The 144,179-nt window shown below is 45.4% G+C and overlaps 3 protein-coding genes across 4 annotated transcripts; 1 reads left to right on the plus strand and 2 right to left on the minus strand.

Moving 5' to 3' along the window:
• Window positions 1-20,154: 20,154 nt before the first annotated feature.
• LOC119176259 (uncharacterized) lies at window positions 20,155-99,869 on the minus strand. The gene is made up of 4 exons (XM_037427455.2): window positions 98,751-99,869; window positions 27,671-27,759; window positions 24,669-24,909; window positions 20,155-22,357 (listed from the first exon to the last, which is right to left on the minus strand). The coding sequence occupies exons 1-4, from the start codon at window positions 99,652-99,654 to the stop codon at window positions 22,074-22,076; spliced, it is 1,518 nt and encodes a 505-aa protein (XP_037283352.1). The 5' UTR covers window positions 99,655-99,869; the 3' UTR covers window positions 20,155-22,073.
• LOC142775690 (uncharacterized) lies at window positions 85,259-91,163 on the minus strand. Of its 2 annotated transcripts, none has more exons than XM_075877398.1 (3): window positions 87,994-91,163; window positions 86,803-86,886; window positions 85,259-86,026 (listed from the first exon to the last, which is right to left on the minus strand). In XM_075877398.1, exons 1-3 carry the CDS (start codon window positions 89,332-89,334, stop codon window positions 85,991-85,993), a joined length of 1,461 nt encoding a protein of 486 aa, XP_075733513.1. In that variant the 5' UTR covers window positions 89,335-91,163; the 3' UTR covers window positions 85,259-85,990. The 2 variants fall into 2 exon arrangements, with proteins under 2 accessions (XP_075733513.1, XP_075733514.1); XM_075877399.1 differs by having other exon boundaries at window positions 85,981-86,026; window positions 86,803-86,894; window positions 87,994-91,162.
• An 18,336-nt stretch (window positions 99,870-118,205) lies between the features above and the next one.
• Window positions 118,206-118,736, plus strand: LOC119176761 (uncharacterized). The gene has a single exon (XM_037428118.1). The coding sequence runs from the start codon at window positions 118,206-118,208 to the stop codon at window positions 118,734-118,736; it is 531 nt and encodes a 176-aa protein (XP_037284015.1).
• Window positions 118,737-144,179: the final 25,443 nt, after the last annotated feature.

The following is a 144,179-nucleotide window of genomic DNA, read 5'->3' on the forward strand; positions in this document are numbered from 1 at the left end:
CAGTATTTCGATGATGGCATCCTTTCGCAAATCATGAGTGACACTACTAGGCCATGAGACAGTAAACTTTGTTATGCTAATTTGAGGTAGTAGTTGGGAATTTTTTCGTCAATCAAAACATGCCTTACAGAAGTGAAACGTTCTATAGGGAAATTAAATGAAAAAAATATTTATACAAAAAACTGTTTAAAATAAAACGGTTAAAAGCTTAATGCGTCCCACTCTCTTTGCAATGCATCATGATGCACCAATTGAGTCCCAATATACTTTACTTTCTTATGTACGTTTATGCATCAAGAAAATACTGCACTAGGTATTGTAGCCAACTAAACAGTTTCTATACTTACAGTTTGCCAAACATTTTTCTCGTGGATTTGCGTATTTCGCAATCATTTTGAGAAAGTCGGAATATACGTAGAAGTGAATGTTTTTGGGTGTTAGCCTCGTCGCTGTGGCACAACCCTTCAAGAAACAAAATTTTTCCTCGACAAAGCGGTTCACTTGGAAGGCATACTAGATGTCGTCGCTCAGTTATCCATATGGAATGTATTTCAGCTGCACGCGCTCTATTTCTTTTTCTGCGCAACAAAACTGCAGTGTGAATATTTGTCGCAAATCATTTTTTTCGATGATGATTGTTTGCAGAGTTAAAATAGATTGCACACACATGTATATGTGCGTGTTTAAGAATATTGACTGCGTGTCGGGACTGGGGTCATTGTATTTGTACAGGGAAACAAGCTATAGCTTGTATATAGTATATATATAAAAAAAGGAGTGCTTCAGACAAGCAGGCAGGTCGGAGAGAGTAAACCGAGTGAATGGTACAATTACATCTGGCGTTCGTCAAGAAAAGAGCAAAGACCAAGCCTTGCATCGTCACTTTTACTATATAGCATGTCTGTGCGTACACAGGTTATTGACCTGCATGGCTCGTTGTATAAAACGAAAGTAAGACAGAAAAGTAGAGCATTATTTTTTGTCTAAAAACATCATCCCGAATGCAACCCAGACCATGCGCTGATTTTGTGTTGTCTGTTTTGCATTTGCTTTTGCAACAACAACTGCATATATGTTATGCCTATAACGAAGAATTAGTGTGCGTCTCATCGTGCAAACAATGAAAAAAAAGGAACGTAAAAATTTGCTTTGAGAAGCCACAACTGCTTGCTACTCGAGTTACGAAATGCTCGTTAAAACTGTTTTTGTTATAAACGGTTATGGTGTCTGCAAAACATTGTTCTAATTGCTCCTTCTCGTATGTCCTCTTTCAAGCGAAAAGTGCACAAACACCTGATATGCATATCGGAAGTATTTCTTTTTCCTTCTTCTCTTCTGTATTTTTTATTTACTTCTCCCAGATGCTGGAGAAGATGATTTATATATAATGTCAAAAGCAACGTTGTGCGATGGACTACACAAGAAGTAGCACAGCAACAGCGCCAGAAAGTTATGCCTGCTACACTGAGCGAAATAAATTGTGCTTTTAATTGCACATTGTGAATAGCTGTTTCGTGCAGCTCTTTCATCGCAGTTTCCTCTAAAACTACGCTACCTTACACAATCGCGATGACCCTTGTGCAAGCGCGCAAAACAAATAAAAACTAAAAACAGCGATGGTCCCTTGTCTTTCATGCAAGCCGAAAGGGGAAAAAAAGGCTCCTGTTTGCTGCTGTGTATGTGTGTGTGTCGTTCGTCAACCCTGCTAGTCAACAAAAACAGAAACTGCGCACTTAGGATAGCAAGAAGTTTAACTAAGTTTGCTTTTGTTTGCATTTGTTGAAACAAAAGGAAAGAATGAGATGAAAATATTTAATTGCTCTTCCTTTTTGTATTCATGAGCGTTGTGCAGGATCTCCATCTAACTCAAATGAGGTCTACGGGTTCTGTTTCTCTATTCTTTGCTGAATAAAACAATTGAAATGAGCATCACAAGGTTCACACCTTCAATATATTTAGACGCAGTAATGATAGATTAACGGACAATTTAACGACTATCTCTTAGATTATACGCTGAAGTGTTTCATAGTTTAAACTGGGGTAAGACTGTTCGTCGTGAGCTGACAGCACTTTACGTAAAGCATCAGGCGAAAGCATAAAGTGATATGCAATATCAATCACGTGCTTGCGTTGTAGTTGCCAAACCATTGGATTCACGTTCTATTTTCACCCAGACAATGACTTATTCGGTACATTGACACGAGAAAAACTCTGCTATGTAAAATGTTCCCATTGGAATGACAGATTATGGAGCGCTTAAAAGCTGAACTTTCTGGGATACTATGTTCAGAAGTCAATTATCGGTTTGTAAACAATTGATTTCCAACGTGTTGTATAAAAATCACTCATGGTGGAATCATTCATGATGGTGGAAGCACGCGCCTTCCACCATAAAGAGGCAGGGCAAGTGACGCTGCGTCCATGTGCTTCTGTTGAATGAGCTGATTACGCTGCTCTCCACCGAGCCTCGGGGCACCACTGTACACACTGTTACAAAACGAGAGGCACTCAATCTAACGTAAGCTCTTTAGTTGCAAACATCACCGAAGAAGATACAAGGCAATCCTCTCCATTTGGGCAGTCTTGTTTAGCTTTCCTCCACGTTCAAGATGCCAAAAGAAAAACTTCAACCAGCGAAACTATAGAAACCACAATGTTAGATGCCTCAGTGTCACACTTTCTCATTACGTGCCTTATTGGTTTCATTCGTCCATATGTTTCCTTTCTCCTGTCGTCCGGAGACATCGGGCAGCGTGGCATTTGCGATTTCATTGCTACCGACTGGAGCTGAACTGCGGCACTGCTTCTATATTTATCCGGTGAGCAAGAGTGTAGTGCCGTGCAGCTCACCCTTTAGCCCTCGCTCATCGCTGATGATGGAGCGCAGTTTATCAACGCGACGGGTACCACATGTCCTGCGATTCAAACACGTCACGGTTCGCGCACTGTGGACGTGATTGGAACGTTCAACCAAGTGAGGCGACCACGCGGCTTGCTGACTTTCTTTCACCTCCGAAGACAACGGCATCGAAAGAGAAACAAGTGAAAATAATGTATTCGGAAATGTAGAGAGCACACGGCAAGAAAAGAAAGATTCCCGCCGAGTAGTCCACCGCGGGTGCTGCGAGTGGATACGGACCTACCGCGCGCCGTCTCCAGACGGGTTCCTGGTGCACCTGCGTCGCTGAAGGGGCGGGATCGATAAGGCAGCGCGGCCGTTAGCTTACACCCGAGCATCGCACACCGATGGTCGATGGGGGAAGGAGGAGGGTCCCAAGAAGAAGAAACGTGTTTGACAGTTCGTTTGCTTACCGCATTACACGGAAATCCAATCCGGACTAAGTCACGTTCAACGCCCAGTTCTCTCGTTCATTTTTTTTTTACCACAAAGCCTTACCGGTCAGGCTTTTGCAGCACCAGTTTGTTTTTTTCTTTAATTGTTTTCAGTCGAAGTGCAGCGTACTGTGAGGCGATAGAAGGGTTTATCAGCAATGCCATGGTCCATATCTGAACTGCTTTTAAATTTTGATATTGCGACACTTTATGCAAGTGTAATTCAATGGTACGGAAATAATAGACACAGAGAGCTAGGACGTCCTTCTTTTTAAAAATTACGCGCCCCCTTCTTCTTGGTGTGGGAGGCTCAGCCTGAAGTGAGCGTAATTAAGGTTGAGGACTTGGTGTTCCGGTTTTTTCTTTTAACCAGGAAATGGAAGATAGCTCCTTTCGCGCCTCAGTTTATGCTTGAAATATTGTAGTCAGCTTAGTTTTTAAGGGGTGGACAGGAGCCCTTTGTACACCAAACCCAGGGTATACTGCCCCGTCGTCATCGCAATACTCAGGGTGGTTTGTAACGCGCGGCATTCCTGCTCAACGTCATAGACCCGCCCACAGACCCTTGACAACGTTAACAGGTAAACATCTCCGTCAGCGAAGTCCAGAACATCTACGTAACAGCCTATCACCCGAGCAGGACAAGTATGCTGTGGTGGTTTCTGCTCCGTTTTATCTTTATGGCAAGTGTTCATCTTTTGCGTCCCGTCAAGTAGATTTATGGACATATTCGAAAGCTTCAAAACCAACTGATTACATTCAACGTACCACTTCCTGTCAGGATTTCCCCGAATATCTAACTTACAAATGAACTGATATGCGTCGTATCAAAATAGTAGTTCACAGCAGCTGTCTTCCACTACTGTTGTGCTTCGACAAACAGCCTTGCGGCCTAAATGAATCAGCGGTATTTGGCGAGCTTCACTTTGCACGCACTATAGAGAATACTCGGTGCCATACATTGGAACGGCGTAGTTTGTTTCACAGTATTTTTGCGATTGTTAATTCTGTCGAGCACTGCAGTGCCACCGTTATTACTTTAGGATCGACCTGTCTGTGCGACGGATGAACAGATGCTCACAAACAGACGGGCTTGTAAAATAAACCAAACAGTTGCGAGTACAGCTTATCGATTTACAGGTGGTCTTTGTGAGAAATGGTCGCTCGTATTCGAGCTCGTATATACCTAAATACATGCGATGTCAAGGCAACTTCTCTCGTGTAACAGATCACATACCGGCACCTGAATAGCTTGGTAAAACCGTCAGCAAGAAAATGCCACACAGAAAAACAGTGTACTACGGCATGCACAATACATGTCATAAAAAGTGCAGGATATGGAGAACTGCAGAGAAGTTAACGAAACACCGGTCACAATATGCCACATACGACACACCACTTCCACCACACCACCACTATACAATAGACATCATAATATACAATAGTGAAACCTCCACACCACAGCATCAAACAATAGAAGACACTTTTTATATTTTATCTTTCACCTGTTGCTTGCGCCTTAACGAAATCGTGCGCAACAGTGGGCACTACTTCATAGTAGCCGTCTTTGACCAATGTATCCTACAACCCGGGAGTGGAAAAAATAAAAATACAGGCACGTTGATCTTATACGACATGGCGCATGTCGCAATGAAACGAAGATGCTGATAGTTGAAGATGAGTATCATACGAGCGTTCGTATTTCACGTTTCGTAACTGGGCATTGGCTACGTATACGTTTCTCTTCGCTTCCTAGGGCTCTCACCTTTCAAGCGTAGGAAGCTTAATGCGACTCTGTCCAACTGAACGGCACCAGGTTTTCGAACCAAAACAGAAACTATACGCCCGAACATTATTACCGCAGCAAGTGAGAATAGCCAGCTTTGTATATCACCTACCCGATGTTACCTGAGAGAGCATCACCCGCTTACGTACAAAAAGCGCCAAACGGTATGAAAGAAATCGGTGAATGGAGTACAAAGAATTGCAATCTTGGTGCGGGGATTACGGTGAGCAAATGCACGTAGATGTGGCTGTTTTTAATACTGCCTAATATGAACGGCTTTAGTAGAGTGTCCATTTTATAGTCACTAAATTTATCATTATTAAAAAAGAGCTGCAGACGATCAAGAAACTAGTGAATAAAAAAGAAAAGTCAATGTAAAGTCATTATGGGAGTTTGTGCACATGCCGAATAACGCGCATATATACGTCCGAGCCCAAATCCTTCCTACTAGCTTTCCAATCTACACAGGACAAGAGGAAAAAAAAGGATTCAGAGAAGGGTGGAAAATTTCAAGATAATAATTTTTAAGGCTTGTTTCGAGTTTTCGCAAAATGTTCTCGCGTAATCATCTACCATGGCCGGGCAATGAGTAATGAGCCGGGAAATTGACCTTCATGGTGGCGGCAATGGCACCAGGCGCAATATGTGCTTAGAGATGGTGCACTCCCTCGCTCGACTTTTCCGATGGCTCTGCCACTGTATCTTTTATTTCTCACCTTTCTACTTTTTTTAACATTTATAGTTTATTTTAGGCTTTTATAGTTTATAAACGACACGAGAGTTAGAGAACTCACTTCGAACGTTCGAGATAATGAAATAGAATGAAAAAAAATCACATAAGTGAGATGGCAAATGTACTCTTTTTTTTTGGGGGGGGGGGGGGGCAGTTAAGGACACAAGTTAGTCCGACACTGCGTCGTTGCCATCTTCGAAATTCGTTATATTTCGTTCTCACGAAGTTTTGGTCTTTCCCTGCTGCTTCGCGCAGTTTTCCTTTAGAGCGCTATAACCAACTCAGATACCAAAGACGCCTTTGCAACAATGTGCAGTTCCTTTAAAAAAAAAGAGAAGAAATAAAAGAAACTAATTTAAGACAGAGAAGTGAAAGTGTTGTGTGAGCACGCAGGCAAGTGTGTTAAATATCGTTGCCGAACAGGAATTGAACCTCACATTCGGAGGTGCACTGCGCGGTCGAGTTACAAATATGCGCTCAAAAGTTTCCCCATTCAAGTCAAATATGAGTTTTAAAAAAATGTCGGGCTCCCATTTTGCTGCCACCCCCCCTTTGGTATTCTGAGTTCCACTTCTCCAATGTTAAGTTGGTAAAATTCCACGAAATTTGAGAGTTGGTAACCACAACTTCCCCTAAACAATAATTCGTTCTATTTGTTAGTTCTACCGGTTTCCCCATCGTGCAACAAATAACGCACTGTGAAAAAAAAACAGCCCTGAGAAAGACGCTTGAAACTTTCGGCAATATATTATGGTCATTGACATCATTCATCAAGATGGACAGCCCCACGTTTTCGAGCTGCATTCAAAAGGGCTTAGCCACTGTGTTTGGTTGAAACCGACTCAAATGTAGAGATAGAATGAAAAGTACTTGCTGACTAAAAACAATATATCTAATGAGCGTAGTATGAAGCAATGGAGACAGCTCTTGTTATCACACAAACGAAGCCTGTATTTTCTAAACATCGCAAGGTTCCTATAACGTAATGGCTGGCAAATGGAGGTCGCTTTCTTCTCTGCCTTTCCTCTCGTATCTATGCCGGGAAGACTGGCTTTTTGCACATGAAAAGCAAGCACAATTTCGACCAGCACATGCCAATCACCCTTGACTGATGATGGAACAATCGCTCCTATCGTGGAGTGCGACTGTTGCTGGCCCAGAAAATTTACATTTGGTTAAACCGTCATCAACAGATAGGCATTAAAGCTAGCGTTGTATTGGTTCGTCCTTTCGTCATTCAAATCAAGATATAATTAGCTCCTTTACAGGTATTTTCGTTCAACCTGTTTAAGCCGGCCATGTTACATCAAAACTGCAGTGATTGAAACAAAACTTTGACGTGCCGCACTTGCCGGGCTAAAGAACACTGCCATTGTCTTATACACACCTTTGCGCCAGGGACAAATTGTTTCTGCGCTCATCTCACGTGCCACCTAACACAGATCGTAAACTCAAAACTGGTGTTCCAACATATCAGACTGAAGCTTTCAATCATTCATCCTCAAGACAGCTGACGAGCGATACCACCTTTCTGACTCTGTCGTTGTCATATCTGACACAACAAGCCGCAGTGTCTAACTATTGGTGCTCCTCTAAAATGCTTCTGGCACCTGACAGCATGAAAATAAACTAATGCATAAATAAATCAACAAACTGCGACACAGACCGATTTTTCTGAAGTAACGAGTTAGGCGCCCGTAGAGACGATCGTTTTTCATTTCTACTTTCATTTGGGCGTTACAAATGTATCTCTTTCTCAACGGTGTAGACTTACTGACAAAAAATTGTAGATTTTACTGGACGTCAAAGTCCGCGACTGCAAGATGCGGCGCTGCTTCTTGGAAATTCTCTCATGCATCAGAATCCTCGCCATCCAGGTTGGCTGAAACAACTGCTGTTATGCATTTCAGCGCAATGCGAGCTGGGAGGACGTTCCGCCCACGTACATAGAAAGCAAACAAACTATCCGACCGTAAATGCCGTACAAGCGATCTGTTTCTTTCGTTGGTGAAAAAAAGGAACAGTGTAATGGTAGCGACGATGCATTACAGAGCCTATTCTCAACACCCGCGGCCCGACAGTCCATAATTTGTTCCTTGCGCCGGCCCATTCCGAAGGTAAGACAAAAAGGCTAAAAGGGGAGATTGGGATAGCCCGCCTACGCTTCCATTTCCTTTTTTCGCCTTCTCTGTCATGCATAGGCAAAGCACGTCGGCGCTCTGAGCTGCGAAATTACCCCACTTTTTCTGTGACGAAGAAACAGTGATATGCAAATTACGATGGGCACTTTTTTGTATTTTTGCATTTGTTGACTTATTTACAGAATTCCCCCGATGTGACGGTGCCGGTCCCATAACTTGTTTTCTCGGCTAGTCGCGAAAACAAGGGACGCTTTTGGCTCTTTGAGGAATGACAGAAGCACCTTCATAGCACCGTAAAATTTGTGATCGGACTGTGTCTCTGTTATTGAGCGCTTTTTGTTCCTTTGTTAGCACACTATAAACGCATTACAAAGGCGGACTTTTTCCTTATTTTTTATATCCAGTGTTATGTGTCAACACGATTATTGCGAAAAAAAAAAGTTGCATAGAAGCGTGGGCCCACATTGGCGCTTTTTTTTTATGAAAGCCTTATCCCATTTAGTCGGGGACATCTATACTCCCAGTCGTGATACCCGGCGTAAAAAGAGAGTCTTTTTTTTTATGATGGCTGTAACATTTACAGAAAACCTTACAGTAAACGTAGACGTACTCGTACTTTAAGAAGCTTCACCATATCAACGCAGATTCACTAAATAAGCTGCGCAGAACATGTTATATTATGAGACGCTAATGTTTTTTTTTAAGCGTTGCCAGTTCAGTTCTCGCTCATGATCACCCGTGAAGTGATATAGCCAAGATTTTCCTACGCCACATATGTAGATACATACATACATACATCTTCTCAAGGCGATTAGATATTCCCATGCTCATAACTGTTCTAAAAAGTTTACACCTGCAGTGGTACTCTTCATCAAACTTTTGTATTCACCACTTAGTCTTCTCATTTCCTTCACAGACGTACTCGACAAGATGCTGCACGATACGCGCAGTTTTCAAAGCAATCAGTCAGTTCCTATCTAGGTCTTTTCACCCTGAATATATCATCCATCGCGCTAACTCCTTCATTCCAGCTGTGAAACTGTTATCCTGAAAATGCCTAAACTTGTGCCTAAACCAGAAAAAAGATGTGTGTAAATAAAAAAAGTGTAGACAGAAGATTTCGGTTAGGATTAAAGATACTAAATATACCATCTCTTTATAAAATTACAGGCTTACGCCTAGAAATCTTTTAGGAAAAGGTGAAGAAATGGCGGGATCAACATTCATCAGTTGTCGCTTGTTTCTTTGTCGTGTGCAAGAATTGAATGCATACGCGTGGACACCATGCAGTGGTTAAAGAACCGTGGGGACTCGAGTGAGAGGTGTGACTCCTCAATGCAACGCGTCGCACCCACGCGATGGACGCGCGCTTAAGAAAAGTCCATAGCCGACGTACATTGTCGGATGTCATTTGTGCATTGAAGTGACGGCACTTGAGAGACATCGTGGCAGTGTCGGGCTGTTGCTGAGTATCAACTTCACCGATTCATCATTTCCTCACTCCTCCGTTTGGGCAGGTTCAGACGTGTCTGCGAAGTACATTCATCCCAAGTGCGAAACTCCTGCAGCGCACCCGTCGGACGATTAGCCAAGCCCCCTCCGAACCACTTTATAATCCCGTCAATCGAATGCAGGGATTGCTTCCAGTCGAACAATAAATACATGCGTTGGTACCTCTGTTTCTTGAAGGCGCGTCTACACTAAAGCGACACGACACTGACATGACTCCGAAGAAAACACGAGGCAGACGTAAACCATCGGCTCACAAGTCGCCCGCCCACAATGTCGCCAGACCCCATTGTCACACTAGGCCGACGACGACAACGACGACGCCTCAAAAGACAGCATTCCATTGTAGTGTAACATAATGAGAAACGGAAAACTCCAGCGAAACACATCCGCAGACCTGTCGTCAGCGTGTTGTCGGGAAATCGGCGGCTGAGCTGAAATTCGCCCCATGTCTTTGCTTCAAACCACCACGAAGCGGGCAATCTTGGGGGAGTTAACAACACCTTCTCTGAGGCTTCCACGGCGTCTAAATAGGCAGATCGAACCCCCAACGAAAGTCTTATATTCGCTACCCTATTGTGTATTCCCAACGCCGTCCCTCGTTACCATCGATTATGGCGGGGGCTGCGCCGAGTAGACGGAGAGGGACAATTTAGAACAGAAAGCATGGCTGAAAATGAGATGCAGGTGTGCAAGTTTAGCCGGTGTCGCTGTGTGTCGCTGCGTGTGCCCCCAAGGTTAATGCAGAATTGACCAACGAAAGACTGTGAGCACGACAAGACACGGGCGGGGCCTTCGAGAGACTACCGGCCGACAGCTTGTGTCTTTGCAGTGTACATTGGCCGACGACAAGAGAAAAGACTCCTAAAGACAGCCCGCAGACCGAAATTGGTGTCGTGTCTCTCTAGTGTAAACGCGCCTTTACAGATCGTTAGTTTGGACAACAGTGGTATAATAAGTGCTCCATGTGGCACGCTGATGCAGTTGTTGAAGATAACTAGCCCTTTTAGGCGGCGTTTAACTTCATATAAATTGCTCAAAACAAAGGCTCGCGTTATGCTCTTGATGAGAGCCTTGAACTGCCTCATATTGTAGCATTAGTCAAAAACCTCGTGCTAAAAACTTCCTGTATTTGTTTTGCTTTTTTGTTGCATTGACTGATATGTAGGGTTTAACGTCCCAAAATCACTATATGATTAAGAGAGACGCTGTAGCGGAGGACTCCAAAAATTTTGACTACCGGTGGTTCTTTAATGTGCACCCAAATCTAAGCACACGGGCCTACAACATTTTCGCCTCCATTGAAAATGCAGCCACCGCAGTCGGCATTTGATCCCGCAGCCTGCAGATCCGCAGCCGAGTGCCTTAGTTACTCGACCACCATGGCGGGGAACTATGTGGTTGCAGAAGAATGCCAAGAAAAGCTTGGACGCAACATGGCCCGAGAAGATTCCAAAACGTGTTGGTGGCTGAACAGTTTTAAAGAGCGCTCGTGTTCTGACAGCAGCATACTTTGTGCACAAAATCACTGCGGTCTCCGGTACTTTGCAAAAAGTTTGCATCCCACTAACCTTAATATGTCAGGCACAAGCTGACGGCAGTACTGTCCAATAATCTCATTCACTCCAGTTCTTCCATTCTTTCTTGTTAAACAAAATGCCTGAATTAACAAAGTCAACGTCAAGAATGTCTCCACGAAATATAATCCATGCATATGTGTGTAGTTCAGCGAAAAACTATACTCAGTTAATAGACACTAACCTCTTTGCCGACGAAAAAGAATGGCTTCAATTTACTTTGTGTGCTTGTTTCTGCAACTCTTACGCTTGTCAAGCGTTCTACCTTCGCCTTGGCTGCCGCTTCTGCTGTTGTTGTTTATATACACTACGGTGTTCATTTGTGGTTCTTTTTTCTTTTGAAATCTTTGCCGATTGAAATTATAATCAACTACTTTGCTCAATGGTCCTCATTAGCGGGAACTGCGCCCGTCTTTACGTCTTAGCTTCAGTTTTCCATGAAACCCAAAGTCGTCGCGTCTCATTGGAAATGGATGGAAACAAAAATACTTCTAAACATTTCTGAATTCAATTTTGCTCGCGCGCAGACTTGTCGTCTTATCAAGTTTTGAGCATCCGCGACTCAACGGACATCAATTACAAGAAGGTGGGGGGGGGCGTAGGGGGCGCAGTACACAAAGCTTAGGAACAGCCAGGCAGAAGGAATTTTTTTTTATCGTACATATGATATGTATATATACATATAACTTTTTTTAGTGCTTCGAACGTGGCATCGAGATTTCCCAGCAGACCAGTCTGCGATCAAATGAGCCTGAGCTGCAGGTCACTTAGTTTCTCTTCCTGTTATTATATTTTCTTGTGGCACAGAAGAATCGATCAAGAGGCGAGTGCTCGTAGAGACCAGAGAGCAATTTTGTGTAGAAAATAAGTAGAAAAATAAATTATTGGGGATTGTGGACCCTCTCCCGCAAGAGAGCAGCGGCTGCAGATGCATACGTTTCCTATAACCGGGGGCTGGAACCAACACATGTAAACACTTCGCTCATCTCGGCTAAACAATTTTTTCCCCTTTCTATTTGTCGACGTTAGAGGGAGGCCGGCAAGGCCAGTCCACACTCCGTGAGTTTCTTGCAGTGCGCGGCGTCACCTGTCGGGATTTGTGTCCCTTTGTGACTATACCCACGCGAGTATAGATGATGCTCTTCGATGACTAATGGACGCACCGGCTGCGTGCTCTAAACAAGGGACACGAATAAGGACGAGTATAAATTCACGAACCTACTGTGAAGTTGTGCGCAAAGACACCCACGCGAAAAACCCTTCGCAAGTGCTATTCATGATATGTGTAAGAGCTCCGCCAAAGTATTGGGAGCAATTTCGCTTTCGCGCCTGTAGCGTCGAATTCCCGTCCGGTTCAGATTCACGCATCACTGACTGCCTTATTTATTTAAAAGCCGGAGCCGTCGCAACACATGCATTAAACTTGCAGAGGCAATCTGCCACGGCTTCCTTCTTCTGCATGCCATCATAATTCTCGTTCAGCGTTTGATTCACGTATACACAACCTACCACCCCTTTTCTGGTCATCAATCATGCTATTCATATATTGAATGGGTTGAAATATGTATACTGTATATTCGCGCGTCTATACTCCAATACGGCCACCCGCATTTCGGCAAGCAGCTGATTATACGCTGTTACTATCGACGGAGTGGCGTCGTCGTAGTTATGTCCGCCATTTTCTTCCCTCAATACATTGATGCAAGCAACAAAACGCGTTTGAGAATAACTTGCGAAAGACGGGCGCTCAATGGCAGTTTCGGAGATCTTGAAAATTCGCAGCCACCGTTCTTAAAAAGCAGGTCTTTCATAACAGCTGTCAATTCACTCTCAAGGCTGACAAAATATTGAAAGGCTAAACCCCTTGTTGTTTTTGTGTCCACTCCTGTCTCTCTCCTTTTTCTACTCCATTTTCTCATTTGGGCTTGTGCCTGCTTAACCTCTCTGCCTTCATTCTTGTTTTTCTTCCTTCCTTTATAATTGTGGTTGCCTGTGAACGTCGAGTTGTTTCCTAGTTTTATCAACAAGACAAATAATTTATTTTTTATGACACTATAGGCTGCGTGCTCTCGTAGCTGCATTTTTTGGTTAAATGACGATCATTATAGGCTTTAAGTTGCAACATTTACGATGTTGTAGGCTGCTCGGATCAGTAGGCGAATCATACACAGATGGACGTAGCTGGCTTCTGTTAATGAACCTTTGTCGAACTTTGGTGGTCGTGGCGACAGTAATATACCATCTCAATATCACAAAAAACACGAAGCACTGGTCATTAAAATGGAAAAAAGGGCGCATTCAGCTACATGTAGACAACAAAAAAAAGTACACTAAAGTTGATAAGACAAGTCCCCTTTGTGATCCACTCTCTCTCTTTTATCCTCTGACGCCCATATCGACCAATTAGAATGAATCTGGTTTATAAGTAACGAAATGGCATTCAGCTCCTGGATCGAATCAACAGCGACTGGTAGAAGGAAGCATGACAAGCCAAAGCGCTCACTCCACGATTCGTCGACCGGTGTGCGCTGCTGGCAAATCCAATTGACAGTAGAAAGAGCGGCTCGAGGCTTTCAAGAAAATCCTGTTTCTCAAAAATCTGTTCTTGTTTCGTCAGACTTACCCGCCTAACCATATGAAACATTAAGAAAAGTGTACGGCTGGCACAGAGGGAAAGATAAAGTAGATTATATACATAAACAAAATAGCCAGGGCCTGTGGACAGTTCCCGACAAGCTTAAATTTGCAACCGGAAGCGTGGCGGGGACTAACCAAATATTGCTTGCCGCGAACTTTCGATCTCAGTCGCGTTGCATTTGGACATTAGATAAATACGAGTGAGCACCGAATTAACGATACACATACAGGCCCGGTCTTCTATAACAATAACATTGCAGCACCGAAAAGATACATGGAAGGTGTAGCATGCAGTACTAAGATGCACTTGACAGGATTTGAATGATTGATATGTGGGGTTTAACGTCCCAAAACCACCAAATAATTATGAGAAACGCCGTAGTGAAGGGCTCCGAAACTATCGACCACCTGGTGTTTTTTAACGTGCACCCAAATCTGAGCACACGGGCCTACATCTCCGGCACTTGGCAGGATAGAGCTGGCAATGTTTCGAATCTAAGAACTCCCAATACCATCTTGAGACAAAAATGACTTTTTTGTAAGTGGATTTTCGGTGTCGGGCTTTTTCACAGCACGATAAGCCCACCTGATTCCGTACAGCCATGTACGGCTGCTTCGCTTTCGATCGAATATGCTGGCTCTCAGACGCTATGTCAAGTGCTCTCTTGGTGCATTGAGATAGTGCTATATAGAGTGCGCAGTTCAGCTGTTGCCACTCTCGACCTGAGCGTATGGACTGCGGCGCGGCGTTACTAAAGTAAAACGTGATACGTCCTCCGCATCTGTGCGCCAAGCCAGGTATATTGAGCGGCCCGTATTTCGCCTGTCTAGGCGTATACCTTTCATAGCAGCCGGCGGCGCATTTGTCTTTTGCAGGGCAGCAGCCTCGACCAACAAAGAAGGACTTGTGTCGACGGAGTGGTCTTACTCAATGGATGCTTCGAGGAGAAGACGGCAATACTACACCTCCGAAAGAAACTTCCTGTTTATTTTGCCTTTTTTAGCCCCCTTTACTGGGTTTTCGTTCTTCTGTTCAGCTAAGCGGGGAACTCCAGAGCTGTGGCTGACGAACGCTTGGAGGTCGACGTGAAAAGGAAGAAAACTCTATCCCGATTGCAGAATCGGAAAACGGGTATTAGTTAGACCTGGAAACAATCCATTTTTTTTTTCGAAAAGAAAAGTACAAGTCTTTTCTCCGAGTTAGCTTGAGTGCTTGACCAAATAAAAAATAAAGAATCTACAACATTTTGTACAGTCCCAATAGTAGCTATAAAACGGCCCTTGTGCACTCTGTATAAAGAAACACAAGTGCACCTAAGATAACACATTTTATTTATTTATTTATTTATTTCATTATTTATTCAGTTTTCTATTTATTTCTTCATTTATTGTTCCTGCGAGCATCTAGGAAAAAGTGTATATTGAAGCACTGGGCTTTGGCACGGTGGCACGCAAAGGTTGCTTAATTTTACTTCTTGAAGCGCGCACATAGTGCGTCCAGTAAATAGGCACTACTTGTGGTAAAAAAGAGGGTAAAAGAGCAAGCAAAAAAAGATTCATCCGCACGAGCTGCTCCCCCCCCCAAAAAAAAAATTAAACATTTAGGGTTGAAATTGAGCGTGATGTCTGAGCCCTTGGACCCACTGACGTGCGGGCCAACGTGACGGCTGCGAAAGCCGACAATGATGCTACTTTTTTGTTTTACCTATTTAGGCGTGTGGTTGACTAGATTGATTGATATGTAGGGTTTAACGTCCCGAAACCACCATATGATTATCAGAGATGCCGTAGTGGAGAGCTCTGAAAATTTCGACCTCCTGGGGTTCTTCAACGTGCACCCAAATCTGAGTACACGGGCCTACAACATTTCCGCGTCCATCGGAAATGCGGCCTTCCTGTCGGGATTTGATCCCGCGACTTGCGGGTCAGCAGCCGAGTACCGTAGCCACTAGACCACCGCGACGGGGCGCGTGTGGTTGACTAAGACGGCTCTGCAGGGCTTATCTAGGAGACGCATACTTGAACGTATTATCGACGATGAAACACAACTGGTCATTTTCGTTAAAGTATAATGCATTTTTTTTCAGAGCAATGATTTAGGAAGAAAAAGAAAGTGCCGTAGTGAAGATATACCAGTCTGCCAGGCAATATATATATATATATATATATATATATATATATATATATATATATATATATATATATATATATATATATATATATATATATATATTGTTATATAGCAAGATGTTGCACCAGATTTGGCCCTCTTTAAAGGCTTCAATTGGAATAATAAAGCGCCAGAGCGCACGAGGTGCACGCGTATACTCACAACTCTTGTCATCGAAACGACGTGCTCACACTAACGTCTTTCCCTTGTAACACACATCAGTGTGAAATAAAGTAACAGTATATATGCCTCAAAACTAAAGAAAAATCTTCAAAAGCACCCCGCCATTTTGGCGAGTTAATACACATCACGGTTGCGAAAGCTAAGAGAAGCGTTAGAAGAGAAAAGGAAAACCACAAACAGAGATAGTTTGTTGCCTCTGTTTCCTGCAACGCAATCTCTGCGTTTTTTTTTTCTTTCGTTTTTTTTTTTCTGCTTCAGTTGTAATTTCCCAGCCAAGAGCAGTGTTGTTATCTTGTTGCGTGAGCCACGCCGCGTTTTTTCGGGTATTTTTGCTTGTACCTATCTGCTGCGCTGCTTGAAGAAACACTTCGCAATGTGTGCCCACAAATATGGCCTACCCAGACTACCTAATTTGATTGGACTGTCATGAGCATACAGCCACTGTTGCACACGTGTTAACATGCGCGCGTGAGGTTTAAAGTTCCTCGAAGCGTCAAGGTGGGTGTCTATACGTGAGAAACGGAAAGAGGTGGTTCGCCAGGCCGCTCAAGCTGTGCTTACCGTGAATCAAACGGCAAGCGTTAAGTACGACAAGGCACCAGTGAGTAAAAATGCCGTGGAAGCGGAATGTTGCGGGCACCGCATCGTGATGAGGTGCATGCTAACGCACATTTAGAGGCACGTAAATAATTACACTAATATAGTAAGATGGGTACCAGCTTATCAACTAAATTGCCGGTGCGCACCACCTTATCAGAAATTGGCAGAAAATCTAAAAATGAAGGAAACGAAGCCGCGAAGGAACTTATACTTGCAAAATACAATATAATATAGATGTTAGTCGATGAATCTGTTTGACTCTCTGCTCCAAACAGGGCAATAAAGCGCAGTGGATGAGTACTTGAAATACTAAATATGAAAAATGTGGCTGAAAGTAAATAAACAATGAACAAAATAAATATCAGCATTACTGGCCACTAATTAGGTCGATACGCTGATCCACGTCTCGCTGAAAGAGGCTTTATGTTATTGCAAAAACGCGGAAGCAAAATAAAATCCCCGACTAATCAAACTGCGCTGCATAGCAGCACCCCTTTCAACAGCAACTATAATCTGGCTAAGAGAACCATTATCCCAGCAGGCAATCGATTAGAAAAAGATGAAAAAAAAAACACGTTCTACACTGAAGAAGTGATTCTGCCACTTCGGTTGCTTTTTTTCACTTGTCCCGGAAAAATGCGCCTTTTGGTGTAACAGGTGTCATGTCAACGAACGGGTCCTGAAAATTTTCGGATTCAACTTGCATTGTTTTGGTGGAGGCACTGTAGCACGTGATAATATGTGATGAGTTTTGTGGAAACTTTTTCTCAGCAAACTTCAACACATCATTTGTCTGCGCGACGAGCACAAATTTAATTTGCGCCCTTGTATAGCAAGCAGATATACTCTCGTTCGTCGTTATTGTCCCTACACAATGAGTGGTTAGTGTAACACGGTATGATGCAGTCGCTTACATTGGGGATCTGCCACATCAAAGACTTGACCTCTATATAGTGAACAAGCTGAATTGCAGATTTGTAGGACTAGTTGGGCCGAGCGAAGGAAGGGTTTGTTCCGAAAGACGAAAAAAATGCTATATACTCTGTGACATGAGCGCCCCCAAAAAGACTGCGTAAAGCTTGGTCGTATTTGTTCCCATGAGCTTTGCGATTCAGACCCTTTGTCCGCCAAGACCGCAGAGATGTCTCATTCTTTCTCGTTCCGTGAACATTTCACCCTGTGCAAGAGACACGCTCGCGGTGTCGTTGCCGTGCAAACAGGGGTGCCACGACTTCCGGCGTATTTGTCGCGGCCGCATAAACGTGGACCGCCGTTTCGGAAACGGCTTTCACCCCGCTTTTCGCACCAGGCCTGTCTCATGAACGGCGGGCCGAGCAAACATCGCCCACCAAGGAGCCACGCGAGTTTTGTCCGTTCGCGGCACAGTAGCCGTTTATCGCTTGAGCGTGACGGCGGCTCGACAATGCCGCTTTGCCATGGCTTTGCCCTCTTCGCAGCGTCGCACTCGAAGAAAAACGTCACTGGCGAGCCCGCCTGGGCTCCTTCCGGTTCGGTCGTCGTGCTCTTCTTCTTCCCGAATAAAAATACAAAGAGTAGTGGTGCAAGCGAACACAAATTCGTGGCATCCGCGCTGCAGCCGATAGTGCTTGCATTCAGTTTCACACGAATGTTACTACATCTATATAGTTGTACGAATCAGCATTGGAAATCAGGGTCCTTCTCGCGCAATGTTCTTTGCGGTTCGCTACTTTTGTTACCCACTGCCTTAGCTTTGGGGGTATCTGCGTTGCACCTATACCCGTTCTAAGAGGGAGTCACGAGTGCATTCTTTCTTCTCTAAACCTAACCAAGGGTTGCTGCACTGCAGATTCAAACACGAAATCAACTAATCCTAATGTTTCATTTTAGAGCATTTATTACTAGCTGATATGTATGAACATCTGAACGTAGCGTCAATTGAATATGAAAGTGTATTTCTTTAGCGGCCAGGTCAAATACACATAAATAAAAGGAAGCTGTTTGGGGCATACCTTTATATTGATCTATAAGGTTGTTTGATGCCGACCATGTCTCTTCATCTGCTAAATTAGTTGTAGCTGTTTGCTGAACGTTATACACCTCGGACGCCGTAAACCAGTCTATTCATGGTCACCTGATGAACCTTTGAAGAAAGGGTATCACTATATTTTGCAACAAACGCTGCAACGACATAATAAAAAGAGAAGCTTGACAATTCCATGCTTTGTTCCCCGTTTGCGAGCTCACACAGCCATGAAGCCGAATGCTGAAGACACTAGCGCCACAATCTCCGCTGGTATTTCAAGCAAGAGACAACCTACTGCCATCACGACCTCCAAGACCCGTCCGCCTCCGCCATTCTCACACTCCGGCGCAGCCACGTCTGTCGAGGCCATGCATTCATTCACATCGTCACGCTTTTGATCGACGCAATCATGGCATGGCTGCAGTGAAATGCGGAGGCACTAAAGGTACGCTTCGAAAATATAGAATATAACTAGAAAGAAGGCAGATTCACGAAGCTTATAGTTCGCGATCTTTGTTGGTCGTTGTTACCGGCGTTTTGTTATGAAACAGGGGAAGCGAAATGGACCCCTCATTCGCTAGTTTACCCTGATATATTTAGTCATTTAGGTAGCCTTAGCAACCGTACTAAAATAAAGTGAAACGCGCTGTTTTACAGCCACGCTTCTAGAAGATACTAATATGCTGGTGCACTCAAAGTTAGAAACTATTTTTCTTGACTACAAAAAAAGAAAGAAGCGATGGAACTCTCCCTTCATATTTGACATCATTCTAGCTAGCAGTGACGGTACACGAGGAGTATCACTGAACCTTCTCAGAACAGTCCTACGGCGCCTTTGTGAAATAGCGCCAAGGTCTACAAAGTCAGGGCTCACCGTCTCTTACAGGGTAAAAAGAAAAAAAAATGCGACTGCTTCGCGCTTGCACCGACAAAAAATCTGCTTAATTATAGGCTTCTTCTTTGAGTACTTTTTGTTATTTTTACGTTTTTTTTCTTCATAAATGCCAGAAATTGCAAACGCTTTGAAGTCTGGAAGCCATGAGAGCCCGAAGGCAATGTCTTGCGGGATTTATCAACACATTGACTAGCACTGCGAAAAGTGTTACAGGGTGATCTAACTGGTCCTGAAATTATTCTGCCACCAACAGCCATCGTCGCGAAAAGCACTGTTCAATGGTAACATAAACGTAAAGACATGTTAGTAGTTACATGTCGTGTTCGAAGTTAAATAAATCAAAGCTTGGGTGGGCTTCATAGAAAGCAACAAGAACGCAAGAGCAAAGGCTGATCTCAGTAATTTCGAGTACAACGCAAATCTGTTGAACTGCCAAGGTACAAGTGAGACACTTAAACGAGTCTATACAGTATATTTGCACTTGTACGGTATATACAGAGATAAAACAAACAAATAAACAACCAAACAAAGTCGCGGCCTATGATCTCACACCATACAATAAAACAAAAAAGAAGGTCCACAAGATTTCTGAGTATATTTTTATTGAAAAACAAAATCCAAAAAAGGCCCAAAGCAAAAAAACTTTGTAGCTTTTATACAGAAAACCAAACAGTTACAGCATGCCTTTTTTTTTAACAAAATGAACTGCCAAACAGCTAACAAAATGTCACGTGTCACGAAGAAAAAGAAATCATGCGCTACATTTTTCTTTTGTCTCACTGCACATTTTGAGCTAGTTTAAAGTTACGCCAACCATTATTCGAGTTTTATGAGCAACAGGACAACAGAGGCACTGACATCAACTTCAAGAAACACCACCAATATTGAAAAGCACGTCCGATATCACGTGCACTGTAACAGACTACTTGTGACGGCATTCTCACACAACGCCGAAGAGAATGTGGAAGGAATACGGTTGACACGCGTATGGAGCACGAACATAAGTAAACAAGAAAGAACATCAAAACAAAACTGATAGTTGGACTTGTGCATACGAACCACTGACCAGCAGTCGCTTTCACATTGGCGTTTGGAGACACATCAACCGATGCGCGTGAAACGATGTATAAATACATTGTGCGCACACACTGAAACACGGCGAATCATAGAACTGCGAGAACAACGGAAGCGAAATGTACAATGAAGAGTGGCCCTTTGAGAGAAAACAAAAATCAAAGACAAGAAAGCACGGCTTCCCGTACGACGCCGAGACAGTGAGCGTCAGGATGATTATCTCCGTCGGTTGCCCTGCAATTCGGTGCACCTTGTTCCCTCAAGAAGGAACTCAGAAAGAGCAATTGTACGTACAACAGCAAAAAGAAAAAGGCAGCATGTTTATCCCCTCTCTCTGTATAATCAACGAGGTGAAATGCACTGTCAAAGGCAGAACCACCCCGTGAAAGGCTCCGCTGAGAGGAATGATCGAATCAAATGGTTACGCAAAGGGCTCTCAATAAGTTCCCAGGAATAAACAGTCCCCGCGTATATGGAAGGAGCTCGCAGGGGGACTTTCTACGGCGGTGTGTTTACAGCAAAGCAGTGGTCGTTACAACTTCAATTTTGCACCTCCAGTGAATCATGAGGTCGTAGCTCCAGAAAGAAAAGAAAAATGCTCCCTGAGAAAAGTTGTTCGGCTCTTTTCACGTCACTTGGGCTGAGTGTTTTCAACTTGTCACAGCATTTCTCGGTATAAAAGTGGCACGTTTGTGAATACACCGTGACGTCCGCGGGGTTCGTGCGGATTATAGTGTCTAGAGCTAAAGTACGGTGGCGGAATGCCTTCAATCTAGGCTGGATTTTGTTATACGAATCGATACCGTGGTACTTTAAAGCACCGAGGGTGACCTTCAGGACACGTAGGTGGAAATAACATGTCCTGAAGACTCTTAAAATTGTGAAGCAAAAAGAAAAATAGAAACACTCCTCACGCAGTGCTGCTAGACCACGGCGCCATCGATACGTCATCGATACCACAGTAACAGTTGCGTTAGAAGGAAACGCGGCTGCTATGACACCACGCGCGCTGACGCGTGATCAGCGTGAACATTGAAGTGTTCACTCGGTTTTACTGGGAACTTAGTGACCAGCCCCTGCTGTTTCAGGAGAGCGGATTGCTTACTCTTACACCTCGGCCCATCAAACACGTCGACTGGCTCTTACAAGACAGGGACGTCCGAGCTTTGTTTTTTCCCGCGGATTGAATCGCGTTCAAGCTTGCTGTTGTCCCCGGCAATGTAAATAGCCGCGACGAAAGAAATGAAACTCCCCCACCAGTTCCGTGCCGAGGGCACCGATCGCGTCTACGACACATGGCCTCCGTGTCTGCGTTGCAGTGCAAGCACGCGTTCCGACAGGCGCCATGGCGAGAAAGCGACGGCCCACTGAACTATGTACGAAAGAGAACAGAACCAGAGCCGAGGGTACCGGAAGGTGTAGCGTCCCGCTCAGAGGACGTGGAGATCGTCGCAGGACCGCGATCGCGAACAGGCCTTTCGCAGGAACCGCTTAAGGAAGACCTTGGCCTTGCACCCAGAGAAGGATGACGTGCAGCTGGAGTTTCGACCCCGCATTCGGACTGACTCGCGCTTACAGCTCTCCTTGTAGCTGATCTGATTCTTCAGACGAATCTGGTGCAGGAGGCCGGCCAGGAGCTCGTCCACGTGGTGGTTGATGCACGCTGACGTCTCGATAAACTTGACCCGCTCGTTGGTGGCCAAGCAGCGCCCGTCTGAGAGAACGAGCAAAACAAAGCGGTATTTTTATGCTGTGTCATTGCCATGAGCGATAGTCAGAATGTTTGATTCTACCAAAGGTCTATCACTCGATTACCCAGAGAAATGAGACATCAAGAAACCGAATTTCTGGGAAACAATATTTGGGCTCTTTTTTTTCCTTTGATATGCTATCTAGCAAGGTGCCTAAATCGTTGGTCATTATGTAATGCGTTTACTTCACTCCGCTATGGGCATTCAAGTTCAGTTTCCAGAGTAAGTTAACACACGCACATAAAAAGAACAAAACTAAAAACAAAAGTGGAACCTCCTAGGAAAAAAAAAGCCGCAAATACAAAAAACTAGCAGAGGTGTGGAAAACAAGAGCAAGAGCAAAGCTTCCTACACAGCCGAGCTGCAGCAGCGTGGATGTCGGCATATATGCATTCAGCTAAGCCTTTCAGCGCGCGGTTCGATGTCTGGGCGAAGGTCGAATAAAAGCTATAGCGCCAGAAAGGCGAATGTATACATGCTATAATGTGGGGACGGCTGCTGAATGCATATGAATTAGCGCATTTGCACCTGCTAGATGCAGCCACGGGTAACACGATCTTCGTTTTTTTTTTGTTCTTGTTGTCACTTTTGACTCTTTTTTAACAAGCTTCGCCCAAGCAATAAAAATACGCTCACATTCAATGTCGACTATCGAGCCATGGGCCGCAAAATGCTTCACTGCAGTAAGCCAAGCCTATATATAGATACGCATGTTGACGGCATGGAATACGCCCATCGACGGATATTTAGCGTTGTTTGGCATTAATGGTTGTTTGCCTGAGTTGTAGGTGCTAAACTCGAACATCGAAACAAAAGCTCCAGCTATCATCTTTTACTGACTACTGCAACAAATGTTGGCTTTACACATTTGTAGAAATATTCGCCAAATAGCGTTTCTGAAACCAAGGGGACGAAAATGGCCTGCACACTCTGCATACGATCATCGACAATCCCCTGTTTGCTTAGCTGCAGCTAAGCCCTGAAATCAGCTAGAGACTGCGCAAGAAACTCAAAGACCGAGATAGAAGTGCGCGGTCGGCCAACCACGATGTAATACGCACTAAATTATGTCCTGAAGAATTAATGAACTCTCCCACCTAAGGAATGAGCATGGGGGAAGAAATATTCCACTGTTGCCCAATATAGCCATATTCCAGTGATTCGGCTACGCACGAAAGCAATGGGAAGGAGGGAACAGTCCGCTTAAAAATTTAATCCGCAGTCGCTGAGTCTAAATCGATGAGCGCCGTACGAGCGTTAACCAGTGAAGGCAGCTACGACTTACTTATTGGCTCATTTCTTTAGCAGACACCAGGAATGCAGCGCGTGCCGCTCACGATGAGCCTCAGTAGAAACAGCCTCACATTGCACGGCGAGAAATACTGAAGCCTAAAGTATATACTTAGCGTAATACGTAGGGCTTTACCCTTTCAATCGAAGACCAGGACGGATCGTATTAACATTATCTGAACAGCATTTTTTTTTTGTTTTCGCTAGCTTCCTTATGCGGGCTTTAGGAGTAATTCACTAACGTACAGCTTCCCAGACATACGACCGGGCAACAAGAGATGAGCGCCTTTCAGATTTCTTGCTTTTCCTTTCTATATTTATTAACGCTTGCAGCTTGTCTATTCCACTCCTGAAGTACTTACAAAAATTATCTGTGTGGCTTTATAAAGTTTTACATGGGGATCTCCTTCTCTTCTCTCCCCTCTCTTTTTAATCCTTCTATTCGCCTTCTCTGGTCCCTCACCTTAGGGTAGCCAAGCGTAAGTCTTTCCGGTTAATTTCTCTGCCTTCTCTCTTTCTGTTTGCTTCTTTCCTCCTCTCTATGAGGCGATCAAGATGCTACTGTGAAAAAAGTGGTGGTCAAGGTAATTACGGGAACACCTCGTGGACGTCCTAAGTGGGTCTTGCTTTCTAAAGTCGTGGTGCCAGCGAACCTTCGCGGCTTAAAAAGCGTACACGACCTACACAAGAAAGAATCGCAAAAAAAAAGAATGCAGGTGGTTAACCAGGCACATGCTTGCTCTGCTGGCTACCCCACTCTGGGGGAATGAGAAAAGAGAGTATAAAGACGAGAGAGAGGAAGAGACAGAAAATCACTTTTGACCCTTCCTGTCTCCCCTAACTCATGCTTATTCTGTATCCCATGCTTTAGCTGAGCTGCACTTGCAATGACGACGCCTGCACGCGCATAGGACTGGGGAAGCAGCCACGAAAACACCGAAACAACAATGGGCCAAAGTATGGAAGTGAAGGTGCTTTACTTACCATCTGTGGTGACAGTGCGGTGACGAACGAGATCCGTCTTGTTGCCCACCATAATGACGGCTTTGTGATCCACGTTGTCCCAGCGGTGTATCAGAGACAGATACTCCTTCGCGACCTTCAAACTGCTTCGACTGCAAACGTTGTAGACGACAAGGTACGCATCTGGACGATACATGGCCGCAGGGTTGAACAGCGTCGGTGGAGATCTCAACGCCTGGCACGGGTTCCTGGTATGCTGCAACTGCACGCAAGAAAGAGAAAAAAATAAGGGGGACGTGCCACGTACATTCGCTTTTTTTTTTCAAACCACAATGCCACAGACCGTTAGCAGCACGTGAACTGCGGTGGTGATAGGGGACAGTAAACCTTTTAAAAAACGAATGCATGGAACAGGAAGGGAGCACTGTCTGGTTCAGTTGCTACACTTGTGTGGCATGGTGATTAGGTTTACTTATTATTACACAGTTTTAGTGGTGCAGCAAGAGTGTGGCCGACCGGCAAATATTGCAAGACCACAGTCTCCATTCTTCATCTTTACAACTTGCCTCAATACTTTTTTAACCATTGTACTAATGGGTCACCCTCATCAATTTTGCTATCACTGTTGTTTAAAGGTACACTAAATAAGAAAAGAATTTTTCTCGTATTAGTAAAATACTCTTACCTCGTACCGAAAACAAAACGCCTGTTGCGAGGTGATGCTTCATGAGCGAGAAAGTGAGCAAAAAGAAAATATGGGTGGCGACACCACCTCAAAATTGCCGCACTATTAGCCTTGACGTCACGTGTTTTGATGGCGCTTGCAATGACTTATGTTCCTAATCGGTAAAAATGAAATTGATTGTCCTCTGATCGATTGATAGACTTAACATACCAAGTTTGAGGAAGGAAGGAAGGAAAATAGAAGGAAAAGAAAGGCAAGGAGGTTAACCAGCCTATAGGCAGCCGGTTTGCTACCCTGCGCATGGGAAAGGGATGGGAGAGATGAAAGAGAGCAGAGAGGGAAGAGAGAAACAGCACATTCGGCAGCACACGCGCGCACACTCAGTCATAGTCCAGTCTTGTCTTTCGCGGTGTGTGACATTGCTGTTACAGTCGCTTGTTCAAGTCGGTGTCGCGTAGGAATTTCAACAGAGCTTTCGTCGCCTTCTGTTGCAATGTCTTCTCACGGGCTACCATTAATTTGGCGCCATTGTCACAACGAAACTTCTTCATACCAAGTTTGAGGAAGTTTCGTTGTGACAATGGCGCCAAAGTAATGGTAAGTACAATTTCAAATTTGGGACATCTCACACGGACATTCAGGCGTGAAAAGAAAAAATAAAACTATGAACTTGAATTTCTTGTGTAAGTATGAACTTATGTTGACCAACTGAAGACATTAGAGTTCTCAGAATACGGTATGCTCATTTAAACCTATTCGTCCTTCTCTTTAGTGTGTAGTTAACAGGCACACACAGCTTTATTCGAAGAATCTCAGGGATTTCCGTAAGCTCTAACTGTTCGGTGTTTATAGGCAGTATTGTTGTTTGTTATTGTCCTTCAAATTTACGTAATAAAAGAGTTGACATTACGTGCGCACTGAACTACTGAAATGTTAACGTAATAAACTGTTAGATTGTATGCATGAATCCGTGAATGGAAGTAATGTACCATCCACCTATGGTAACCCGCATGAAGCTTGTCTCAGTTCGCGAAAAGAGCACTTCCCATCAAGAAGATTTATTTCGCAACATGTATATTTGATTGACGATTGATATGTGCGGTTTAACGTCCCAAAACCACCATATGATTATAAGAGACGCCGTAGTGGAGGGTTCCGGAAATTTTGACCACCTGGGGTTCTTTAACGTGCACCCAAATCTGAGCACACGGGCCTACAACATTTCCGCCTCCATCGGAAATGCAGCCGCCGCAGCCAAACATGTATATTTAGTGATAAAACCCTTAAGACGCTTGACGAACATGCAAATATAACTATGTGAGCATGATACAAAACTCTATGCACATTTTATCTCAAAAGATATATGAAGCGTGTTTAAATTGAAAAAAAAAAGAGCGAGAGCGTCGCAAATTATAGGAAACCACTGACAGTAATATTTTTTAGGGTTCTTATAAATACAGTCATGTGTGGAGTACGCCGACTCAAGGTTAGGTGAGGGGAAAACTAAATAAATCAACAGTACGCCAGTTTCTTCATGAAAGAACTCGACTGATTGAAAAGCACCTGCCATTGCTGCAACTGCTAAAGCAGGCGGTATGTTAACGCAATCTTCTCGAGACTCTTCTCGCATCGTTTATTTACTTGTTTTGCTTCCTTTCTTTTTTTTTTCTTTTGCCTTATGGAGAACGAGGCCCAACATTCTTTAAGACCAGTGGTGTAAGGTCTTATATGGCTGGCGACAGCAAGTATTTGTGTCTTCTGCATTTGTTTTCAGCATTCGCGTACATACTCACTTTACCTGTGTTCATTTTCATATAGCCAGAGTACTTTATGATTTTTTTTTTGTCAAGCCGTGGAGCTCCATCCGGAAGCTTTGAATAACTTTATTCTTTCCGAACAAAGGCTTTTTGCATGAGGACTTGAGCGTTACTGCGAGCCTGAATACAGAATTCTGGTTGAGCGTTTTTTCAGCAATGGTATTTTCTCTTAAAATTACTGTCGGAACGTTTTGCAAGCTTTCACGCTCTACATTTAAGAGCGGGCTGTGTCAACAGTGTTAGGTTTAAGACGAGATAAGTTTAGAATACATCTATTTTTCTTCCACAGTGCGTTATCTGTCGCGATGAAGACTTAGACGTATAAAAAGACGCTGAAAGATTCACATTCCACGTTTACGTTGAAGCTTTTATTTGAAATGCAGTATAATTAGTTTCACTGCAGGAAAAACTGTCTAGTTTAATTGTCACTAATTCGCTCTGCTGCAGTAATATCATTTTGAAATGTACGTAAGCCTTCGGTCAATCACACTATATATAAGTGTCCTCAAGTTTAAACTTACCAGTTCGTCTTGATGTACATGTTCGATGAAGATGAGCTCAGACTCTTCTCCGTTGAGGACCACCATGACGGATTTCTCATTCTCTTCATCTGTAAAAAAAAAAAACACGAAGGCCGGTGGTTAAGAACTGTAAGACTTTCACACTCAACATGCCAATGCGCATCAAAAATAAGGAAAATAAACAGAAAGTCGATGGTACATGGCTGCAGTGCCATGAATAGGATTCACGTCAGCCGTCGTGAACAACCGCGTTAAACTTTTGAAAATAGCTTCGCCTAATAAAAAAAAAATCTGAAGGAAAACAACGTTCACGAGCAAACCGTGCATAGATGGTGTCCTATATGTACCTGTTTCCTACCATGTTAAAATAACGAGGAAATAAATGAAAAGAAAAACCCTCCTGGGTTTTATGATTGCCGGTGGCTTCCCGAGAACAAATGCAGGGAAAAGAGAGTTATTTCGCAAACGGTGCTCGCATCAAATAAATGTTTTCGAGAGAACGCATTCGTAAACAATCTCGCGTTACCAATACGGAAAACGACCAGAACCATGGCTCTACCGCTTCGTAGTGGCGTAGAATTTTCCATCTAGCCTAGTGTGTCAAGCGTCGAAATCTTCCACTTGGACGAATGTCATTCCATTTTTTTTTATGGGAATTAATTTTTCAGCCCAAACGTCGCTAAAATATCGCAAGCCGGCTGTTCATAAGCTGCACGCCATAGACTTACTATTTCTTTCATAACATCAGGGGCCAAACCCTGCAGATATTTGCTAGATCGGTCTCCACGAAAATAATAGAAAAAAAAGAATCCTTTGCCCGATCACAACATGCCACGGCTATACTTTTAAGACGCATTGCCAGCAAAACGGCTGCTAGAGAGCTGCTTCCGCTTGAACAAAAACTTAAACGTGGCTGCAAAGACACGAAACTGCTTTGTACCCCCCCCCCCCCTTTTTTTTTCGTGAGCGCAGCTCGGGAACTTCATTGTCAGTCAGAACGTCGAACTTCATTGTCAGTCAGAACGTTACTCGCTTGTTTGCCTCTCTTTCTCGCACAACTCCTTCAAACAACCGGCACTCTGATCGGCAGGTGCACGGCAGTGTAAAACGAGTGAACCAACTGAATAGAAAAAGCACAGAAAGGAGACAGGGAGCAGCACTGCTATTCCCAGAACGCGAAGTGTAATCGACAGGTCTCTTTGGCACACTCTCATGGATTGGGCATACAAATAGAGCGAAACCACTGTTCCAGCCACAGAAACAAGCACCGGAGATGATGTGCGTGCAGCTTGAGCAAGGACGCGCCTTTGTATATCACGCGATATAGCGTACCGAGAGAAAACAGCCCGGTGGCGGCTGTCAGCGCGGCGGTGGTGGCGCGTCATTGGCTCGCACGGCGCTGTAAAATGCGCAGGCGCACATCGAAGCTCAGGACGATCCGCACCGATACAAGGCATTAAATATAGTCCTGTCTCGCCATTTGCACAGCGCTAATTTTGGACGACGGGGTTGAAGAAAAGAAGGTTCTCCGGGCAGAAATAGTGGAAGCGCTGGGCCAAACAAAAAACATTTCACGCGCCGCTTTATTTTCGTCGCCAATTTTCTTTTTTCCGCCAGTCCTCTGGCCACGATGTGAAACTGAACAGAGACTGCTTTGACTATGAGCACGTGTGAGCTCCTCAAGAGCAAAATACGAGGAGAGATTAGCGAGAAAGGCGAAGTGGAGCTTGGTTCAAGGCTGGGATATCATGCTTGCGTCGCATATTGTCAAGTAAAGCAGTGGGTGAACGAAATACGGGAGCGAAAAAAATGGCGACAGATGAGAGTGCCGTTGCCAAGAGCGGACAAACTTAAAAAAGGGAGTGGCAAAAAGATGACTTATAAGTATGTTGAGAGCGCTCGTGACCTGTGATGGCATGCAGAGACAAAATAAAAAGTCTACTGGTTTATTCTAAACGTAACACCTGATACTGAAACATAATGGGAAAGACTATACAACGGTAACGGATGAGATGAATTTAATCTGCCACAAAAGTTGAAGTGATAAGGTATACCTCCGATCACCCACGAAATCGGTGGAATTAAAGTAAATATGACGTCACTATTTTGAAAAATCGAGTGGAGAATAAATGAAGATAAATTCGCAAGCTTATCACGTAATGATGGTGCGTGAGGTTTACCAATATTGTTTTCTCGCGATGAGACTAGTTGGCAACAATTGACACTGTTACATGTTTTCTGAACAGAGAGAGAGTAATATGTCCACTATGCCATCGTGGTTACGAGCCCTTAATAGACGTTGTGTATGCCTCTCAGAGGCATCAAGCTAGATATGTTGCAATATACCATAGATATATTGCATGTTTGAAAGATATGGGCCAATCGTATACGGAAAATCTCGCATAACCGAAACGACATAGTGGACATATTATTGTCTTTGTTCAAAAAACTGGTGTACATTATCAGTTGTTACTAGCAAATCTAATCGTGAGAAAGAAATATTGTTAACATCACGTGCTGTCATTACTCTGCAAAAAAAAAAGTGGGGGGGGGGGAGAGACTTTACCAACATTGATGCGCGATAAGCTCGTAAAGTATCGAATGTATTTTTATTGGATTTTTAAAGGTACTGAAGGTATATACTTCAATCGCTATAGCCATAGGATTGACACGCTGCCGTTACTTCACGGCGCGGCGTGTCTGAGAGTGTAAGTTTCTTCGCATTGTGCTCTGCGAATAGCAAGCATACGAAGGCAAGCCTTCGTGAGTTGCCAGAACATACGACCTAGGTAGAACGGGTGAAGCGTCACTTCAACAAGCTCCAATTGAGGCCACGGTTCATTGTCCAAGTTTAACTTGTTTCTAAGCTTCCAATAATGAATAAAATTTTGTTCGTGATGGCTCTTACCAATGGGCGTTTTTGGTGAGGTCTCTCCCCGAACCCGACCAAAAAGCCAAGCTGGTTCACTATGCGGGCCAATTAGCGGCGACTGCCACTGCGTGGACGGCGCGGCATCTTGATGGCGACATCTTGCAGCACGAGCTCATCAGCAGTGTATGTCGCAAAAGCAGTAGCGCAAGTCGTAAAACAAATGTGAACCACGGTTTTGGCAATACTCATCGGTATACATACTGTTACTTCGTGCATGTCTGTGACCGAGCACCTTATCCTCGGCACCGGTAGTTTGTACTATTTTGAATCTTTGGGCTAAATTTAGACGCATGTTAATCTTGGAGCAGCAAGATTCCCTGGAGGATGGGGCCAAGCCCTGGGCCACAATTCAGTGCGCGCGGCCCACTACAAACATAGCCGTTGTGTTTGCCTCGGCTTCATGCTGGAGCAGCACGCAGATATACGGCACGAAACTCGGTCAGGGCTGAAAGGGAACTGGAGCCCCCCTCTTCAGGGCCCAGCTCGATTGCGCCAAGCAATCAGAAAGACTTGAAATGACTTCAGAGGGGTACAGGAGAGCCAGGTTCGCTTTCGAGAGCGTCGTCTGCCAGGGACGGCTTCGGCATCGGCTGCGGCACCACTTGGACAGGTGATGCTGCGCTGTTTTTTTTTTTTATTGCGACTGGTTTTATATAGAAGGGTGGCTACCGGGGTGGCTCGGGATCTGGTTACTGCATTAACTATGCCATTATTCAATGACACGGCTACAAGATCCAATGGAAGAGCAAGAGTAGCCTTGTGACTGAATTCTGGACTCGCTTGAGGTGCTAGTGTACTCGGCAAACAATCATACATAACCTGACGCAAGACAGTGGTAGTGAACTAGCCACCACCCGTATGCTCTTAACCATAATTCTATCACTTCACTGTGGACTCATTTAAGTGGAGTTTCTATTAGTAACAAGTATAGCCCTGTTCTCATGTTACAGAACATTTACTGGTGCTAGTTAGCTCGTTTCGTTCTAAAGCGCGACCTATATGCTCAGTTTTGTTGTTTCTGTTAAATGCGAAGCATTTTTTAGCGAACATCGGCGACTTTTACCACATCTATCTATCTATCTATCTATCTATCTATCTATCTATCTATCTATCTATCTATCTATCTATCTATCTATCCATCTATCTATCTATCTATCTATCTATCTATCTATCTATCTATCTATCTATCTATCTATCTACGAAGTTTAGCTCTCCTGGCCGTTTCAATCATGTTATCTTTACCAAGATTGGAATGCCACAACATGACTGTATGACGAGCATAACTGACTAGTCATAACACGAAAATTATCACATGCATGTAGCCAATGTCAAAATTTGCATTTCTTAGTCTAGCTGCTCTTGCGGTGGTTTCATTCACATGAGAGACATGAGATGTTGCAAAACTGGTGAGGTATGACATGACTGCGTGGCCAACTAAAGTGACAGACCCTAACGTAGAAATCATGACATGCATGTCATTTAAATCACCACTACATGCCACGCTCTTGATGCGCTCAAGGCTGTTTCGCTGGCTTCACATATACCAAATTTGGGTATTACTTGACGTGAATAGACGAGGAAGGTAAATTACACGTCTAAACATAACAATCAACTTGCGTGTCATGTAAAACATGACTGCATACCACGCTCATAGCGTGCACACGGCAGTTTCACTAGCTTCAAAAATAGCAAATTTGGTATTAAGTGCCATGAATGGACGATGAACATAAATGCGAAGCGCAAACATGCTAAACATGACATGGAAGTGATGTACAGCATAATTTACGTCCGCCTCGTAACGTTTTGCTGACTTTAAAGCGACTTGAAAGCGATTTATTTGTGCTTCGCGTATCATCAATTCCCACTGAACGTGGCATCTGCCAATTTTTGTTGAAATAAAAAATAAACGAAGGAGTTGTCCCTATTATTTGAAGATGGCTACCCCTTTCAACTTGTTTGTTACGAATTACAAACAATACTTACATAGATATATGTGTGTACAGCCGTCAGCACCTTTAACACGAACACTCCGCCGCGTGTCCTGCAGCAAGTGGATTAACGCTGATACCACGTATACGTTTGGGTTCTGTTGCCAAGATGCTAACCATACACGCCGACAAACTATCCAAGCCTACCGAGGTATTATCTCGGCAAAAGCGCCTAGGACTTCTCGGCTGGCATCAATCAAACTAGCACTGGCCACGCATCGCAGTGTTCGTGTAAAAGACGCTGATGGCTGTACATTGGTGAGTACAAAAGTTCTGGTTTGGGCAGAGCAAGCACATAGTCGCAATTCACACTTTCATCCTATAGTATGCTTAGTATTGATCACTGATATTGGTATGGTATAGAAAAACTTGGGTTTTTCCGAACGTTTTGACCTGAAGTTTGGATTTTAGGGCACCGTCAAAACAGCTGTATAACTTTCCCCAATTTTTTAACAGTGAGCCGGCGGGAGAAAGAGCAGAGCAGCCAAAGGAGCCCTCGAAGCGCTCATTTCGGTTTTTAAACTGACCCTACATTTTTATCTGCAAATTATCAGCCAATAACTATCGGGACCTTACAAGGTCATCCGACTAATACACAAAAAAATAAACACCTGCAGCAGAACTGCCCATTACCATGCAATTATTAATTTGTTTAAGTTTGCTATGTTTTATTTTTACTGGTTCACTTTTGTTTTTGGGTACCCATTTTCTCTTCATTTTTCTTCTTTTTCTGTTGTGCTGCACCACTTAGAAATGAAGTATCCGAGTAATTACAAACCATAACATCTCCATAGCAAGCAAGCTAGAAGAAATTGAAACGAGTTCTGAGCCACATTGGTAAAGTTGGGAATGAAAGAGCAGACAAACCGCCATTTGATGCCAAAAGGTTCCTTAGATCCTTAGATGTGATTAATGTAATAAATTATGACTTGGTTAGACCAGCATTTGAGGTCTTCTTTGCTTTATACCACTCACCATGTACGCGTCTGAGTGAATATCAAGGTTCACTGGAAACTAGAGCCATATATATATATATATATATATATATATATATATATATATATATATATATATATATATATATATATATATATATATATATATATATATATGTGTGTGTGTGTGTGTGTGTGTGTGTATCCATGCCGTTGCGGGTATACGCACTGTCTTCAGTGGCGCCTAGACGTGATGAGTGGAAGTGACCGACATAGCTTAGTGATTATCATTGTTATCTACGCCAAGATATCGTGTGGTGAAAATAATAAGAAAAACTGAGTACTACACAACGTATCAACGTGTGAACATGAAGATGCGGCGCCCCTTCGCACAAAAAATAAGGGCACGGCTTCACCTGTCATCAGCAGAAATGCTGTTTTCTGCTGCTCGTCAACAGTACAGCCGCAGGAAACGTAGTTCCAAACTGCTAATTTGCTGATAACTACGAGCATGATACACGGTATCTACCTTACTTCAAGTGTAACAATCCTACAAACAAAGATCTTTCAGAAACTTCAAGGTAAACCGTAATATATTTACTTCACATGACGATTATGGCAAACGTTTCAGCTAGGCACCAATCCAGTAAACAACGTCAGTCTAACAATAAGCAGATGAAACGCTGTGAGCCGCCGGCAGCGTCAACGTATATCATCCGCGCGTGCTCATGACCGCAAGTGGGTGAGCCCTGTTTTTGGCAACATCAATATATTTCTTTTTTTTTTCAACTTACACTACTTCAAGAACGAGCCCTATAGTCCCGACCTTGCACGTAATCCATCGATGAAAGCTTTCTACTGAACACCTATATAAGATTTTTACTGGTGCAAGAACATGTGCGTACACGTGGTAAACGCAGTGTAGCGCAAAAGACCGTCAGCCACTAAGTTTTCCTGACTAGGCTCGTCGACGGTCCCACCTTTTATGAACAGAATGAGAGAAAAAAAAATTGTATAAGGTGCGAACGGTAGTACTGAACTAATCTCACATATATGCGGGATTTCAACAATCTTTCTTTCTCTTTTTTTTGCAGTATGCAGATAGCGAAAATATAAATAATAAGTTCAGTCACGCTAAAAGCAGTGCGTAGCAAGCAAAACACAAGATAACCACGTACAAACAACACAGGAAAGGCCTGATCTAAGGTGAAAGCGTGAAGAGAGTCCCCCAGAGCGAGCATCATATGTAAGGCAGAATGCGCTTTATTCGTGGGTAATGTAACGTTGCACAGGCGTCATGCACCGATTCAAAAGAGAAGAGCGTAGATATTAACAGTAAACTGGAGTCAACGGATTTCATACGCTGACAATCGGTTCAGACTGCACGCAATGAAGCGCCGCTGCGTGTATTTGTACACGCGCCGCCGACCGCCCATCCACACTTGCGCGGGGATGGTGCTGCCACCTATAGCCCAGATCTCGCCGCGAATAGCGAAATCGTTAGTTACGAGAAGGTGATGCTCATTTCGCGATGTATAGAATGGCTAGTTGTGGCATAGAGGCTGCCCACCCGTAACGATTACTGAGAATGTCGCTGTTCACAAAACAACCGACATATCGCGGAAAAAGAGAACACACTCGTTGCGGCGTTGCAGCGAATGCTTCTTGAATTTTCTCAGAATGGCCGTTGCTACGAGCGGCGGTCGTCGGAAGTGTGGTAAAAGCCAACGAAGAAGCAGAAGATCTTCTCGGCAAAAGATTGCACACGGCCAGTGAAGGAGAAACGTAACGGTCCGTTGCTCACCGCGGCTGCAGGCTAACAACGTAAAAGTCTCGTGAAGGGCGGAACATAATAGAAGACGACATTTCCCAGAAGCTCCGATTCTCAGAGCGTGACGCACACCACTCCTGAAAGAGCGTCAGCACGTTACGGCCAGCGGAAAAGCAGCGAGCGCATTCGACTTAAAAGGGTCCCGGAAAATGTGAGCTGAGCGAGAAGTGCCGGCGATTCGATAGTAACAGACCAAGGAAGGAACTCAGTCTGGATGGTTGCAGATACAAGACGGGCCCCAGAGCAGATACGCTGGTCGATCTCTTCGCTCGTTCTTTGGCACACATTCACACACAACTCTCTTTGAGCAAGGTAGTTGCGCCACACTCGCCGTCACTCGCTGCAGCCGTGGTGGGAAAGGAGCCGGGGAATCCGGGAATACTGGCGACGGCGTCCTCTTTTGGAAGGGTGGAAGCGAGGAAATATAATTTCGCGCGGATTTTCAGCACCAGAGCATATTTCCACAGACGAGTGAATAAGACGCACGCGTAGTTGAATGCATGGCCCGACCATGGGATCCGATCAGGCCTGGAATGTGGGCGCAAGCAGCCGTGCTCGAAGCGGCAGTGGAGGGATACAGAGAACGCAACGGTTCGCGTCAGTGCAGACGCGAAAGCGGGGGTACCTGCGAACGGACGCATCTCGGAAAGCAGCTCAACTCAGTTATATGAATTGCATTATAGATCCAGAACTAGTTTTTGAACGTACGGCTGTGGAACCTGGTTGAGTGGCTCGGATGATCTATCAAAACTTCGTTTAAAAGAAGTTTTGATAGATACTATGCTTTCACGTCTCGACGACGTAAAAGTATAGTGTCTTGAGAAACCACGACGCAAGATTGTGTTACAACCTTGTTACAACTTTTACTTCCTCTAAATGATCAAGTTTGGTCATTTTTCCAACAGACCGGCGCAACCGACAGGCCGCGCCGAACATCTGTCCGAAGACCTCACTAAATCATTCAATCGGTTGTAGCGACGGTTGATGTGCTCGAAGACAAGGACGTAATCAACGCCAGCTTCTTACTCGCGATTACTGAGAATCCCTCATTCAAAAGGAACAACTGCGAGCCCCTATCCCGATCCCGAAAAAAGTTCCATGGGTCACCCAGTCTTTTCAGATAGGGATAAAGACACGCTGTTTCCTTCCGTGTAGTGCGCGTACGACCCCGGACATCTAAGTGCATCACAGACCTTTTATTGCTCTGTTTCCTGCGGTTAGAGGCCACTTGTATCTCTAAGAAGGTTGCAAGCTGCTGGGAACTCCACACCTATTTAATACGCTAGAGTCTCGTTCGTTATTGGAATTAACCAGACAAATTTCTCCACCAAGAATTGTCATGCAACCCCCCACATTGTACTTTGTACTCATCGAAGGAACCTGAATGTGCGTCATCTTTGAAACCTGGCGTCCTTGTGCAATGACATCGTCACCCATACGCTTGAGCAAGAACAGGAGCACATCAGACATGCGTCACGCGTATAGTTTACGCCTTGGTCGTTCAATCGAGCCAAGAAGGTAGCGCGTGGCGTCACCAAAGTTATGTCACAGACTGTGGTAAGTGATTCTCCCACAAGCGTGCGTGATTTTAAGGAAATGTGTGTGGTGTTCTTCGTTTCTAACGCAGTTATGTGGGCACAGATGCATGAATTTGTAACTGATTATTAGTGTAATGATGTTTAAGTTGTGCGGACAAATTTTGTCTCCTGCATAAAAATATTTATGCAGTAGACACAAAAGTTCAATTGAACGAGAGATATTTAACTGCTACCACTCAATTTCTTGTTTAAATTTTGTACCAACAGGTTAGGGCATTGAAGCCAAGCGACGCCGGCTTGAGTTCTTCACATCACTATTATAGACACAGCGAAGAACCTTTATCGCCATTTTGGCGCAAAACGAACAACATATCTTTAAACTGCAATCTCGCTGGAAAGCAAAAGCTGTTGAAAGTGTTCGCCCTTTGTAGTATGTATATATTTGTATATTGGGGCACGTTAACCTGAATGAGGTTGCCCCTAGATTTGCGCCTCATCAAAATATGCTGTTTAAAACAGCATCGCCTTCACTCACGAGAAACTGTGCAAAATATACTTCTGAATCTGCGGAAAAGCAGCAGCACCAACAAGAAAAAAAAGCTGCCTGATTATTTAGTTTCTTCTTGGCAAATGAAGAAGGCTATCGAAGTCCCATATAACGGCTTACCTCAATGACTAAAGCGCGTCAATGCGTATACGGTATACTTTCCTGGTGCCTTTGTCGTTCCATAAAAAAAACGACCTAATCTTATCAGTCCATGGGCAGCGTTAAACCAGAGCAAGGAACTACCATAGTGTCTATGCATGTTTTCAATGTGCCTATACGAGTGATGGGTCCTTCCCGTAGGTGCAGGCATGCGTTGTGCCCCTAGTAGTCAGACTGTTTCCTCCCTATTTCCTCTGTGTCTTGTGTCTTCTGTGTATAGAAACCAAATAAATAAATAAACAATAAACAAACAAATAAATAAATAAATAAATATGTGAGTGATGAAGCAAAATAAAATCATCGCCGAGTGGGAGATAGCGTTGCATAGCTCAAACAAGCAGGACCAGCTACAAGTGATCAGGCAAGCCGAAGATGCCGCTAGGGCCCAAGGAGTTTTAGCTGCCATCTAGGGAAGAAGATATAATTCCTCTGAAACTTGCCATTTTGAATAAAGTTGTCTCTCTCTCTCTCTCTCTCGGAGGCATTTACAGCGTGGTGCGTGTCACTATTTCTTTACAAACAATTATTGCGATAGCAATTATATGGACACTCTCGACTGGATTTTGCCGCCGGCGTTGACGTAACCAGCACTCACTGTATATGTATACGTATATATATATAAGAAAATGCAAGAAAGAAAAATAACATAGAAAAATACTCCGGCGCGTGGAATTGAACTTCGAGCTTCTGCACCACGAGTGTGAGGCGTTAACCACTGATCCACGAGGAGCACGTCCTTGAACGTTCAAACGGCAAACTATTCATATCTACCACTTACCTCTGTGACGAGCATCTCGGGGGGGGGGGGGAGGGGTAATATTGTAGTTTCAGCATTACCAGCAAGATGGCGCAATTAGCGAGCGTAGCCACATCGTTACGACGCGGCGGAGCGTGCTCTTATCTTCAACCTGCAGTTTGCCCCGCGGAGAGCAGGGGGTCCACGCTCACTCGCATGCCCTTATCTCGCGATGGGGGGCATCGTACGTCTTGGCTGGCCTTCGGCTTTCACCGGAATGATTCTGTTGTAGTTACCGGGCACACAACGGTCACTGCAATCGTCGCACAGTAAAGTAACAACTGAAACGCTTATTTAAATTTATCTGTACCTGAGTGTACGTTTCATGCATTATTTGTGCGTGATACATGTGGGGCACGTTTCGACCTGCTAGTCATTTTGCGCATGACCTTCCAATTTTTTGTTATTACGTTCATTGCTTCGTTTTTGCAGCAAAGATGTGACTTTTTCGGTCGTGATGTACTCCATGCCCGTTTTTATTAGAGAGAAAGAGGCCCAAACGAAATACGCAGGGCAGGAAGATTTAAATTAGCCGAAGTGTAAATATTTAGTCTGCTACATGCCGCCACAGGCTTCTCTTCCGCGTTGTATCTGCTCGATCGACTTTTCACTCAAGTGTTCCACTTGCACTTATTATTTGTCAGTGTGTGCGTCTGATGAACGAAATCCCCGGCGGGCTCATTAGCTTGAGTGATCTTTTCCTTGCTCCTAGTTCGTTCCGGCTCGATTACATTTGCTCTTATTGTGAGCTGCGGAAACAATTCTTTCGTCGTAGTATCAGCATTATTTGTACTGCCCTGCCGCTGTACTAAGACGAGCAAGAACCGGCAGCGAGGACAAAGTGGCTCTTTTTTCCTTGCGACTTTCATGCAGCGTCAGCCACAATATAGATAAAACGTGTACAACGTGTTCAATGGCGTATGCACTGACTCGAGCGGCACTCGGTTTTTCTTCTTTGTCTGCAGGTTAGCTTTCCATTCTCTCTCTCTCTTTCACGTTACTTTTTGCTTCGACGAATGATAAGGGGGTGGTTCGAGTGAAACCGAATCTATTCATTGCCAAAAGGTCACCCGTAGTGACAGCGGACCAGATAGGGCACCGTCCAGCAATCAGCAAAAGAGCATTTAGATTTCTTCGGAGTAATTAGCTTTTTTTTCTCCACCCACAGTTGCCTGCCACCTGTCTACCGGAAGACGCAACAAAGAGGCGCTGGTGCCGGGTGTTGGATTGGTAAGGCTTGCCCCTAGAAGACGCGTAATCTCTGGGAGGATTTACAGCGCATTAGGTTGCCGAAGCCAACAGATGCTCCGTTTGTATACACGTGGAGGAAGTGGATTACGATACGTGCAGTTGTTTGTTAAGCCGCCGGGAGGATTACCGAGGAATTTCAGGAACAAGTGCACGAGGCCCGGAGATAACCAGCCAATCTTTCTGAACGCTATGAAGCGCATATTGGGCAGCCGTATGGTAGAGTAGCTCTAATGAGAGGAAGTTTTTTTGTCTCACAAGTAAAGCACTAAAAGTGGCTATAGAAAGCTCAGCGATATGATAAACCTTTTCTTTTTCTTTCGCCCAAGGAGATCTATTTCGAAGAGACTTCCATCATCGACTTGGCTTTTTGCAACTAGCATCATCATGTTTCTTTGTCTTTTGAAAATGAATTAAAAAAAAGAAACCAAAGCTGGTGAAGTCACATTTTTATGAGCCACAACCATTTCCATACTTCTCCTAATATAAAAGAAGTAATATACCGCTCTGATTTTCTCAGACGTATTATCTGTTGGCTTTATTTTCCCTGAATAAAGCTTTGAAATCCACGAATAAATTGACTGAATAGCGAAAGTATATGTGCCTCAATAAAAAAAATAATATCAATAGGAACAAAAAAAACAGACAAAAGTATGTTGCGATAATGGCTTGTGTTTCGTCGTTTTTCTTTTATTTATTCATGTGGGTGAAACGTATTTGCTATGTGTGATAATTATTGGTGCCCGGATGCCCTGAAGTTTAGCCATGTGTAGGGTATGCAACTAAAATTTACTTTTTGTTGTTTCTGCTAACCCACAGTTTTGAAGGCAAAAGTTAAGTATTGAATGAGAAGCATTCTATGCTTCTCACATAGTTGCCGCGCTCTGCACAGCAATGAACGACCAACAGCAGCTTGTTTTAACTCTAGGAACCTTAAAGAGACACGCTGTCTACGTGTGCGAACTGTCTGCGCAACTGGCTGACATGGAACGCCCCAGGGCGTTTGTGGGGGGTGGAAACCGCAGTCCGCGCGCCCTCAATCAGTATTAAGGAAGAATCTGCTCAAAGCGTAGCGACAGCGAAATTTAAAGCTCCCATAACGAAGAGAGCTCACTCACACGGCAGTTACGACGGTAGCACGGGAAGGCACTCGTTTTTATAGGTCGCCCAACTTTTGAAGGTCACACCACGGCTTTTGGAGAGCGTGAGCTGAGCTTGGTGCTGAAAGATCGGCTTCGCGCTGAAGCGTGGCGTACACGCTGGCTGGCTGTTGTCTAGGCCTAATTTTAGAGCTCGATGGGTGCAGAACAGCTGCTGCACACGGCCTTTCTGACCGAGCGCCCTGTTGCCGCGGCGCCTATAGCGAAGGTTTGCGCCGCGTGTTGCGCCGGCGATCGACACGCCATCAGTCCCTGCCACGAAGACGCACTGCGCGTAGTCTGGTGCCACGCGTTGCTTGCGGCGAGATCGGAGGGAGCTTGAAGTCACTGGAATGCACAGCATGCCGTTCGCAATAATAATAATAATAATAATAATAATAATAATAATAATAATAATAATAATAATAAGAAGAAGAAGAAGAAGAAGAAGAAGAAAAAGAAGAAGAAGAAGAAGAAGAAGAAGAAGAAGAAGAAGAAGAAGAAGAAGAAGAAGAAGAAGAAGAAAAAGAAGAAGAAGAAGTTAGGCTAACATGTGGAGGCTCAGCGTTCTAAAACAATCCCAAACAAGTGGTATATACAGTGCCACTGTATGCAGAAACACTGAACCTAAACAGAATTCTCTGTATCAAAGCAAAGCACGCTGATTGATATATGGGGTTTAACGTCCCAAAAACCACTAAATTTAATGAGAGACGCCGTAGTGGAGGGCTCCAGAAGTTTCGAACACCTGGGGTTCTTTAACGTGCACCCAAATTTTAGCACATGGACCTACAACATTTCTGTCTCCATTGCAAATGCAGCCGCTGCTGCCAGGATTCGATCCCGCGACCTGCGGGTCAGCCGCCGAGTACCTTAGCCACTGGACCACCGCAGCGGGGCGAGAGAAGCAAAGCAAGCAGTACGTTGTTTTGGAAAAAAGTCACACCATATTCACGGAGTGAATGATGATGAGTGGGGCGAAACGTTCGTCCGCGCGTCCCTCTGTCCGTTCATTCGTGCTTCCGTCCGTCTGTTCGTTCTTCTTCCGTTCGTTCGTCCGTCCATGCGTCTATTCATGTGCCAGTCCGTGCCTTCGTCTATGTGTCCGTTCATTCATCCATGCGTCCGTCCGTCAGCCCGTCTGTCTGTCATTCACGGTAGTGCCACCTGCTGAGTGAGTCATACAACTAGGTGATTAAGAAGCGGGCACAAACATAAACAAACTCATGGCTTTAAGACCTTCGCCCCTAATATCTATCTGCTTATGTATTTTAGTCATACTAGGTCATTTAAGCAGGACGCAAAATTTCAAAGAAGGTCAAGAAGAAAAACGTCTTGGTATAACTCGGTAGCTGCACACAGATCACTCCTCCTGACGTTCATGCAGCGATATCAAGAAACTTCATAAGGTGGAAGGTGCCAACAAACAGCGGTGACGTTTTTGACTATGCATATTGTCATTAATATTGCGACGGACGATCACAAACCCAACCTAATGCTTCGACAGTGCCGCACGTTTTAAGCATGACAGAAGAAAAGACTCCTGTGTTCGGCCCCTCACGGTGACCTTGGCGTATGAGCAAGTTTTCGTGGGCCCTCCGCGACATGTTCAATACGCGTGTCAAAAATAGGAAGCGCCGTTATCCACGAAGTACATTCAATCTAGTAGTACGGCAAGACCCATTTCGAAAGCACAGTCGCACCCAGATTAGGACGATGCAGCCGACGGATACGTGTGATTTCCGACGCTTACATTAATCAGCGCCATTCCTTGTCAAGACAATTTTTTTCTTGTTATTTTACCATTCGCTTCGAGTCATTCTGCTGGACAGACTGAGGACCAGCATGAATTAACTTCACAAGCAGTCTTTCTGCACCGCGCCACTGCTCTTACCGATTGGCAATTTTTTTTCTCTTCGCAGCGGCGCGTGTGATCAAAAGAAGGGAATCAAAATGAAGAGAAAAAAATAAAGAAACAAATACCAACTTGCTTAACAGTAGACAAGACGAACTTAGTCCCTCCAGTATGACGTTTTTTTTTTTGTTTAAGAATGCAAATTCTTGATTACCCTATTGCAACACTTTGGATGAATATGTAAGAGCGCGCACTGAAATCCCTCACGGCCTTCACATATGTCGGCGTGGCGCATACCATTATTCCCGCATGCAGTTCCGTTATATTTCATCGTGATCCCGCGTGCTTCTCAAATACTGACAAATTCAAAAGGTTACGTGCAAACAACCATTCCAGTGCCCGTAGCACTTAGGCTGGATCATAGGACAGTACAAAAACAGAGCATCTGCGGAAATTCTAGCGTTTCGTAAAACTATCGCATTACCTCGTCCTTGATTCAGTTTTAATACGCGGTCTGATTTGGGAGGAAGTTTCTGACAGGAGGACGTTATTTATAGGAGGTATTTGAGTTTTGTCGCAACATATCTTTTTACCTGCCTCAAGCGCGAGTGCAGATTCATTTCACTTGCCGTTCATTTCATGTGTCCGACGAGTTTGTGATCAGTCTTCTAACAGTTACAGCATTGTTTCGAAAATCTTCCTTCGCGGTTCATTCGGAATGAGCAAACCAGAAAAAAAAGAGAGGTAAAAAAATCCTATAGTGCGTGCGCAACACGCCTCTCACGTTTAATTTCTCACGACCTAATCCTGTTACACAAAGCTCGTTGCACCTCCAGCCTAGCTTAATGGCCTGCCTCGTTCGCCCAGCTGCAGCAAGGGTTAGATCTTGAAACGCGCACACGCTAGATTAATGCCGACAGCGAAAAAGAGCCATCAGGCGTTGTTTAACCTTGTTGGCGGAAAATCGCAAAACAGAAAGAAAGCAGCTCATTCTAGTTATACTTGGTGAGGAGAGCTACGCTTTTTCTTAAAGGCGATACGAACGCAGTGATGGATTTTAAGGGCCACTTCATGACCTTTATTTGGCTCTTCCTTTTTTTTTTTCGTCCATCCGTTGAAAAATGAAGCAGACATTGCATCATGCGTTTCTATGTTTGATCGTCGAAAGACTGCACATGACGCAACGGTAGACTGCCGAAAGGGCGATTTTTCTTAAAGTCATCATAAATTAAATTTTCACGTAAATGAAATTCACACGTATCGTACGTGAGGTGGCTGCAACTTCTTGCGTGAAGTGAGCTGTTAGTATTTTTTTATATTTCACGCCATGATAGACTGAACAATAATTCATGTCCTTTGCCACGTTCCTAACGTATAGCTACAGTTCTTTAATGCAGATGGCCCTTGAGTAAAATATAGTGATGGTGGCAGGCAGCACCGAAACAACAAACATAAAACGGCATCCCAGCACCAGAAAATTTTTCTCGTTATCATGTTATGCGTAAGCACGCGAGCAATTTTAAATTTCGCATATTCAGGAATGACGCCACCGTTTGCTGAGGAAAACGAAGCAGGGGATCTTTCAGTCCAGGTGAGTTCACTATGTCAGTTTTCATGATGGGGCAGGCGGAGCAACTTCATCAGAAATAAGCTCTTCCCTTGCTTATTTCGTGAAAGTGTTTGGCCCTCCTTAGAAATGTGTAGAGAGTTACAAAGCTTCAATTTCGAGAAGAATCGAAGTTTCAATTCAGTTTGTGAGCCGGAAAGTCATCCAGTCATCGAGCATAGTGACATTATTCAAGGTCGTCAAACATGCGTTCCAATTATTCCGTATTCCAGATGCGGACAGCCTACTTTTAGCGTCGAAAATGTCTGGACTGAGATACTGTAACCGACTCTTAGCCCATTCGTTTCTGTTATTGGTCTGCGCCTTGGTGGTCTAGTGCCAAAGGTACTCGGCTGCTGACCTGCAGCTCGTGGGATCGAATATCGGCTGTGGCAGTTGAATTTTCGATGGAGGCGAAAACGCTGTGGGCCCGTGTGCTGAGTTTTGGATGCACGTTAAAGAACCCCAGGTGGTCAAATTTTCGGAGCCCTCCACTACGTGTATCTCATAACGATATGGTGGTTTTGGGACGTTATTAAACCTCACTTATAAATCAAATCAATCAATCTGTCATTGGTGTAAGCGCCTGAACACCTACGTTGTCGTTAGGTTTGGCCTGTCAAGAACGGGGGACGGTTAGAGGTCAATGTAATCCAGTGATAGGAATCCCTGAATTACATACCATTGCGTCAATATGCCTCTTGAAAATTTTCCCACGTGCAGGGCACCCGAATGGACTCGGCTGTTAACATTCTTGAGCTTTCTTACGCATACTCGCTGATGCGCTTATGAAACAAACAATCAACGAAAGGTGCAATTACGCCGTGGAAGCTGCAAACAATCGCGGTTTTTTGCAAACTGTAGCAAATCCGCACAGCAGAAAAAAAGTGCTCGTTAGTACAGTGCCGAAGGAACAACGCTCACTGAACCACGCGGAACCCGGTAGGACTCGCATGCTGCCATACTCGTCGTTTCTCGGCTCGGGTCGTGAACGAGCAAAACGCCGAGCATCGCTCGAAGTGTGAAGCGCAATGGCAGGGCACCTGCAGCCAATGAAGTGCGGCGGGCCGGGCATCCAGTGCAGGGAGTGTGCGCAAACAGGCCGACCGCTCCGAAGTTTGCTCTCAAGGACCAATGCCCTGTTTATAAACAAATGTCAGGCTAGTCTTGGCAGTGGCTCCCCGACCCGAGTCTGCCAACGTCCTCTTTTGATGAGTCACCGGGCCGCCGCTGCTGCGGCAGCAAGGCAGGAAAGTTTTTGCTTGCGTTTTACACTTGAGGCAAGCCCACAACCTGCCAGCAGTGTGGCGTATAATATGGTGTATCACACTCGGAAACCGAAAGAACATGGCTCCCCATGCTATCCCGGCAGGAGCGCTTTCCCTGTGCTGCTACACCCCGACAACAGGTAACACAAGCAACAGCCGTGTCGAAACAAGTGATGCTGCGGCGAATGGAGGGGCTTTGTTTTACTAGCAAACGTGCGTCAAGTGTTCGGAGGGGGGAGATGAAGCGGTCAGGTTGACAGCTGCTGCCTTGATTGAAAGAATATTTTAAAAAAGACAAAAAACAAGAAACGCAGATCCTTGGCTGGGAAGTAGCTTGGAGCTATACCATTGTGCACGGCCACAGCTCCCTCGCTGTTGGAATTTCCGCTAACGACCATGTCTTGCGTTATATTTACGCGCATATTGGAGGCTTTGTTGAAGCGTAAATGCCATCAAAGCAGGTGCGAGGATTTACGCGAAGAGCTTCGCCGAAAATGTCGGAAACGGTACATAGACACGTCTTAACTCGAGGGTCTGCTTATGTTTTCGGGCACGCAGTCCAACTTGCAGTGTTCCAAGTTCTGTCATGTGGTCGCAGTGACGTTGTATATGTGGTTCTTCTGAATTTTAAACTGCGGACACAATTCCGTTGAATCTGCTGTGAAGTTTAGCCAAACAAACGAAAAAAAAAGTGCTGCACATATAGCATATGGGCGCCTTCTTTAAAGCCGTGCTTTTTGTAAGCGTCCGATTCCACACTCGTGAGAAGAAGTGTGTACACTGCTATACTACCGCTTATATACTGCTACGGACGGTAGCTGCGAACTAATCTAACTTCGCAAGATACATGCCACGTAGCCCTAACGAAAAGCATAGGATTTCAGTATGCGCTGCGCTGAGGTAGGAGTTTCTTTTGTTCTGTCTATGTCGTCGCCTTTCATGTCACATTTCTAAATAGAATGCTTTTGAATTAGGTGCTTTGAGCAGGGCTGTCTCCTATATGTGAATTTGTGCGTCAACTGGTGATAGGCTAAATGTGCCAGTCTTGCCTTATCCGAATCAAACGACGCATACGCTACTTTATATCAACGAAGACTGTCGTCTTATTAAAAGGCTGGTTAACGGTTCTAAGTATTTTAATAGTTTAAAATAATTGTCGGTATCTGTTGGCAAACAGACCGATTGAACAAAGATGGCTAAAAAGCGGCATTCTCAGCTAATATTGACCCTGTTCAGCTTATATGTACGGTGTTCCGACTCCGAGACGGCATTTCAGAACTCCCAAAAACCACCACTGAGTTGTCGTTTATTCCAAGTTGACGCGGAAAGTTTCAATACACGAGAGACAAACCGGACGCTCACGTAGGTTGATTGATTTCATTCCTGGCGACGGAAATCACAAGAAAAAAGAGAAACAATATTTACGGACAAATGTCCCGTAATTTTACGTCCATTTGGCTGAAAGCTGTAACCCCCCCCCCCCCTACTTCGCAACCAATTTTCATTTCGTTCGGTACGGTGAAGGAACGAAACAAGTGTTTCGTAAAAGTGCTGAAGGCAAGGCGCTTAAAACTCGTTAGTAAACCACTTAGCAACAACATTCGCTAAGGTATTGAAGGCCACGCTCCGATGCTACTCTCACTTACACAGTGTCCGTTACTTTTGTGTTTGCACAGAATGCACAAAGTGCCAAGTATTTTGTTTTATTGGTGCCCACCTATAACCGGATATATGCATGGTATAGCGCTCCTGTCGTTCCGAAACATTTCTGTGAAAATAAAAGAACTCCGTAACTTGATAACAATCTCCGCACACATAACCGAAGAGTTAAAGAGGAGAATACCGGCGGTCTTCAAAACTGCGTGTCCCGACACTGGCTTTTGCCACTACATATATGCCAAGACTATTACCGTTGCAGCCGCCACACACAGAACCCTATTCTGAGTAAATTTAATCATACATGTACTCGCGCGTGCGTTTTTTTTCTCTCTTTGTAGATTTATGTCTCTCTTTTCTTGCTCACTGAAGTTGACTGCTGAATGCAGGCATGGGCTAGAGAAAGAAATAATGTGAAGGATGCAAGGCATAAAGTGTTTGGTGATGCTCAACTGGCTGTTCGCCCAGAGACGCGGTCGCAATGAAAGAGAAGTGGATGAAATATTTCTTCTGTAGCGACTAAGCGTTCCACTTACAAGACGATTCTTCATTACGACGAAGAACCACGCGGGATGCTACGTTCACTTGTCTTTATCTCAGGATTTCGCAGACAAAGGGGGTGCGACGCCGTTTCTTATGTAAATCACATTAAGAAAGTTTCAAGAAGCTTAAGGATCATTGAAATGGGTGCTTTTTTTTTCATAAATGCATTTATAATTGCTGTTATTTTCATAACAGGTTTTTTATTCTTCTCACGCGACTGCACACGCACCCGGTGTGGATGCCTGCAGCAATTGCAACAGCTGAAATGCTCCACCAGCTATACCACAGTAACAGCGCTACCATTTTAATTTATTTATTTATTTATTTATTTTGTACACTGCTTACAAATTTCGCATTTTTCATTCGCCAGCGTAATAACGCGAACAGGGTAGCCTGTCACTAGTGGATTTCCTGTTTGCTTGTTCTGGAGAAAATAATTTGACTCAACCACTACGGCGACAGATTTCGAGGGATTAAAAATTACGTGCAAAAGAATGATACTTTTAATGAACTGTACACAATTCTGAGAAGAGATAAAGTAAGGCAACAGTAACTGCACAGACATGGAGCTTTATTATTTTTATCATTTCTTTATTATGAGCCGAATAACGGTGGCTGCCATAGTTTATTTCCACGTGCATAATGAAGCACCAGGCACGCCTTTACGTTTACAGAAAATCATGAGCCGAACTAACAAAACTGCCCCGCCGCAGTGGTCTAGTGGCTAAGGTACTCGGCTGTTGACCTGCAGGTCGCGGGATTGAATCGCGGCTGTGGCGGCTGCATTTTCGATGGAGGCGGAAATGGTGTAGGCCCGTGTGCTCACATTTGGGTGGACGTTAAAGAACCTCAGGTGGTCGAAATTTCTGGAGCCCTCCACTGCGGCATCTCTCATAATCATATCATGGCTTTGGGACGTTAAACCCCACATAGCAATCAATCAACTCACAAAATTTTCAATTCGCAAGTGCGCCCTCTCATTTGTCTGCCGGCTTCACTAATTATATGTCCCACATTGATATTGGCTCAGATGCTCTCCTATAACAGTGAGTAAGGTGTTTTTGTGGCAACGGGTTACATATGGTGGTGCAAGAGGCAAATGCACTGAAAGTCCTTATAGTGTAAGGGGGAAAAAATGAGAGTTTGTGACAAACTTTTCGCGAAAACAGTATGTATAACGACATCAAATATGCGAGACTAGTATTCCAGTATCGTCGCACTCGCTACTTCAGCCACACATCTTAGCAAAAGAGGCCAAACAGCTCAGACAGATAGACGTCCGTCTCATGTTTTTGCATCAGTGTGTGTTAGTCCGTTCACTCGAACACAAAACAAGAAAGTCGCCACCAAACGGGTAGTGACGTGAATGGTCTAGCGATTGAGAGTGCATGGCGTTATTGGGAGAGAGGCCGGCTGTGCTCTCGGTGTTACAATGTAGACCAGAGTGCTCGCGAAAAGGTTCATGGACGTCATATTGCTACGTGCTGCCGGCATCATGTGCTGCCGCAAGGAATCTCTTTGGCGTTGCTCTGCACTTTAGATGACAACGTGGTAGATGTTTTCACGACAGCCGCTCCTTCTAACCCCCATGGTGAACGTCAATCTGACACTTGCCCCGATAGCACTATTATATTGATGATCGCTTCCAACTTAACGCTGCAACGGACTGACGAGCTCCACTGGGTTCTGCCGTTCTACATCGACGTTGTCGACCTCAGCGGCCATCCATTGGGGAAAGCTATAGGTATGACCTACCACATAAACGCTGATAATGAGCATCCTATTCATAGGCGTCCCTATCGAGTGTCATCGGCCGAGCACCACATTATTGAAAATAAAGTCGGCCAAATGGTCACCAAGGACACCACTGAGCCATCCTCCCGGTCTTGGGCTTCTTCTCTTTTTGTGCTAGTCCCTAAGAAAGACGGTGCATAGCATTTCTGTGTCGATTATCGACGCCTAAACAAAATTATCAAATAAGGGGTGCCACGAATAGATTATGGCATTGATTGCCTCTATGGGTCCCCCTATTGTTCCTCCATATACCTTTGTTCCGTCTACTGGCAGATTAAGGTAGCTGGAATGGACCTTGAAAAGACGGCATTCATCACCTCCGAATGCCTATATCAGTTCAAGGTCATGCCCTTTGGCCTTTGTAACGCTCCTGCTATCTTCGAGCGAATGATGTACTCCCTGCTAAGAGGTTTCATATGGTTCACCTGTTGGTGCTACTTGGACGGCGTCTTCGTTTTTTAACCAACATCAGAAACTCATATAGAGCGTCTCTCAGCCGTCTTTGGCATTTTTCCACGCACTGGTCTGGAGCTCAACTCGTCCAAATGTCACTTTAGACGCCACCAAATCACTGTACTTGGCCATTTAGTAGACCTAAATGGTGTACAACCAGACCCGGTAAAAATCAGCGCCTTCAAAAATTTTCCTGTCCCATGATCTGCGAAGAATGTACGCAGCTTTATCAGACCATTTTCCTACTTTCGACACCTTGTGAAAGTTTTTTCGCCGATAGCGAGAATACGCAGCTCCTCAAGCAAGACGTCCCGTTTTCAAGGGGCTCCGAAAAAGCTTCTGCGTTCTCGCCTCTCATTGCTCTTCTCACTGATTGATTTGTGGGTTTTAACGTCCCAAAACCACCATTTGATTATGAGAGACGCCGTAGTGGAGGGCTCCGGAAATTTTGACCACCTGGGGTTCTTTAACGTGCACCCATGGGCCTACAACAGTACACGGGCCTAGACATTAGTAGTACACGGGCCTACAACATTTCCGCCTCCATCGTAAATGCAGCCGCCACAGCCGGGATTTGATCCCGCGACCTGCGGGTCAGCAGCCGAGTACCTTAGCCACTAGACCACCGTGGCGGGGCATTTGCTCTTCTCACTACTCCTCCGATCATGGCGCACTTCAACCCTGCTGTCCCTACAAAAGTCCCTACAGATACAAGTGGACATAGCATTGGTACAGTGCTGGCTGAGAAACAACGTGGCTATGACGGCGCTATTGCATACGCCAGCCGCCTCCTATTCGCCCCTTAACTGAATTATTGCATCACAGAGCGTGAGTGCTTAGTTCTCGCTTTGGCGGTGGCGAAATTTCGGCCTTACCTATACGGGCGCCTATTTTCGGTAGTTATCTACGACCACGTGCTCTACTGACTGAACTCTCTGAAAGGTCTATCAGGGTGCCTTGGTCACTGGGCTTTGCGCCTGCAAGAGTTTTCCTAATCGGTGGTCAACAAATCTGGCCGCCTGCACCATGATGCCGATTGTTTCTCCCGGTACCCTGTCGACAATCCTGAGGGCACTAACGCGCCCACGGCGCCCTCCGTCTTTTCAGTGTCCGACTTCCTTAACATTGGGGAAGAACAGAAACGGGATCCACGGCTGCTTGACATCGTTAGCCGTACGGAATGTTTCCCAAAGGACACTTCCGTCCGCTACTTTGTGCTTCAAAAGGAAGTTTTATACCGCCGCAATTTCTGACCTGACGGGCCTGACCTTCTCATTGTTGTGTCTAAGCATTTGCGGCGCTGAGTCCTCAGCGAACTGCACGACGCTCCCACAGCTGGACACCTTGGCGTATCTCACCCGTACGAGCAAGTACGGCACCGTTTCTTCTGGCTAGGCCTTGCTCGCTCGGTACGTCAATACGTTATGCCAACGTCGTAACACACCATCACTGCTATCCGCTGGTCATCGTCAACCGATCGACATACCCGCGGAACCATTTTACCGTGTTGGGTTAGACCTGCTCGGTCCTTTTCCCACATAAACATTGGGAAACAAATGGATAGCCGTGATTACAGATCACGCTACAAGCTATGCTATTACGCGAGCTCTACCGACAAGCTGTGCAACCGACGTCAGCGACTTCTTCTTACAGGACGTTATATTGATTCACGGTGTCCGGAGACAACTCCTCACAGACCGTGGCCATACATTTTTGTCCCTAGTTATCGCCGACATCCTGCATTCTTGTTCCACTCAACACGCACTGACCACCACTTACCACGCTCAAACAAGTAGCCTCACGGAATGTGTTAACCGTACTCTAACAAATGTGCTCGCTATGTACGTGTCGCCCGACCACCGAGACTGGGACCTTGCCTTACCCTGCGCAACTTTCGCGTATAATTGATCCCGTCACGACACAGCGTGCTTTTCGCCGTTCTACTTATCGTACGGAAGAGAGCCGACTTTACCACTGGACACAGCCATCTCAGCTCATGCGCCCTCCACCAGCGAGTATGCCCGCGAAGCAATTGCGCGAAACGATCATGCCAGTCAGCTCAACCGCTTTCACCTGATAGCGTCGCAGACCAACCAACGGTGTCGGTATACGATGCGGAACATCGAGCCGTACATTTCACTCCCGGTACCCTCGCTTTATTGTGGTCCCCTCATCGTCGGATGAGCCTATCGAAAAAAAGTTTTGTCTCATTACACGGGACCTTACCGTGTATTGCGTCAAGTAACACCTGTCACCTATGAGATCAGCCGCATCTATATATCATCATCTGCTGTGCGATCAAGTGATATTGTCCACAGTCTCGCGGATCAAGCCCTTCAAGAGTGTGTCAGATAACAACCTTTAGAGCACCGGTATGGTGCCTTCACCACCGGGGGTCATGCTACGTACCAGTGGCATGGAGATGAAGAGGACAAGAAGATAGACTGGAGCGAGATATATGCTCAAGGGTGGCGCTGCTCGCTTAACCGGCTGTAAATATATCTGTGTCTACTCCTCTGAGACGGTCTTCTTCTCGTATCAATATTTACATTTCTAGGTCGACTGCGCTTAACCTTGTACAGTCTGTTTCACACTTAGGGAATATCTCGTAGCGCGTGGCCTCGTGATGCAGCCATGATGCGACCAGCGTGGCAGTGGCACCCCAGTACTGCCACTTGCACGCGAGACGCCTGAGGGGCATTGTGTTGAACGGTTGGACCGTGTCGTCGGCTATGGCGGCGCGCGCTAGCCACATTGTCAGGCAGCGGGTGAATTTCATCGTTGCTGCGAGAACTGGGCTCATATTTCTCTTCGTGTCACAGTACGCCTCCTCGCTGCCTAAAATTAGCGCTGTCATTGCTGCCCCTGGCGTCATGACGAGGGATCTAGTGAAGTTGGAAGCTTCACGCGTGCATTTCGGCGCCGTCGAGTGGGTGTTGCCACAAGTAATGAAATGCTATCGAGGATAAGCACGTTCAGGTTGTTATCTTAACCTCATTCTTGAACTCGTTGTCGTTTGTTTTTTTTTTTGTGTTGATTCCGCATAGCTGTACAGCAGTCTCTGTACAGTGCTGAAAAATACCACGAGAAGTACGGGCTCAATATGGTATTCCCCGTCGCAGCATACTGCGGTTCACACACACGCACCCACAAAAAAAATATATGCGTCAACGCAATCAGTACGCCGGTGTTTCGAAATATCGAGCAAACAACCTGTGCTGTGAAACTGTGTTTTTAAAACGCCATTGTCACCAATGAAGACTAATAGGTTGGCATTGCACAACATTTAGTACAGAATATCGGCGTAGTTCCCGCCGCAACAATAAAGTCAAGCCGGCTGCCCGACAATGTGGTCAGCGTGCACCACCATCGCAGACGATGCGATGCAATAGCACGCTCCTCAAGCCTCTACGCAAGCGCGAGCTGCTGCCGGTGTGCGGCTGCAGCGCTGGCCGCATCACGATGTCCTGAGCTCCTAGATTTACCCCTAAGTGTGAAACAGACAGTACAATTCTCTTAACCATGACACACTGAGGTGGCAACATAATTATCAAAATAGTTATTATCTTCGAAACTCTGTTGGAGAGACGCACTAATAAAGAAAGGAGTGGTGCCGTTCTACAAGCTCACGGGGCACTCGATTTTTGAGGACCGATTTAGAAGCCCGAAAGGCTCTTCCTTTAATATCAGTCGATTTACATTTCAAAAGCAAAATGCATAATGAGCGCAGTGCTTTAGGCTGCTTTCTAATATAGTCCTGCTTTCGCTAACATGGGTCTGTTTCCTCCTAATATATGTATAATGTATGGCCCTACTAATATTCTTTCCTGTCACTTCCTGTGGGCAGTCGGCTTATAGTTTTCTTTCTCGCACACCTGGTGTACTTTCGCAAGCTCATTACGTATGCGACTTAATGAGGTAACCTATACCATATAAACGCATATAATATCCTGCAAGTGACGCGCAAAGCTTTAAGGCGTGCTCCTCAGGGGACTGATGCCTTGCAGAACTTAATAAATGACTCTGTCCATACCGAATACATCAACTAGCACGTGAAAAGTGCGCGCACATGCCTTATCGCCTGATCTTATGTATTCACTACTGTCATTTTTACTGCCGTGACAACTAAGCTGCGCTACATTAGCCGGAAAAGGACCATGGTAAGTCGACAATGTATCGGCATGCTCCCAAGTCCTCATCCAGGTTCCATTGCAACATCAAATGTCCATATTGCCTACTGCCACTCTACCTGCCCAACATTTCTCCCGTGGGCTTGAACTCCTCTTCCTAACCACGAGAAAGACGAAATAAAAGAAGAGAGCAAAACTTCGGCTATTGGGCTCTTTTCCCTGTAAAGCGTGGCGATTCACAGCAGCAGCGAACACACAGAGGCAGCCAACCTCGCGCATCATTCGCTGCCACGCATGATGAATTATGACTTGTCTACTGAACTCATGGCCAATCTGGAGCAACAGGAAGACGAAACTCGACAGCGCACTTTCTTCTACTCCCATCTTTTTCCCGCGATGGTGGCTCCCAGCGCGTGGCTCAAAATAGCGGCACCCCGAGCGAGCCAGCGCCGCTGAGCGTCATCCGCCCGGTGGCTCTGCCGCCGCCTTTCCCACTCGGAGCTGTACACCACTCCCGGCGCGAGAAGTTTCCAGAAAATACAACGACACTCAGCCCGCCCCGGTCGAATGAAGCTGAGAAAATGGGCGGCAGTCCCGTGCGGGGTTTCCAGTGGAGTGGAAGAAAACGGCTACGTCCTTGCGCACAGCCGAGTTCAACGCTCAGGTGTGAACCGATCGGCGGAGACGTCACCGACACCGGTTGCACCTCCGGGTGGAAACAGCGCGCGCGAGCGCTTACTGGGGAACCTACAGGCACTCCCGCACTGGTTGCTCACACTGGAGCTCGTTGCGCTACCGATTCGCTTGGTCACGACGGTGATGCCCATTTCCTTCGCATCGCTCACTGTCACACAACACGCCGCCGTGCTGAGGGCAGCACAGCGGTTCGCGCTGCGCTAATAAAACTTGGTTTGTACTGGTATTAAAAAGGGTTATATTGAGAAAAGAGTGTTGGCGCACTCTTGGATAGCTAGACATCGTCCAGTCACACCAGCGGGAAGGAAAGGCCTAAGATGCCATTTCTGAGTATCTGAGTGAAGAGAGTGAAGGATAGGCAGCGAGATTAAGCAGACGTCCGGTTAGGAAGACTGCGTCGGGAGAAAGGAAGAAAGGAGTGAAGTTGTGCACGAGTGGCGTATATGTCAAGCCATAGCTTGGTCATTAGTCAACAACAGAAACAAAGTCGAAAAGGAAGGTATGGGTATGGGCATGCAGATACTTCTGTTGTCTTATTCGTCGTCCCCTACATGCTATCATGCATAGGCAAGAGAATCGTGGACAGAGAGATCCCATACGAACAGGAGGGTATGTGTTGAAAAATAAGATTACGTTTTCAGTTGGCATAGAAATACCTAGATCGAACATATATTGTTTCACCTGCCCCTTTACAGAGAATCCAAACGCTTCTTGTGACTGCGCGGCGAGTGTGTCTGCAGGAGCAAGTGGCATCGACGCAGTCATGGGATAGACTTGACACGGCATGTATACGTGATTCGATGGCCGCTGCTACTTGATCCGTTAAACAATTGAGATGAGCTGCTCTTCCGCTCAATACCAGTAGACTAAACGCAGCAGTATGGTGCACATTCTTTTGCTGCACAAGCGGTATTTTGTTTATAAGTATACTCTTAACTCTCTTGAAAATGTATCTTCGTGGAATGTGAATATGAATACCTGTTGACGTGCTCCCGGCTAAATCACTGCCCCAAGCATGGATGCTTTTGCCGATATATTTACATATTCATCATCTGTTGTCAGCATTTAGGGAATATGTATGTATTTTTAACGCACGAAAAGAAATTTAGATCTCCTGAGAGTCATTGCATTTCAGGAATGTTCAGGGGTTGCGGGCTTCACATATCGACACCGAATGAATGAACAACTCTATTTGTCTCGTGCTAAAGGGAAGGAGGCAAGAGGGCAGGGAGTGATGGGGAGGAACTACTTGGAGTAGTTGTTCACTACCCTCTAAGTCCCCTCCAGGATGACTTCCTTAATGTAGGGCCTCGAGCTGCGCAAGGCATCCACCCGCACCTCTTCACCAGAAGATAGGCATATCAGGAAAGGGCATAGGAAAGAGCTTAGGGTAGCTCCATATGATGTGGTTCAAATGTGCTGTGGAAGAGGCGCAGATTTTGCAAAAGGGACAAGGGTACGTATGAATGCGGTTGAGGAGGTAAGGGGAATAAAAAGTGCGAATGTGCAGCTTGTCGCCAACACAGACAATTCACGATCCCTGTGCAACGTTTACGAGTGCAGGGTGTACACTGGAGCTTGAAACAACGAATATCCTTCACAATACATCGCTATCGCGCTTTGAGAGTTACCGGTACTCTGCTTGAGGACTGACTTTGAGCAAAGTATCTGAAATATTTATGAGCCAGGCAGCGTGAACACCGATTGGGCACGAGGTGCAATCAAGGAAGAAAACACATTCATTGCGGGGAAAATTGACCAGTTCGCCGTAATTGCCCATTGTACATCGTTCGGACAGCGCAATAATTCTTTCTTTATGTTGTTGTTGTCTACGTTTTCTATTTTATTGCGTACACACGGTAGAGGAAAACCAATGTTTTTTCGTGGCTGGTAACGACTGAAAGCTCCCGGCTGGCTAAAAGCCTGGCAAGTAGCCAGGAGAAGAGGAGGATGAAAGACTCAAGAGTCGCGCAAAAAGGTCACGTGGTAAGAACGAGTTTGGAGGTGCCGGCTCGAGAGAGGCGACCGTGCTCTTGAAGAAGAGGGAAGAACAAGCGCGAAGCAGTGTAGTGTTACTGATCCAATACATTTATTTATTGGGTTGCTTTATCTTGCGGTTCCGGAAGAAGTAATCGCATACGATGGGCGGCCGCAATGCTATATCGCATTAAAATCACTCAGTGGTAGCTTGAAAGAAAGCCATAAGTTTTTAGTTTTTTTTCAATTCATCGATTTATTTGTCGCAACATTAGAATCACATCAGCCCCTAAAACGCACTAGTATGCTTCTTTTTTCGCGAGAAAATTGGTTGTTTGATCAGTGTAAGAATTAACCGAGCTGTTGACATCAGTGCGAGTTATATAAAAGACCAAAAAAGTTCATTGACGTATCACTGACACTTATACTTTAAAAAAAGGCTTCTGGCTCTCCAGAATTTGTTAGTTTATTAATACTGGCTTTATCCAGTTTCCTCTAACTCCTGGTGAATGAGCAAACATATTCTAATGTTTTTGTATATATTATAGCAGTGGTTCGCCTCATTAACGTTTGAGGTGTGCTGTATATTTGGGAGCAAGACTGCACAAGACTAGTCCGTAAATGAGAATACTTCAGATGAAAATCTATTCATAATTATTCAGTTAACTATACGATAGAAGGAAGGTACATGAAAGTATGCAATACCACACTGGTTCTTTCTTCTTCTGCGGAGAATTTATTGGAGGGTATGAATTCATATATCTAAACTGATTGTGATATCCCCTCCTCTTCCTTCATTTTTTTTTTACTTTTTTACAAACACACTTTATCTGCTTCCTTCAGCAACGAAGCCATCTAAGTGCTCTGCGCTATTTCTTGTGCAGACGGACCATAAAAAAGAATTCTGAAGCAGACTGGTAAAGAGATAAAAATTCACTCTCTCACTCTCCTCGAAGATGCGGAGTGCCAGCGCAAGAACACGCAACGTCAGCCAGAGCACTGTCGCTCCTGTATGTTATTCCTTATCGTAAAACTCTCGCAGAGACGAGTATACCCAGAATAATGAGCACATGCTGCTTATGTAAAGTAGCGGAGACGCGCATTGAAGCATTCAATCAGGCCCGACTGTTCTGGGCCTTGGAGATCGGCTGTCCTCCGACTCAATACCGGTAGACTAAAAACGTTTTTGCTGCGCCTAGCAGTGTTTCATCTGTATACATATATTCCCCAACGCCTTTTTTGAAACGTGATTACGAAAAAAAAATACAGTCGAAAATCGTGACTCCTTAAGGTGATGTCTTTCTTCCCCTTAAGGAAAGCGAAGAAAAAAAATAAGAAGAAAGTTTCACGTGAGAACGGAAGAACGAGAGCTTCGAAAAGGGATCTTGACTTCTGGGCTCCTCTCGTAGCCAGTATCGTTTATCAATGAACAGCTCTTGACAACAGAAAAATCCCTTCGAAGAATCCCTTATAGCTAACACTGCATATGCACGCTATAGGCTCGCTATGACCTTTGCTACGCCTCTTGAATAAATGAGTCTTCTGCACATACGAAGGTTCCGTTGTAGCATAGCCCAATTTGCAAGCATATCTACCTTCCCTTTGATATTTGTTGCCCCTCATGAGAAATGTACCGAATAAAGAAGACGGTGCAGACGTCACAAAACTTTCTTTTTTCCCCCTTTGTTGGTGATGTTGGCCATCAGTTAGAGCTGCCGTCACTATTGCAAAATCCACAACCCGGATTGGCTAGCATTTTTCTTGTGATCTTTACAAGTGTCTTGTTTGTCAACACGGTATTCATTATTTATTGCTACCTACTGGACTGCGACCTATAGAACTTCTGAACGCATGAATGAAAAAAGAAGTCAAATTTCGGGCATGTAACAACAAAATTTATACATTATAGTTGTTTGTAACAGAAAATTCGGATAATCTTGGTTCTGAACATGTCCTTAGTGAACGTGGTTGGCCAAGTTAAAGGTGGACGTACAAGTGACACGTTTTGCGAGTTCAGCTCATGGAGCTTTACGTACTGAAACCTGTTAGTGGGGCATGGCCATGATTGAAAAATTATTACACCGTGGGAGCAGAATAGTGAAGGACTCTGTATCAATTTCGACCACGTGAAGATCGCAAACAGGCGTTGAATTCTAGATGCACGAGCGTTTGTTTGTTTGATTTTTCTTTCACCACCATCGCAGTGCGGCCGCCGTGGCTAATCGAAAACCACGACGCGCTAAGTACGTAGCGCATTGCCATAGCAAATGTTGTATTGTTCTGCGCATATACGTTCCTTAACTGTCGTATACTGCGTACACAATTACTGCTAAAGCAGATGCTCGGGGCACTTGATGCAATATACCACTTGGAATTTTAGAGCGCACAAGAGATGAGAGACCAATAAAAAAAGCACAGAGCAGTCAACATAACATTTCATTTTTCGGCCTACGTATCTGGAGTAGCGTGCAAGGCGTGACGCCATGGAACCTCTCTAGCAATGATTTAGGAACACACACACGCACACACGCACAAACACACACACACACACGCACACACGCACGCACACACACACACACACACAGACACACACACACAGATATATATATATATATATATATATATATATATATCGTGACAAGAGAACAGAGAACAAACAAGTAAGCACATCATGTTTGCTCGTTCAACGTGCTGCACACTGTTACTATCCAGACATTACTTCGAGCACCCTAAAGCGTACAGTTACTTACGCAAAACCTCGATGTTTGCCACCTAAACCTTGGCAAGATATTTCCCCACCTCCATGCAGGGTAGCATACCAAATCCTATAGCATCTGGTTCACCTCTCTGCCTTCTTCCTCTTTTTCTCTCTTTCTCTCTTGTAAGCGCAAAGCGCACCTAGTTGGCTGCCTTAGGGTCACAAACAATGGAAAAGAAAAAAGACCGTCAACTTTCCATTTGCAGATTGGATGAGCGTGTGTAAACAACAACAATTTAAATTTAGTTGAGTAAAGTTCTAAATGTATGATGGCAGTGAAACTTGGTATGCAACACGGCACGATTCTTGTGTAACGCTAGCGGTCAAAACAAAAAGCTAGCGTATAACCAGGGGGATTCAGGTACAACAAGAATATACGGGTGGCTCGCTTTCACGGCCATGCAAGATTGGACGTCCAGCGAAGCTGCGGGAAAGCACTGTTCACAACTGCTCTGGGAGGTATTTTTTATAAATGATGTAATACTAATATATCGCCCATGAAGAGAAAATCTGGTATTAACAGGCTATGGAACATAAACCCATGCGACCAGATGGTGACGGCACGTTTGACATCATGACATAATAACGTGACTGCGTCATCACGCCAAAGTTTGCATGATGACACCATGACATTACGTGATGTATTAACTTCACCATTTTATTACAGCAGCACTTTACTACATCTTACAATGGTGTAGTCACGTTAAAAATTTTATTGTGCGATGACGTCATCCTCACCTGCTCTCTCTTCTACCGTCATGCGCAGGCCTCTTGGAGAATCAGCACATTGCACTTCTCACTACATTGCGTTGTGTTTGGCATTGGCCCGAGTTTGCGTGAGCCACACTCCACAAAAAATACCTATCAAACAAAGGCTAGAATCTTTGCTGTAGGATAATCTCCATAAAAAGCCTAGCGGCGCTCTTCAAAGATCCGCTTTGACTAAGTAAGATGCATATCAGCGATGCATTTGGAAATTTTCAGTGCAAAAACTTGTGAAAAGTATTACACGATTTTAGGGCTAGCATTCCAAAATTTACAGAGTTACTGAACATATTTGAAGACTAAAGCCACTGTTTTACGTCTATGTGTGCTTGAGAAGTTCTACACTGCTGTAGACTGTCAAATAACAAGTTGCATCGACAATAGTACATCATTCACGTTTAAGATATGCTGATAGGCTAGTTGGCTAAGAATGATGGCTTATAGCGGTCAACCTCGGAACAAGGACGAAAAGAAAGAACATAACAAACCAAAGAGCTAAGCTCTTCTAGTGTTTCATATCGTGCTTGTTTTGATGTGCGCTCTCGTACGCATGACGTATCAATCTCACCATAAAGATGGCTCAAATGCAATTACTGTGCGAATATACGCTTATGGTGCAAACACGAAATATAGTATTTATATATTCTAGCATTTGGATGGTATTATCACTCGTACGAAGGAAGTGTACGGACATTGCCGCGGTGGCATGGGGTGGACCGTCACATGGTGAGAGCAAGGTTTTGGCTTTATAGTTAAAATACACAATACAATGATGTTTTGTGGTAGCATAACTTAACTTTTGCGTTGTTAACGCCAGTTGAACCAGGTAAATATTTTCCTACTGCTTTGAGCTGCGTTTTGTTGCATGCAACTCATCATCGCAAGATATTCTTTACAGAAGCACAGAAGCAGAGGGAATCTGAAGGGTGCAGACCAAGTGCATAAATCCGTGGACGTGCTTTTAGAATCACATCCGCGTATCTCGGAATGATTGGTTAGTAGCTGCCACTTTCGCGTTATTTCTCTTTCCTTCCATGAGCTTTCATACCTTCTTCCCAACGTTATCCCCAAGCAAAACGTGCTGAATCCTTCCTGACGGGAGCCACCTGGATGTGCCGTAATCTCGGCGGCTTGCCGAACGCGCTCTTAGGCCCCCGCGGTGAAACGCAGGCCGCCCACACGAAGGTTGCCTTTGACGTGGTGGCAGGTAACCCCTCTCTCCCACCTCTCAATCAGCTGTGCAAAGAGGAGCCAGAACCTCACTCTACCTTGTAGCGGCTATCGATTGCACGTCGCTAAATTTAGGCTTCGGGGTTGTGGCAGCTCGGGACACATCTTCGGGCGTGCAAACCGGAGGCTGCATTACCACCCGCCGCGCACGGGAGACCACTTGCTGCTGCTGTCATCGCGCCCAGATGCTGCACGCGGCTGCCGGTGGCGCGAGCGGAGTCGGACCGCGCACTCGGAGGCTTTCGCGCTAACGACGGTGCGCCTGTCGGACGCAGGGCGGCGAGCCTTTGCGAGCCTCTTTCGCTACCACCCGAGTGAGACAAAATTAGCCGGCTCATCCACACTGCTGGCACGAGTGAGTCCGCAGAGTTTGGCTTTAGAGAACTCACTATCGATTACTTGGCTCCTAATCAGCGCTCACACGCTTTGCGAGAAAGGTTTGGAACGAACCCCGTTGACGAGCTTATGTCCGCTGAAGGCATATGTAGCTTGAAGCGCTCAAATCGTATATATGGTGAAGAAATAACGTGCACGGTATAGGAAACACTTGCTGAGTCTTTCTCTGCTGACAGCTGTGGCTTGAACGAGAAAGCAATGCCATTTATAGCGGCACAGACTGTTGCTTCGAGGGGACATTTGAAAGCACTTGGTCAATAATTTACGCTCTGTGCCAAAGAGATGTTGTGCATTCTTTTCTTAAGGTCTTAAGGCTATATGCTGGAACTTGAATATAATGAACGTGCTTAATATACGAGGTTAAATACATTACTTTCCATCTTAGCGCACACACTAAGGAACGCAACGCATACGACACATCGTCACAACAACACTAAATTATTTCGAAATTCAAGAAGCCGATGTTTTATTCCACACACACACACAAAACAAAAACAAAATGAGAGGGCTGTTCGTGTAACCATTCATATTTGCTTTTTGTAATAATAATAGAGCATACACGTGTTTTTGGAAGTTGTCTTGCTTCGTCGTTCATATATATATATATATATATATATATATATATATATATATATATATATATATATATATATATATATATATATATATATATATATATATATATATATATATATATATATATATATATATATATATATATATATATATTTATATATATATATATATTTGTCTTCTCTGAGATGTAGTGCTTTACCAAGTTTTTTCACCATACATGTTTGTTTTTTGGTGAAGATGAAGTTTATTTATTTGTTTGTTTGTTTATTCATTTCTTTATATATTTAGTTCTTTAAATATTTTATATTTATTTATTGACATACTCAAGAAATGTTCTCGTAGCACTGATGCATCTGTCTCGCCATGCTTTGCAATCGAAATACAAAACTCACGTGCGTGATGATATAGCTCTGTGTGCTCAGGTCGTGTCACCGGTGACATGCGAGCTTTTCAAGGTGAAATAAATACATAAACAAATAAAAGCTACGGGGTTCACTATAGTCTGTCGAAACTGTCACAATAGTGTACAACCGAGAGTTGGATTCTGTGCCATACCGCACCAGTCTCCACATGCCTCAGTGGAAACGCCGACGGGCCAGCTGCGACGCTGCTTGCTGAGCCTTAAGTACGCTACAAGGATAAAAAGCATTAGTATCTTCTGCTGAGCACGAAATCTGCATTCGTAGCAGTTAATGCAATATCTTCAGATTCTCTTCTTTTTTGCCTTTTTGTGTTGGACTAGTGCACGTTTGCTTGAAGGCTGAATGTTGTGATAATTTGTTACGAATTAACTGAACCGAAGTTAGCTGTCCGCAGGGAGAGAAATGTTTTTTTTTTCTGCTTAAAGAGAATCATCGCTTGTTCATGGATCCTGTTGTGTCGAACCAATTCAGAATATGCCTTTTCTTTTATTTGTTATTTTATGTACAAGCTCTTGACTGTGATTTACGAGGCAAGAGTACCAACGCGTTTCTTTACCTGATCATTCCGCGACAACCGACGATGTAAACAGGCAGACAGCCAGTCGCAAACACTTTTTGAGAATCGAAAGCTTTATAAATCTGACTCCAGAAACGTGGCTTACGATGTATTTCCTTTTGGCCACTGGGAAAATAAGATTGTGTCCTCGAACTTTGAAAGACCCCACGCACTGCCTCATCTTTTTTTCCCCTAAACCATAATGTTGCCTTTCTTTGTTTTAGGCTCTTCCGCTAGATTCGCCCGAGTTTCACACCATTTGCAGGTCGCTCTGCGGCAGTAATAAGGACAGGAAGTGGAGCTGCTGCCCTTGAACGAAAAGAAAAGCTCGCCGCTCTCTGTCGGAGGCAATAAACATGACGACAGCCATCCTTTCGGAAGTGGCGAAGTCGAACATTACAGGCTGGGGCAAATCAGTGAAAGAAAGGAAACACACAGCTCGTCAGGCAAGGTGTTCTCGGCTACTGGACCTCACAGAATTAGCGATTGAATAACAAAAAAGTGCGGAGAAATAAAAGCAGTCCCTCTGCGTTGGCCAACCCATAAACACTGCCGCCAAGATGGGCCGTCGACGGCAAACATTGTTATCTCGGAAGTGGGCTTTCCAGCGCAGAGCAAAGAACGAAGTCCGCTGCGTAGCTGTGGGGAGCTAATCAATACACGAAATTGGAAGCGCTGTAGCATAGCGAGCCCTATTTTCTCGGGGCATGCCGGAAAACCGACGGTCAAGACAGGTAGACTCACCTTGAAAATTTTATCTCGGATCGATCTCTGTATATACACGCAGCGTGTTTGTGATCTTGTACGCGACCGTGTAATGACGTTGAATAGTGCACGTGGGCGCCAATAAAACACTCCCAAACTCAGTTTGGGAGTGTTTTATCGAAAAAAAGAGCGGAGTGTTTTAACGAAAAAAAAAACGGAGTGTTTTAACGAAAAAAAGAAAGAATCAGCTGGACAGACGCAAAGACCAGAAGCGTGCGACGCCACGGATGATGTCTCGCGAATTAAGAGAAGCTGAAGAGCAACGCAAAGGGCTCCCTTCGGCACTCATGTGATAACAAAACATTGGCACTGGTTAGCTTATCTTCCACTCTGCTTGCAAGGTCGAACAGGTGTGTCGCAAGCTTTTAGCTCAGCAATGCCTTCCTTCTCTCAGTTCTCTGCACCCCCTCCCCCACTCGACATTCATTGGCGCATCGAACGCTTGCGATGCAAGTCGACAGCTTTCCAGATGAGAACAAAGAGCTCAGCCACTGCTGTTAGCCAGCTCAGTCTCCCATTTGTTCGCGTGAAGGATGTTCTGCAGCACCAGCAGAAAAGAGCACTGCGCAACTCAGCTTGGTTAGCGAGCGCGACTGATCAGCGGCTGCGGCATCACTGGGATGTGTTTATGTTACACGGAGCAGACTAAATGCGAGACGCTTCGCGAATATATTCACATGGTGTACCTTATTGAAGTGGCACAGACAAGGACGAAAGAGATCGCTTTCTTTTAATAGAAAGAAGAATGTTAATATCGCAATGATGAATTGAGTGTGTCAGGCACAAAATTTTGGCAAATTTCGGTCTGTGTAAAAGAAACTAATTGCGCTATGTCACGAATTGGAATTGTCCCAATGTCTCGTTGATTGATGTGTGTTTTACGTCCCGAAACCAATATATGATTATGAGAGAGGCCGTAGTGGAGGGCTCCGGAAATTTTGACCACCTGGGTTTCTTTAACGTGCACCCATATCTGAGCACACGCGCCTACAACATTTCCGCCTCCATGGAAAATGCAGCCGCCACAGCTGCGATTTGATCCCGTGACCCGCGGGTCAGCAGCCGTATACCTTATCCCTTAGACCACCGCGGCGGGGCGTCCCAAGGTTTCAAACGTGTAAAAAGTGATCTTGCGAAGATTTAAAATTATCTCTTGAGGAAACACTTCCAATTTCTATAATAATAATAATAATAATAATAATAATAATAATAATAATAATAATAATAATAATAATAATAATAATAATAATAATAATAATATAAAACCCTGGCCTTCTCATACCTTTAATATACAAATAAAAGAAGCAGTTACAGTGATGTCACATATGTCTGCAGGTTTTTTTCTGCTATTGACTATCCAACAAATACCTAATCACAAATAGTACAACTGGATGCCTATACTATGTGCATTTAGTAAGCTTCCTCGCTATACACACATGTATTTATTTTCGTCCGTGCTGTTACATTATAAACCTTTCACTTCTAACACTCGACGGCACGATATCGGCGCACAAGGGAAGTTTCAACTGAAACGACGATGGGCGCAGCTGCACGTTTCCCGTACACTTCGATGCACACAAGGCACCCCTGCTCTTTCCCTTCCCTTTGATGACCTGTCCAACACAGTCAGGTTCCACATCACCTGTCATTTTTCTTTTTTTTCAGCTCCTAGGCACCTGTTGGACGCTCTCCTTTCACTACACCTGTCACTATCGTTTTCAATACAGCTGGTTTCAATGTGGCGTCACTTACTTTGTGAAACGTTTGTTTTATTCGATACGGTACATACCCATCAAAAATGATAGCTTCTGTTTTTGTAGTAAGTACAATGGTGCTTCAAACGCGTGACAGCATAACAGCAGTGATGAATACGTTCGTAGTCTTGCAGGGCTGCGAAGCACCGAAAGTTTCAACTTGCGCATCTCAGTTTTGATTTCTGGCCGAAATATTTTTTTGTAGGATTCTCTTCGCTTCGGCTTGACGTTCTTACGCAAGCTCGACCTCTTGAAGGACCCTCTTACGCAAGCGCTGCCATCTGGACAAGCGCCTATCATGAGTGGTAGCCATTTTACTGCCAGCTATTGCGGAAGAGTATTCTGCATGAAAGAACTTGCGTCAAAGCAGGCATAGATGAACCATAACCGAGAGGTGTTACCGCTGATGGTTCTGAGAGACTGTTGTATAACTAGAATTTCCGGTACAAATTGTTACAAGACTTTTCCAAGGCTCCGTAGAAGCTTACCTAAAGTCTCACTAGTGCGGCGTCTAAGCGTATCATTCCTAAATCAACAGTGATGTCCTCTACCGCTCCTCGAAGACATGGCAACGTAGAAAGAGCTTTCTTCAAAAACCCCTACCCCCTTTCCTTTCGTTAGCATCCCGGTTCGTATACACAAGTTGGTTGGCTATCACGTCTTTATTATTTGGAGTGATCGAAAGATGAGCTAATTGGTACGCGTTCGTCATGATAGAAAACAAGACATCGAGACGAATGTCTGCACGCCAACATGCTTTCTATGATCTGTCTTATTTCTTTTGAGCAGTCTGCTAATCGCACTCTAAAAGAAGCTGGTGGTTAAGGTTAAAATTTTCTGAAAATTTGTTGGCTTTAAGCCTACATAACTCTTGTCAATATCTAATCTGCCCCGGTCGACTGTATACCCTTTGGCTTAAGCAAGGGCTCTAAATCTGTCTCAAGTTCTCTCACAGGATTTACGACGCATGCGCATACTGGTATGGAATTAAAAAGTGGTACGAGGCGTTTGAACCTTAGCTACGATCACGTCGCGTCGAAATATGTACTACTTACATACACCTAGTGTAGCAATCCTTGGTGAACCGTGAAAACTTTAGTGATATTCGCGGACAAAAGTACTGCATTTGAATGATGCCAATTACACGCATGTGCTAGGCTACGCGTTGTTCGTATCCAAAATTTCAGTCAAGTGCGTTGCGATAGAACACGACTGATCGGAACACGTTATTTATAGGTGACCGCGACCGCTGTCATTTGCAACGACAGGACATTAACAGGCGAGATGGAATAGTACCGCGCGGCAGGCCTGTGCCACAGGTGCCTTCCTTTTGCCCGCGGCGACAGCGTGTGGTGGGGAGAGAGGGGAACGCGTCATTAGCGTCTCGGATAATTAGACGACATTCGGGACGCTAAGAGCGTGCGAGCTCCGGCAACTACAACCTCGAGCTTCATTTCCGTTGAGCAACTTTGCTCGGAGCTCGCGAATGTGACGACAAAAGGTGGCCGGCGCGAAGCTTCGCCGAACCAGGTACGACATAAAAGGCGCCACCTTCACCTGAACAGTGTGTCGGGCCTAACTTGTGTCGCAGACAGCGTCCCCCTTGTAACCGAGTGTACACTTTTGCCGGAGGGACGCTTAACGACCTTTGACCGGAGCCGCGTCCTGTGAGATGGCACTTGCACGCGAAGTGTTGACATGGGAAAGTAGATATTGGAGCGGGATGCCGAAATCTATACCCCTACAGGTAATTTAATTGCGTGCAGTATCGGCCAGCAAGGCAACCCTGTGCTTGCAGAACTCGCGGACTGCGGAGGAAAAACGATTCATAAAGATGATCCGCGAGGAACCTTTCACTAGCCTTCACTTATCTCATTTTCGCCATCACGAGGTGCGCCCCCCCCCCCCCCCACTCATTTCAAAATGCGGACCACTTTCAAGTGCGGGCGACAGTTTGTGAATGCGGGTGAAGACCTTTAGGGCAACTCGCATTCCCTGAGCAGGCATCGTTAAAGCTGAAACGGAGAAGGTCCAGTTCTGGTAATTTTAATATTCTAGTGTAGGTTAAAGGCTAACCAACCAAGGTCAAACTATTCATACGGAAGTTAGGGAATCGTGAAAAAAAAACAATGGGGTAATTGGATGCGTGCTTGTTAAGCAAAGGGAAAGAAAAAAGACAGAAAGCAGGTCTTCATTTTATATCGCCCGATAACTTTCGTGTACAAACTGGAGTTCAGGAAAATTTGAAAGACTCGGTTCGCATAAACAGAAAAAAAAAGGGGGGGGGGGGGGACTGAAAAAAACACGGAGCTATCATTTCAGATGACAAGAAAATACCCCAAGGCAACAGACAATACAAGCAGTTCACGTGATGTTTATGAATGCACACATTGGTCTTCGATCTGCCAGAAATAATAATGCATTGACGTGCCATGAAGAAGATGATTGAAACGAAGAAAGGGGGCGCAATTTGCGGTGCGTGTCTTCGGTCTCTCGTAATGAAATGTTTTTTTTAATTCAACTATTTAAATATGTCAGTATAGTAATAATTTTGATAAACCGTCTCCAATAACAACAGTGTACCCCCTTTCCAACCCATTCCTTTTCCCTCCTCCTAGATAAAAAAGAATGACTACGCCATTGAAGCTTGACAACAAGAAAATACCGGTCCAGTGATTCGGCACCTGTCTGCCACTTTAAAAAAGAGAACTTTGTCACTCAACAAAATTCATGCCTGGTTAACCTTACTACAAATGTTCTTTTAGCGTGCAATGCATTTTCAGAAGACCAGTGTGGGTTTCTTCTAGTTCACTAGTGTAAAAGCTTGCGCTAGTTGGTTTGGCTCCATGAGCTATAGGCGTCATAAAAATAATGATACAGTGACTTATTTATCTTACTTTACTAACCCATAACTTTTGTTTTGTTTTGTTTTGCACGCATGTGCCGAATTATCTTAACTTTTTTCTTAGTCGTCTTTTTCCTGTAGCGCATGTGTTTCTTACTTTTCTCTGTTACTCTTAACATTCGTATCATTACTCTTTGCAATCTAAGTCCTAGAAGTATATTAAAGATTAAATTTAAAAAAAAAACAGCCTAATGTGAGAGCCTCGTGTGGTTGATCTCTCCTTATTCTTCTCGCAGTTGTTATGTTTTAAAACCTTAGGAAAATCTCTGCTTCCATTAGTGCCATCGTAATAGTTTTTGTGATTGGTGGTTAGTCTGAGCAGTGCCTTGGCGTCTACGTTACTATATCAAAATTAGTTAATCAGGAATGGTAGAGTCCAAGATTTTTGTATGGCTAGATGGAAGGTATTATTTCTATTTTATATGTGGGGCCTAAGTAGCTCGTGACGAATTTTTTCGCTAACTAATCGTTTCGTGAACACTATAGGATGTGTTTGGTACAAACCTTTAACGCCATAGCATTAAAGAGCTTGTTTCGCAGAAACTTCGGCGTTGGCGTTGCTGGTTCTGAGCAAAAAATGATCATCCTATGCGTGACTGAAAAAATTGAGAACGATTCAAATAAAATTTATAAATTATAAAAAAAATTCTGCAGCATAGTTGGGACTGCACCATGGCTGTTTGGGTCCGAGTGGAGATCCAACCCAGGTCGTTTGCGTGGCAAGTGGGTGTTCTACCACACGACCAAGCCTCGGCTTGTGAAAACAGTGAAAAGAACTTGCTCTGCTTGGAAATGCAGTGAAAGTAGCTATCATGCTCGACAAACACAAGCGCCTTCTATACATGTTTCACAGCGCAACGTGAAATATTGCAGTAATAATGCGTGGTACAAGCGTCCATTGCCAACGAGCGTCAACTATGTGATTATCATAATGGCTCCATGGTTAAAAGCCGGCACCACACTACAAAAGGCACACACTCCAACGCACAAGACAGCTTTGACTGCTTTATGAGCCTTTTTGAGGACTACAGGCCTATGTGACCACCTTTAACTTTTGTGTAGTGCCACCGCTGCATACGCGCCAGCCGATAGACTGACAATCCTCCTTTCTCTCTCTCTCTCTCTCTCTCTCTCTCTCTCTCTCTCTCTCTCTCTCTCTCTCTCTTTCTCTTCTCTTTCCTCTCTCTCTCATCTTTATGCCCCTTTCCTATTCCCCAAGCGTAGGGTAGCAAACCGGGCATGTGTCTGGTTAACCTCCCTGCCTTCCCTCTTGTTGTTTACCCCCCCCCCCCACGCCAACGCGCCTATTCTATTAAAACCGCGTAGAGGGTACATAGAAAATTCGAAAAGGGTTCATGCACTTAGTGTTTCAAATATGCACTATAGAACAGGATGTCGCTATCGTGTTCAACTTCTAAAGGCGAAGTTTTAGGGTCCCCTAATTTTTTTCGTACTTGTTGCAAAACAAACGAGCGCCGAGACACAGGAACATAAACGAGAAGCACACTGGACAGTCGTCTGTGCTGTGTACCTGGTGTTAATGTCCCTGTGCGCTCGTTTGTCTCGCTAGATTTTTTTTTTTTTTTTGATGCTGCGGCCGCAATCTCGGGGACGATTTCGTAGTGTTACACTGGAGCAGCTAAGCTTCTTTCGTTTGCGCTTTGCGCTGGTGGTAAAAGCACAAATGAGCATAAAATACACGAATGAGGTTGTTTTTCCGCCTGGTGGTCGTTAGATGTACCGCACTTGCGCGTTGGCTAGTGAAGCACGCACGCCTGATCTCGCCGGCGGTAAGTTGAGGCGTAAATGGAGGCGCTGTGGCCGAATATCCGCAAGGGACTTATCACGTCTTCAGCTGGTTGTACACGCTCACTAGTTGTCGATATCGATTGTCGCCCGCGAGCTTATGCAAGATTCATTCGGTGCCAATTGGATGTGCGTGGTCACCGAGCGGTGGTCCCAATGTCCCGACGACCACTGACGACCGCGCTGATTGCTGAGGTTGCGAAGTTAAACAGTTTTTCATTAGACCAGCCGTCACTACACCGTGGTGAATAGACGTAGCGAGCTCACCGTGAATTGAAGCCCAACGAAAGCACTGATAGACTGCGAATTACTAAGGACTCTCTCTCCGCACTCGGGCACCAATGAGCGCGGGCGTCCTGCATAAAAGGGCAGCCATTCCCATGTTTCTCCGCGCCTTTCAACCTTCGCAGCTCTCTTCTTCTTCTAGTTTCCTGTTGCGATGACGTATTGTTTGCCCGTGTTTTCGCTGTTTTCTCTATTTTACGTATCTATGCCACGTTTATTCTACGTATTTCTTCATCTCTATAATCAATTTTAGAAACTCCGCTCCTCCTTCAAAAGCCATAGGCATGTGGTACCGTCTTAAACAAGAATAGAGCTCCTTTAATAGCTAGATGAATCAACACCGGCCCTAGTGATGTAAGCGTACACTCATGCACTTTGGCGTGCTTCGTAGTCTTAAGGTATAGTTTCGGTACGTATAGCCTACACATTTATTTTATTATTTTGCTGCAATATTTGACCTGAGTGCTGCTGCATACTCTAACTCGACTTCTTCACATGCGCCTGCCACTTTATTGGGTATATAACGACTCAGGTGCGCTATAAACCTACGCCAAGTTTTCAAAAAAAAAAACAAGCCAGTAGCTGGCGAGGTTAGAAGTGGTTATACCCAGAATAGTTACAGGTCTAATAAACGTACTCACTGCTATCGCTGTACTTCTAGAAGTTCCTTGTCAGCCACTTCAGACTGATGTATTATATCTAGAGAACTCAGAGCCTTTCCAAAAAAAGAATAGGGCAATACTTGCATTTTATCCACATTAGCGCTAATCTATAGGTATTTTAACTTCTTCAGCCACATCTTTTTTTCTAGAACTATTTTAAATTTACTTCTACGTTTTATATTTCGCAACTCCATGTTTTGTGCTTTCTTTATAGTAAATTCAAAACACATGCGTGCCGCGCAGTGAAATATAAGTATTTGTTCGCTCAAGACGTTACATCTTTGTTTTTTTTGGTTTGTGTATTATTTGGAAGTTCTTGATTTAGACTATGCATCCACTACAGGGCCAACTCGCGATTTTTATGGAACTTTTTTCTTGAAACTTGCCTGCGATTTACAGCTGACTGGCGCCTTAATGCAACTGCTTCAGTTTGATGCTGTGTACTCGGCTACACTCATAACGTAATTTTTACGTCATTCATATCTTCCGCTGTAACTGGATGACTTTTTTTTTTTACCTCGTCTCACTGTTGGCACAACGTATAGCAAGCGACGGAAAAAAATTACAGCAATAATGGCACTGCACCTACAAAGAACCTTTTATAGATTTTCTAAAGCCTATAAACTGTCCTTGGCGATGGCACAACGTCGGCTGTATGGATACAACCTACGAGGTCAGTATGCAACAAGCTGTTCGTCGTTGCCCCAGCCTCCAAAGCGGGAACATTTGGTGGGTCTCATTTTTTAGCCCTATAAATATTCTTTTTTGCCGCTCGTCACCAATGCTTCTGCCTCCAGTTATGTAGCCTTCCTTTTATGTCGAAAATATGAAGGTCATAAAACGTTGCACCCGAGTTTTAAAGTCGCCTTACGAAAAACGTCTCCGATGTCTTTTGGTGATCAGCGTTTTTGTCCCTTTCCAATAGATTGCAGGACAAGGATCAGCAAGCGTAAAGTTGCTCGTGCATTATCTACTCACAAATTTCGCTGAATTCAATAGTATATAGACATCGTTGGGTGATTGCTGTCGAACGTACGTATTTATATATACATGCTGTAACCCGATATATTTATGTAGTGTAGGCAACATTATCGGACACCCAGTGCGTGAGGCTTATGTATAAGAAACTTAGCCACCCACTTAATCAGGCATATCAATCGGGACGCAGGTGCGAATGAAAACTGCATATTGCCGCAAACCTCGATGCATCTACATCAAGGTTGAATGTTTGATGCAAGATGCGTATTAAAGATTATTTTAATATTATTATTATTAGTAGCAGTAGTAGTGAGAGTAGTATTACTACCCATGCGAAGGATATATATATATATATATATATATATATATATATATATATATTGTAATGACGAAAACCGAAACTGGAACTCTCTCTGGCACAGACTCGCATGCTAGGAGGAAGAGGACGAAGACGAAGCAGAATAAGAACAGCCGGCCTGCAGCAAAGGCGTTGTGTCTTATTTCTCTCGTCGTTACAATGGCGCAGTCGATGAAGAAGACGTCATACGTCCCGGCTTCGTCATCCAGGACGCCCGCCGACGTGCAGATGCGGTAAGCGTCGCTCGGGGACGGCGTCAAGGCCTCCTCAGCAGCTGTTCACCTGCCGCCACTGCCACCACCGTTCGGGGATGGCGCCAAGGCCTCCTCGGCGGCTCTAGTATACCCATCACCGGTATTTCTTCATGAAAAGGGACACCGTCTACGCGTCCTTCGCCACGGATTGTGCCGTGAGCACAGGTCGACAAGTGAACCCTGCGGCACAAGCCACCTGTCCGTACCCTCGTGGATCATCGGCAGCGTGGTTCTCTCATCGTAAAAACGCTGTTCACGCTTCCTCGATCATGGAGCCGACAGCCCTCCTGCAGCCGGGAGCACCTGTGCCGCCATTCGGGGACGGCGTCCAGGCCTTCTCGATGGCTCCTGGGCAGGCTTGCCCCGGCCCCACCACGACAGTACATGGCCTGTCGTTGACCGGGAATGCCGTTCACGCTTCCCACTGCGACAACGTCCTGCTCAGTGCTTCATCGGCACCTCAGCCGCTCAGGGGTGCTGTTCAAGCTCCCTCGGCCGAGGGTACCACAGCAGTGAGTACGCTGATCGGGGAACACGTCCCCACTGGCTCCGCATGTGGGCCGCCCGAGAGTGCCACCGAGCTTTCGCGCACCATTGCGCGACTCCGCCTCGAGGTCGGCGCCCTGACAGCGTCGAGTTCTGCGATATTCCCTGCTGCCTTGCCGGGACTTCACATTATCGATGAGGCGTTGGCCGCGGCCGCCTCGCAAGACCATTCAACAACTTCCCCCGAGAGCCGCAGCAAGCTCCAGTATACTCTCGCGGCTCTTTCACACCAACTTGGCTGTGTGGCGTCGCTATTTTCTGGAGCTTCGCCTGCCGTGACACCACCACCGGCTGCCTCCGAGCTACCCGAGTTTCGCGGCTTCCAGGACGATGCCGTCGATTGGGTGGCTACCATCAATGCTCTCGGAGCTCGCAAGGGATGGAGCGACAATCAGAAGTGGTGCGTGGCCTTAGACCGCCTTCAAAATCCTGCTGCTGCGTGGCACAGGTACGAAGGCGTGCGGCAGCAGTCCTGGGCGGACTGGAGCGCCAAGCTCATTGCTGCGTTTGGAAGAAATGAGTCTGACCTCACTGCTACCTCTCATTCTACCCTCGCCACTACCGAGCAAGGGGCTATTGAGAAGCACAACGACGAGGCAGCTGCACCCTCTGCCAACCTGCCCTACCTCGGAGATCAACCTCACGAGGCGCCGCGCCCCCCTACAGCTGTGCCGCGTGCCCCCTCCCCGGACAGCTTCCCAGAGTACCCTGCGGCAATCATCGAGACAAGCTGGACGGTGTACTCCTCCGGGCAAATCTCTGACTCCGCGTCGACACCTGACACACAATTACCCTTGACCCAACTTAGGACCGCCTATAAAGCACAGAAGCCAGTGAGCCAGCCTCCAAGCTGGTCAGCCCCAAATGGCCTGGATCCATTGACCTGCTGCGTGACGACGGCGGCTCTTTCACAACCAGCCGGAGACCAAGCACACGTCACAACGGCCAGTTTGACCCATAGTAAGGAGCCGCACCATCCCCTGCCACCTTTGCCGTCATTGGCCGAGTGCGTGGACGCTCGTAACTTGCCAAATGCCGTCTCCCCTAACGAGCCACAAGTGCCTACTCCACCTGAGGAGGATGCCATCGAAGTCATTCCGGTGCAGTTCACGGTTGCTCCGGATGGCGAGGCAACTGGCCATGTCGACATGAACGCACGTGACGGATTGGCAAAAACCTCCACTTCGACCAGCAGTGCATCAGCGAAGACGCTAGAGCACGACTTGCGTCGCAAGTCTACGCGCAAAGTCTACACAGCGATGTCGCTGATATCTATCGATATAGCCCATCGTACCTTCCCTCGCTCTGAACAACGCAGGCGTCCCCGCTCAGTGTGGGCCGCAGTACTGCATACTGGTGTCCCTGCAATGTCATCCAAGCAGCGAAGGGGTAGTCATCGCGATGGTCCGCCACCAATGCGATCACTCCGCACCAGCCAGTATCACCTGCTGGGTTTACATTCTCCAGGTGACTACATTAACTTGCCGCGCGGACGCGACCTGCAACGACCACCTCGACACAGCCAGGGTCGTCCACCAGAGTACAGGACAGTTCCACAGGACAGCTCGAGGCGTGCACATGACAGACTACCACGGCACTCCCAGTGCCGCCCTCCAGAGAAAATTGCCCTTTGCGCGCTAGCAGTCATGGCCGAGTGTAATGACGAAAACCGAAACTGGAACTCTCTCTGGCACAGACTCGCATGCTAGGAGGAAGAGGACGAAGACGAAGCAGAATAAGAACAGCCGGCCTGCAGCAAAGGCGTTGTGTCTTATTTCTCTCGTCGTTACAATATATATATATATATATATATATATATATATATATATATATATATATATATATATATATATATATATATATCCTGCCCAAGGCAAGTTATCTTTTCACCCACTTTTCTTCATATTTACATTATAATTTGGTCTAATTTCTTCCCCTATACTTTCCTTGGCATTATTGTTTGTTAGATCTCAATAATATTGTGTAAATAATATTGTGTGAAGTCAGTCGTTCGTCCCGTTCCGTTTCAGCTGACTGTACGACTGTACTGACGCCAGGTCACGCTTATCATCGGCTATGTTGGTTTTCGAGCGTGTCGTGCAGCTGTGGCATGTTGTGGAAAACAGCCACGTTTATATTCTAGGAGCACCTTTTTAACCATAAAGGTTATTTTTCTGGATACAAGCATGTTGCATGCATGTATTTGTATATTTTTATCCCCCCCCCCAAATTGACGGCTGAGGAGCACTAAGGTTATGGTCTTAATTTCAAAACTACATTGATTTTCTTTGTGTGACAGCACATAGGTGAAATGACATTACGTCCGCTTATTGTCATTCGTTGTAATTGGCGTTAGCTTTGCCTTGTGACAGGAGTATAACACTCCGTACTGTAAAGACAGATTTAATATTATTCCAAGAGTCTGTGCGGTTTTCTAGTATTTCGTCGCTTCTCGCCCATATCACAAGCGCACCGCCGCTCAGCAGAAGCCCCTATACAAACACAAGTCCAGATTTTCAAATTAAGACTTGGCGGCACCTGCCCGGACATCAGAGGAAATGTATAATAAGAAAGGAAGTGGCCGTCCACTCTGAAAGAAGGCGATATCGAAAAGCACATATGTCTTATGCGAGAAGCCGTTCGAAACGTGCTAGTATCGCTCTTCTTCGCGCTTCTGAACTATAGAGGAAAGAAAACGCAATCTCGAGCTCTTTCTGAATGGTCCGGCCCACGTCACAGGTTTTGGGCGAATGTGACTGTTTTTGGGTCGCCGAACCTTTTCCGTTCTCTGTCGCATCGTTCTTAACTTGAAGAACACGTTTGCGACGCACACCATGCTGTCGCAAAACTATTGCTTTCTTCTTTACTGGCATTCCGCAGTTCTGCCATTTCATGCCACCTCGAAAAGCCAATACTTCTTTTACCTGCGATAGCGGCGGCAGCATATACGTAGTGTCAGAGATTGAAACCATCGCCTGCGAGAAATGCGCATTTCAAGTGCCGTACGCTTTTCCGCCTATCTATAAAGGACAAGGCAGCACCTATACTTGAAAGCCATGAAAAGCCGATACCAATGCGCGCTGCATTAAAGAGCAAACGTAAGTGTATTTTTCATGTTTAGAAGCGAAGGGCAAAGCTCTTGAGACTATCAGCTTGCTATTTAGTTCGCATCCTGCCATTTTATGGTAAACCATTTTCCATCAGCCCGTAAGGTTTGAACTAAGAGTGGTGTACGGTAGCGCTAAAGAGCAAAATACAGAAACAAAGAAAAAAAAAAGATACACGCCAAAGGTTGTATAAGGTTTGCAACCTTTCCAAGTGAGACTCTATAACAGGCGTATTAAACGCGCGGCCTGCTGCTTCCCAAGCAATAAAATTTAGTGGAGTTTGCTAAATGGCAGTCGCAATATTTACTCACTTATTGTGAGTAATAGCGCTTTATTCGGGTACGCTATAGAGACGGTACTGGTGCGTGCGTGTGTGTGCGAGCGTGCGTGTGTGTGTGTGCGTGTATGCGTGTGTGTGTGTGCGTGTGTGCGTGCGTGTGCGTGTGTGTGTGTGCGTGTGTGCGTATGTGTGTGTGTGCGTGTGCGTGGTGTGTGCGTGTGTGTGTGTGTGTGCGTGTGTGCGTGTGTGTTCTGCCATCACCATGAATTGGTACAACACCAGAACCAAATCTATGCACTGCAAATAGCATGCAGATTTTAGTCTTTCTTGGGATTAGTATAGGAATACGGTGCTCAAATCTTGACGCCGGATTCCCTAAAAATATAATAAATCTTATATGATATATTAGAAATGCGTTTTTTTACTGGTAGCGGTAATTGGCGCATTGTTATATCCCCTCCCTCTAATTAATCTTATTAACTGTCCAGGCCCTTGTGGTAAGAAAATGCGCGACCGGCCGGAGTTTGATACTCAGCCCTACTCGACTTCTATGCAACACGACTTTTTTAAAGGTAGTCTCAACGTTGCAGCATTGATGCACTTCCGAAGAGTGGCAAGCTGGCTTTTTAGCAGCGCAGAATTACCTCGAAGTATTATCACCAGAATACGTCTGTTAAAAACGGCAATCACTGTGCAGTTGGTGTCATGCACGAAGACAGCGGCGAAATCATTGTTTTATCACAGTGCCTGATGACCGCAGCTTGGGCAAATCGTGCGTTCTTTTAAAGGCTACCCGATGTTTTTCAGACTAATACAAGTGACTTGTCTGAAAAACGCACATACGCCCTTTCAGCGCAAGCAAAAATTTACATCCGTAAATTATTTTTACACGCTGTGCGATTGACATCTCCTTACCAACGCATGCATATTTGACACTTACCGTAAGAAAATCGAATAAGACGTGTTTTCCCAATGTTAGCCAAATTTTTATTTCTGGTTCCTCCTCCTTTCCTTCATAACTTGCAGAACAAGGATCCCGTTGTGCCTATGAAGTTACTCGTACAAAGCTAGAATGCATTACGCCCTTCAACCTTGTTTATACAATATAGTCTGAAGGCCTCTATGTCACCGGCTTTCAGGGCCAGATCCAGTCACGCAGAGATTTCACAAGCTGTAGACATGTCAAGTTTAATGTAATTTCTTACCCTACCTCCCCAGCACGACTATACCTCATGTCTGAGACATACACCTGACATTTTCGGATGGAACGAAAGACTGGGCACGCACTCTTAAGAGCCCCGCACGGATGCAAATAAAATTTTTGTCGGACCCGTTGAGTGGCGAAGATTCGATAAGTCTTTCCGCGAAGAACTTATGAAAATCCCCAAAATGACATCTCCACGGTCCTTTCCTACTGTTCATAAAACGAACTACATTATTTGCGGCTTTCTTTTTTATCCTGTGGCGGAGCGCTTTGCAAAAGGACTCCGTTATGCCGGTTCTTTTTGTTTGTACGACGTTTCTCTTAGTGCGCACCAATTCGTGTTTATGTGCGCATGCCTGCAAGAAGCCAGCGGCGCTCAACGCAGCGATGTCGGAATTTTCCAGTATCTCAGCTTTCGTTAGGGTATGGCAGCCAAAGTAAGGTTTGCGCTACAGTCTGGCCATCTGGTTTCAATTTTAAAACTGTGCCACTGAAGTTTCCTCGTTGTCTGGTTCAACACCAATTCAACATCACTCTGTGGCGAAACGTCACCTCTCGATCATTCCTCTAAAATAACATCTGAACACTTCTGATGCAAGACAGCTTATGCAAGTCGGATGGACAGAGTAACTTTAATGTTCTTTATTCATGGGACTGAAAAGGCTGAATTTGGCGGCTGGACTTGAAGGACCTCCCGCTTCGGCGTTTTCGGCCAGTGGAGTCCAGCAGAAGCTAAACAATTTTTGCTTGATAACGCATCGTTTGCTACTGTCGATCATCGCTACTACGTGCAGAGACAATCACTCACTGTCGCTCTATCTCACACAGATCACAAGCCAACGGCGGCAGTAACTATGTTGAAATATCGCCATCGCGGCTGTAGGTGATAAAGGCAGTGTTGAATCCTTAAAGACGACAGACCTGCACCGGCGGCTATAAACCAATGGCGATATTGGGACTGTGAGGAGTGTGAAATTGTGCTTGCATACTACCCCTCTTTCTCTCTTTCTATATCATTAAAACTCTCTTATCCCTCTCCCCAGTGTAAAGGAGCGTACTGTTTTTTACAGTGGTTTACTCCCCCGCCTTGCTTCTCTGTCCCGTCCTTTCCTTCCTTTCTTTAAAAAACTAACAAACAAAAAACCTCATTCACCACCCCACTGAAATAGTTACTGCTTTTGCAATTGGAAAACGTATGAGTAACAAAGCGCTCGAAACTGCCTTGCGTGCACGCTCGACATGTCGTGCTTTGTACTGACAACCCAAGCCTGCTTTAGTGTAGATCGCTGTCGCGACGCTTGAACGATTCACTTTTGAGAATTGATTTTTTTTTATTTCTGTCGGTCTTAAGCGACAAGTCGTGTAAGTTGCAAATCTAAAAAAAATAATACAATATTTTGCTTCCGCGTTCTCGGCCCACAATTATTCGCCATCGAGTGGCGAAACCAAATTTCATGTCTTTTTTGGAAACATTGACATTCTCAAAAAGCGTGAGAAAGAGATAAAAAAAGATGTTGTCGTCGCGATTACGCAGCTGGAGAAACGCCCGAAAGCGGGCTATAGATGAAAGACAAAGTTTTTGTTCGTATTGGATGTATGATGCGTGCAAAGCTGTGGCAATGGAAACATAAGGCGGAAGTATAGTACCATGTAGGGATTTAGAAAATAGGAAGCACTGCAAGGGTACTAGGAAAGGAATAGGAAGCACTATAAGCCTTCCTGTCGACACAGCTCTACCAAAAAAATAAAATAAGTAAAACACTTTAACGGGTACGACTAAGTACGTCATTGCTAGGTCTGGGAATTTATTCAAAACAACGAGCGCACGTTTGGGGGAACGTCCAGCCATAGAGTTTCCTGTAAATACACTACAGGGAACTCTGGCACTAGTTTCTATGGGAGCTGCAACGCACGGCGCTGCAGCGAGCATGGGAATAATGGGTAGTACACACATTTGTCTAATATTCGTACTTTTGGCCTGCTTTTGGCTTCGTGTGGCTTGGAGCTGGTTTGTCACGAGACGACAACCAGCAACTTTTAAGCAGTTTCACTTCACCACCTTAATCATTATAGGCCGACCAAGTCAAATGGGGTTAGGAAGTTCACCCCAGTCCGTTATTTCATTGGAAACAAAACCAAAACACAGCAGTAAACGAACGCGGAAATGCCAACTCGCAAGCACGAAGACTGGGCGAATTTTCGGGTTGCCCATTTTTGTAATAGTCTCCCCAAATCAATTTTAGGAATCTTTATGCGTCTAGCCACTCGCGCAACAAAATAGTACAGTGGACACAATGTTGTGGCTAATAACCCACGTTAGAAGATTCTCGGACTAGAAGACAGTTCCACCTTAGGATGATATCGAGCACATCACTCGAAACACTGTTTCGACAAAAACATTAATTTTTTTTTCTCCCTCCTCTACACAGTCTGTTTCTCGTGCATTCACTCACGCGTACTTGTTTTCAAAGCACCACAACAACAAAAATGATCAATTTCTCTCTCGCTACGAGGACAAGACAGGTGAAAATCCCAGGCCCACAAATCTATGCGTTTTCTCTTGAAAAACATTAAATAATCACTACACAGTCTGTTTCTCGTGCATTCACTCACGCGTACTTGTTTTCAAAGCACCACAACAACAAAAATGATCAATTTCTCTCTCGCTACGAGGACAAGACAGGTGAAAATCCCAGGCCCACAAATCTATGCGTTTTCTCTTGAAAAACATTAAATAATACATAAATAATTTAATAAATAAACAAGCTTTACAGTCCATGTTCCACAACTGCTGAGGTGGTACATTGGTGCACGGCTGCCCATCCGAAGAACGCCGGTTCGATGGAGGCGAAAGGCGGCTGAAGGCCCGTGTGCCTAATTTAGGTGCGCGTTAAAGAAAACCAAGTGGTTTCAATTTCCGGAGTCGTCCAATAAAGCATGCCTTTCAATCAAACAGTGTTTTGGCGTGTGAAGCCCCGGTAGTAATAATTACAGCGTGTCCTGCTGACGTCTTTGTCCTTGCTTACGAATCTCAACAACAGCGGAGACCTGTTGTGAGGTGCACTGGCTATAAGAATGTGCGCAATCACAGATTTTTGCCGCTTCGCTTGCTTGAAGGCGGAAATTGACACCCGGGTGCAGAGCGTCGTTATCGCAAATAAATATCGCAGCGCGCAATGCGGAAATAAATAACCGGACGCAAGTGCGTAGTTTTCAAGTGCTTAGTATTGCAGTTTCCTTTCAAGTAAGATGAGTGTTTGTTTTTTATATTGAAGTGCACTAGAATACAGCTTGCTATATATCGATACAACGATTGATTGATCGATTGATTGATTGATATGTGGGGTTTAACGTCCCAAAACCACTATATGATTATGAGAGACGCCGTAGTGGAGGGCTCCAGAAATTTAGACCACCTGGGGTTCTTTAACGTGCACCCAAATCTGAGCACACGGGCCTACAACATTTCCGCCTCCATCGGAAATGCAGCCGCCGCAGCCGGGATTCGAACCCGCGCCCTGCGGGTCAGCAGCCGAGTACCTTAGCCACTAGACCACCGCGGCGGGGCTATAGATACAACGAAGCGCTCTTCATTTTCATTGTGTCTAACAAATGTAAATAAGAACGCGAAGGTAACCAATCAAATAATATCTGGGGTTCTAAATGCCCAAACCACGACGTAGTCATATGAACTATTGATGGTTCCGGAAATTCGGCCTTCAAATGTTATTTAACAAGCCCCGACATTGCAGAGTACACCAGCCTTTAGCATTTCGCCTTCATATGAGCGCTGCGGACGGGATTCGATCCAGCGACTTTCGGGTCAGCAGCCGAGCCTTCTAACCTCTATGGAACAGCGGCGGACGTATGGTAAAAAAGGACACTTAAGAACCCTCAATGATGTCAAGCAGAGGTGTTGATGTAAAGTGAGAGCTTGCATGTCACCATAAAGGTGGCACACGAGAACACTCGATACTCGCTCACAATGACCCGCATTGCCTTATCATTAAAATGTAGGAAGAGAGGCTACATTATATGTTGGTTTCAAGTTGAGAGCCCTTCTCGTATTTATCCGACGTGATCGAGTTCGGAGAAAACTTTGTTGATGCTTTAAAAGTGCTGGTATGCGCTTTTATACTCGGAACTCAACGCAATATTCTGTTTAGCAACTTGGCAATATTAGTTAAATTGAGGTTGAACGGTTTTAGGTCAATTTACCCTCACGTCTTTATCAAAGTGTGCTTGATAGCACGACGAAAAAAAAATTACGGACCATCTCACCGAAAGGAATCATGATGGGATGCGAAGCAGCAGCGGTGAGCACACTATTGATCCGGCTGCAACGGGAGCCAACGCGGGTGCTAGAAGAACGGTATGAAGCGAAACTTGGTGTAGCCTTTACTTTAGTAAACGTTTCTTTGAAACGCAAATACATGGGAGACAGGATGGTTTTCGTGTAAGTTTCATCGCAGATAAACAAGCCGAAAGAGTGTGTCCAGTAGTGGGAGCTAGTCAAGCTGTTTTAATACAGCTTTTACTCCCGCTATCCTTCATATAGTCTCAAACATGAAAATAAAGTTTCAATTCAATTCACTCGACTTGCTGTCGTGCGCTGCGGGTGGTGGAGAAGGTGAAGCGAGAGAGAAGTGCGTTGTGAGCGGATGGAGGAGCAACACCACCTAGGTGTGTTGGGAGGAGCGGGCAGCTGCTGCGGGTGAGGGAGTGATGTCAACGCGCAGCAGCGACTTGACCTACTTGACATCGTTCCAACAACTGGGGCGGGGAGAACGTGGTGCGGCGCGTTGACATAGAGACACGGACGGACAGCGTTACACATGTGAGTCAAAGAGCTGCCTCGCATCTAAAAGCGTCAGGCCTGCGCAGAACAGGCAGCACTGTCACAGTGAAAGCTGAAAAAGCGGCCTTTCAGAGCCTTTTCTGAACACTCATTTGGTAATTGCTACAAGCACACTTGCGGGGTACCCACTGTGCCATGAATAATCATAATTTCTAAGTCGCAGGCCGGCATTCACTATGCCATCCTTATTGCGATAGCAAATACATGGACACTCTAGGGTGGATTTTGCCGCCGGCGTCACCGCCACTCACCGTATATGTATACTTATATATATATATATATATATATATATATATATATATATATATATATATATATATATATATATATATATATATATATATACGTGAAAACGCAAAAAAGAAAATAAAGCAGTAAGAGACTCCACCATGCGCAATTGAACATCAGACCTCTGAATTGTGAGTGCGAGGCGTTAGCCACGGAGACACGAATGAGCACCTCCTTCAACGTTGAAACAGCAAGCTATTTATATCTACCACTTACCGCTGATCATGGGCATCTCTGGGGGAAGTATCATGTTTTTAGCATTACCAGCAAGATGGCGCAATGAGCGCACGCATCACCACATCTTCCCGACGCGACGGCGCACGCTCTCATTTCCCACGCGTACTTTGTCACGCGGAGAGGGCGCTTGGCGGACGCTCACACGTGAGCTTGCTTATCTCGCGGTGGGGATAATCGTACGCCTTAGCTCGCCTTAGGCTTTCACCGGAACGATTCTGTTATAGTTACGAGTGCATAGAGGTCATTGTAATCGTTGCACTGTCTCCGTTTGCGAAAAGGGCGTGCTTCTAAGACACAGCGAAATCATAACTGAGACGCTTATTCACGTTCATCTCTACCTGTGATTACGTTTCGTGCGTCATTTGTGCGCAAGAAATGCGGGGCGTGTTTCGATCTGTTTTTTATTCTGCGCGTGACCTTCCATTTTCTCGCTATTGCGTTCTTTTCTTTGCCTTCGTGGCAAAGCTGTGACACTTTTTTGACGCGGAGTTATGTTTCTTTAATACAGTCAATCACTTCGAGGCAGCGTCATCAACAGCAGGATACTAGAACTAAAAGATAAAACTATGGGCTTTTATGCGTCAAAATTACGAAGTGATGTGTGATATGGCAGTGCGTCTATATAGCCGTAGTTCACCGTAGTACGCTATGAGATTTAGTTTCCTAGCGCCCCACTACGACGCCATTAGGTTACTTCTATACTTACCAACTGCCAAAATAAGATCGCGAGAGTACAGTGTGACTGAAATGAAGGAATTAAATGTGGCTGAGTCGCCATCGCTTTCTCATCTTACACCGCCATCTCATGAAGCTGGTTAGCCATGGTAACATGCGGAAAGTGCACGCTTTTACACCATCGCAATAGTTTATATAAAAGTGGTCCCTCAAGTTCGGGTGCTGTGCACCTAAAATGGCATCCATTGCTTCTTTCGGCACTCCGTTTACTACCGCGCTAATTTATAGAAAAGCACAATTCTCAGGTTCAGTCGAATCTGCTTCGGAACGAGCGAAAGAAGGAACTTCTTTTGACGTGCATTAAAGAGGTGCCGCTACCCATCTCAACTGCGCGTTCTTAGCAAAAGACAAGCACTCGCCTGCGTTGGAATGCCACATCTCCGCACTAGGTTCCCATGCACGACGCTCTTACGCTAATTAACAACGCACCCTTATCAAGAACTACGTGTACGCGCATAGAAAGGAACTCTAAGCGAGAAGCCGGACGCTGAATCGGCTTTCTCCCTGTCCTCAGCACTGCGAAACGACGATTCTTTTTTTTTTTTCGGTTATGCAAACCACACATCCTTGATGACATTCAGTGCGATTTTATTTGGGTCGCATTGTCACCCTTGATGTGACGCCTTTGAGTCTGCCCAGATTAGGGTCGCTTGTTTGTCGTGAACTCAGCTCACAGTGCGACCGATGAATGCTGCAGCTCTATTTAGCTTTCAGTCCTTCGGTGGTAGTGAGTGTATCGACTGGTACAGGAGGCCAAACATGCTGCGCTGGGCACTGGTGGAAAACAACCCAGCTTTATTGCACACGTGTACATATATAGGATTTAGAAGGGGCGTGTCTTCAAGCCGCAAACAGATTAGTGCTTCGAGTAAAGCTCAAACAGATACGATGAGCTTTCGTGGCACACGTGGAGCGCTCGGCTCCCAAGATACGATACATCTTCCTCTGTTTGGAAGAAAAACAAGGACAAGGAAAAGAACACAAATGAAAGTTGCCAGGCACACTAGTTCACGGCACTTGCACGAAGTTCTGGTTGTAGGCCAGACGTTGAGGTGCTCGACGTTGTCTGAGCGACCTTCTTGGGGCTGGTGTGGACGAGACACTTGTTGGGGCAATGGGCTGTGCGGGCGTAGACGGAGGTGTGCATTCTGCACGTCGATGTGCTATCGCATTGCTTTGACTAGACTGTACCTCAATGTCGTCGTCGTCGTATTCCTGGTAATTGCGTTGAAAGGGTTCCCGCGTGAGTAGCAGGTGCTGCCGGTTGCGCCTGAGCACAGTGCCGTTTTCTGTTACGACTGTGTACGACCTGGGGTGGCCAGCAGACTTGAGTACTTTAGCTTTCGTCGCCCATGTGCCTTTCTTGATCCGGACCGTATCTCCCGGGCTCAGGTGCGCCAATGGTCTCTTAGAGTGGTCTGTCTGAGGGCGCCGGAGCACCTCGAGCCTGGTGTTGCCTTGAACGTCAGGAATAGTTGTGCGGAGCCGTCGTCCCATCAGCAGCTCAGCGGGTGATGCGCCGCACTCGAGTGGGGTGGTCCTGAAAGCAAGCAATCCCAACCAGATATCTTGTTTTGCTTCACTTGTTTTTTTGAGGATGCGCTTAGTTATTTGCACGCCTTTTTCCGCCAACCCATTAGAGCGGGGGTATCCTGGACTAGACGTTACATGCTTGAAATCATACAGTTGTGAGAACAATGCAAATTCACGACATGAAAATTGAGGGCCATTGTCAGAGCAGACTTCCAACGGAATGCCATGCCTAGCAAAAATCGCGCTTGTTACGTCAATGATTGTTTTGGCCGTGGTATCTTTGAGGAGTTCAACTTCGGGGAAGTTTGTCAGGGCGTCGTAAACACACAGGTACGATCTCCCGCCGAATTCAAAAATGTCAATGCCGACGCGGTACCACGGTTGGTCTGGCACGGGGCGCATCAGTAAAGGCTCTCGAGGCTGGCTATATGCGTATTTTTTGCAGATAGAACAGGCCTGCACGAATGATTCTATGTCAGAGTTTATTCCCGGCCAAAAAACTAGTTGTCTTGCCCTGGCCTTGCTCTTGTTGATTCCCAAGTGTCCTTGGTGAATTCTTTCCAGTGTTTCGCCTTTCATGCTGGCCGGAATAACCACTTTGCAGTCTTTGAGCAGGACTCCTCTTACGTTTGATAACTCTCCTTCGAATCGTTTCCACGGCCCCTCCAAGCACTTTCCAGCCTCTAGATCCCTCAGCACGTTACTTAGCTGTTCGTCTCGCGCCGTTTCAGTGGCTAGCCGCCTCCATGTGCCCTCACTAACGAGTGAAGAGACTGTACTCACGGCATGTACTTCTACATCGTTGCTGTCGAGGTCGCAGGCCGTTGTCTTAGTTGTGGCACGTGACAACATGTCGGCCAGGAGGAGCTGCTTCCCTGGAACAAATTTCAATTGAACGTCATAACGCAGCAATCTCAGAAAGAATCTTTGCAACCTAGGAGGCATGTCACCAATCGCCTTCTGGGAGATTGCGATCAAAGGGCGGTGGTCAGTTTCAGCAATAAACTGGCGACCATAGACGAAGTGATTAAACCTTTCACAACCGAACACCACTGCCATAGCCTCTTTTTCAATTTGAGAATAACGTTGTTGTGTTTCAGTAAGCGCTCGCGACGCGTACGCCACGGGCTTCCATGTGTCGTTGTGACACTGCAACAAAGCGGCACCTATTCCGTCTCGGGATGCATCACATGACACTTTTGTGGGTTTAGCCTGATCGAATATCGACAACACGGGCTGTGTGCTGAGGTAGTCACAAAGTGCCGTCCACTCTTTTACGTGGTTATCGGTCCATTCAAAGACTGTATCTTGTCTGATCAAGCTTCTCAAAAGAGTAGTTCTTTGAGATAGTGAAGGAAGAAACTTGCTGAAATAATTGACGACACCCAACATCCTTTGCACCGCGAGCTTGTCTTCTGGGGTCGGCATGTGCAGCATGCAATTAATCAGCGTCGGGCTTGGCCTGATGCCAGCTTTATCGATTACGTCCCCAAGAAACTCGATTTCCTGGACGCCGATACTGCACTTCTCAGGATTGAAAGTCAATCCGGCACGTTCTGCAGCAAGCAACACAGATTTGAGACGTTCATTGTGCTCTTCTACTGACGAACCCCATACCAGAATATCGTCCACGTATATTTTTACGCCGGGAAGGCCTTCGAAAATTTCATTCAGCGTCTTTTGGAACACTTCTGAGGCGGATGATATGCCGAAGGGTAATCGTAAAAAGCGGTAACGACCAAATGGGGTAGAGAACGTGCAAATCCGTGATGTAGAGTCATCTAAGGGGATTTGGTGAAATCCAGAGTTAGTGTCCAAGCGGGAGAACACAGTTGCACCAGCTAGCTCGGCTTCTAAATCCTCTCGTCGCGGCATCATGTAGTGCTCCCTTTTTATGCACTCATTGATTTTCCTAGGGTCTATACAGAGGCGAATTTTCCCGTTCTTTTTCCGAACGATCACAAGGGGACTCACCCAGTCAGTAGGTTCGGTGACTCTCGTGATGATTCCGGCGTGCTCCATCCTATCGAGCTCGTCCCGTAGTGGTTCATTCAGGGCCAACGGTACACGTCGCACTGGTTGAATGACTGGCACCGTGTTGTCTTGAAGCACCATGTGATACACTTTCTTCACGCAGCCAGTTCCTGTGAAAAGATGACGAAAATCTTTCACAAGTTCTTCGCGGCCGTCCTTTGATACGCTGTGAACGCGTGAGAGCAATCCGAGGCGTTCGCTTGCTTGTAGGCCCAGTATAGCTTGGCGACCTTTGCGTACGACAAAAAAATCTAGAGGAATAGCTTGGTCACCGAGCGTCGCTTCCGTACGGATGACTCCAAGATGCTTGATTGTGTCTCCACCGTATGAATGTAGCACCACGCTACTCTGCTTCATTTCAGGGCTTGGGTGCATCCTATTGTATATTCTAACGGGCAGCAAGTTGGCCTGAGACCCGGTATCTACTTTAAGTTCAACCGAAACGTTGTTTACGGTCATTCGAACCGTCCAATCACGTTGGCTTGTTACTCCTCTTGTCGATACCTCTAAAATGCTGAAGTCATCTTCGTGATCTTGAATTTCGCCAACCAGCGCCGAGGACCTGCAGCAAATTGCAAAATGGTTCCTCTTTTGGCATTTTCTGCAAGTTCTTCCGAACGCGGGACAGTTTCCAGGCTGATGTGTGCGACCGCACTTGGAGCACGTGTACATGCTCACTTGCGCATTTTTGGTGTTCGGGCCTGCTTTGCGAACGGCGTCTACTTGCTTTTGACCTCGTTCCCAGGTTTCTTGGCGAAGCGCTGATGCTTCGGCTGCCTTGCAGACGTGCTCAGCCTTCTGCAGTGTTAGTTCGCAATCCCTGAGCAGCTTTTCTCTGACTCTGTCGTCGTTGGTTCCGTACACAATCTGGTCTCGGACCATGGAATCCAGAAGCGTGCCGAAATTGCATGCTCGGGCCTGTTTCTTCAAGTCCCGCAAAAAGTGCTCGAATGGCTCACCTTGGCTTTGCACTCTTTTCCGAAATACGTAGCGTTCGTGTACTTCGTTAGTCTGCAACGTGAAATATTCGTCGAATTTCTTGATGACTGTCGCGTAGTCAGCCTTGTCTTCTCCTTCCGTGAAGCTCAGCGTATTAAATATCTCGATGGCGTCTTCACCTGCTACGCTGAGAAGGAGTGCTGTCTTTGAGGACACCGATCGCTGCTTGTCACTGGGTTCCGATGCCGCAAGGAAAAGCTCGAATCTCTGCTTAAATGTCTGCCAATTCTTGCTTGCTTCTCCCGTCGTGTTTAGCGGACCAGGCAGCCTCAACGAATCCATTGCGTATTCCTCGCAGCGCTGGCCGTCGAAGATCAAGGCCCTGCTTTGATACACATCCCACTTCTGACACCATGTATCGACTGGTACAGGAGGCCAAACATGCTGCGCTGGGCACTGGTGGAAAACAACCCAGCTTTATTGCACACGTGTACATATATAGGATTTAGAAGGGGCGTGTCTTCAAGCCGCAAACAGATTAGTGCTTCGAGTAAAGCTCAAACAGATACGATGAGCTTTCGTGGCACACGTGGAGCGCTCGGCTCCCAAGATACGATACAGTGAGGGTGAAACGCTTCTTCGTCCCAGCGATCGGGCACAAGCTCCGCGAAAGTTCATCAACCAACCGAATACATTCAATTAGCGGGGGCTATCTTTGCGCCACTCCGCCACATTACTACACACCGTGACCGGCGGGGACTCTCGTTCGACGAGCACGATAAGTGGCCTCAAAGACAGGAAAACAAGCCGAGCAAGCGGCCAGGGCTAACGAGTTAACTCGAGTGCGACCAATCTATTCGCGTCACGGTTTAGACCCTCGAAAAGCCGGCAGATATGTTTCTCCCCGCCTCGGCAAGGCGGTTTATCTTCGAGCGGAAAGACGAGATGTTCGCGATGATGCTGCCGCGCCAGAGCAACGCGCGATCTCAAGGGCGAGCCGGAAGCGACGGCGCCAAACTTGACTGCTTTTGCTAAGCCGGTGCGTGGGCTGCGCTGGAACACGGGGTGACGTGTAACGTTGGTGGCCCACTTTTTATGCAATCACTACCGCTGTTGCACGGATGTCGCGTACAATTGCCGGAGGGCGGAAATAAAGACGGCCGTGAGATTCTCTTTCAGACGGCTGATGTAAGTTACGGTGTGCGTGTGTGGGATTCGGCTTGAGATTGAGAGTCACGTTTTCAACGTCGAGATCGCTAAGTTATTGGACGTTGAGAACGGCAACTTGGTGTCACGGTAGGCGAATGTTGGCTTTGATTACGAATGGACCACTTCATTCTCAAGATGAAGAATGCATGAAACCTGACTGCGGGGGCAAAATGAACGTCTACCACACGAACAGAGGAGGTCTATTTCCGGAATTGGTTGAAACATTCTGATAAAGAAAAACGTTTCAAACAGAAAGAGAAACATTCAAAGGTCTACAATAGACATGTATAGTTTAAATGACACGGGTTATTAAAAAAACTCGACATTCTTCCGGTTTCGCTAAGTTTCTAATTAGCATTTGTGAGCATAAGGCGTCATGACGTGCATCTTTAGCTAACTAAATGTCAACGCCGCCATTGTGACAACCATGGTCGCATCTTTTAACAGAAGACGAAAACGCCATGCAAGAACGTATGAATGGCTGAGTTTTCGTTGCCTCGGCTTTGAACAATGTGCCAATGAGAAACATGTAACAAAAGTCCTGTTTGGCATAAGCCGTGATGCCAATCTAGTAGTGAACCAGCGAGTTTATGGAAAACACCACAATAACGAAAACGTTAACACAGTATGTGTTCTTTGTATAAATAACAGCAACGAAAAACTCGTGGCCCATTTCTGGTTATGTACAGACAGAACTTGCACTCGGTATCATGCATATGAAGAGTTACTGCACCACCCCTGCCCCGAGGTTTTCCTGCAAATGCTATAAGTTTACTGAAAAAAACATCCCGCTACTCATACTCCACTTCAACAGGATTTTCTTTTATTTTCAAACCAAAACGTCTCACCATTGCTTTCTTCATCATCTCCATCTTCTTGTTTCATTGCAGGTCAAAGGCCTCTACAAATGATGTCCAATTGGCCCTATCTTTTTCAACCTGTTTCAATTTTATTCCTACAAACGTCTTCAGTTCATCATCACCCCCCCCCCCCTTTACTTAGCTTCGCCTACTAGTTGTCTCCAAGTGTTATTTTCGACGCAGTATATGATTCCACCACGACCACTTTTTTTCTTTCTTTTTTTATTTTGCTTAGTGTCTACAAAAGTGTGGGCTACACCTGTCAAATCTCTGGCGGCTCATTCCTTCAGTTTTTCAAGCTAATCAAATGTTTTATTTTTTTGGTCCATCGCATATTATGAAGGCCCTGCATTTTTTATGAGGCTTAAAACATCTTCGATGTTTTCAGCCTCATATTTTAGTAGAAAATCAAGCAGGTATTTTACACTTGTTGGAGCGGAAAACTCCGTATTGGAAGCGATACGGAGTCTGACTGCTGCGTTTACATTAGAAAAGCCTCTTCGGGCAGTCCGTCAGATTTTAGAGCTGCTGCAAATAAAAAAATAAGGCGGCTCCGCATTATAGGAGCTAAGACTGAGGCAACAGCAGGGCTTGTGGTGGACCTCACCTCCTAATCTTTCTATACCTTCATCCATCTCTGTCCATTTCTTTCTATTTCACGATCTTTCTGTCATTCTTTCTCTATCTTCTATTTATTTCTGACTATCTCTATTTCTGGCTTGCTATTTCAATTTTTCGTATGTATTTGTGTCTGTTCGAATCTCTTTCATTTTCTTTTTGACTTTCTTTCTATAGTATGATTTATTCTCCCCTCCTCCTTTCTTACCTCCTCAACCTCACACTTTCCTTCATCCTCGATTCCCGTGTACCACTCCCTTGCTATACTGCACTAAAGCAGGTTATGCTCTGCTTTGCTAGTCGCTCTCCTTCTGAACTTCGTATAAACAGTTCTACAAAAGAACAAAGAAACAAGGGACATGAACAAGTCTCTTCTTTCTATATCCCGTTGTAGCGCTGCTTATCCGAAGTTCAGTATGTAGCAAAAAGCCCGCATTATCACTCTATATTACCTTCGCAAGGTGTGTATGCGGGTAAGAATGTCGCCTGGTGCACACTCAAACCTCCTTTATAGGCTACGTAACAGTCCCCTGAATCGGCTCCCTCATTTGGGGAGAAATAAAGTTTTCATCATCATCATCATCATCATCATCGTCATCATCATCAACAACATCATCACCGTGCAAAAAAATTACGTCTTTCATTCGTTTCGTTGTACCTATTCGAGATCTCCAGGTTGCCGCCGTCCCTACGCAGCCACTTTTTGGGCTAACTTTTGCCTTTTTCTTTTTTAGTGGCCCTGTGATGAGTAGTGGGATTTCCCCAAATTCTGTAGCAAATACCTGTTAGTTATGATGATAGTTTTTGGATGATAGTTTTGAGTGTATTACAACCGGCTATGACATCTTCGCTATTAGAAGCTCGATATTTCTGTTGAAACCATAAAATGTGTTTACCCGAAGACGTGTAAATGTGTGATTACTAATGAAAAGTGTATTAAAATGTTTGGAAGTACTGAACACCAATCGCTGGAGTCTGCATAGGAATCTGCGCAGCGTCCTTGTCTCAACGATTCGCGGATGGCATGCATACTTTCTTGGGTACCGCCTTGTTACAGGGAAAACTCTCAGTTTCGTGTCACTAGCGTTGTATTTCTTTCGTCAATACAGTGCAATGTCATATGCAGCTTATTAAATCATGATACGGCTAACGGAACAGAAACTATATACAAGACGAAACTGCGTATGGGTAGCTTGGAATAAGTAACCTACAACAGACAAACTTGGCAGGCAGCTCACGTGTAATCGCAACCTGAGAAGTATAGATTTCGAGACAAGGAGACCAAAATGCCCAAAGCGCACATTGTTAATAACTATGTTACAGATAAGTTGGAGGGTCCCCCATCTCAGAGTGTTCACCGTAGCGACTGATAGAAGGTGACGGGTTCGATTGTAAAAAAGTTTGGCGTCTGCGTTGTGCTGGTCCCGTCTTCCCCACAGTTGCCCACATGGTTACTTGAGCTGATTATAACTAACGCCTTCAACTCGTACATTCCGAAATCCGTTAGACGCTTCTCATATCATCCAATACGAGAGATTTCATGAAAACGAGTGTGTGCAGCCATGTGGAACAGCTCTCCTGATTTAGAAGGCAATATTGTTCCTCTTTATAGTCGTTTCTCAATCCTCTCTCATGTACACTGCGACTCGAGTTGCCCCAAGACCGCTCTCTTTTATGTGCGAAAATAAAAGGAATGGCTGTGGGTGTCATTCAAAGCACACTGAACATATCCCGGGAAAAGCACTTCCTCGGCGATAGCGACGGAACTATGAGGGCCATGTCAGAACATCGTAAGACGAAGCCTTTTGTAGAATACATATTCGAATACTCTCGTTTCCTATTCATGCAGCCCTTGGCGTTTCCGGAGCGCACCGGCGCCTCTGCCGAGTGGCTCGGCGATCAAGTTTATTTCAATGGGTCAGGAGAGCGGGCCCACGCGCTTTTCCAATATAACGTATAGATCGTTTCGCGAAAACGTGTAACTCTATGCCACCCGAAAAGGCCGACCCACGCTCGTCTTCACAATAATCTAGGCAAATAAAAGAGATAATACGAATTTTAATCACCGCATTCGAAAAGCAAAAATACATTCCGCTTTTTCGCTACCCTATTCATGCAATTGAATTATCAATGCCGGAAAGCAGCCAAGACGAGCACAGTATATTCCGTGTCAATAACAGTATTGCGTGGGAGAAAGAATTAGACGTTTATTTTTTCATAATGATAGTTTCAGCGAGCATACTGTCTTTTCCCCATCCAAGGCATCACTTCGCGCATTGCATCATCGTAGAGGGAGCTATACGTATACAGGCATTTTGCCGGCTGCAGGTTTCTTGTATTGAATTGCGAAACGCAGGATCGCGTGCGGCGAGCACTTGAAAACCTTATCAAACGACAGTACCATCGCGTTTTTAATCGCGTAAAGAATTGCTATATCATCACTGGTATTTATAATTGCTCTCAAAGAAAAATGAACGCGAACAATAGAGGCTTGTGTGAAGCGTGTTGACACTAAAAAGAGTGCGTATTTTAGAGGAATCGAAATTTTGGATGTTATGCGTAGGCTTTCTTTCTTTCTTTTTTTTTTGTTGCTCATCACTCCCATTTTCGTTTTGCTCTACACAGATGCTGGAATGCCCATATCGCAAAGGCGTTGCTAACCAGTTTTAATGTCGTGACCAGTATAAAGTTCTTGTTTCTTTTTTAATCAAGGGCGAAGATTCCTGTCGCAAAAAAATGTTCGGCAGCCACAGATTGCGGATTTTATTGCGTGCGAATGGCCGAATATTCTTCTAGAAACGTGCCTGTTGTAAATAATGAGTGGTTTATATTTGTTGCGTTAGGTGAGCCTATGTAGAGCTTATTGTTTTGTAGATTGGCAGAAGATTTTTTTCTGTTTTGTAGAGAGCTGAAGCATTTAGTGGTACTTCCGTATCCTAACTACAGCAGACAGTATGCTGAAGAGCTGCAACACTTTCCGTTCGGTAGAGCCTCCCTTTCAACAACAGTTATTAAAGGCGCAAATTTTCTTTTTGAAGATTCTGGTTCGTTGTGTTACAAAATGTTGGTGAGGTAGAAAACGTCTGCAATAAAATATTCTTCCTTATTCCTTTTTCACAGCTCTTCAGCTTTTCTGGCCGTACGTTTGTCGCCGCTTACATTGTAATCAAGATTTTTCTGCCGTGAGCCATCGATAATATTGGAAGCTAAGACATTGCGAAAAAGAAAACCATTGCATTATATTCATTATGTTGGGGAGACCTGCTCTACTGATAACCAGAAGCTTAGACGTCGCGTTTCATTGCTTCTAGTAGTTCGAGCTTATAAGTTATAGCCATGGGCGGAACAAAGACTTTCAACCGGGGGTACAGACTATCAATAGGCACTTTATAGGCACCACTTTTGTTGTGGCCTGGCTCGTTCAGCCGAGAACGCGAAATAACACAGCTACCGTCTCAAACCAGCGTTGCATACATCATAGACGGCGGTTACGCATGCCAGAGCACACGCTTCCAGCCACCGTGACAACTAGTAGTATATTATGTAATAGTCGTAATTCAATTACTCAACGCGTAAGCTTTTTAGGCGACTCAACTAGGAAGTCTTTCAGTGCGTCTGCCCGTAACGCGTAACGTGACGCGCTTTATAAAGAAGTTAATGAAAATTTCGGAACAGTAAACGTCTAAGAGCTTCCCGGTTCACGTGGCAGGCTACCCGACGCACTGGGCTCGGCAGCAGCTTTGCAGCTGCTGTGTCAGTTCTCACGAGATCATAGAGGGCGGTGGCGAGCTTTGAGCTGGGCGACGCCTGCACCCCGACGTCGCTACAAGCGCCTCAGTGAGTCGACGGCGCCTATGCCACTGTTTACAAACATGTCAGCCACATTATGTTAGCCTAGTTTGAGAGGGAACTACAGGGCCTTATCTTGCGCTTATTGGCCAAACGTTCTCAGTCATCGTAGTTTTATTTTTTATTGAGCGTCATAAATGGCGCTTCGGACGCGTTTTGCAAGGCATATTGCCATCAGCCAGTTATGCTACGAACGTTGGAGAAGCCATCGAAGCGTATACCGGATAATACATATGAAACTACTTAGAATATCTCCGCATAAAGCAATAAATTCATTACATCCTCTCACACAACTTACACACAGTTCCGCATACTTGAAGATTTGGAAAGCTCAAACCTAATTAGTTCCGTTATTTATAGATACTATGTTCTAGTACTGCCAGAAACAGTTTCGCTATTTCCAAAGTAGAAATCAATCACAGGAAAGGCTGTTTGCAAAAAAAAAGGAGAAAAGATATAGCAGCAGAACAAAAAAATACCTTCAATAAATAAAAAAAGTGAGATCACACGAAATAACAAATGGTCGTTTCAACGCGCAGTGAAAATGGACAGTGAAGGGAAAATGTGATCTGGTTTTTTTTTGGGAGGCATTATAAGCTTCTGATTGTCGAAGCCACAACTTTCATCTTAAAAAAGAAAAAAAAACAAAAAATATCGTGCATCATTAGAAGACGTTTCTATTGTTCGATTTCGTGGGCATGACAGGCGACTGCGGAATACACTATCATAGCTAAGTTAAACCCCATTGATTTATCAATAATCGTCGTCTTCAATGTCTGCACTGTTTGCTGTAGCACGCGCGTGGATTCGCGAACGGTAGAGGCTTGTCGGGATAACTGCGTGTTCTCATGCCTTGTACTAGATACGTTCATAGAGAGAGTCTGAAAATTGAGAGGTCAGGCATGCAAAGTTCAGTATTTTGTCTCGCAATGTCCTCTTTACAATCATTTGCGTCACCTATCTTGATAACTTGTACGGAAATGCGTAACATTGGACTGACGAGACCGTGATGACAATATAATGACGCTCTTAGAGAAGTCTACGCTAAAAACACCCAACAAATAGTATTATTTGCTGTTTGCGGAAAAGGTAGAACTGATCTCTCATCAAATTTTATTCACAGTACAGTAAATTAGGACACCGTATCTAGTGCGAATTGGTTCGGCTAGTATTTTTTTGAATCAGTTTGCTTTTTTAAAACCAATTCCCTCTTTGACTTCTTTCTTTTTAGAAACTGCGGGCATTGTACAGCAATGAAGCCTCACTTGCAAATGGCGATTACAAGCCGCTGCTCGTAATTGTCGATTGCAAGCGGCACTCGCAATTAGGAGTTGTGGCCGGTAGCAAAGTATTAGCGATCCAGCAACGCCCTCAGGCATTTATAAAAACGCGCCATCTCCTTCACGAGGTTGTTTCCTAGGAAACGGCTGTGCGCATGCGCATTCGTTGCTCGAGCAGCTGCGCGCAAGCGAATGGAAATTACTTTGACCATGCCCTGCCGTTGTATTAGTGCGAATTGCGTGTTGTGCCACTGAAACAGTTCTCGCATTGGACACAGCGTTTTGGTCGTATACCTGGAAATAAGTGCTGTACTACGATTTCACACTCGCACGGTGATTCGCTTTACAACGACTTCACTTTATAAAGACAAGAGTTGCGAAATCAACGCAAAAAATTGGGTGACTTGGAACAGTCGCAGGTTCGGGGGAAAGGGGAGGCTAGAAAAGATCGACACTGGTTAATGAAATAGCTAAACGAAATAAGTGTGAAAAGACCGATGTAGTACGAACTAATGGACCAATCTCCACTTTCAACTTTCTGCGTAATTGTGCAGTGCAGTTTCTCTGCCACTCTGGTAGTCAGACATTGCGAACGAAAGTTGCCAAAGAAAACAAGTTTTGGACAGTTATTGTTCGTAAATTGGTAGAATTACAACAGTTATAAACAGCATGTTCAAAGCGAATATAAGTCTTTTCTATCTATCTATCTATCTATCTATCTATCTATCTATCTATCTATCTATCTCTATCTATCTATCTATCTATCTATCTATCTATCTATCTATCTATCTATCTATCTATCTATCTATACATCTATCTGTCTATCTATACATCTATCTATCTATCTATCTATCTATCTATCTATCTATCTATCTATCTATCTATCAAGCATAAAACGTAACATAAATGAATAAAATACTAGTTACGTAATTGCAAGCCTGTATCTTCGAGATATTGCTTAAATATTCTGATATTGTCCATTGCTTGGAAATGTTTACAATGAAAAACTTTCCTTGTCAAGTATATAACATGGCAGTTATGCACCTTCCTTTAGAGTATGTTGCGCGTGCTTTTTTTTTTTGCCATCCATGCTGCATAAGTAGGTAGAAATGTAACAGGGACTTTTCTGACAGAGAGCAAATTTCGAACTTGAAAACTGTTAGCAGGAACAGCTTGCAAGTCACAGCTAGATGGACTCGATTGCATTTTCGCTTTGTTATAAAAGAAGGACAGATGTTTTTGGGCTGCTTCAGAAGTTGAAAGCAACCTACATAACAAAGGCTCTATTTTACATGCTTAAATATGGCCAGCTTGCTTTAGAAATCCAAGCGCAAAATAGTGCAGCATCATTGTTTTGCCATTGTGCCTGACGCATGCAACTTTTGTGTTTGTTTTATCTTACTTCATCTCTTTTCCTCACAATTTTTTGACTGTTTTTCGGTTATTTGGTTTAGGACAGGGAATGAAATCTACTGTCCTTAAGGGCGCTAGTATGGCACAGTTTCCCTGCATCTCTATCTCTCTGCGGAAAATGCACACAGTCCTATGTCCAAGTCTGCCAGTTCAACAGAATACAATACATTCTCGGCATGTATTCTCCTACATGCAATTGTACTTGACGTACTCCAAAACATAAGCTTGTTATTTTCTGCGATGGCCAGATGTAAAAGGTACAGAACTGCTTCGTAGCAGATGTGATTTCACCTCGCAAAGTGCAAATTAACTTTATTGTTTTTTTTGTCAGGCCTCCAGTGAGTAAACAGCGGGAAAAGACAGGTAAGCAATATAAGTGGATCAGATTCTATTGGCAAGTAACAAGCTCCGAGCTAACAACTAACAAGCAGTTTCTGTGGGAAAGGTACGACGGGGGACACCTTTCAGACGGTGCTACAATGCCGCTTGAAACGTGCCCCTGGCCGCCAATGTGAGAAAGCACACTCACCGACAGAGCTGTCGTACGCGTAGATGTACTCGGATGTCATGAACTGGTTGATGAGCGACGTCTTTCCCACCTCTCGAGCACCAAGGACAAGGATTCGGTAGCGGGCCAGGTCAGCCGGCTCGGTGCTTCTTGTGACCACGACCTCGGGTGGCAGACCAGACAGGCTCGGGCCAGCGGGCTCAAGGCAGGCGAGCGCGAACGTGGCCCGGTCCGTGCGCACCACTGGCTCGGGATTGAGTGGCTGCAGGGAGCTGACAACGCGTCTGTCTCTATCCAGCGATGCGCACACGCAGTACGCGTCGCTGGTCGCTTCGCCGCCGACTTCTGAAGAGCCAGGGACCACCAGCTTGTGACCACTGCCTGTTGAGGCGACACTGTGCGTACTGCGTGACTTGGAACGGAAAGAGTCACCGCGATTCACGACTCCCTTGGAGGTGACGGCAAAGTTTCTTAGGCGTTGAAGGTCGGCCGCCGGCTCCTCGCAGGGCAGCGAGCTGCTGGACGAGCCACGCGAGTCGTTGGCGCCGTTCACCATGAGCAGGTCGCCCGGAATACTGGCGATGCGATCGCGAAAGTGGCGTTGTAGCGAGTGGGGCCTGCGTGTGGTTCGCATGGACTGGGACCTGCTGACACTGGCATCCCGCAGAGGGGATGCCGTGGCCGAGGCACAGCCGTTACTGTGGCTTCCGTGGTATCGGCGCGGGGAGGCACGTGGCTTTCTGCGGACGCTGTGGCTGGGGCTGCGCTGCTGCTGGCTCGACGGACTGCGACCGCCAGCGGCAACGCCAACCGCCCCATCACCCGTCAGGCACGTTTCGCTGTCAGCTGCCGAACCCTGGCTTGAGGAAGGCTGGGCCGTGGTCCGCGTTGGCGACGCGCGACGCGTCGCGTTCTCTAAGGCCATGCCGTACAACCTCGGCAGCCGAGCTTCGGCACGACCGCTGCTCTCCCGAGACAGGTGCAGTCCGGCAGAGCGCGCGGAACAGCGTGCAAATTGTAGTTCCTCCAGGCGGCCCCGATCACAGGGCGGCCACCATGCGCCGCACGAGGCAAAACAAAGCACGCGCGACTGCCACGCGAAAGCGAGGAGTGGAGCCGTGAACGCGGCGCCGAACGGTTGGAGTGCGTGTGTGTACAGCGTATTGCTTCCAACGGGTCTTTTATGGGCCCGCCAGCCGTCACGTGGTCCATGACGTGACGCCCCAGCGCTCGCGCCTTGAGCGAGCAGTAAATCTATCTTGGTTGGCTCCTGGGCATTTGACGCACGCGCAGAGCCGCGCACTCCGAGCAGCGCCGAGTTGCGGGAGGGTCTGGACGGCGTGCTCTCCACTTCTAGGAACTTCCTCCTCGCCCCGGGTCCCGCGAACACCGCGCAGGTGGTTTCAAAACAGCGCGCCTTCGCCACTGGCTCAACAATCACGCGCGGCAGCCAGAATCCTGCAAAAGCCATGGCTTGCGTTTGATCTATCTTCCCTGTTGCACGCTTCATTGTAGTGCTGCATGACTCGCTTGAGGAGAACCTGGTGACCTATTTAAGCCTCATTTCTGTTTCCAATTGTATAGCACGACGCAGTGAAAGTACAGTTCACCAAACAACGTGTGTTTTAGCTTTTGTGCGAGAATTATAGATCCACTTCTGTATTCGCCCCAGATTTTTTTTTTCAGTCATAAAACGGCATTAACTCATAGCCTTTTCAGTTTTAAAGAAATATGAGATTACTTTTCATCAGATATCTATCCCTCTAGCGACGGCTGACAAATACAATGCAAATACATTTGTTTTGCGCAAGATTACTTGGTATATAAATCGTCTGATCATCCAATTACTGTGTAGTTACGCAACATACTTGGAAAAATTAGAGCATGTATTGCGCATGCCTCTTATAATCGCATTAACAACTTGACATGCTTAGTGAAAAAAAAGCGAGAGAGACACTAAAGAAAAAAGAACACAGTGAGTTTATGTATATACACAAATATGTGCATGAAAGTATGGCTTTCTGCAGTGCACCAAAGTCTGTAGCAGAGCACGCTCTACAGGGCACATTACGAAATTTGAGGAAGGCAACACAAAAAGCAGCCATGCGGGCGTAGCGGAGACATGGTCGATTTCATTTATCCTTCTAAATTATTTACGGTGTTTTTTGAAAGAAACATCAAAAACATCAGCTCTGTAACTATTAGTACATGCAAAAAGGAGCCAATTCTCTGTGCCTATTAACGAATATTGGTACAGCTTCCACACTCTATCTTTTCACTGTACAGGTGATGATAGTGCATTGTCAATGACTTGAGGCTGATTATGACAGTCAATCAGACAAAAGGTGGAAACTATAGTTCCAAATAGTGGGACGTAACATGGACCAGTCGGACAAGACGAGCAAGCTTCAGTCAATACTGTTGTTTTTTTTAGATCGCTTGTGTTTGCCCCGCCGCGGTGGTCTAGTGGCTAAGGTACTCGGCTGCTGACCCGCAGGTCGCGGGTTCAAATCCCGACTGCGGCGGCTGCATTTCCGATGGAGGCGGAAATGTTGTAGGCCCGTGTGCTCAGATTTGGGTGCACATTAAAGAACCCCAGGTGGTCTAAATTTCCGGAGCCCTCCACTACGGCGTCTCTCATAATCATATGGTGGTTTTGGGACGTTAAACCCCACATATCAATCAATTTAGATCGCTTGTATTTCATTTATGAGCAAATGCTGCGGACTGCTCTTTAGTAGAACGGAGAATGCAGAATTTCTGTTTATTTTATGTGAGCACAAACAAAAGGTTGCAGTAGAAAGCATTATCAAGTGGCATACCGTAGTCATTCAGAAAAAGTGGAACCTGAAGAAACAATATATTGTCCCTGTTTTCAGAACTTTCTTGAAAGCTGTGATGTAAATAAATAAATGAATAATAAATAAATAAATAAATAAATAAACTAGCAGTACCAGCACCCACTTAACGAGCGCGCGACTAGAGATAAATATAATCTCAATGCAGATGCCACTAACGGTTGTATAGTACAAAAGACGTTATGGAATGCACCAGTTGAGGCCAATACCAGCAAGACACTCGGAAAGGGTCATGAAGGTAGCGTAGCTTCAACCAACTTGAGAGACGCAGTAAGTTGTAATCAAATTCTTTGGTTTCGAGACTGATTGCGTTTGACGTCTTCACGTGACACTATGACTATAAGGCGCTCGTTCTGTAGCACTCCATGTCGAGCTCGACCGCCCTTGTGCTTCTTCAACAGGGACCTAATCTAAGGAGACGAGTGTTTCTACAACACACGGCCATCTAAACGCTGTTTCTGCTGCCGTAAATTGTGCCCGCTAGCTGATGTTCAGCATTGAACATCATGTCATTGAAAGAAGTACTTTAGAAGATAGACGATCACGGTAAGCAGCATACGAGTCATCTATCGTAATGTATGAGCTCTGTGCCTTCGTGTGCACATGACGTCAATGCTCAAACCCTGAAAGCTATCACGAAGGTGTTACCTGTCGCTGACAAGGCCCTAGTTTCTAATGTCTTTGTTTTTGTTGCAATATTTTTGCAACATATTTGTCTTAGTACAGCCATACATAACGCCCAAATGTTTTTTTTTTACTATCTTGCTTTATTGGTGGCCCTTCTTTTTCTTTTTTTTTTCTTGAGTGACAGGTGAAGTATAGAGTGCCTCTTGATGCTTTACTTTTTCACAACTTTTGTTTTTTTCTTATTCTTTACTAATCGTGTTTCTAAATCGGTTTCCCTATAAGTTTACACCTAGTCTGAGCTATCGCTGTCGAATTTGTTAGTCATTGTTTCACGCTATATGCCAGGTGTGATACAGTTCACGGTGATTATCGCAACCACTGTCTTATGCCCAGGGATGTGAGAGAAATTATTGGATTGACATTTTCTGGTTGCGTATTTCAAATATTAACGTTGAAATACTAGCTCTTTTTTATGTCGAACAGGAATATATTGGTATCTTTATCGGCTTCACCTCGATGTACCACTTATGCGTGAATGGTTGGCAGCATCTCATGCAAGGTAGTGTAGATGATAGATGATTAGGAGAAGCCTTGAACTTGCAATGCTCATAAAATAGCTTTATATTTATGAGGGAGATGATGGTTACTGTGTGTCTCAATCTGCCGACAAGCTTGCAGGCCGCATGAGGCATTTTGTAGACATGAACCAAGTAGTCCGCGGTAAAAGCTCTATTTAGCAAAGTGTGAGTAAAAGCTAGTGGGTACTCTATGTTCAACTACTTCTTGCTTAATTGCCTGTGCAAAGTTAGACTCTTTTCCTTACATTATTTCAAAGTGCTACTTCGAACAAACCAGTTCGTCGTCGCAATAAGTCTATATTCGTGTGATTCCCCTCGCTAAGTCTTCCGTAAAATAGAACAAAATTTTAACTCTCTAGTTCTGTTGATACAATGTATACTATGCCTGTGAATAGGGTAATGGAATAATTAAGAGACATGTAGTTTACGTTACAACAATAACAATGCTAACGCGCATTCAGTGCGTTGAATCCACATCTTAAAGGTCACTTTGTATAAGCCGCATCAGCAACTTAAAAACGACGGAATGTCGAGCAAGTTGGGACGGATTCATGTCACTGAAGGTACCCTTCCAATTTGGACACACGTATAATGAAACTGTACAAAACATTCGGCAGATCCCATGTACCTTGGGACTCAATTTTGTGCGAAGCATGTGGATGAAAGGTGACTGTGTTGTAATTTTTATTATCTGATAGAAGAAAATTTTATTATCTGATGAATGGAAGTACCTGTTTTGTAATATCTATCTATCTATCTATCTATCTATCTATCTATCTATCTATCTATCTATCTATCTATCTATTTATCTGGTTTGACAAAGATAACTCGTTGGTCATTACATAAATATGTCTAAATCCTGTCGCATACATTGTAGCACATGACGTGACGTCTGTATCATAAGAGTACATATGTAATGTTTTTTTTAATGGGATAGCCAGCATTGCAGCCACAATGGGCGTTTCACGAACATTAGGGCTTATTTGAAAAGTAGCTCCGTGGCCTGGCGTGGCAATGTGGTAGAATATGTGGTTGTCACGCAGAATGCTGGTGTTTGATCCTTTCTGGGACCCTGACGATTATTCTTCGAATTCACCTGGTCAGCGCAGCCGATGTCAGCTTTTTTTTTTTTTTTTTGACGCTCGCGCGTTAAAGTGAACCATGTCTGTTCTCACCGTTTCGGGGTTTATTTAAACTGTCAATCACCTGTGGCACATACCCGCATATCAATGGCATACCGGTAGGACATACCGGCCCGCGGCTATGTACCACAATGTACGTGACGGGATTGGGATATATTCATGTCATGACCAAAAAGTCATATTTGTCAAATCATCTTACCTTCCCATACTAGTTTTGGTTTATCCCAGATAGATAGATAGATAGATAGATAGATAGATAGATAGATAGATAGATAGATAGATAGATAGATAGATAGATAGATAGATAGATAGATAGATAGATAGATAGATAGATAGATAGATAGATAGATAGATAGATAGATAGATAGATAGATAGATAGATAGATAGATAGATAGATAGATAGATAGATAGATAGATAGATAGATAGATAGATAGATAGATAGATAGATAGATAGATAGATAGATAGATAGATAGATAGATAGATAGATAGATAGATAGATAGATAGATAGATAGATAGATAGATGCTCAAAATGCCTGCAGTACGCAAAGAAATGCTTCGCATTCAAGACACACACAGATTATCTCACCTATTAAACAACGAAGAAGCAGCTGGCGCTACATTTGGGTGCCCATGTATCATTCTATTATATACAAAAAGAGAGACAAGAAAACTTTGAGTATGCTCAAGCAACGCCAGGCCTAACTTATCATTTACCTTAGCAAGGGTAGATTTTGCCCCCTGCTGGTGCGACATATTCATGTAGTTAAGCCAGAAACTGAAATGACGGGCTTAACAAGAATGATGCAAGAAATTATCGCTGAAATTTAGCGCTTGTGTGTGTGTTACTCTCTCTCCCGTCCATATCAATACAGTTCCGCACTAAACGACAGGAATTGTAAAATATGGTTACATTATGGTGAGAAGGACGCAGTGGGTAGATTCTATATTTGATCTGTGTCACACGGAGTCAAGATAGCAAAGAGTCAACGTGCTGTTCGTGTTGCCTTTACGACTCACACTAGCTTGAGACACATACACACCTCCAAGCATGCAAAGAGAGGCAGAATTGCTGGCAATAATCAGACGGATGCTATGCAAAGCACAAACAAAAAGTCCAAAAATGTGTTATGGTTACAGTTCATAATGGCTGTTCGAGAATTTTCATGCCTAAACAGTTATCTTTCGAGAACTGTGGCACATTCATATGACACGGAGTTACCTACTAAATAACTGGAGGGTACACTGGCGCTGCGAATGTTCAGCAATCACAACAACAATGGTCATGCAGTGAATTGTCTGACCTTGGTACTTGGGGCAACCATTCCTTTGTCTAAGCTTGCTGCATGCCTTGTGTGCTTATGTTCTCCAAACCTTCAAAGCTACTTTCCTTTTTCACGTGTGAAAAGGGATTTGACTATGTGCACATCTACAAATATTAAGTTTTTTTAAACTCATAATATCACATCATTTTGAAAATGAGAGTAATGAAAAATAAGTAAACCAAACATTATGGTGACAACAATTTTAGGGCAAATCCGTGTACTAACTCAGCCTAATTCATATGCTGCTTCAACCACCATGTTTTAAGCTCCTGTAAACACTATAGCACTACAGCTTCCTTTGACAGTTTTGTGAAAAAAGCTCTGTGTTCTATGGTTCACCATTATGAGCTGCTTTTCTTAGAGCATGCGCAGATAAGCCTTCCGCACTGCTACTTTTCCACCAATGTCCAAACACTGCACCTATTGGGTAAGTTTCATCCTAATTGCTCCTACGCACTTGTGTCCGCCTTTCAATGTGCACTGCTCAAAACTTTGTTCAGCAAGATAATTTGTGTTTAGAGTTGTTATATTTCTTAGCACATTGTTTATCTTCAGTAATCTGGTGGCATTGAAAGCTCTTTTTCTCAGTAGCATGAGCTGTTTTCTATCCGTAAACTATGACATTTTCTAGTTTAATCAGGTCAAGAAGAGAACCACAAAGTTTTATGTCCATGCTCAACTTCTGAGCAGTATTTCCAAGTAGCCATACGGGAAATAACAGGAAATCTTTAAAGTAGGACGACAGGGCTTCCATTTCAGAGGGATGACGAAATCACGGAAAACCGTTTCACTAGCACAAAGAGGCTGTTTCGAAACGCTCCATCACGGAAGATTCTTTACAAACGGCGTCGCAGCTCAGCCGTTTTCCAATAAACACGATCCTCACACTGCTGCGTTTATCGCCTTTACGTAGCACTTTCCAATAGTCTGCACCCCATGTACACACACACACACACACACACACACACACACACACATATATATATATATATATATATATATATATATATATATATATATATATATATATATATATATATATATATATATATATATATATAAGTGTGTGTGTGTGTGTGTGTGTGTGTGTGTGTTGATATGCCCGGGGAGGGGTTGAGGCTGCCACCCAGGATCCGGCGAAGGACGACTCTTGCGTCGCGTCTCAAGAACAAGTAGAAGATGCGTTTAATTTACATATTTGCAAGAGAAGTAGATTGCAACGAGAGCGTACAGACGCGCCTTTCCATCACAAGGGCCCAGAGCGCACTCGAGACGAGCGGGCCAGCGAAGTCCAGAGAGAGAGAGCCCAGCGCACTCCCGACACGCTCCTTTTATAGCCGTCCGTGCACGCGCTAGACGCCGACTGCGTCCAGCAGGCCTGCTGATGCGCGTTCCTCGCAGCGCGCCAAGAGATTTCCCGCGTTTCTGTGGAACGCGGACAGCGTCTGGCAGGTACGCCGATGAGCGTCCCTTGCATGCCGGTTTCTTGTATTGCCAGAACAATGACAGCTCGTCCGCTGTCCGAAGAGGTCACGTAAGGGCTGCAGTGGCGCTGCTCCCTGAAGTTGCCGTAGTCCGTCTCCGTAGGCGCAACACTGTCCACCACAACACAGAGACACTCACCACATAGCAGGTCTTACGGTAGGCGCACCTCGACGTCGTAAAAAGGCCCAGCACGTCACACGCTTGGTCGCAGCATGGGACTGTCCACAGCTGCAAAGGCCCCGTCACCGCTGCCTGGTCGTCCACTGGCCGAAGGAAGCAGGAAGCCCAACCGAAGGGCCACAGTCCGCAATAGCTGGTTCGTCGTGTCCCCCATGCCATGCTGTTGGACCGGTAGGCATAGCAATCTTCTGCCTGCCTTTAGCGGGGAAGACGCTCACAAACCGGACACCCACACTGAGAACACTCAGCTCTCCCGAGAATCACCAGGTGTAACTTGCTGCAAGGCTCGCAATTTATTGCACAACAGAAGACTACGCTATGGTGGTGACCAAGTGAACTCGAACAAAGAAATAAAAACGTGCGCCCACCCGCCCAAGGCTAAATAGTAGCGCTTGCGTCTGACAAAGGACTCAAAAAAATTGTACAGTTCCGCGTTTCCTTTAGCTCTTCAGCTACGAAAAACCTCGGCTCAGGCCATCGGCGTTACCGTTGTCTATGCCTTTGCGGTACTTGAGCTCAAAGCTATGCTCCTGCGAGTGCTTTGGCAGCTTCTTCCAGCTGATATCACTGCCAGAGTCAACCCGGCCCAACACACTAGTGCGCTTCACTTCGACATGCGATGCTGCAGTTGCACTTGTGCTATCATCTCCAATGCTTGATTCGCTGTCAGCAGTGTGACTTGCTACTCTTTCACTACGTTTGAGCTTGGGTATTCACGGCAACTCTGAAATGTTGATGCGTGGTGCCAATTCAGCCAAGTCATCAGCAGTTGTCTCTACCTCCTTTCGTCGTCGGCTTGAAGATGACGGAGACCTTTCTTCAACAATCTCACCTTCTTCACGGTCCTCATTATTGCTGTTCGTCCGCCGGTGACGCCGGTGCTTCCGATGCTGACAAGTTTCTTGTGCTTTGTCTTCCGCTCCTTATGCACTGGGCATTCACTCTCCTTTGACTCTTGTCGCCAAGGCTCCTCCTGCTCCCTGACAACAGCTTCAAGATTGTCCACCAAGCCATCTTGCCACCAGGCTCCGATATATCCTCCATGCCATAACTGGTATCTTCAAGAAGGCCTTCTTCTTCAGAAGAAGATATATCTTCAGTATCAAGGAGGTTGCCCAGGAGGACACCACCATCATCTGCCTCTTTAGATTCCTCTGGTGCAGGGGAAGCGATGTCGTCACTTGGTCCACCAGCTGCCAAACTGCTCTCTTCCAGCTCTTCCCCCTCCTCTTCTTCCGGTTCAGCCTCGGGACTTTCAATTTCCTTTGGCGAAGATGCATTGTCCTGTGTGTCTTCTTCGTCACCTTCATTGATGTCTGCGATCCCCTTTTCGTCGTTTTCTTGTCCATCTTCGCCTTATCCTGAAACCTCTGCTGATTGCTCATCTGCTGGAACTTCTTCAGGAGAGACAGGTGCCGAGGAGTCCTCTCCACTCTCAATAGGTGATGCCTCAGGGACCACATCTTCCATTGGTGATGCCGGCACATCAACAGGGGTAGCAGGAGATGGCGTCGCTTCTAGTGGAGATGATGGACTTTCTTCAGCAGGGGGAGACGCAGGCGCATCATGCATGAATGAAGAGTCCTCTTCGGTAGGGGATGCTGGAGTGTCTTCTACAGGCACTGAACCTGTTTCTTCCTCTTGAAGGTTCATCTGTAAGCTTTCTTCCTCTTCAGCTTGAGGCTGCACTTCTGGTTTTTCTTCCTCCCCCTCTTCCTCTACCCCACCCTCCTCCGCCTCATCGCCATCTCCTGCTTTATCACCACCATCATCATTTTCTTTGGCTCCATTACTTTCATCTTCACCCTGTTCACCATCACTTGAGTTTCCATCCTCGACAATTTCCAGCCCACCCTCTTCATCTGACACTTGTGATGCGCCCTCATCGTTCTCAGGCGATGGGCTTCTCACATTGTCCGTTTCCAGAATGGGACCTTCCTCCTCGCTCTCTTTGTAAAGCTGCAAGAGGTCCCTCATGCTCACTCGTGCGCCTGCCTGAATCTCTGCAATCTTAAGCTGAAGCCGCAAGCGCTCAAGATTCCTTTCTTGGCTTTCCGCTTCTTCTTTGCGCCTGACGGTTTCTCTTTTAAACATAAGGTGCTCTCGCTCTTCGACTTCTTGTGCCCTTTTCATCCTCTCCTGAATTAGCTCCCAGCACTCGGCGAGCTCCTCCGCATCCGCGCCAGAATCCTTAACCACCTGTATTAAAAGTGGCTTTCTATGTATAGTCGCCACCTCAATCCCCAGCTCCTGGCACAACAGCACTAAATCCCGTTTCCTCAATTTGTTCAAGTCCATGGTCACCCCGTGCAGACTTCCGTTGCTCAAACTGCCGTGAAGGTACCTCTAATAAACCCAATCCTTCACAAAACAGCAACTAATCTACCCTTTTGGATAAACATCACCATCTATCCAAAACACCTGGCAGAATCTCTACGGAAAGTGAGCACTCACCAGCATCGGTACCAGGAAAGAACACGAACCGATCCCGCCGTTGCCAACCAGTTGATATGCCCGGGGAGGGGTTGGGGCTGCCACCCAGGATCCGGCGAAGGACGACTCTTGCGTCGCGTCTCAAGAACAAGTAGAAGATGCGTTTAATTTACATATTTGCAAGAGAAGTACATTGCAACGAGAGCGTACAGACGCGCCTTTCCATCACAAGGGCCCAGAGCGCACTCGAGACGAGCGGGCCAGCGAAGTCCAGAGAGCCCAGCGCACTACCGACACGCTCCTTTTATAGCCGTCCGTGCACGCGCTAGATGCCGACTGCGTCCAGCAGGCCTGCCGATGCGCGTTCCTCGCAGCGCGCCAAGAGATTTCCCGCGTTCCTGTGGAACGCGGACAGCGTCTGGCAGGTACGCCGATGAGCGTCCCTTGCATGCCGGTTTCTTGTATTGCCGGTTATGACAGTGTGAATAGGCAGAACACGAGAAGTTCTAGGCTGTCTTCATTAGCACCTTTTCGCACAATGGTATGAGAAAAGAATGGTGTCTTCGACGGATTCATGGCGTTAGGCATGGTATCATTTCTGTATATGTACACAGCGTGTACGTGAATCTATTTATATCAGGAGTATTCAATTACGTGGCTACAGCGCTCCATGGAAGAGTTGAAAAGTTACATAGTTGTTGATAATGGCGTGTGGAGTTTTATACTTATTGCAGAAACCACCAAACAATTCCACTCATGGCTCCCCCACCCCCCTGAAAGAAACACACACACACACACAACACACACACACACGAACGCACGCACGCAGACCTGCTACGGTAATCCGTCGTTATAGTGTTCGACTGCTGGCGCAAAGTTGACGGGATTGAATCCCGGCTGGGACGACCGCATCTCAATGGGAGTGAAATGCTAGTCTTGAGTACTCAGACATCGGTGCACTTCAAAAAATCCCAGCTGGTCAAAACTACCGGAGCCTTGTACTAAAGTGCCCCTCCTGATCATGGTTTTGAAACGTAAAACCCCCAGATTTAATATTATGAAGTGCGAGGAGACTACACGCCCGTTCACTGCGCCCCTCGATAATGCATCTCCGAAGAGCAATACTTGGCCAAGAAAGCCGCGACGACAGAATAGGTACGAAGACCTCTTGCTTCTGTTCATTCCTCTGTCGAAAATAAAAGGTAACCCTGCTGATTGACACTTTTTCTTCGTGACTTGGAACACTGCCCATACACTTGGACCGGGGTCAGTTTGCGTTGGCTTGCCTCCTTCACCTATCCAGTAGAAGCTACGAAAAAACTCGTTTCATCTTGGAGTACGGGGCCCGGCAATCTAGCCATTCAAAGCTAACCCGTAATGGTTAAATAGCAAGGAAAGTGAAGTGCTGCTGGCAGGGCGCTGTTCCCGCTACCATGAGATCGCTTCGTTATAGAACCCTCGAGCGAATGTTCTTTCTTTATCCTTTTACCGTAGAAAAAGTCTGTCCCGAAGGGCTAACCACGCAACAGTAACTAAGACCTCGCTAAGAATATTGCTTTTTTAGCAGCTGCCAAGAAAATGCGCAAACCAGACGCTTGTTCTGAAGCCATGGAAATATTAAAAAGGTGAATATTTTCGAACAATCGAAATTAAGCTTTCCGCTTTGGGTTTTCTTTTCTTTTGACGGAGCAAGTGTCGGTATACAGTATACTCTTCCAAATGACGTCAAGAACTGTTGCCATAAATGTAGGTTGGTGTGCATGCAAATGTTGCTCATTTCGCAATGTAAGGCTGTGTTTGGCATTATATGTCACGCTGCAACGACTATACCTGTGATTCACGGTTTCCCAAGCCACGTTAGCAGTGGCCAAGCCTCAATGCTCCCCGCCTGCATGGTAAGGCTATAGTGAGAGCAATATGCGGAGCAGCATCGATGGCTGTATTTTTTAACGCGCTGGAAGAACAGAGACACAAGGAGGTACACAGAAAACAACAAATAAAGCGGTCTAGTAACTGAATTTTATAACAGCATATTGTCCACATTTATTTATATATGTCAACCTGAACGCCCTGACGTGTACTAATGTGCAATCAAGCTTAGTAAAAGCAATTCTTTTTTTGTGAGTGTGACAAAGCAACCAATGGGAAGCGGACACTGTGGCCCCTTCTTTGGTTATAGCTCTCTCGACGACTTCGTGAACATTATGGCGAAGCTTTACACACATGGCAGCCTTAAGGATAATGAGCCCACATGCACGCATGCCAAGAAGCTGCATCTTGATTTTAGCAGTGCACTTATGCACGAGCATAGGAAAAGAAGATACACAACACGGGCGCTGACTCGCAACTGAATTTATTTAAAAGAAACATTAAAAAACATTCAAATATAAAGTTGAAGTAAAAATATTTGAACAAAAACAGAAAACAGATAATATTTTTATTCAGCAACATGTGAAGGTGGCGCTTACATTTTCAAACCCCACTTTACTTAGTGCGATAGAATGTAGACTAACAATTCTTTTTCCTAGTCCTCGTCCCTCAGAGGGCTGCTAAAATCAAGATGAATTGGTGCCAACTTTCTGAAGTTTGTATTCTCATCGAGAAAGATACCATAAAATACAAATAGTTTAAAAGCTTTTAGAATACCAAATTTTCAATAGCGTATTGTCCCGCCAGCAACTAACTAGAGACTCACCTTTGCGATGGCTAGCGCGAATCCCTATTGAATAACTAGCCTATTCGGATTAATTTCACCTATCAGGGCTTGAAACCCTATCGTAATTATGAAGCACGCCATAGTGATGACGTTGTGATTGTCTTTTACCACTTAGTGTTCATTAATGCGCATCTAATGCTCCCTGCACAAATGTTCTTGTATTTCGCCCTGTACAGCCACTACAGCGTGGATTGAAGACATGATTCGAAACTCAGCAGCACAATGTCGTAACCACTATTTACCTGCTGACTGTTGGTCTCGCCATGAGTATATGAACGTCAGATAGGCCCATTTAATACGCGTTCTTTAAGCTTCCCAAGGCGTTTCCCTTTGGCCTCCAGTACGCATGAACGCTCCTGTTTTCTCTCACCTTCTACTTTGGTAGTAATAATATTTGCTCTGTAAGACAGGTGGCTCGCATGACATGCCTAAAATAAGAAAACTTCAGCTGAATTGCATTAAGTTTGAATTTACTGCATTTGACAGTACGCTCCCGGCAGAATGCACTGCTTGGCATAACCAGGCCAATGAACCTTTGCTAGCTTTCATAAATAACTACAGAGCGCTGTTTCTCGGTTTCGCGAGATTTGGCCTTGCCAAGCTTAGCAATGCTTGAAAGACAAATATTCGTGTTCTGCAGGCAGTACAAGTTGAAACACTCATAATGTGCTTTTTTTTCCCACACATGTCTCAATAGAAGCAACTATTGCTATTCCTTGTGACCATTCAATGCCAACTTCATCATGGTGGAAGTTCTGTGAATGCACGTTCGACAATATTGCACATGCTCCTTATCATAATCTTGCTACATTGCCTTTAAACAGGTGCCAAACATCGTCCCCTAAAGCTATTGTCGAGTACAACGACAAACTTCATTCAAGCTTCATCACTGCATCTAAAATAGCGATGTCCTCTTGGCGTCATATTTGACCCACAGTGCATCTCAATGTATCAGGGATCCGGGAAAAGTCTGAGCTGTCGCGTGTGCTGACACAACTTTCTCTGCCTGTTTTGCGCGAGAGTTATACGGGCTATACACGGTGTCCCAGATATTAACCAGCTCAATTTAAAAAAAAAGAAAAGTAATGTCCTTGCCCGAAGCATACTTAGTGAATATTGCTCCCGGTATATTGAAGTTATAACCACTACTAATGTATCGTAAATTATCCCCAATTATGTTTATAACTTAATAAATGCACACATAACATCTAAGTTGTCAGTGAGGGTTATATGTACGCATGTTCAAATGACATCTAACTACGCCATTTTCTACGACTTATAATCACGCCCCCGCTTTTTTAGCTGATAAATAAAGCCCACAAAAATATGAAAAATGTGATGTGACTAGACTGGAGCACATATCAAGAAGACGTGCCCTGAAACAGAATCACTGTGAGGTAGCAAGTCAAGGCTACACTTTCACCCTTTGTGGGTGGGTACATTTCCACATTTTATTTTTCATATCTCGTGTTTTTTTTAGCAGCCGAAAAAATAACCACGTAATTGAGTGAAAATAACGTGGTTAGATGTCATTTGAGCATGCATGCATAAGCCTCAGTGACATTTTGATGATTAAGCAAATACTTGGTGAGTTGGAAACATAATTATGAAAACTAAATAACTAAACATCAATAACGAAAAATAGTAGTGGCTACTAGAGCACACTGGGAACAATATGCACTAGTTGTTCTTTACGTAACGTCGCTCCTCCATGTTTAAGTATAGCTGCGTGATATTTGGGACACCCTGTACATACCGGTGGCTCCACAAACCTCCAGTGTTCGTACGGTGCAGTGGTTGTCTGGACAAAAGCCATCATTATAATCTTTTGGATTGACCACACCGTAACGTCGACAGCTGTGAAACTAGCTGCTCTGCCCGCGCTGCTTTGTTTGGTCAGTCGTCAACCATCTCAACGATGGTCAATTTTAAGCTCTGCTCCACGGGCCATACGAACAGCTCCCATTCGAAATTAGATGTCTTTTTCATACATGACATGAGAAAGGGTGCCACTTGACGTTTCAGCGGCTTCCAAGTCACTGCAGCGTCATAGGGAAAGAAACGCCAATAATGCCGATGGAACAGTTCTTAAAGGCACGCAGGATATGCTATCCCACAATCAAGATCTGACACGGCCAGCAGTCATTGAGGACTTGCACAGGAGATCACGCTCTCTCTACGGTGCCCACCAAGCAGCTAGGCCAACCACACTAATTGTCTAAGCCACCTGGCATCTTCGAGGCATTTCTGTATGCCAACTGGGCTCCACCAAAGAGAAGCCACAATACTCTATCGCTTATCGCGAGAGGTGGAATCCACAAAATTATTTTCTTTTCGCTGTGGAATGGCCGACAGCGCTCTTTGCCGTGCCTGTCGTTGCGAGGAGACGCTGCGCTACATTTTGTGTGACTCTCCAGTATATAATGTACACAGATAGTCACTGGTGTCTGTTCTAGTAAATTTTGACAATAGACAAATGTCTGTTGAGACTATTCTTGCGTGCCGTCGAAAGAAGAAGTTGCAGCTAAAGGTGATGAAGGCACTGCAGAGGGTTTTAAGAAAAGCGGACTTGGGCAAGCAGTCGTGACAGGGATGTCGCGTACCGCGTAAGAGTGACGGGCTGTGACTGACGGCGTGTGTGTGCTGTGTTGTGTGCTGCATTTCCCTCTGTCTTTCCTTTCCGTCCTTCGGTCTCCTCCATCTTGTTCCCACGTGTACGATAGCCAACCGGTTGCTCTGAACGATCAACTTCCCTGTCTTTCTTTCTCTACTATTTCTTTTCTCTTCATAAACGAACTGATTTGGCCTCACGTCTGCAGACATTTTTTTTCATGTGACTACTTAACTGTGTCCCCGTCTGTGATAATAATTGCTCTTTCCACTTTTATTTCCTCCTATCTTCCTTTCCTCTATGTTTCTTCTTGCCAATGGAGCAGGCAGGCATTGTGCCCCATCAGATGGCAGCTGTCAGCCTGTTCCCTGTGATCAGCTTATTGAAATAATAATAATAATAATAATAATAATAATAATAATAATAATAATAATAATAATAATAATAATAATAATAATAATAATAATAATAATAATAATAATAATAATATTAATAATAATAATAATAATAATAATAATAAAATAATAATAATATTATTATTATTATAATAATAATGTATGAACCAGCCCCTAGCTACATTACGCTGTCGGTTCCAATAGTCCTTGTAGTACTGCATTTTAAAATGTCTCATCCAAACTAAATTTCATTGAATATTTGATTGATTGATTGATTGATTGATTGATTGATTGATTGATTGATTGATTGATTGATTGGAAGATCTATTTGTTGAGCTGCTGCTGATAAACGCAGGAATCGTTTTCTTCTTGTTGCTCAGTGCTATGCTTGATTAAAATAATTTTATCACGACGGGCTTACACAGAACCTGTATTTATTTATTTATTTATTTATTTATTTATTTATTTATTTATTTATTTATTTATTTATTTATTTATTTATTTATTTATTTAAAAAAGCCTGGAGTTTTAATCACCATAACCTGATAATATTATGAAAAATGGGGAGCTGTGAAATAATTCTGACTGCATGAGGTTCCTTGACTTGCACCTCAACCGAGCCAAAGAGGCGTTTTCGCATTCGCTCACATCAAAATGCTCCCGCTGTTTGAGTAATCTCTAACGTCTTGTCAAGGTTACTAATTTCCCGCGTGAAACCGCATTTATCTTCCTCATCTTTCCGCCTTGCCCCTGATGGTAGCACCTCTGCATTTGGTCACAATCGATTATTGATTTAACATTTTATAGATTCATCTTTCACCTACATGCTTTAACAGTCATCCTCTACACAATTTCGTTAATATATATGTTCTTCATGCTACCGCTACAAAAACATGCTTTGCTTCTCTCTTTAGCTACCTTATTTATTTCTACTTTAGACTTCAAGGGCGAGTATTTGAATACAGCAATGTGTATTCACGTTGTTTGCTTTTTACAGTCTCATAGTCGTAATTTTCGCATTGACGTCTGGAACGACAGCCTATTAACTAAGGAGTTATAAAGAGTGTTAAGTTTTTGCATATTTTTTTTATTTCTCGCTATTAAGGCCACTCTCTACTGCCGTTCAGCCAGCCGATAAACGCTGCGCACTTTCTCGAGAAACACTGTAATTATTTCTACGACGGCACTGAAATGCCTTGAAAAAGCGTTTGGACATTCAGTCTTGAAAACAGTATGCCCTAGTTTGGCTTTTTGTTATAGGAAAGAAGCAGAAGTCATTAAATCGATGGCTGGATAAAAAGAAAACGGCAGACTAGAAAGGTTCTTGCAATGTGCGCGTTTTATTTCTTCTCCGCAAGATGAAGCCAAAATGTACAGTGGCGAAACTCTTCGCTACTTTTTTTTTACGTCAGAACGTTTTCAAATCGGGGACTTATATATTTGCTCTGACATTTCTCAAGTTAGGCTCGCAATCATTCAGGATAAAACATAAAGATTTGCAGAACACACTCAGCATCCCTTCCGACTCCGTGATGCTGAACATTGCCTTGTTTGCCTGCCAATGTGCGTTCATGTGTGTGATACTTTTCCCCCTTTGTGCACGGGTGCTTGCTTGCATGTTCCTGTGAAAGTGTGCAGCGCGTCTGTGTATTCGCGGTGTTTTTTGTGCATTTATTTTGAATATGAGCCCCAAGGCCCAAGTGTTGCATAAAAAGAAGAAAATAGGAGGCTTTCCCACAAGAAGCTCCAGATTCCCGTTTTTTTTAATGCCCTCAAAAGTATAATTAGGATAATAAATGCTACTCCACCCTAAAACACGTGCTGTTTTAACGTGCCTAGTCTACTACCAGTGATAATGTGTTTCATACATTCTTCGAGCCTTCTGCTCTTCTCAAGACAACACTCAGAGGTACTTGTTCAGAAATTTAGAAACTTCAACACTGGCATCGATAGCCAGTTCAGGATAATTACTTCAACGTCCTCACAGCCGAGAAATTTCGTCGCAAGTACTGCATTCCCTGCATTCAGTCTTTGGTCACCTTCAGTGAACGTCATGTTGAATTCCCTGAGCTCATCGCATAAGAAGGAAAACTGCAGGCGAGCGGGCTGGTTAGCTCTTTCGAAGAGGACGACGAGTCATCATTCGTTTTACGTTCTAGGATCATCCAGACGCTCATAAACGTCGGTTTGAGCTTTTACGTCTGTGTTGGCTGTTCAGTTGGCTACAAATTTTACAATTTCAGGGCCGAAACTCGGTAATAAACCAGGAACCAGGCTGTCTAAAGTGTCTCAGCTTTGCAACTATTGCAAGCAACACTTTTGCTAACGTCAGTAGTTGCACACTGAAAAGACCTCGCATCGTAGAGCTTCACCTCAAAATTCAGCACCCCTACATTGAAATGACACTTAAAGCCATCGAAATACCGCACATTTTCCAAGTCATATCAGACAGCACGATGACTTCGATGTTCGTCGCATCCTCCAAGAAATCTGGACACGATATCGCGAACGAGCTGCTCCACTCATTCATTGAAAAAGAAAATGGAATAAGTGTGCTGATTGGCTCGGACCAGATGTGGACGGTGATGACAGGTGAAATGCACGGACCAGAAAGCAAAGAAAAACTCATTGTCATAAACTCGAAGTTTGGATGGACATTTCAAGAAAGCACAGAACACTCTTCGTCAAAGGCAGTTGACTCCCGAGTCACGGTATGCGTGTGTAAGACTCAAGTAGGTGTTAATGAAGAACTAATCCGGTCATTTTGAGAACTAGAGAGTATCGGCATATCTGATCCCATAAACAAGGAGATCGAGATGAGCTCAACTAACTATGCAACACTTCGAGGAAACAATAGTGCTGTGTGGAGGCAGATACGAAGTGTCATTGCCCTGGAAAACTGGGTTGGAACTATGTGACAACAAGGAAGTCGCTACTGCCACACTGAAGAAACTTTTGATCCACTTATCCAGCAGAGAGGGGCTTCTGCAAACTCTCGACGCCACGATACGTGATTATCTGCTAGCAGGATATGCAGAAGTAGTAAAGTACCCACTTACAAATCTGGCAAAAGCTTACGACATGCCACTTAAAAAATTATTCGAGAACAGGCTTTGACAACAAAGATGCGAGTCGTCTTCGACGCATCGTCGAGGGCACGAGGATGCAAGTTTCTCAAGGAGTGCTTAGAGAACGGCGACAACTTGTGCCAAGACCTCGTAAGGGTATTGCTGCGCTTCAGAATGCACCCTATCGCCATAATGACGGATATTAAGAAGGCTTTCCTTCAGATTTTGATAAATGAAGAGAACCTAGATGCCTTTCGATTTCTCTGGTTCGAAGAAGGCGATGTTGCCGATTTTCAACGGAAGCAACCGCGGGCATGGAGAATGACCAGAATATCTTTTGGGGTGACCTGCAGCCCATTTATGCCGACAGCAACCATTCTTCATCACTTTAGAACAGCACCACCGAGCATGAGCTTGACTGCCCCGACATTGAGCGAATCGTTCTACGTCGACGACTTTGTGAGAGGAGCTGATACGGAAGACGAAGATGCCGAGTTTTGTAAAGAGGAGCAACAGCTCATGCTCTCGGCAGGCATGAATCCCCGAAAATGGACGACAAACTCCGCGATGCTTATGAACCTATTGTAAGGCGAAAAACGATCAACCAGCCAAGAGATGATTGCACTTAATGAAGCTTCAGTTAAAGTACTTGGGAATTTTGTGGAGTCCCCGGAGCGCTTAATTACTTCTCAATGGCCGATCTCCTTGTCTTTCTTAAAGGAAAAAAGACACAAAAAGGTTTGTTCTACAAGCAGCGTCAAGAGTGTTCAATCCGATGGGATTCGTCGCGCCATACACGGTGTCCATACGAATATTGTTTCAGAAAATCTGGACACGTGGAATTAACTGGGACGATTCCTTGCCTCGAGGTTTACGAGAAGAATGGCAAGACTAAGTTAACCAGCTGACAAAGCTTCAGTCAATTAAGGTTCCGCGCTACGTGAACAGCAACAGAGCGAAGCTGCTCCATGAACTAGAAGTGCATGTTTTTAGCGATGCAAGCTCGTTAGCGTACGGTGCAGTGGCCTATGTCGTGGCTGAGAAAGCAAGACTACCGCACTTTCTAATCGCCAAGTCACATCTTGCGCCCATCAAGACGGTAACTTTGCATCGTCTAGAATTTCTAGGGGCATTGATAGGCACAAGGTTAATGACTTTCATATCCAGCGCACTTGCGGGCTTCCAGCTGCGTTACAAAATGTGGACGGATTTGACGATAACGCTTTCGTGGCCTAAAAGACATGCACAGAAGTGGAAACAGTTCATTCGCAACAGACTCACTGAAACACAAGAGCGAACCGAGTTTTCTTCTTTGAAGCATTGCCCTGGTAACGACCACCCTGCGGACCTGCTGACACGAGGAGTATTTGTTGACCAGGTAGCTAAGAACCTATTGTGGTGGTATGGGCCTAGCTGGCTTCAAGAATGAGAACATGTGGGCATCACAACCAGTGCGAAGAGGGGATGACGAACTCGTGAATTGTGAGAAAGTCATTGTTCAAGTAAGCCTTAGCACTCAAGCATCACCTGCTCTACTTGTAGTGGAGCGCTAGAGTAGACTTGACAAGCTGGTCCCCTCACTGCAAAGGAGCTATCGAGGGCGGAGCAGTACTGAATTCTACACATACAAGACACATTTTTCCGCGCAGAAATCAAAGCTCTCGCAGAAAAGCGTTCTATAGACAAAACATCGTTGGTCGCAAGCCTCAACCCATTCCAAGACAAAAAAAGAATACTTCGGGTTGGTGGGCGCTTGATGCGAGTGGAATCCCCTGAAGGTGTTAAGCACCCGATTATACTGACAAGTGATCATCACTTTTTAAGGCTACTAACAATCCGAGCCCACTGCGAAGTTCTACACGGAAACGTGCCTGATACCCTTACTCAGTTATGAGAGTGCTTATGGGTGTGGAAAGCACGAAACCTAGTCAAGAAAGTAACGAGAGAATGTTACTTGTGCAAACGATATACCGTTGTCCCAAGAAACGCTCCCATAGCTCCTCCCGGAAAGCATCGCGTGACACCAACGCACACATTTGAAGTGGTTTGGGTATATTTTATGGGACCTCTTTTTGTGAAAACACCGTTAGAAGAGATGAAAAACTACATTGCTCTAATTACGTGTGCAGCTTCAAGAGCGATCCACCTAGTACTTGTGTCCGGCATGACATCTGAAGCATTCTTGATGGCCTTACGTCGCTTTTGTGCCAGAAGAGGACTTCCCCAGGTCATTTATTCAGATAATACGAAGGCCTTTAAGAAAACGTCAGGGGAAAGTTTTACAGCGTGCCGTTACAAGAACATATCGCCGGACACCTGACCAGTAAAGACGTAAAATGGGAGTTAATTGTGCCCAACCCTCTTTGATGGAATGGATGGTGGGAGCCGTCAGTAAGAACTGTGAACACACCACTTCACAGGATTCTTCGAAGAGCCTGCCTCAATTCCGAAGAGCTTATGACGGCGATCACGGAAGATAAAGCCGTCGTTAATTCAAGACCTCTCACATTTATTGAATCCGAAGACGGCTAACCACGTACTTTGACGCCGGCTGATCTGATAATTGGCCGAAGATTCACGGCGATACCACAAGGCACATCGAGGAAACACAGATTTCGACGTATAAGGAGGCCACCCAAAAACTTCAGTACAGAAGGTACCTGACAGAAAACCTTTGGATACGATGGACCAAAGAGTACTTTCTATAACCAAGACCAGTACTTGCTATAACTAAGATAACTAATAAAGTTAAGGAAATCGATGTATTACTCGTACATGCTGAAAACCTTCCTCGTCAATTGTGGCAACTCGTAAGGGTGATCGAAGTCTACGAAAGAGATGTTCACGTTTGCTCGAGCAAGATAAAACGACTAGACAGCCTTGTGAATTGAGGGCAATACAAAGGCTGTACCCACTAGAACTACAGGCGTGACCCCACTGCGCGGCCGGGAATGTTGAATTCCCCGCGCTTATCACAAAGGAGAAGAAAAACTGCAGGCGAGTGAGCTGGTGAGCTCGTTCGAAGAAGGCGACAAATCATCATTCTTTTTACGTTCTGGGCTCATGCAGACACAATAAACGTTGGTTTGATCTTTTAAGTCTGTGTGGGCTGTTCAGTTGGTCACGTATTTTACACGTCACAAATTGCCCACGGGAATCATATTGGACACAAGTCAAAAGTTCACCAGTGTACCAGCGGAACGCAAGAGGTCTCCATGTCTCGCCTTTCAAGTTCTCATCTACACATTTTTGTGAATTGACTGGCCACCTCTTACCTGCTAAATTTAGCCAGACTACCGAATACAATTACAACTTCTCACTAATTAGCCAACTATTTACCTTTCTGTAAGAGTATAAGGCAAGCGTCGTGCCCCTCCAGGTGGATGTTACCAGCTTGCTCTACCTCTATTTCCTGTGTGTCCTTGTGCATCTGGAGTATGTAAATCAAATAATTATAAATAATAATAACACGTGCTGAGCATCCATTTTTATGCCAGCCAAGTGTTCTAAAGTGCGGTGACCAGGGCCAAGTGTCAAGTTACAGCTGCAAAAGTGTTCACATATCTTCGTGGACTTCATGTGCATTTTCTATGCTATGTCCAGCCTCATTCCTAGAACAAAATACTCATGGCTCCGAGACACACCTGTATACGGCCTCAGTGATTAACTGAAGTATGATCATGCATTTCTGGATGAAACGGCACTCTTGGTGTTCTGTCACTGCGTTCTGTTTGTCTCGATTCCTATCATCCTGTAAAGCTTAGCAAACCAGGTACTTTTTCTTTTTCTTTTCCTTTTGAATGCGAAGCAGTTCTTATAGAACTTCGGTGAGTTTGAATCTATCTATCTATCTATCTGTCTATCTATCTATCTATCTATCTATCTATCTATCTATCTATCCATCTATCTATCTATCTATCTATCTATCTATCTATCTATCTATCTATCTATCTATCTATCCACGTACGACGTTTAGCTCTCCTGCCGTTTGGATAATGGAATCTATACCAAAATTGGTGTGGAATAACATGACTGTATGACGAGCATAAGTGACTAGCCATAACATGAAAATCATCACATGTATGTCATGAATGGTATGATTGAAATGCAAGTGTCTTGGTGCTCCTGCGGTGGTTTCATTGACAAGACATATCGAAAACTGGTATGGTATGACGGTGCTGCATGGCGAGCATAAGTGACGGGCCCTGACGTGGAAATTACGACATGCGTGTCGTGTAAGAACATAACTACATGCCACGCTCATGATGCGCTCGCGATTGTTTTGCTAGCTTCAGATACACCAAATCTGGTATTACGTGACGTGAACGGATGATAAAGGTATATGAATAGTGCAAACATGATAATCATGATATCCGTCTTATGTGAGAACTTGAACTTGTTTCGTTAGCTATCGCATATACCAAATTTGGTATTACATGACGTGAATGGAGGTTGAAGGTATATGACAAGCGCAAACATGATAATCATGAAATGCGTGTCACGTAAAACATGGCTACATGCTATAGTATATGTCTTTAGCGCGCTCGCGGCCGTTTCGCTAGCTTCACATATACAAAGTTAGGTATAACTTGACGTGAATGGACGCATAGCACAAATGTCAGGCGCAAGCATGATAATTAAAACATGCAAGTCATGTACGGCATAATTTACGTCCGCTTCATAAAGTTATACTGATTCTAATGTGACAATTGAACCTTCCCCCTCCGTGCTTCACATATCACTGATTTCCACAATACGTGGGATGTACCAATTTTTCTGCGTCTTTCTTTTCACAACACATTTCTGACAACAAAATAGATCAATGTCTCTACTGCTTACATACATCAACAAAAGGAAGGTCGATCATAGATATCACTTTGTAAGCACGCCTTCAAATCACGTGAATAAAAATGAAGCTAATGTCCATTCGAAAACATCACATGAAGTTTAACAGCTGTGCATGAATATTAAAAAAAAACTTTGACTCAGGGGCTACTGTCCAAATGCACATCTATAGAAATAGTTCTCGGTAACCAGAGTGTAAGTTTATATAAGCTCTGTTGCAATGAAAAGGGGTGGGTAAGTTGAAGTGATTGTAGCAACTATTTCTTCATGTTAGCATTAAACGAAAATTCCAATATTTTCAACATTTAGGACACTCCCGTTATGTTTACAATTTATCGCTCAAAGAAAAAACTACATCGCAATTTTGTAAACTTGCACCTAATGAGACATCTGTGTGTTATTTTAATTGATGCATCGAAAAGCTATCAATGATATAACAAATCGGGAGTGTACTTTTACAATAATCACTGAAAATGTGCTAAAAATTTTATGTGAGCTGTAATGTTCGAAACACGTTTGTTTCTTTCAGGTGTTCTAACAGATGCAATTTACAGAACTGTGGTGCCTGTTCCTGTACACTATTACTCATTCGTACACTTTGTTCACGAACGTTTTTTTTGTTTACTTGCGACTTGTTTAGAGATTAATTTAGATCTTCTATGGCCTAAAGCAAAGTTATGATTTAATAAACTAGAACTCAGCATTACCTCTAAAATTTAACAAATGTTATCGAAATATGCTCGGCGGTTGTCATATAAAAATAACTATGCATTTTACACTTGCTTGAAAATAAGAACAGTCGTTGCACCTCCCCCAACCCTCCCACCCACTCTATCCTCTATGTAAAGCTACTGCATACCAAACGTTTTTTGACAATGCGCTCTGCAAAAGAAAAAATAAACCAAGGAAAGCTGAAAGTGGGCCATGTAACTTTATTAACGCCATACATTACAACCGACAGCAAACGCAAACACCTGTACCTCCTCAATGAAAAAATATAGGTGTGGGGCTTTTACGTCCTAAAACCACGCCATGATAATGGCGGACGCTTTAGTGGAAGGACCCGGAAACTTTGACCCGGTGTTCTTTGCCGTACACTGGCATGACTTGCTACACGGGCTTATAGCTTTTCGCCTCCATCACATTGCAACCGCCACGGCCGGAATCTAACCCGCGAAGTTTGGGTCAGCAACCGAGTACCTTCAACGCTACAACACCATGGTGGATTGTGCCTCTCCACTCGTCGCACTGCCTACATATTGTATGCCGTAATGTTGACCAGTTCAGGCGTAACATAACAGAATGATGCTCTCTGTGACGGCTATAATTCCTGTCCGCCTCAGCATACCGACGGCATATTACGGCAACTACTTTTTTTCGGTATGTTTGCTTGACTACCAGCCACGGCGACTGATGGTGGCTAAATGAAGCAAAAAGAAAAAAGAAAACACTGACACGTCATACTTGTTTAGGTGCACTTCGGAGAGCTCCAATGGGGAGAATTACCCCGGTGTGCGGCTTGCATCTTAGTCAATGTGTGGTTTGGAGCCATAGATCCTAAGATTGTAGTGCTCTGTACTCCAGTTTCTTCAATTTATCACCTCAGTGGCTGAAAAACGGTGTTTTTCAGCAGCCCTTTCACAAATCATCAGCAACCTCATTGTCTCCGAGATCTTTGGCATAGTGAGCCTTCGGGGAGTAATGTGTTAAAGCCTCATATGCGACTCTCTCTCCCGCATTAGCGGCCGCGTGCATATTGCGCGAGAAAGTCGGCGCTCATGTTCCGTCACCATAGCTAGCGGTGGGGCTAATCTGCCAGCCACCGCCCAGTGGGAGGTTCACAGGGGTCACTCGGGCAAAGTGGGAGGGGGAAAGAGCGGTGAGCGAGAGAAGATAGCTCTCGGTCAGAGCAGGGGGAGCGGGCTAACGGCGCAAATTATGAGCCCGTTGCACGGTTGGCTCGCTCGGGAGCCGCGAAATTAGAGCCGTAAGAGGCTGCATGCAGATTAGCGCGGTTATGAATGACACGAGGCACAATGCGCACACCACTGCGACCGCAGCACTTACAGCTGGTTTCAAGAACAGCGAGATTCCTGAGGAAGATATCTCACGAGTCTTTCGGCTTCGCTCATTGCAGATGCAGAAGCGTTACGAGATTACCGAGAGCACGGTAACGATGTCGCAATTTTGTATGTGTCATACTCGGAAAAACCTGTATGTTCACGTCTACAGCGTGCCTGAGTGACGTATACGCGTCCACCTGTGTCCGTGCGTGGGAAAATGCATGCATGCGCTTTCATGTGTGTGTGTGTGTTTGTGTGTGTGTGTGCGTGTATGTGTGTGTGTGAGCGTGTGTGTGTGTCCGTGTGTGTCCGTGTGTGTGTGCGTGCGTGCGTGTGTGTGTGCGTGCGTGTGTGTGTGCGTGTGTGCGTGTGCGTGTGTGTGCAATGCGTGTGTGTGTGTGTGCGTGTGTGTGTGTGTGCGTGTGCGTGCGTGTGTGCGTGAGTGTGCGTGCGTGTGTGCGTGCGTGTGTGCGTGCGTGTGTGCGCATGTGTGTATGTGCGTGTGCGTGTGTGTGCGTGTATGTGCGTGTGCGTGCGTGTGTGTGTGTGCATGTGCGTGTGTGCATGTGTGTGTGCGTGCGTGCGCGTGTGTGCGTGTGTGCATGTGTGTGTGCGTGCGTGCGCGTGTGTGCGTGTGCGTGTGTCTGTGTGCGTGTGTGTGCAGGTGTGTGTGCGTGCGTGTGTGTCTGTGCGTGCGTGTGTGTGTGTGTGTACGTGCATGCGTGTGTGCGTGCGTGCGTGTGTGTGCAATGCGCGTGTGTGTGCGCGTGTGTGTGCGTGTGTGTGCAATGCGCGTGTGTGTGCGTGTGTGTGTGCGTGTGTGCGCGTGTCATCGTGTGTGTGTGTGCTGCGTGCGTGGGAGTGTGCATGCCTGTGTGCATGCGTGTGTGCGTGTGTGTGCGTTTGTTTGTTTGTTTGTTTGTTTGTTTGTTTGTTTGTTTGTTTGTTTGTTTGTTTGTGTGTGAGTGTGTGTGTGTGTGTGTGTGTGTGTGTGTGTGTGTGTGTGTGTGTGTGTGTGTGTGTGTGTGTGTGTGTGTGTGTGTGTGTGTGTGTGTGTGTGTGTGTGTGTGTGTGTGTGTGTGTGTGTGTGTGTGTGTGTGTGTGTGTGTGTGTGTGTGTGTGTGTGTGTGTGTGTGTGTGTGTGTGTGTGTGTGTGTGTGTGTGTGTGTGTGTGTGTGTGTGTGTGTGTGTGTGTGTGTGTGTGTGTGTGTGTGTGTGTGTGTGTGTGTGTGTGTGTGTGTGTGTGTGTGTGTGTGTGTGTGTGTGTGTGTGTGTGTGTGTGTGTGTGTGTGTGTGTGTGTGTGTGTGTGTGTGTGTGCTAGTAGCATCGCTGCACAGTCCGCTTACAACACGACGATGAAAGGAGCTGAGCGCACATCTGAATTTTAAAACGTCTCTGTATATACGCGTGCGTCCTTTCAGTACTGACTGCACGTGTCTTCAATTCAGCACATCAAAGCAATGCTACTTAGAAAGTCCCGATGAAAGTTCTTATTTCTCCTGGTTGTCAGCTTCCTTCCTTTCATGTGCTTAGGGACGCATGATATCATATTTGCATCCAGTGTTCACTAGCTCTCATGGTCTGTATTTCTCCTAAAAAGCTCAGAATAAGGAAGCTATGGCCCACTTTGTGGTCTCGAAAGGGGTTTTGTTCTTATTACTTTAGCTTTGCTTTTCAGTTTTCTAAGGGTGAAATGCCAGAGATGTGAATGGAAGTTTTTCTTGTGTACAAATTCTTTATGGGACTGTGGCAGCCTACAGCAGTTTATGACACAACTAACAGCAGAAACTTTTCAGCATATTTTGTCGTGACCTACTGCAGCGTACATTCACGCTTCCTTTGTCTTACGGCACATGTAATAACACTGCAGAGCATTCGCCCGGTACAGAGTGAGCGCAGCAAAATAACACCACGCATGAGGCTTTTGAAAACGCGCACCTCCCATGGCAGAGCTAGCGCAACGACCTTTCTAGACTCGTCCCTTGTTTTTCTGTCGCGACTGCCGGCCCCTCACCGCGCATGATTTATTCCTTTCACAGACGGCTGACTCTTTGCCTTTACTGGTGCAACAAGCTTCCGCTACACTCTGCCAACTAGAGCTGCATTCGCACTGCCAATGCCACATAGATGCTATTCATTCGACAGTGCCTGAAGTAACAAAAGAAAGAAAAGTTATGTTTGCCACGTCGCTCGGGCTAGCTACCTAGACATTGCATCTCTGCGTCTCACGCCGGACGGCATTCCTTAAGTCCCAAAGCGAGGGCAAACGCACGCTCAAACATCATGTCGCGTTCGCCAGATCTTTTTTACACTCGTAGTCCTTATCGAAATCTCGAGAGCCGGCGAAATTTTGTTGCGGTGCGTTTTGCTGTCCTTGGAGCGACAAGCCACGCGAGGACAACGCATAAACGAGCGTGTCTCTATCCTGTCTCTTAGGGCTCCTGTCTCGTCCTCGATTTTGTTGCTCGTCTCGCTTCCGTTCTGCGTCCTGCTTTGCACTCGTGCCCGGCTCGGCAGTTCGTGGAAGCGACGAGACGAAGGAGTGGGAAGTTCTCTGAAGAGGTGCCAACATTCAAGACGCCTTGTCGCGCTAGAGAAGAAGAGCACGGGGAGTCACAAACCGCGTTGGCCTCTTCCTGTCGCGTTCACACCATGACGCCGGCCGCGGATACAGAGGACTGCCGGCGGTGATGCCGCAAAAGAGAAGCTATCGATGAAGGCGGTGGAACAGGCGCACCATCCTTTCTCATCTTGGGCGCCCGCGACCGTTCACCCGGAGAGGAAGCCCACATCGTTGGCCAGACAGGCCACGCTCCTAACCCCAGCCCTCTCTATCTCTCTCTCTCTTTTTTTTTCCTGCTAGTGCCAGTCCGGATGCCCGGAGACGGTTGCTCCAAGCTTTCTCAGTGACAGTGTGTACGTGCCCGCTGCTTGAAACAAGGAGAGAGAAGGGAGAGAGACGGAAGCCGCGGTAGCGAAGGGAAACAAGCTGATGCACCTTCTTTTTCTTGGTTCTTTCAATGACGTCTACACGCGCGTTCTCTTCGTGTGTCGCGTGCTTGCTGCGGAGGACAACCACAGCCCCATAACAAGGGCACCTCAATTTTATTCCTCGACACTGCTTCCACTACGAGAGGGCGAGGGGGGGGGAGGTTACTTAGTTCTACGGAACAAGTGAACCCGCGGCCGGAAAGAGACAGCGCGTGGGTACAACTATTTCCAGATTAACAGCAAACCCCGGCACGGGCTGCCTGGATTATTATACGTGACCCTTGATTTTCTTCATAGGACGTTCACCTCTTGGTCGATCGTCGTGATTTGGGTTTCTCATTCAGTTTTGTGAACGCATCGCTTCACGAAATGAGGACTTTGTCAAGGAGACACTCAATACTTCCCCGATTTTCGATACGGACACTAATTAAAGGAATAAAGAAATATTTTGTTCACTGTTCGCCGCATTAGGCAGAGCCAAAGCGTACTTGTTGCAGCGTACGTTTGGTGACATTTCGTGCAAAATAGTAGGGTCAGATGTGCTTCACAACGCTCCTAATTTATTTTTTATTTTGCTTGCATTGTAAGAGCTTCTCCAATATTTGATAACAGTGAATTCAGTTCTTTAAAATTGTGGATGAAAATATCACGAGGATCACTATTAGTATCCATGAGATTCTTTTCAAGATAGAATCTGTAATAAAACAAAAAAACTACGAAACAAACCGATTGATTGTCTCGCTTTCCAAACCAACGTAATTTTGAAACTAACTCTACCTTTCTTTTATCTTATTTAGAAGAGGGAAAAAATCACAGCCCATTCCCGAGGTTAATGATGAAGAGTGGGGCGAAGCGGACAGATGCACGCATGAATGGACAGATGGACGGATGGAAGCACGGACGGATGGATGGGCGGAAGCACGGGCTCTTCACCTTACTCATAATCATTCACTCCATGGATATGCTATGACACCATTTTTATTGGCATGCACTGCAGTGAAACGGGCTACCACGACAACTACGATGATTACGACGACACGGGACTCACGAGTAAGGAGCTTCGCCCCTAAAAAAAAAAACTGATTACGATCATGCTTGGAATGCCGTAGTTACACAACTCCTCGACACGGCGCTGACTCCCGTGCATAGGCAATTATACGTACGGGTTCTCATTTTTTTTCTTCATGAAAAAAATTTGAGATATGTTTTAGCATACTTACGAGCCAACTTCGAAGTTACAAATGCGGATCTCGTTCTTCCAATACGCAGTCGATGTTAGTGATCACCAATACCATTGCGTTTAAACAAGTTAACTAAACGTTGTGTTGATAATTTATTAGAAATATGAAGACACGCACCATTTTAGATATATTTGTTTTCAATATACAAGGCATAACTTGGCCTGGCATATTAAATGTGATTTTATGCCGTAGTGAGGGCAGAAAAAAAGCTTTGTGGAAAATTCCATGTGTGGAACACCCTCGCATTTGGGCCTCATTGAGTGAATGTTTATCTGTAGATCTGCAAGGAAATGATGAAGCAAGAACCACCGTGTATAACGCAATCGTTCACGTACTCACCAGCTTCCTGGTCTCCACCAGAACACTGATACACTCGTCTGCGGATTGATTGATTGATATGTGGAGTCTAACGTCCCAAAACCACCATATGATTTTGAGAGACGCCGTAGTGGAGGACTCCGGAAATTTTGACCACCTGGGGTTCTTTAACGTGCACCCAAATCTGAGTACACGGGCCTACAACATTTCCGCCTCCATCGGAAATGCAGCCGCCACAGCTGGGATTTGATCCCGCGACCTGCGGGTCAGCAGCCGAGTACCTTAGCCACTAGACCACCGTGGCGGGGCAAGAGAGCACTGTTGTACAAGGCTATTATATATATATATATATATATATATATATATATATATATATATTATCACTTCTTGATGATGATGATGATGATTCGTCATTTCGTCATCACCCTGCATCACTTCTTTTTTGTTTCATTTCTCTGCACGCGTGTTTGTTTGTGTGTGTGTGCGTGTGTGTGTGTGTGTGTGTGTGTGTGTGTGTGTGTGTGTGTGTGTGTGTGCGTACGTGTGTGTGTGTGTGTGTGTGTGTGTGTGTGTGCGTACGTGTGTGTGTGTGTGTGTGCGTACGTGTGTGTGTGCGTGAGTGTGTGCGTGTGTATGTGTGTGTATGTGTGTGTGTGTGTGTGTGTGTGTGTCCGATCAGTCGATCGCTCCTTACACTTCAAAAATGCTATGTCGAAAAATTCAGTTCGTTCGATCAGATACAGGTGTCTTTCCACAATTCCTGAAGCTTACATACACAAGCATTGCTTGCATGTAAAAAAAAACTCTACATACGCAGTATGGTATGATGAAGGCATTGCACTTTGATCGGGGCCCTGAACGCCAAAATATCTATAGACTATAGCTAGATTAACAGCTATGAAATTCCGGGTGCGCTATCGACCGACACATCTTTTTTTTTGTAGAGATATAAGGGTTATTCTTTGTACAGATCCGGGGGTCTAATTACTAAGGCACGCTATGGGAGGCATCATTGAAGCAACCAAGAATTCGGTCACCAGTTATGCGCTTTTCTTACTTGAAGGTGGTCACGCAGCGCTGCAGTACGAGAGTATAGATATATGCCTCTAGACCTGTAGAAGGCGACCAACACCGTCGGGACGCATCAAATTAGTTTATTTGCGCTGTGTAATGAGACCCGTACGATCTTGGAGCGTTGAGGTTGGTCTTTGAGTGTTTCGTGTGTTGTGATGCACGTCGTGACAATGCATGAGCTTTGTTCTGAACATTGCGAACGGTTCACCGAATTCTTTGACACGTGTCGGCAATCACTTTCAAGTATATTGTCACGTACTTGTCAAAAAGAAAGACAATGACAGTTGTGCATGTGCCATGAAATACAATGAAATGGATGAAAAAGAAGAACTCTCTTGTGCGCTCTATTAAAAGAACCTACCTGCTTCTGGTGTCTCAGTTTCTGCGGGAAGACCTCTGTTTTGACGTCGTGACACTGGTAGAGGTGCTGGAGCCTACAACCTGATGCAGGACAGTCTTGCTCGGACCCGTTCACCTAGTCCAGAGACTCAGCCCCTCGTCACGACTCCAGTGCACCGATTCAGTCGGCGCCTACTAGGCCTAAGTCCCGAGTCCGCACCTGTTCCGCCTCTTTCCAGCATGGCAGCTCCTACGACATCCACGGTTACCCCGCCATCGCAGACCACTCTTCCCTCACAGGTAACTCTTGAACATCCTCGCGTTCCTGAAGTTTTCTGTGGGGAAGAGTACGAGGATGTCGAGGACTGGCTCGAACAGTTCGAACGGGTCGCTGTATCCAACCACTGGAGCGAACAGCACAAACTTGGCCGTGCATATTTCGCACTGGAAGATGGCGCTCGCACGTGGTATCAGAACCGCGAGCCTACATTCCAATCTTGGGAAGACTTCCGTCGAAAGCTCCTCGCTACATTTTTGAACTCGGACCGACGGGATCGCGCACAGCAAGTGATTGAGGCACGCGTGCAAAAACCCAATGAAACAGCCGCCTTGTACGCAGAGGGTATGATCCGTCTGTTTCGACGAGCTGACCCTGACATGCCTGAGGCGAAGAAGGTGCGTCACCTAATGCAGGGTGTTAAGGAACAAGTGTTTTGCGGGCCTCGTACGAAATCCACCTACAACAGTAGATGAATTCATAGGAGAGGCGAAAGTCATCGAGCGCGCACTGCAACAACGACGCCGACACTTTGACCGCCTGCAGAACCACACGGCAGTAAGTGCTGCAGCTCAGAACACTGCCGTATGCGAAAGTTCCCTGCGACAAATGATTAGGGAAATAATGCGTGAGGAACTTCGGGCCCTCTGCGTTCCCCCTGCCCAACCGCCAGTCGCATCTGTTGTCGAAATCGTCCGCCAGGATTTGAGGCAATCCATTACACCACCCGCGCCAAGTCCTGAGCCACATCCAGTGAGCTACGCTGATGTGGTCCGTCGCCCTCCACCGACATTTGTGGCGACGCCCTTCCAGCCACGACCCGCTGCCGTACCTTGGTGGCAACGGGATCCTACGAGACGACCACCAGTTCGCTGAACTGACTTGTGGCGCATGGCTGACCGTCGACCTATTTGCTACCACTGTGGAGAACCTGGTCACATTGCCCGCAATTGCCGTCACGGCGATTCTGAGTTCGGGAACTTTTCTCGCCCCGCTTCTTTCCACTCCGAAGACCATCGTGCCCGCGATGCCGATCAACTATCACCTGCCCAAGCAATCCCACCGCGTCGCTGGCGATCTCCATCACCTGCGCGTCACCGTGACTTCCCTCAGAGCTACGCGGATGTCACCAGAGGCCGTTCGCCTAGCGCGCGCCGGGGAAACTAACTGATGCGACCTCGGGGGGCAAGGTTGCCAATCGTCGACACACTGAAAAGTTCCCCCAATCATCGCAAGAAGGTATGACGACAACGACGACGAATACGACGACGAAGAATAATGCTGATGAAGTTGTACGTGCCGATCTGAGCGTTCTCATTGACGGACATCACATTACAGCACTGGTGCTGGTCGACACTGGCGCCGACTTCTCAATCATGCGACAAGAGCTCGCCGACCGCCTTAGAAAGGTCAAGACACCGTGGACAGGGCCGCACATAAGGAGTGCTGGTGGTCAGCTGATGACACCCACGAGTAAATGCACCACTAGACTTCGCATCGGGGATTCTAGCTTCGTGGCCACTTTCGTCCTGTTGCCAGACTGCTGTAAAGAGTTAATTTTGGGCATGGATTTTCTTCAAGATCATGGCGCTGTTATCAACATCCCTCAACGTATGGTGACGTTTTGCGCACATCCTTATGCCGACAACAGCAGTGAAGAACCACGCGGCCGTTTGCGAATAGCCGACGATGTGACACTCCCACCGAGATCCTGCTGCCTTGTGTCGGTGTCCAGTGGGTGTCCTTGCTATTTGCTATAAAGATGTGATCGCGGAGCACATAGTCAGTCTTTTGTTCATGCAAGGCATTTCCATCGCGAGGGGCGTCCTGGCGCTTACTGGTGGACAGGCAGAAGTGCTCCTCACAAACTTCAGCAACGAGCGCCGTCAAATCCAGAAGGGTACCACAATTGCCTCCTACTACGATGTAGACCAAGCCGGGGATTGTTTTACCTTGCAACCAGATGACGCGGCTTTCCCCGCCTCGACAACTTTGTCGGTGGACATCTGCTCTACGCTACCGCCCTCTGATAGGAAGCGCCTGCTTCAACTTATACACCAATTCGAAGACTGCTTTTCGCGTACGTCAAAGGTCCAGCAAACACCATTCACCAAGCACCGCATCATTACTGAAGACAACACGCGACCGATTCGACAAAACCCCTACCGTGTGTCTCCGAATGAGCGCGAGGAGATTCAGAAGCAAGTATACAAGATGCTCGCGGATGACGTCATACAACCTTCGAAAAGTCCTTGGGCGTCCCCTGTGGTTTTGGTCAAGAAAAAAGACGGCAGCTTGCGCTTCTGTATTGATTATCGCAAGTTGAACCAAGTCACGAAGAAAGACGTCTATTCACTGCCCCGCATAGACAATTCACTCGATCGGCTGCGTCATGCGTGCTATTTCTCCTCAATGGACCTCCGAAGCGGCTACTGGCAGATAAAAGTCGACGAGAGAGATCGGGAAAAAACGGCCTTCGAGACGCCTGATGGTCTATACGAATTTACGGTGCTTCCTTTTGGGTTGTGCTCGGCGCCAGCCACTTTTCAGCGTCTCATGGACACCGTACTATCAGGCCTGAAGTGGCAAATTCGCTTGGTCTATCTGGACGATGTTATTGTATTCTCAGCAACGTTCGAGGAACATCTCAGCCGTTTATTCACCGTCCTCCAAGCCATACGTTAGGCTGGCCTTCCTTTAAAACCGGAAAAATGCCATTTTGGTTTTAACGAACTCAGCTTCCTAGGCCACGTCGTCAGTCACGGGGGTGTTCGACCTGACCCGGCCAAAATAGACGCCGTAGCGCAATTTCCTGCACCACGCGACAAAAAGGCCGTGAGACGCTTTTTAGGGTTGTGTGCCTATTACCGGCGATTTATCGATGACTTTTCGTCTATTGCGGCACCATTGACATGACTCACACGTGAGGACGTCCCCTTCTTTTGTGGTGAACAACAACAATTGGCATTCAATGAACTACGACAACGCCTTTAAACACCTCCAGTTCTCGCACATTTCGACCAGGAAGCCCCTACAGCACTTCACACTGACGCCAGCAATCTAGGTCTGGGTGCCGTTCTGGTGCAGTGGCAAGACGGCTGTGAAAGAGTAATAGCCTACGCCAGCAGAACTCTCTCTCGGACAGAGGAGAACTACTCGACCACCGAGAAGGAGTGTCTCGCCGTGGTGTGGGCGGTCATCAAATTTCGTCCATATTTGTATGGCCGCTCCTTCAAGGTTGTTAGCGACCATCACTCTGTGTGCTGGCTCACCAACTTTAAAGATACATCTGGTCGTTTGGCGCGCTGGAGCCTAATGCTTCAAGAGTTCGACATGACCATCGTCTCTAAATCTGGGAAGCGGCACACCGACGTCGACTGTCTCTCACGGTCGCCAGTGGAGACTGTCGCTCGTGATGACGAAAACATCGACGCGGCATTCTTGGGAGTTGTCAACACGGCCACTATTGCACAGGAGCAGCGCCGTGACCCCGAGCTGTTACCACTCATTGAGGAGTTGTCAACACGGCCACTATTGCACAGGAGCAGCGCAGTGACCCCGAGCTGTTGCCACTCATTGAATATTTAGAAGGACGACGTAAGGATGTGCCGCGGTTATTTGCCAGAGGACTGCCATCTTTTTGCTTGCGAAACGATGTTCTCTATAAGAAAAACTTCTCACCAACCGGCAAGCCGCACTTGCTCGTCGTGCCTGCCTCTCTTCGAAAAGAAATTATGGAAGCGTGCCATGATGAAGCAACTTCGGGTCATCTAGGCTACACCCGAACATTGTGCCGACTACGATGCAAGTACTACTGGCCAAAGATACCCGCAGATGTTAACCATCACGTGCGAACTTGCACCGACTGCCAAAGACGCAAAGCACCTCCTGGCAAGCCAGCCGGTCTTTTACATCCAGTCGAAGCACCAGCGAAGCCGTTCAGCCAGATTGGAAAGGATTTCCTGGGCCCCTTTCCAACTTCCACAACAGGGAACAGATGGATAATCGTGGCCACCGATTACCTCTCCCGTTATGCGGAGACTAAAGCAATGCAGTGCGGCACAGCAGCAGAGGCCGCTCAGTTCTTCATCGAAAACATCGTCCTTCGGCATGGCGATCCGACAGCAGTGATCACAGACAGAGGACCCACCTTCACCGCAGAGCTTTTGGAGTCGGCTCTCAGACTCAGCGGTACAGCTCACCGGAGAACAACTGCTTACAGTCCGCAGACAAACGGACTGACAGAGCGCCTCAATAGGACCCTCACAGACATGATCAGCATGTATGTTGACACGGAACATAAAAACTGGAATCAGATATTGCCGTACGTGACCTTTGCCTATAATACCGCTCGACAAGAAACCACTGGAATGACGCCGTTCAGTCTGATCTATGGTCGCGAAGTTACGACAACGTTGGACGCCATGTTTCCGCATGAGTGTGACGACATCCATGTGGACGCCGAAGAAGCCAGACAGCTCACGCGTGTGCGCATCTGTCATCATCAGCATCAATGCACAACGGTACGACCCCCGACACAAGTTTATTAGCTACACACCAGGCGACAAGGTCTGGGTCTGGGTTCCGATACGTCGACGTGGACTGTCGAAAAAACTGCTAAGACGATACTTTGGCCCATACAGCGTCACGCGACGCTTGAACGACGTGAACTATGAAGTTGTTCCCGACACTGACTGTAGTTCTAAGCGTCAAAATCATTCACCCGAAGTCGTACACGTCGTGTGTATGACGCGACCACTTCATACGCCTGGTAGAACGCCTAAGTTGCGCATCGGGACGATGCCTCTTTCGGAGGGAGGCAAATGTCACGTGCGTGTCAAAAAGAAAGACAATGACAGTTGTGCATGTGCCATGAAATACAATGAAATGGATGAAAAAGAAGAACTCTCTGGCGTGTTCTATTAAAAGAACCTACCTGCTTCTGGTGTCTCAGTTTCTGCGGGTAGGCCTCTGTTTTGACGTCGTGACAATATATAGTCGGAGACAACTCATCTTGGCAGCAGAACTAAGAATTCGGAGGTGCAGCTTCCACACATTCGTGTTCATCCGATAACTGGTACGGCAGCTTATAATAATTAGTATGTGGGCTTTTACGTCCCAAACTACTGATTTCATTATGAGGAAGGACGTAGTGAAGGGCTCCGGGAATTTCGACCATTTTGTGTTCTCTAACATACACCGACATCACACAGTACGGTGGCCTCTAACATTTCACCTCCGACCACCAACCCCCCGCCACGGTGGTCTAGTGGCTAAGGTACTCGGCTGCTGACACGCAGGTCGCGGGATTGAATTCCGGCTGCGGCGGCTGCAATTCCGATCGAGGTGGAAATGCTGTAGGCCCGTGTGCTCAGATTTGGGTGCATGTTAAAGAACCCCAGGTGGTCGAAATTTCCGGAGCCCTCCACTACGGCGTCTCTCATAATTATGTCGTGGTTTTAGGACGTTAAACCCCACATATCAATCAATGAATTCAAATGCTGAGTCTTGGGTTGAACCCACGACCTTCGGGTCAGTAGGAGAGCATCATAACCACAGATCCACATGGCGGACGACGACATTGCAGCTGATTTCAATTTTGCTTGCTTGCACCGTTAGCGCGTTTAGAAAAAAACAGATACAGGAAAAATTCCAATAAAAGAGAAAATATTTTGGTTGTTCGATGTAGGTTTCAGTGTCGCATCTGGAGTATAGTTTCCTTAGAGAACTATATGGCCTGTTTGCGTCGGCAGACTGACCTACGCAAGTCACGTCACTTATGTTTACTTTGGAAAACAGGCGCGCTAAAAACGCTAGGCTGTCGAAGAAATGGAAAGAAAAGGAAGGCATTTTTGTAACGTTAACAATTCTCCGAGGCAACAATTGAATGATTGATTGATTGATTGATTTATTCATATGTGGAGTTTAACGCCCGAAAACCACCATAAGGTTATGAGAGACCTCGTTGTGGAGGGCTCAACCTTTATTTAACAAAACAATACAAAATAATAAAAGTATTTGAACTGTATTCCTGCAATTGTAGGAGTCTCAGAACAAAGAAAGCAGCAACTATATCAGCAATGCAAATGATAAAGTCATCAACTTAGATAGAATTTTCTTTTTCGCGCTATCAGGCATGCATTTCGGCTCGTATTTTGCACAGCACATGAGAAGTTGTCTCCAAGTGTAGTCTGCAACAGAAACGCTGCAAACAAAATAAATTCAACAATTCTTTTATAATGGGAGCACTTGATTGGAAATCACAACGCGATACCATTCTTTCTGTGTTTTTTTCTCTTGCAGAAAGTTCAGCTGCTGTGATTACTTAACTGCTGTAATAAGCATGAAGTCAGGGGTTTCATTGCGGGCCCCTGGCAGCTGTACTTCAACGATGGCGCTATGCAAACAAAAATTTAAAAAAAACTTTGCTTGACGGGCACTAATGAAACTGCTGAGCTGGTGGCGTGCAGTAGGCTGAATGAAGTTGAATGAAGTTGGTTGAATGGAGTGGTAGAAAAGAGGAGTGAAGTAGAATGAAGTGGGGGCGCATTAAGGGGGAGTAGTGAGTGGTGGGAGGCGTAGTTAGATATTTATAATGGCATATACCAAGCTTCTGTAGGTAAATATCACTATGGTTTACGATGGCTTTCGAGCATGAAAGCGTCAACTAAGAATACCTTCACTCTTTAAAAAATAATTAAACGCCAGTGTACTTAGACTTGCGAGCCCGTACAGAACTCCAGGTTGTCAAACCTAACCTGGAGTAGGAGCGCTCTGAGCGTGGCGCGGAATAATTGTATTTCTTCTATAGGTACATAAAACCTCGTAGTTAACAGCAGCAACCTTTGTTGTCTACCGCTTCTTCAGTCACTTTACCACTGATACAACTGAATCAATTTTAACTCTCAATATATTGCGGCGTGTGTCGTTTAATAATGTTTCGCCGATGGCGAAAATACATAATTGTGTTTTTATCAGAGAGTGGAAGTTCATATTTGCAAGGTGTTTCAGCGCGGGAACAAAGGAAAAAAGGACAGGGTAGACAGAAAGCTGTTAGAAGCTTTTTTCCTTTGTTCGCGCGCTGAAACACCTTGCAAATATGAATACGCACCAACTAGCCCAAGCTTCCATTTGTGAGTGGAAGTTCCTTTTGCCGCTTTTGTGCAGCTCGTGCGCCGCGATGACGTAGGCGTTGTACGACTATCTCGTGGCCTCCTCTGCCGATTGCGTTGCTGCTCTCTCTTTCGCTCTCGGCGTCCAGCCTCTCTGTTACCTGACAAAGAGAATAAATAGATGGCGTGCACGAAAACTATAGTGTCTACCAGAGGAGGTCAGCACAGCGTGCTTACGCCATGACGGGATGATAGAGGATGTGCCACCCGCGCAAGCGTCTTTGTCCATGCCATGGAGTAATATGAACAACTTGAAGCGTAAAAGCGAATTCCGTCCGTCTCAAAAACGGAAAACGTACAGTTGCAGTTCACAGATTTAGTTAAATAGCTACTATATGAAAATAATGCCCATAGAAGACATGCGATTTTATCGACCTGTGCTTGTATAGGCCTTAAAACCAACCCTAATTAGAAAGGACGATGACCTGTTTAGATGCGTCGTGTCAGCATAGCCGTGAAACATGAACAATATGGCTGTGCGGCTCCAGAGAGTGATTGTATGACATGCCATCAAAACATGCATGTAATGATTTTATCTTTACGTATCTCCGAAGCGGTCGTATACACCCGCGGCCATATAGTGATAGCTCATGCGGCAGTTGAACAGAGTGATTCTGCTGTATTCCTCTATGCTCATGAATGCCTCTGTGTACACGTGTGCGTTAATGCACATGCCTCGGTGCACCTGGGTTTCGCTAAGGCATCCAATCCTGCCAAGCTACGTAAGAGAGTGCGTATCAAGTTACAACGCCATCAGCTTCCGCGTGCGTGCTGCAGCAATTTCCTATTACTTGTTGAAATGGGGCACGCACCCAAAAATAACTGCGAGCTGAGGGAACTTGGTAGCATTCTAAAGGAGGTGTGTGTGTGTGCATACCGCCAGTACAGTACTACAGTGTGTAGGATCTGACCCAGTCGATGGCGTAGCGGTTTCGGTGTGGCTATCGTTTGCACTGCAAACGCGTAACTTACACGCTGACCGACGGGAGTCTACACAGTCTGCCTCGTCACGCGAACACAGCAGTCAAAACATGGCCGGTGGGTCAGCGACAATTGAATAGCGCGTCTAATTCACGTGTGTAAGTATCACGTTACATAGAAGACGTTCCATTATTTCTGTCAAGGCATATCCCTAAATTATTCCAAAAACTTTACACCACCGGAACTATAGGTCGCATTAGCAGAAGAACATGGGACAGCGCCAACGATGCGTTTACTAACTCAAATCGCCATCACTCTTTTCGTCATTGAGCCTATTTAGGGACCTGGTTACCCGGTATAATGTAACGCCATCTAACAACTTTTGCTAATATCAGCCGAAGCTTTGGAGATTCAAAGCGAAGCACTCGGTGTCGATTACGGCAGCTCTGTCAGAAGAAAGAAATTAGAATTATTTTCTCTAGGATTGGATGACAGATGAAAAGGGGAGCAACTAGTATGCGTGTGCCACACTCTTAAAAATAACCCAGGTGGAGCGCGTCACTGCTGGCGGGTGTGTCTTCAAGATAAAATAGCAACATACAACTCCAAGCTTCCCTGTGGCTATGGAGCTTACCGCAGCGTTGCGCGCGCGCATAGGGGGCCAGAGCCGTGCGCTCCCCCTTCTCAATTAATTTGCGCGACCCGTTTTAGCTTGATCTAGATTCCTTTGAGCTCATCTATCGCGAGCATTAGGGGCACGCACGGCCACGCACGCTTCCATACATGCAAACTGGAGTTGCCCTGCCGTTGAGAGTGAGTACTCGATGCTACGGACAGCTATAGGCGTTTTTGATTTGTCGCCGAGATTATGACACTGTGCTGTTGCCTGGCGGAAACCCAGTGGGATGAGATTGGACTGGGGTCCCCGAAAGAAAAAACAATAGCGCAAACTCGCGGAGCTCTTTGTGTGTAACTGTAGGTCCTCTATCTCGCCTGGTGTGTACAGCGATGCCCTTTTCATGTGGCTGAACAGTGCGATGAGATGTTGCCATGGTAATTGCTGGAGTGGCGAAACAGAGATGCCTTGCTTCGAGAAGCTCGTCCCGCGGCTCCACAAAACTGGGGCAACGATTCGACCCGTGTTCGTTTCTCTCCTACAAGCTGTAACTAAAGAGAAGGCCGTATGATTGAGCATCTCTAAGGACGTGCAACATATCTATAGAGGGCGCGTGCCTTGTTCGGCTCTTGGAATAGCAGTACAGGACTATTTTTGCCCCCTTCTTAACGTTATGATGATCACTCTCCTTTAGATGACATATGGCCGACGTGATAAGCCATTGTTTGATCGTCATGGCATCATAGCACGTGGCATTACTGAAAATATTTTCTTTCTTTCTCTCTTTCTTTCTTTTTTCTTTCTTCCTTTCTAACAAATTATTCCATAGCTGAAGTCCGTTTCATCTAGTCCATTATATCACCTATAGAACAAAACGCAATTTTCTTGCCATTGTAGGATGTGTGATCTCAAGCAAATTTTAAGAGAAGACGCCGCTGGAAAGAGTGTTGCATATTCACTCAGCCTGCGTGAATTTTTCCATCTCATCTGAGATCTTTAAAAAGTGTGGTTGAGTCTCTCCTCTGTGTTGTAAACCCTGCTCTACACACCGTCGATAATGTTGCATATGTAGCTGCAATGGCACTGATCACATGACCACTAATCGTACCGCGGCAATAGAATGGTTATGTACAAACATGCTATAATATCGGTAGCATACACCAGCAAGAAATGAACAAGGACATTCGAATGCGACAAACAATGCGCTCTTCTGTGCGTTTGATTTGAAAGCAGCTTGAAAGTCAACGAAATAGTCACTTCGGGCCGGGGTACTTGCGTAGCCGGAGACGGAGATTTATTCGCTCCACAGCCCCCTCCCCCCCTTTTTTTTTAACTCGGCGGGGCACACAACTTGTGTTCTGTTGACCAACCTACACTATTGTCATGAGGACGGAGATGAGCTATCTCGTCTGCATGTATCTGGGCCTGTTGGTTTGCGTAAGCTAATTACGGCTCCCACATTGGCCACATACAAAGGCGGGAGAAGTGGGCCCTTGGCATCTTGAGCAGCGCGCCCATTGGCACCCGGGCGTCAGTGTGCGTGTGGCCCGCAGAGCGGGGTCCGAAGAGAGAGCAGCACCTGCCTGTCCTGTTTCCTGGTTAAACAAATACCACGCCAAGAGGAGCTGGGGCGTAGGAACGCGGGAGACAGAGCGGCGCACGCGTGCGACGCCGCAGCTCTTCTGGCCCGAGTTCCAGGGAAGCCCATTCCAGCGGCGGCCGTTGAACTCCCGAGTCGCACGCGGCTCGTTCACTTCGATTCCAGGTTGCGGAACATAATGAGCACGAGCCGCGCTAAACACGGCTCTATTCTTGGGCAGCCTCGTGTGTCTCGAAGAAACGCCTGTGCCGAGAAGCTGCCGTGGTGACTCGACCGCTCGCTGCACGCTTCCGCGACACTTCCTCTTTAGCGCAACCCTTTAGAATGTCCCATGAGTAACGGTTGCAAGCTCTAGGCAGGGTGCGTTGAACGCTTATATTCTCCCGCTGGTTATGATGGCGAGAGGTGACACCGAACGTAGGAGAGATCGTGAGCGACAAAAAAGGAGAAACGTATACAGGTCCCACCTCTATACTTCTTTTACTGTCTCTTTCTTCCGTTCCCTTCTTTCAAAAAGCAAATTCTGTCGTATCTTAGTTTAAGTATATTTCTTACATAAGTATCAGCTCTTCGTATTTCTAATTGATGCATCACGTTCATTGTGAAATCTTGTAAGCATTCACCCGTCTCCTTTTGGTTTACTTAGGTAAAAAAATCAAAAGGTCATATAAATGGAAAAGGGGGGTAGAAGTGGGCTACTCTGGTGGGTGCGTCTTTATTAACATTAGAATTTTGGTCTGGTGACATTTTCTAATAAAGAGATTGTAGATTTATCCTCTTAACGTGTTAAATCTTTGCTGTGCCCTCTGGATAAGCTGTATTTAAAGATGTATACTATATCTTGATTGAAGAGCGTGTGCCAATAGGCACTGAGCTGTGAGTGCGTGGAAACTAGCCTATAGTTTTTCTACCACGACCTGCCAGAAAAAAAAGAAAAAACTGCTAAGTCAACAGTCCGTTTCAGCGACACTCAACCTATAGGTGTGTGTGAATTATAGTTGTATTCATATTCGTAGTACAAAACAAAAAAAAGGGAGACGGAAACCAACTAGCCCGCATCACCACCTTTATTGTGAATTACACTTTCTTCTTCACATTACGAGCAATTCGGAAAAGTGAGAGAACTGAGTGTAACGAGAATTATGCAAAACCACGTAATCTCTCTCCGGTGTTCCAATTTTCTCTCTCTCTCTAACTGCGCAAAAAAATGGACAAAAAAGGTCATCTAAAGGATCAGGGCGACGCTATCAGATTTCGCGAGTTCAACGGCACTGATTGTCATTCAGGATTCAGAGGCAAATATGCTTAGCAGCACTGCCCCCAAAAACCAGTAGCACGCGTGTCACGTTACCCCAGCCCGAAAACAAAAAAAAAGGAGCGTCCGAGTGAACTTGCCCATCCGATTGGCTCATTTCGTGTCTCGAGCGCGTCCCACTGTCGCTCTGTGTCGGCGGCCATCGGTGCTATGCGCTCTCGTATCACACCCGAAACATGAAACGAATGCCTTTGTCAGACCTTCTACCTCCGTCACGTGGTTTCTCATGAGCCCGATGCGCAGACGAGCGGCAGATGGCGGCGATTTTTTTTAAGGCGCCAGCTACACGAAATGCATGAAAAGTGGTGCCGCGAAACCGCGTGATCTCTCCTCGCTGCTGCCTTTTTCGTCGCGTTCGTGGAAAAGACCAATTCATTTGCGGCTATGTAAGTTTTTTCTTTTGCGCCATTCGTGCACGTTGTTGTGGACGACGAAAATAAGGAGACTGGTAATGCGCGTGCGCTTACGGGCCCAACATCAGTCACTGTCGATTTGCTGTGACGTTTCCGCTGTGCAGTAAACAACCTGCGTCGTTTGGATTCAAAGTGAATCCTCTGGCAGACTCGCCGAGGAGGTGATTATGGCCAACGTCATGGCAAAAGCCGTAGCAGTTGTGATAGCGTAAACGCTTTGTCGACGGTTCTCGCTTGTAGTTGCTACCGTGAGTTCAGCGCTAAAACGCGTTCATAAACGAGTCTCCTCCAAGCACTTTCGAAAAGCGCCCGCCACGAATATCTTTCAGCCCGACTAGGATATACGTTTTTTTTTCACACCTTCAGTTTCTTACAATGTGGTCCTAAAGAATATTTGCAAGATTTGTCGCACTTGGGTTCATTGGCATGCACTTGGGAAAGCAAGTACCCATTAACACGTTACCAGACTGAATATATTCTTAACATCTATGGGCAGAATAATAAGACAAACTTCAAGTTAGTGTGAACAAGACATTGCATCTCATTGTCGTACGTTGTTCTCCACACATCGCGACAGCCTTAAATGGGCCCTGCACCACGAGAGACACACAAGTTTTTGTTTGCTGTGAGACTTAACGATGACTGCACCCACTGGAGGTGAGGATGCTTGAGTCCGTGTGCTTGATTTAGGTGCACGATAAAGGGGTACAGGTGGTATAAATTTACGGAGCCTTCCTCTACGGCGTTTCTTATAATCATGTGGTGGTTTTCGGGCGCTAAACAACAACAACAAGAAATCACAATATTATTATTAGTATTGTAATATTAATATATTATTAATGTTA

Source organism: Rhipicephalus microplus, chromosome X, assembly GCF_043290135.1.
Source record: "Rhipicephalus microplus isolate Deutch F79 chromosome X, USDA_Rmic, whole genome shotgun sequence".
NCBI classification, from domain to species: domain Eukaryota; kingdom Metazoa; phylum Arthropoda; class Arachnida; order Ixodida; family Ixodidae; genus Rhipicephalus; species Rhipicephalus microplus.

Coding starts and splice junctions, on each gene's coding strand:
- LOC142775690 (XM_075877398.1), bottom strand. CDS start 89,334: ATGGATTCGTTGAGGCTGCCTGGTCCGCTAAACACGACGGGAGAAGCA. Junction 86,887..87,993: donor TCACCGAACCTACTGACTGG/GTGAGTCCCCTT, acceptor CCAGGGAAGCAG/CTCCTCCTGGCCGACATGTT. Junction 86,027..86,802: donor ACGATGTAGAAGTACATGCC/GTGAGTACAGTC, acceptor GCTTGCTTTCAG/GACCACCCCACTCGAGTGCG.
- LOC119176259 (XM_037427455.2), bottom strand. CDS start 99,654: ATGGCCTTAGAGAACGCGACGCGTCGCGCGTCGCCAACGCGGACCACG. Junction 24,910..27,670: donor ATGTACATCAAGACGAACTG/GTAAGTTTAAAC, acceptor TCTTGCGTGCAG/TTGCAGCATACCAGGAACCC. Junction 22,358..24,668: donor CCGCACTGTCACCACAGATG/GTAAGTAAAGCA, acceptor TCGTTCTCTCAG/ACGGGCGCTGCTTGGCCACC.
- LOC119176761 (XM_037428118.1), top strand. CDS start 118,206: ATGCGAGTCGTCTTCGACGCATCGTCGAGGGCACGAGGATGCAAGTTT.